Source organism: Pimephales promelas, chromosome 3 (genome assembly GCF_988280905.1).
Source record: "Pimephales promelas chromosome 3, fPimPro1.hap1.1, whole genome shotgun sequence".
Lineage (NCBI taxonomy): Eukaryota > Metazoa > Chordata > Actinopteri > Cypriniformes > Leuciscidae > Pimephales > Pimephales promelas.
The window spans coordinates 4,273,947-4,418,125 of record NC_142771.1 but is presented as its reverse complement, the minus strand read 5'-3'; the positions used below and the strand labels follow the sequence as shown (position 1 = coordinate 4,418,125).

The window sequence follows — 144,179 nt, the reverse complement described above, 5'->3', positions numbered from 1 at the left end:
CACAAAAGAAGGCATACACCGCTCTATAGTTGGTATTTATAAAAAGCAAACTTGACGGTAAAATGTGCGGTCCTTCACGCAAGCTCTGACCCAGGTGTACGCACAAAAACGAGTGAAATGAGAAATGGCGACACCGTCTGCAAAAAACATGTGAAAGTGTGTGTAACTGTAGACGGTTGTGTAAAATAAATGGCAATACTGCCTCTCATAAATAACACGAAGACTTCACAAAGTCACAAGTCTTACAATTAACAGCCTACACGAACACCCGTTTGATTGATCTGCAACAGAAATGCAAATTAACACATATTTCCAAAAAGAAAGTGAAATAAGTTCTGCAATAATATTGGCATATACAATTCATCCTCATAAATAAGATGGTAAACACTGAACAGAACGAAATCATGTACAAAATATTCTCGCCAATAGGCCTATGTCCGTCTAACGGAGCAGATAGCAATTAGATAGTCAGATAGATTGATAATTAGGGAGATATATAGGCCTATAGATCGATAAATAGATAGATGTATTATTTGTCCACTGGGGAAAGTCGTTTTCATTGTAAAAATATCTTCATCAGCTACGGAATCATGGTATTCATGCCTTTAGTTTGTTTTATTTTTGATAAAATAACGTATGATGTATGTCTCAGCCATTCAGAAAGCTGCAAGAAATTACATTTGCGCTGAACTATTTCCCATTTAGATTATAACCGTAGCTTGTCAGATGCAGAATTAAATGGATGGAAATAAAATGCCTCATCACAATGCGTAGGCTATAATGACCCACAGTGGCTGATCTTGAGCTCTTAGAAGATGTGGCGATTAAATGGAAGGATTCGGAGTGAACGCATCATCTTCACAACAAAGGATGTGGAAAAAATATATTATTTATTCAAGAATTCCCTCATTGTGCAGTTTATTTCAGTCAGGACAGTCTTGATTTCGCCCAACTCCTTGGCCACCTCTCTAATTGAATTAATGACTAGACGCTTTTTTGCCTCGACTTTGAAGTCCGACCATTTTTTTTATTTCGGCCACAGTCCGAGGTTGTGAGGCTACAGCATTTACAACGTCTGCAATCTTTTGCCACTCAAGTGCCCACACTGTGCCCTCCAAACAACATTTTTCTCCTCTTTTCCACCTCGCCAATGATAACTTCTACTTCACATTGAGTGAAGTTAAGTTTTTTTTTTAAATTCCTCTCTGTTTTTAACATGATTTCGCAATTGATGAATATTAACTTGTGGGCGTTTCACGGACTATTTATGGGCAACTATGGGCGTGACATGAAGCCGCAAAAGCTGCGCTACATTTAGAATTGATTGTGATTTATTAAGGGAAAATGCGTAGGATGTGCGTGCGCACGGTTTTATAAATCCGAATATTTCTGTGCGTACACACGTCCTATGTTTCATCCGTACGCCACTTCTGACGCAAATCCTACGCAAAGTTTTATAAATGAGGCCCCAGTATTGCTGTCAAGGAATGTCCATTTAAGATCACTATAAAGTAGGCAGTGCAGGGCAATCCCACATCCACCCACACCCACACCCACACCACTTTAAAGTAAATGGCTACTTACAAAGGAGGAAAGGAAGAGGAGGATGAGAAAAGGGAGAGCAGGAAGTTGTATAGGGGGGTAGATGAAAACAGAAGGGGAGGAGGGCCCCTGGTTTCTGGCTTCTTTTTTTTTTTTTTTTTGATATTTGAAGAGTTCAGATGCAAAAGCCTCTAAATGCTATTTGAAATTTTCTTCTAGAATGGTCATTTTTATCAAGTTTGTATATTTAAGTTCAGTAATTTCACTTAAATGACAATTAATAGGTAATCTTCATTGCCATTTAAGTGAAATTACTGAACTTAAATATACAAGCTTGATAAAAATGATCATTTTAGAAGAAAATTTCAAATGGCACTTAGAGGCTTTTGCATCTGAACTCTTCATTTGGAAATGGTATAATTTATAATAGTTGGAAACTAAGTGTATGTGCAACATGTTTAGTATAGTTTGCTTTACAGTAAGTTCAATACTCTAATAACAAGGAGTAGTTTTAGTAGTAGTTTAAAAAGCACATCTGTTCAATAATCACAATGCACATATTTTTTTGTCAACACCGTCAGATCTTCATCAACACCGTCAGATCTTCATCAACAGCGTTGGATGTATGTTTTTGTTAATTTTTTGGGAAAAAAATTTTCTTCCTTCAGTTTATGTTGTTTTTTTAAATAAAGGACCATCTGATCTAAATCTTCTTATGTTTTGTTTATTTAAGAAATTTGTTTTTACACTATTGAAATTAAAATCAAAGTTTAAAAATGCAAATATTTAGAAATCTGAGTTTTCAGAATTGTGTGAAATCACAACTTAAGTTTATATATTGTATTTTTTTACATATCAGTGTAACTATACACTATTACAATATACTTCAGAAGTTTAGATTCTTGTTGGATTGGAAGAATTAAAATTGTATACTTTTTAGTGTGTCTGACGGAGTTGACACAAATCCAGCTCTGAAGGGAAACATGTTTATTTGTTAAAAATATGTTTTTATTTAGAACCTGTTCCTTTACATGGTTAAATAGCTAAGACCTTTCTCTGCAGAAACATACAACTTTATTTGACATACTGTGTATTTTAAAAAAAAGTTTTTTATAACGTGTTTTGTCCCAACTCTCAAGAATCAGTGATATATGTTTGAGGGGGAGAGAAGAGCCTATAGCTTGTGCCTCGAGAAAAAAAAAAAAAATTCTGTTTGGTTTTGAGTATCATCTCTGATAACATCTGAGGTCAATTTTGATAAATAAACGCATGCATTTACCTCAGTTTTCAACCCGTTTCTTTTTGTGATCAAGCAGATAATTTGTTGAAAATGTATTTATTTAAAATGAGAATAATTTACTACATTTACCCTTCATGATTTGCAATATAACACAATTTAGTACATATTACAGTTAATAGCATATTAGAGAGTGTATGCACTTTATGCATTTGGGGGTGATGTGTTGGCATTAGAAATGACACATGAAAAAAAATGCTCTTTTATTCAAATGTGGGTGGCTCTTAAAAGAGCCTTTGGTTGAGGTTTCTTCTGTGAAGAATTTCTTATGTCTGTGGCTGCCAAGGAACTGCACCCTCAGCACTGAAGTACTTCACCAGTGTCTCCCTCACACGCATTGCTTCCCGTGCAGCATTGTTGCTCCCTACTTGGCTGATGTCATGCAGTCCAGAGGCTTCTCCGTCACCAGCATGGGAAACCGTCCTTGTTGTTCTCCGCAGGAAGTTGTGCAGAACACAGGTGGCTTTTACACAGGTTTCTGCATTGGAAGGACTAATGCCGATAACGCGCCGGTACATTCGCCACTGTGCTGCGAGTATACCAAACGCATTCTCCACAGTTAGTCTTGCCCGCGAAAGCCTGTAATTAAACACCCTGTGTCTACTGGGAAGGCTGGTACCTGGGAAGGGTCTCATGAGGTCTCTACGGAGAGGGAAGGCTTCATCGGCCACAAAGACGTATGGCTGAGGCCCCAGGTGCTCTGCTCCTCGCAGCAGCGTGTCCTCAGGTAAGCCAAGGGTGGCACGGCGAAGAGCATTTCCAAAAGCACTATTGGCCAGAGTCCCACCATCACTGGTCTTTCCATAACTGCCTACATCTATGATGCGGAAGCAGTATTTGGCATCTACAACTGCCAAAAGGACAATAGAGTATGTCCCTTTGTAGTTGTAGAATAGTGACCCAGAGTTGTTTGGAGCCTGGATCACTACATGCTTCCCATCAATAGATCCTACACAGTTTGGAAAATTCCAGCGATGGTAGAACTCTGCTGCAATTTCCTGCCAATCTTCTGTGGTGGGCACAGGCATGTATTCTTCCACCAGCGAGTCCCAAATGGCCTTTGCCACTTCGGCCACAATGCCAGCCACAGTGCTGTGTCCAACCCGGTAGCTGAAGGCAATACTGCGGAAAGAGTCCCCTGTTGCAAGGAATCTGTAAAAATGTGAAAAATACAATTGTCAAATCATAAATTCATATGTATAACATGTTGAGCTATTAAAAAAAAAAGACTGAATTCCACATAAGAAACAGCTCTAGAAAGAAAAATGTTTATTGATACAGGCTATACGTTAAAACAATAACATTGGACGAATTATATATATATATAATTCGTCCAATGTTATTGTTTTCGCATTTAGTCTGGATATAATGAATATTGTGAATTACCTGCCATGTGCATGTTTTTACAGGTTTAACGTATAGCCTATATCAATAAACATTTTTCTTTCTAGAGCTGTTTCTTATGTGGAATTAAGTCTTTTTTAAAAGCATATTGATAGGTAGCTATCAGATTTCAGCCCAGGACCAGAGATGATGAAATGAGACCAGGAGTCGAGAGGTTCAATCAAAGAGAAAAATTTACTGAAGAATAGTTTGCAGTTCAATTGGCAGAGCCAGCGTCAAAGTCTCACGAGGAGGTCGCAAGCTAACTCGTACCGTACACACAAATCGTACACTAGTTATACTGTTTTCAAGGGTATACATTGCATAAACATTCACTTCTGATTGGCTGAGAGAACATAAAGTCTAAACAATTATGTATAGATAGAAGGGCAGGTTGACATCAATCTTGATAGCTGTCATCCAAGTCACGAGAAGTCCAATAATGGCCTCGGGGGTGCCATCGAAAAGTGTCATGAGACCTGCTCCCCAGGACACGTGATCTGCACAGAACATTCAACATACACCAAAGCCCAATAGGATACAGACTTAGCAAGATTGTACAGGTCTGAGCTCTTATTATCAGGTCAAGTGACCCAAAACATACTGATAAAACCTTCTATCCTCAGACAGAGAAGAAATGACAATTACTCTATTTCTTGAGGGATCCATGTATTAAAGAAGTACAATTTTATTAAACATGAGACATTCATGAAAAGTGTGCATACATAAGAGTATACCTAAAAACTATATGTGAAACACCTATTAAAAACAGGAATGATTATAACTTGATTAGTGCTTATTATAAGAATAATGTAATCATAAAAAAGATATACTTAAATTGAAGAGGCAAGGGATGATTCTGACCCCAAACCTTCAATATTATATATATATATATCCCTTTAAATCATAGTAGTTTTGGTAGATACATATAGCCTATATCAATAAACATTTTTCTTTCTAGAGATGTTTCTTATGTGGAATTAAGTCTTGCATATATATATATATATATATATATATATATATATATATAATGCATAAATATAAAGGCATATATATAATGCATATATATATATATATATATATATATATATATCTTTAAATCATAGTAGTTTTGGTAGATACATATATATATATATATATATATATATATATATATATATATATGTGTGTGTGTGTGTGTGTGTGTGTGTGCATCTACCGAACATGTGATGATTTAAAGGGTATTAATACAGATATAATTAATATTATACAATGTAATACACGTAATAATGTAATAATTTCATGTTACAATTACGCTTAATTACTTAAAACTTAATAAATACTCACCGTAAACAAATTGCCAGCCGTTCACCAGGTGAAATGGCTCGGCGGTAGTTTGTGTTCTCCTTTGCAATTATGGGGCCAACTCTCCGCAGTACCGCATCAAACTGGGTCCTGTCCAGCCTGAAGTACTGCTGGAACTGGACCTCATCCAGCCGCAGTTCCTGCACTAACCGGTGGTACTCGCCGTGCTGGCTCCGAGCCCGAATGGTTCCGTGAACCCAAACAGACCGGCGTTTGTGCTTTCGCCGCAGATATGTAGCCGCAATGGCAAAAAGCAAGCGTTGTTCCTCATTCATTGTTCACGTTAAACAATTAATGCACTGATTTCATTTATATTAAGTTCTTTCCCTCTAAAATGTTTGTTTTTAGTGGCAAGAGAAATGATTGGGTGATTTGCTAATGACGTTTAGGCAACCCGTAGTGGAAACGCCCACTAGCGACATGAATCTCTGTCGCTTGCGACATGCAGCGACAAAATCGCTGGCGGTGTGAACGGGGCTTTAGACTTGAGTGCAAAAATGGACCCTTCCAGAGCTGAGATATCGAAACGCAAAATTTCGACCTGAAAAAAAAAACGACAGTGGTACCCCTTTCGTTTTTTTTTCAGGTGAAAAATGAAGTTTCTCCAATCTTCTCAAAACTCTGGATTCTGATAGAGGGCCATGAGACATAGACCTGAGTGCAACAATGGAGGCTCTAGACCCTTCCAGAGCTGAGATATCGAAAATCAAAATTTCGACCCGAAAAAAAAAACCACAGTGTTACCCCTTACGTTTTTTTTTTTGGGCGAAAAATTAAGAATCCCCAATCTTCTCAAAACTCTGGATTCTGATAGAGGGCCATGAGACTTAGACCTGAGTGCAACAATGGAGGCTCTAGACCCTTCCAGAGCTAAGATATAGAAAATCAAAATTTCGACCCGTAAAAAAAACGACAGTGTTACCCCTTACGTTTTTTTTTTGGGGGCGAAAAATTAAGTATCCCCAATCTTCTCAAAACTCTGGATTCTGATAGAGGGTTATGAGACGTAGACCTGAGTGCAACAATGGAGGCTCTAGACCCTTCCAGAGCTGAGATATCGAAAATCAAAATTTCGACCCCAAAAAAAAACCCACAGTGTTACCCCTTACGTTTTTTTTTTTGGGCGAAAAATTTAGTATCCCCAATCTTCTCAAAACTCTGGATTCTGATAGAGGGCCATGAGACTTAGACCTGAGTGCAACAATGGAGGCTCTAGACCCTTCCAGAGCTAAGATATAGAAAATCAAAATTTCGACCCGTAAAAAAAACGACAGTGTTACCCCTTACGTTTTTTTTTTGGGGGCGAAAAATTAAGTATCCCCAATCTTCTCAAAACTCTGGATTCTGATAGAGGGTTATGAGACATAGACCTGAGTGCAACAATGGAGGCTCTAGACCCTTCCAGAGCTAAGATATAGAAAATCAAAATTTCGACCCGAAAAAAAAACGACAGTGTTACCCCTTACGTTTTTTTTGGGGGGTGAAAAATTAAGTATCCCCAATCTTCTCAAAACTCTGGATTCTGATAGAGGGCCATGATACATAGACCTGAGTGCAACAATGGAGGCTCTAGACCCTTCCAGAGCTCAGATATCGAAAATCAAAATTTCGACCTGAAAAAAAAAAAACGACAGTGTTACCCCTTACGATTTTTTTTTTGGGCGAAAAATTTAATATCCCCAATCTTCTCAAAACTCTGGATTCTGATAGAGGGCCATGAGACATAGATCTGAGTGCAACAATGGAGGCTCTAGACCCTTCCAGAGCTGAGATATCGAAACTAAAAATTTCGACCAGAAAAAAAACCGACAGTGTTACCCCTTACGTTTTTTTTTTTGGGCGAAAAATTAAGTATCCCCAATCTTCTCAAAACTCTGGATTCTGATAGAGGGCTATGAGACTTAGACCTGAGTGCAACAATGGAGGCTCTAGACCCTTCCAGTGCTGAGATATCTAAACTCAAAATTTCGACCCGAAAAAAAAACGACAGTGTTACCCCTTACGTTTTTTTTTTTTTGGGCGAAAAATTAAGTATCCCCAATCTTCTCAAAACTCTGGATTCTGATAGAGGGCCATGAGACTTAGACCTGAGTGCAACAATGGAGGCTCTAGACCCTTCCAGAGCTAAGATATCGAAAATCAAAATTTCGACCCGTAAAAAAAACGACAGTGTTACCCCTTACATTTTTTTTTTTGGGCGAAAAATTAAGTATCCCCAATCTTCTCAAAACTCTGGATTCTGATAGAGGGCCATGAGACATAGACCTGAGTGCAACAATGGAGGCTCTAGACCCTTCCAGAGCTAAGATATCTAAACTCAAAATTTCGACCCGAAAAAAAAACGACAGTGTTACCCCTTACGTTTTTTTTGGGGGGGCGAAAAATTAAGTATCCCCAATCTTCTCAAAACTCTGGATTCTGATAGAGGGTTATGAGACATAGACCTGAGTGCAACAATGGAGGCTCTAGACCCTTCCAGTGCTGAGATATCGAAAATCTAAATTTCGACCCGAAAAAAAAAACCCACAGTGTTACCCCTTACGTTTTTTTTTTTGGGCGAAAAATTTAGTATCCCCAATCTTCTCAAAACTCTGGATTCTGATAGAGGGCCATGAGACATAGACCTGAGTGCAACAATGGACGCTCTAGACCCTTCCAGTGCTATGATATCTAAACTCAAAATTTCGACCAGAAAAAAAAAACGACAGTGTTACCCCTTACGTTTTTTTTTTGGGCAAAAAATTAAGTATCCCCAATCTTCTCAAAACTCTGGATTCTGATAGAGGGCCATGAGACTTAGACCTGAGTGCAACAATGGAGGCTCTAGACCCTTCCAGAGCTGAGATATCGAAAATCAAAATTTCGACCCGAAAAAAAAACGACAGTGTTACCCCTTACGTTTTTTTTTTTTGGGCGAAAAATTAAGTATCCCCAATCTTTTTAAAACTCTGGATTCTGATAGAGGGCCATGAGACTTAGACCTGAGTGCAACAATGGAGGCTCTAGACCCTTCCAGAGCTGAGATATCGAAAATCAAAATTTCGACCCGTAAAAAAACGACAGTGTTACCCCTTACGTTTTTTTTTTTTGGGCGAAAAATTAAGTATCCCCAATCTTCTCAAAACTCTGGATGCTGATAGAGGGCCATGAGACATAGACCTGAGTGCAACAATGGAGGCTCTAGACCCTTCCAGTGCTGAGATATCTAAACTCAAAATTTCGACCCGAAAAAAAAACGACAGTGTTACCCCTTACGTTTTTTTTTTTGGGCGAAAAATTAAGTATCCCCAATCTTCTCAAAACTCTGGATTCTGATAGAGGGCCATGAGACTTAGACCTGAGTGCAACAATGGAGGCTCTAGACCCTTCAAGAGCTGAGATATCGAAAATCAAAATTTCGACCCGAAAAAAAAACGACAGTGTCACCCCTTACGTTTTTTTTTTGGGCGAAAAATTAAGTATCCCCAATCTTTTTAAAACTCTGGATTCTGATAGAGGGCCATGAGACTTAGACCTGAGTGCAACAATGGAGGCTCTAGACCCTTCCAGAGCTGAGATATCGAAAATCAAAATTTCGACCCGTAAAAAAAACGACAGTGTTACCCCTTACATTTTTTTTGGGGCGAAAAATTAAGTATCCCCAATCTTCTCAAAACTCTGGATTCTGATAGAGGGCCATGAGACATAGACCTGAGTGCAACAATGGAGGCTCTAGACCCTTCCAGTGCTGAGATATCTAAACTCAAAATTTCGACCCGAAAAAAAAAACGACAGTGTTACCCCTTACGTTTTTTTTTTGGGCGAAAAATTAAGTATCCCCAAACTTCTCAAAACTCTGGATTCTGATTGAGGGCCATGAGACATAGACCTGAGTGCAACAATGGAGGCTCTAGACCCTTCCAGTGCTGAGATATCTAAACTCAAAATTTCGACCCGAAAAAAAACGACAGTGTTACCCCTTACGTTTTTTTTTTTTGGGCGAAAAATTAAGTATCCCCAATCTTCTCAAAACTCTGGATTCTGATAGAGGGCCATGAGACATAGACCTGAGTGCAACAATGGAGGCTCTAGACCCTTCCAGTGCTGAGATATCTAAACTCAAAATTTCGACCCGAAAAAAAAACGACAGTGTTACCCCTTACGTTTTTTTTTTTGGGCGAAAAATTAAGTATCCCCAATCTTCTCAAAACTCTGGATTCTGATAGAGGGCCATGAGACTTAGACTTGAGTGCAAAAATGGAGGCTCTAGACCCTTTCAGAGCTGAGATATCGAAACTCAAAATTTCGACCCGAAAAAAAAAACGACAGTGGTACCCCTTTCGTTTTTTTTTTTCAGGTGAAAAATGAAGTTTCTCCAATCTTCTCAAAACTCTGGATTCTGATAGAGGGCCATGAGACTTAGACCTGAGTGCAACAATGGAGGCTCTAGACCCTTCCAGTGCTATGATATAGAAAATCAAAATTTCGACCCGTAAAAAAAACGACAGTGTTACCCCTTACGTTTTTTTTGGGGGGGCAAAAAATTAAGTATCCCCAATCTTCTCAAAACTCTGGATTCTGATAGAGGGTTATGAGACATAGACCTGAGTGCAACAATGGAGGCTCTAGACCCTTCCAGTGCTGAGATATCGAAAATCAAAATTTAGACCCGAAAAAAAAACCACAGTGTTACCCCTTACGTTTTTTTTTTGGGCGAAAAATTTAGTATCCCCAATCTTCTCAAAACTCTGGATGCTGATAGAGGGCCATGAGACATAGACCTGAGTGCAACAATGGAGGCTCTAGACCCTTCCAGTGCTGAGATATCTAAACTCAAAATTTCGACCCGAAAAAAAAAACGACAGTGTTACCCCTTACGTTTTTTTTTTTGGGCGAAAAATTAAGTATCCCCAATCTTCTCAAAACTCTGGATTCTGATAGAGGGCCATGAGACATAGACCTGAGTGCAACAATGGAGGCTCTAGACCCTTCCAGTGCTGAGATATCTAAACTCAAAATTTCGACCAGAAAAAAAAACGACAGTGTTACCCCTTACGTTTTTTTTTTGGGCGAAAAATTAAGTATCCCGAATCTTCTCAAAACTCTGGATTCTGATAGAGGGCCATGAGACTTAGACCTGAGTGCAACAATGGAGGCTCTAGACCCTTCAAGAGCTGAGATATCGAAAATCAAAATTTCGACCCGAAAAAAAAACGACAGTGTTACCCCTTACGTTTTTTTTTTGGGCGAAAAATTAAGTATCCCCAATCTTTTTAAAACTCTGGATTCTGATAGAGGGCCATGAGACTTAGACCTGAGTGCAACAATGGAGGCTCTAGACCCTTCCAGAGCTGAGATATCGAAAATCAAAATTTCGACCCGTAAAAAAAACGACAGTGTTACCCCTTACGTTTTTTTTTTTTGGGCGAAAAATTAAGTATCCCCAATCTTCTCAAAACTCTGGATTCTGATAGAGGGCCATGAGACATAGACCTGAGTGCAACAATGGAGGCTCTAGACCCTTCCAGTGCTGAGATATCTAAACTCAAAATTTCGACCCGAAAAAAAAAAACGACAGTGTTACCCCTTACGTTTTTTTTTGGGCGAAAAATTAAGTATCCCCAAACTTCTCAAAACTCTGGATTCTGATTGAGGGCCATGAGACAGACCTGAGTGCAACAATGGAGGCTCTAGACCCTTCCAGTGCTGAGATATCTAAACTCAAAATTTCGACCCGAAAAAAAAAACGACAGTGTTACCCCTTACGTTTTTTTTTTTGGGCGAAAAATTAAGTATCCCCAATCTTCTCAAAACTCTGGATTCTGATAGAGGGCCATGAGACATAGACCTGAGTGCAACAATGGAGGCTCTAGACCCTTCCAGTGCTGAGATATCTAAACTCAAAATTTCGACCCGAAAAAAAACGACAGTGTTACCCCTTACGTTTTTTTTTTTGGGCGAAAAATTAAGTATCCCCAATCTTCTCAAAACTCTGGATTCTGATAGAGGGCCATGAGACTTAGACTTGAGTGCAAAAATGGAGGCTCTAGACCCTTTCAGAGCTGAGATATCGAAACTCAAAATTTCGACCCGAAAAAAAAAACGACAGTGGTACCCCTTTCGTTTTTTTTTTTCAGGTGAAAAATGAAGTTTCTCCAATCTTCTCAAAACTCTGGATTCTGATAGAGGGCCATGAGACTTAGACCTGAGTGCAACAATGGAGGCTCTAGACCCTTCCAGTGCTATGATATAGAAAATCAAAATTTCGACCCGTAAAAAAAACGACAGTGTTACCCCTTACGTTTTTTTTTGGGGGGCGAAAAATTAAGTATCCCCAATCTTCTCAAAACTCTGGATTCTGATAGAGGGTTATGAGACATAGACCTGAGTGCAACAATGGAGGCTCTAGACCCTTCCAGTGCTGAGATATCGAAAATCAAAATTTCGACCCGAAAAAAAAACCACAGTGTTACCCCTTACGTTTTTTTTTTGGGCGAAAAATTTAGTATCCCCAATCTTCTCAAAACTCTGGATTCTGATAGAGGGCCGCGAGACTTAGACCTGAGTGCAACAATGGAGGCTCTAGACCCTTCCAGTGCTGAGATATCGAAAATCAAAATTTCGACCCGTAAAAAAAACGACAGTGTTACCCCTTACGTTTTTTTTGGGGGGGGCGAAAAATTAAGTATCCCCAATCTTCTCAAAACTCTGGATTCTGATAGAGGGCCATGAGACATAGACCTGAGTGCAACAATGGAGGCTCTAGACCCTTCCAGTGCTGAGATATCTAAACTCAAAATTTCGACCCGAAAAAAAAAAACGACAGTGTTACCCCTTACGTTTTTTTTTTTGGGCGAAAAATTAAGTATCCCCAATCTTCTCAAAACTCTGGATTCTGATAGAGGGCCATGAGACATAGACCTGAGTGCAACAATGGAGGCTCTAGACCCTTCCAGTGCTGAGATATCTAAACTTAAAATTTCGACCAGAAAAAAAAACGACAGTGTTACCCCTTACGTTTTTTTTTTGGGCGAAAAATTAAGTATCCCCAATCTTCTCAAAACTCTGGATTCTGATAGAGGGCCATGAGACTTAGACCTGAGTGCAACAATGGAGGCTCTAGACCCTTCCAGAGCTGAGATATCGAAAATCAAAATTTCGACCCGAAAAAAAAAACGACAGTGTTACCCCTTACGTTTTTTTTTTTTGGGCGAAAAATTAAGTATCCCCAATCTTTTTAAAACTCTGGATTCTGATAGAGGGCCATGAGACTTAGACCTGAGTGCAAAAATGGAGGCTCTAGACCCTTCCAGTGCTGAGATATCTAAACTCAAAATTTCGACCTGAAAAAAAAAAACGACAGTGTTACCCCTTACGTTTTTTTTTGGGCGAAAAATTAAGTATCCTCAAACTTCTCAAAACTCTGGATTCTGATTGAGGGCCATGAGACTTAGACCTGAGTGCAAAAATGGAGGCTCTAGACCCTTCCAGTGCTGAGATATCTAAACTCAAAATTTCGACCTGAAAAAAAAAAACGACAGTGTTACCCCTTACGTTTTTTTTTGGGCGAAAAATTAAGTATCCCCAATCTTCTCAAAACTCTAGATTCTGATAGAGGTCCATGAGACTTAGACCTGAGTGCAACAATGGAGGCTCTAGACCCTTCCAGAGCTGAGATATCGAAATTCAAAATTTCAACCAGAAAAAAAAACGACAGTGTTACCCCTTACGGTTTTTTTTGGGGGTGAAAAATTAAGTATCCCCAATCTTCTCAAAACTCTGGATTCTGATAGAGGGCCATGAGACATAGACCTGAGTGCAACAATGGAGGCTCTTGACCCTTCCAGTGCTGAGATATCTAAACTCAAAATTTCGACCAGAAAAAAAAACGACAGTGTTACCCCTTACGTTTTTTTTTTTTGGGCGAAAAATTAAGTATCCCCAACCTTCTCAAAACTCTGGATTCTGATAGAGGGCCACGAGACTTAGACTTGAGTGCAAAAATGGAGGCTCTAGACCCTTCCAGAGCTGAGATATCGAAACTCAAAATTTCGACCCGAAAAAAAAAACGACAGTGGTACCCCTTTCGTTTTTTTTTTCAGGTGAAAAATGAAGTTTCTCCAATCTTCTCAAAACTCTGGATTCTGATAAGAGGGCCATGAGACTTAGACCTGAGTGCAACAATGGAGGCTCTAGACCCTTCCAGAGCTGAGATATCGAAAATCAAAATTTCGACCCGAAAAAAAAAACGACAGTGTTACCCCTTACGTTTTTTTTTTTTTGGGCGAAAAATTAAGTATCCCCAATCTTCTCAAAACTCTGGATTCTGATAGAGGGCCATGAGACATAGACCTGAGTGCAACAATGGAGGCTCTAGACCCTTCCAGAGCTGAGATATCGAAAATCAAAATTTCGACCCGTAAAAAAAACGACAGTGTTACCCCTTACATTTTTTTTTTTTGGGCGAAAAATTAAGTATCCCCAATCTTCTCAAAACTCTGGATTCTGATAGAGGGCCATGAGACATAGACCTGAGTGCAACAATGGAGACTCTAGACCCTTTCAGTGCTGAGATATCTAAACTCAAAATTTCGACCCGAAAAAAAAACGACAGTGTTACCCCTTACGTTTTTTTTTGGGGCGAAAAATTAAGTATCCCCAATCTTCTCAAAACTCTGGATTCTGATAGAGGGCCATGAGACATAGACCTGAGTGCAACAATGGAGGCTCTAGACCCTTCCAGAGCTGAGATGTCGAAACTCAAAATTTCGACCCGAGAAAAAAAAAAACGACAGTGTTACCCCTTACGTTTTTTTTGGGGGGCAAAAAATTAAGTATCCCCAATCTTCTCAAAAGTCTGGATTCTGATAGAGGGTCATGAGACTTAGACCTGAGTGCAACAATGGAGGCTCTAGACCCTTCCAGAGCTGAGATATCGAAAATCAAAATTTCGACCCGAAAAAAAAAACGACAGTGTTACCCCTTACGTTTTTTTTTTTTTGGGCGAAAAATTAAGTATCCCCAATCTTCTCAAAACTCTGGATTCTGATAGAGGGCCATGAGACTTAGACCTGAGTGCAACAATGGAGGCTCTAAACCCTTCCAGAGCTGAGATATCGAAAATCAAAATGTCAACCCGTAAAAAAAACGACAGTGTTACCCCTTACGTTTTTTTGGGGGGGGGGGGCGAAAAATTAAGTATCCCCAATCTTCTCAAAACTCTGGATTCTGATAGAGGGCCATGAGACTTAGACCTGAGTGCAACAATGGAGGCTCTAAACCCTTCCAGAGCTGAGATATCGAAAATCAAAATGTCGACCCGTAAAAAAAACGACAGTGTTACCCCTTACGTTTTTTTTGGGGGGGGGGCGAAAAATTAAGTATCCCCAATCTTCTCAAAACTCTGGATTCTGATAGAGGGCCATGAGACTTAGACCTGAGTGCAACAATGGAGGCTCTAGACCCTTCCAGAGCTGAGATATCGAAATTCAAAATTTTGACCAGAAAAAAAAACGACAGTGTTACCCCTTACGTTTTTTTTGGGGGGGGGCGAAAAATTAAGTATCCCCAATCTTCTCAAAACTCTGGATTCTGATAGAGGCACTGGTGATTCTAGGGGGTCAGGGCCACCCCTGAAATCTCATTGGCCACCCCTGTGGCCACCCCAGATCTGATAGGTAGTTGGTCAAGTTCGTCAACACAAGAAACAAGAGAAATGCTGTCAATCAATGGTGACAGCTGATCAACCGATTTAGGTCCAGTTTTACCTTTTTTAATAACACAGTAATAGTCATACTGAGGCTCTGAGAGCTGATTTCTGCTCAGCAGACGTTTGGCCATGCAGGTCAGGTTACTAATGAGATGCGCGCGCTGGCTGCTGCTCCGTGAAACAGGTGGTCAGTCTTGCAACAGCAACAAATACAACGATAAAAACGCGGGAATCTGTAGATTGAGAGGTATGGTAATTTAATGTTTAGTTATATTGTAGTTCCCTGTGAATGTGTAGGAAAACTGAAAAAGTCGAACTACACTGTACTAGCTAGATTAGCATCCTGAGAGAGTGCAGACGGTAAAGAGGACGCGTGCAGCTCTTAAAGGGGCCACACCTTATTTCCACTCATACATCGCCATGAAATATAAAATGCTATTTCTGGAAGACAGATGGTGGTTTTTGCAGATGTGTGTGTTCAATTATAGCTAATGTTATATTTTTCGCCAACCAGTGTGTTAAATATAGTGTGACAGTAGATTTAAGTTAAAACACAAAAAAAAAAACAGCTGTGACTTATTTATTTGCTCTGTGGTTTAAGGGGAGTTTAAAAAGGACTTTTTGTTTGTGTCAATTAGCTCATCTTCACAGTCCACATATATTTTTAGAAGTTTAAATAGGCAGAGTAAATTGCATTAAAATGGCACAAATGTCATAAGTTAAATTATGAAGAAGCATCTTAACTATTTATAATTTTGAGTCTTAACTTTTTGATTTTAAAAACGTATTAATGTATGCTGAATCAAAGCCAACGTTTCAATTTATACTTTCATCAAGGCCTTGGACATGAATACTGTCTGGGTTGAAAAACACTTTTTGCACATTTTCATACATCACAAGGCATCCTAATGAAATTTTTCAGTCATCAGGCCACTCTCTGTGTTACCTGTGTTTGCTTTACTTATTTAAGTCCCCTCTTGTGGTTAAATAAAAACACTCCTGGCAAAGAACAAACTAAGAAATTCAAATTCCAGTATCTCTAACAAATTATATCTAAGCTAAATAATAACATAAACTAAACATGTAAAGTGTTACGAACCCTGTTGTTAAGAATGCTCGTTTTGTAAGGGTTCAATAACATAAAAGGAGACGCAAGGCAAAAAGCAGTTTAAAACATTTATTTATACTAATAAATGACTGCACAATCTCACGTCTCTCATGTTCTCACTCTTCCCACAGAAAACTCACATTTTCTCTACACTTAGACATACCAAACACTAACAAAATAAAACAGAATAGTGGCACAATACAAAGAACACAGGCTTGAGTTGAAGCTGATCCGATGTTTAGATGGTCATAACGCGCACGGAGTTTCACCGCTGCGTGTCTCACACTCCTGCACACACCGCTTATATGCTCAGCACGAGCCATCAGAGCAACGAACCACAGGTGCGCAAGGGAGGAGCCTACACTTAAGAAGAGACATTAATTAGATTACAAGACAAACATACACACACAAATACATAGGCAACACCCATAAGGCTGAGGCCGTAACACTTCTCCCCCTAAAGGAAGAATCAGACTTTTTTTTTCCTCTTCTTTCCCTCCTTAGAAGGGGAAAAGAAAACTGATTCTGCATAGAACCAGAGCTTAACTCAATCCACGAGACAACGCATCTGCTACCACGTTATCAGATCCTTTTTTATGACGGATCTCTAAATGATACGGCTGGACCATTAAAGCCCAACGCATCAATCGTTGATTATGGTTGTACATTTTACCCAGAAAAACCAGCGGATTGTGATCCGTATAAACAACGATCGGAGAAGAACTAGACCCCACATAAACATTAAAATGTTGTAAGGCTAACAACATAGCTAAAGTTTCTTTTTCAATCGTTGAATAATTCAACTGATGACTGTTAAACTTAGCTGAAAAGTACGATACGGGGTGGCCTATTTCATCAGCACCCTCCTGCAGCAAGACAGCTCCCACTCCAACCGCACTAGCGTCGACCTCAAGCTGGAATGGACGAGTCACATCTGGAGCAGACAGCACAGGTGCACTACAAAGAAGAGATTTAGCAGAAAGAAATGCCTGCTGGCACTCATTAGTCCAGTCAAAACAAACTTTAGGACTACACAACTTCGTTAAAGGAGCAACCACACTCGAGAAATTTTTGCAAAAACACCGGTAGTACCCAACCATCCCCAGGAATCTACGTAGTTCTCTCCTCGTAGTAGGCACTGGGTAACTGAGGACAGCAGTCACTTTTCCGTCCAATGGCCGTACCTTACCGTTTCCCACCTGCTTCCCTAAATAAGTGACAGAAGCCTTAGCAAATTCACATTTTTTTAGATTTAACGTTAAGGAAGCAGCCTCTAACCGACGAAACACGTCATGCAAGGTCAACATGTGTTCAGCCCATGTAGTCGAATAAATAACTACATCGTCTAAATAGATGTTACAGTTAGGAACGTCACCTAAGACTGTGGACATTAAACGTTGAAACGTTGCTGGTGCGTTTCTCAGACCGAATGCCATGCGTTTATACTGCAGAAAAGAATCGGGGGTTACGAAGGCGGAGATCTTAGAAGCGCGCTCGGTTAACGGCACCTGCCAATAACCTTTCAAAAGGTCTAACTTCGTAATATATTTCGCACCCCCAAGACAATCAATGCAATCTTCCATCCGCGGTAACGGAAAAGCATCAGCCACTGTGATGGAATTTACCTTTCTAACATCAGTGCAGAAACGTAAAGACCCATCAGCCTTCGGTACCAGAACACACGGTGAGCTCCATGGACTATTACTCGGGACAGCGAAACCATTCTGCAATAAATACTTAACCTCACTTTTCATGGCTTCTCTCAGACTCATTGGGCAACGATAAGCGTGTTGCTTGATCGGTAATGCGCTACCGACCTCAATGTCATGCTGAATGACATTAGTACCCGGAGGAACGTCATTGAACAAACACGGGAAACTGTCTATCAACTTCATTACGTCCTCTCGCTGTTCAGGCGATAGATAGGATAGTTGCTCAGGAAGCAAAGATAAAATCTTAGAGTTTTCAAAACATCCTCCTCCTAAAGCTTCCATGGATACATTCAACCCATCGTCCGCAGTATCGGCAGGCAAAGCATAAGCCAACAATGAAACGCGCTCAGTATTTCCTTTAGTCACCGATTCACTAACCAAATTCTCAGGGTTCTCTTTTGGTTCGACACAAAAATATGGTTTCAACATGTTTATGTGACATAAACGAGTTTTCCGCCTCCGTTCTGGCGTGTGTAAGATATAATCAGTTTCATTCCACTTACTTTTTATCACGTAAGGACCAGAGAAACGCGCAGAGAGAGAAGATCCAGGAATAGGAAGCAACACCAAAACTTTTTCGCCTGGCAAAAAATTACGCATAACTGCTTTCCTATCAAAATGTTTTTTCATTTTCGTTTGTGACAGAGAAAGTGCTTCCTTCGCCACAGCACAAGCATTGTGCAAACGTTCGCGAGTACGTGATACAAAATCAAGGACGTTGGTCTTCACAGACGAACTGTTACCGAGAAATTCTTCCTTTAACATTTTCAAAGGACCACGGACATTATGTCCAAACACAAGCTCTGACGGGCTAAACCCAAGCGAGTCCTGCCGCGCCTCACGTACCGCGAATAACACCAAAGGAACTCCATCATCCCACTCATTCCCAGTCTCTGTACAGTACTTTCTCAGTGCAGATTTTAATGTTTGGTGCCACCTCTCTAAAGCACCTTGCGACTAGGGATGATAGGCGCTTGATACTACGTGAGAAACGCCAAGAGCCTTTAACGAGGCACGGAAGATACGAGACACAAAATTCGAACCCTGATCAGTTTGGACAGTTTTCGGCAAACCGAATGTTGTAAAGAATTTAGTTAAGGCTTTAGTTACTGTCTTAGCCGTTATGTTGCGTAACGGAATGGCTTCTGGAAACCGGGTAGCCGCGCACATGATTGTCAACAAATATTGACAACCAGACTTAGCCCGAGGAAATGGACCCACACAGTCAACTAGAACGCGCTCGAATGGTTCTCCAACGGCAGGAATAGGACACAGAGGAGCAGGTGGTACAATCTGATTAGGTTTTCCACTAACCTGACAAATGTAACACGTCTTACAGTGTGTCACAACATCAGACTTTAACCCTGGCCAGAAAAAATGCTGGAGCACCCGGTTATAGGTCTTAGTTATCCCTAGGTGTCCAGACCAAGGATGGTCATGAGCCAGACTTAAAACATGTGATCGAAATTTCGAAGGTACCACAATTTGATGCACCGCATTCCAATCGTCTCGCTGCTCAGAATTTAAAGATCTACTCCATTTACGCATGAGCACATCATCGTTCCAGTAGAACTGGTGATTACGCAGCGACTTTTTGTCATTTTCAACACTCGCACGACATTTTTCTAATGATAAATCATTTCGCTGAGCTTCGATCAGAATTTCACGCGAGATGGGCAAATCAGAGATCAAACTAAGATCAAAGCCATCAGATGCCTTTAAAATCGTTTTAGTCGAGTCAGGAGAGTCGGGAAGAACATCAGTTTTCAAAATCTGTGAAAAGACAGAATCACAAAGAGTATTACTTTCGTGAATGTCCTGTTTCGCCTGTGCTCGCGTTACAACAGCACTAAACACATTCGGCAAATTTTTACCAAGTGCATCAGCCTGCGAATCATTGCATGGGACATCAACAACTTGTACTACCGGCATTACCTTACCTCCAGCTATGTCATTTCCCATGATAAAATCCACACCTTTCACCGGTAAAGAAGGACGAACTGCAACCTCAAAGCACCCAGATGCCAAATCAGAAAAAACATATACTCGATGGAGAGGAACAGGCACAAAACCCATTTCAATACCCTGCACAATCGCACTGGTATTACATGCCGAATCAGCACAAAAACCCAGAATATCTGATAATATAAAGGACTGAGATCCTCCTGTGTCACGGAGAATTCTTACAGGTTTTCGGCTTTCGACCTTCTCATTTAACGAAACAAATCCATCGAATACGAAAGGCTGAAAACAGCTGTCAGGTGTCACAAGAGAACTGACGGATGATGGGGACACAGTTTTCACTAGTACTGAACCTCGAGGCTGGAAAGATGAAGAATCTTGTCGCTCTTGTTTGCGTTTTAAAGTACGACACTCAGCTATAACATGTCCCGTCTTGTGACAATAACTGCACTCTCGATTAAACTTCGGACTGGTTGGAACCCATTTATTTCGTGAGTCGGAAAGATTTTCATTTTCCTTTAATGAGGAACCCCCACAGTCAGACGGACGCTTTGAAAACACAGTTTTATGCATTAATGCGTACTCGTCAGCTAACACGGCAGCCTGTTGTACAGTGCTGACTTTCTGTTCATTTAAATACAACGCAGTACGTTCGGGAACACAGTTCTTAAATTCTTCAATCAGCAAAAGTTCTCGCAAAGAATTATAGTCAGTTACCCTGCACGCCTTGATCCACCGATCAAATAAAATGCCCTTTTCGCGAGCGAACTCGACATACGTTTGAGACATGCCTTTGTTCGTAGTGCGAAATCGTTGTCGATAGTGCTCAGGAACTAATTCATACGCTCGTAATATTGCAGTTTTCACGGCATCGTACTGTACGCTTTCATCTACCGAGAGAGATGCACACACCTCTTGTGCCTTACCTGAGAGTTTACATTGTAACATTAGTGCCCAAACCTCGTTTGGCCATCTTAAGGCAACAGCAATTCGTTCAAAAGCTTGAAAATATGCCTCAACTTCCCTCTCACGGAAGGGTGGAACAATAGATATATTTTTAGCCACATCAAAATGTGTCGAAAACGGCGCTACAGACTCAGATCCCACATCAGACGGCACAGAATTAACACCCGAAGTGGATGTACCAGCAGATGTCTCAGAATTAACCTCCAACCGAGATGTTTTGACGATAGATTTTTTAGGTACCTCTGAAGCAGCCTGCAACTCCAACTCCCGCAATCGCACCTTCATATCAGCGTCAATTCGGTACATTTCAATCTGATGCTTCAAATCATCTTGTCTCGCCTGAGCTTTATCCTGAGTTTCTAACTGTAACCGTGCTAAACGTAGCTTTAAACGGGAATCTGTACGCAAACCTGATGATTCTGCGGACAGCGACAAAGGTTCAAATTTAGGTAGTGAAAAAGACGGACGTACCTCCGCACCAACCCCGATCACTGGAGTAACTGGAACACCACTCGTTACACGTAAGGGCGGACTTCCTGCAGCTGGTATCGCCAACTCCGCTGCTGCAGTAGGAACAGCCTCAATAGAAGAAAATACCCCTTTATTAATCAGACTAGTCACTAAACAAGCTTTCAACTCTTCCTTACGAAGTGTTCTAGAGATAGAAATCTCATAATGTTGAGCAATAAGAAACAAATAATTTTTTCGACATGTCTCTAAAGCTTCAACACTAGGTTGATCTAAAAATTGACTGAGCTCAAACGTTGCCATCTTTATAAAAAAAAAACGAAAAGAAAAACACGCAAAAGCAATCAGGATAATCCAACACCCTCTGGACCTACCTACCTAGCCATTAATCTAAATAATACCCTACCTAGTCTTCAGAGGGTACCGATTAAGAGATCGCTCTCTCCCCCGGAATACCTCCAAAAACAACAAACTAAAATAATAAAGCAAAACAATAAACAGTAAACCGTCGTCAGAACTGGCGCTAAGCACAGCCCTGCTGGCTTACTCTAACTAACCAGAGGATATTGGTCACCTGAATTAAATTAGATCAATCAAATTGCCACTACTCAAACACATATCTTGGACGAGCCCCCAATTATGTTACGAACCCTGTTGTTAAGAATGCTCGTTTTGTAAGGGTTCAATAACATAAAAGGAGACGCAAGGCAAAAAGCAGTTTAAGACATTTATTTATACTAATACATGACTGCACAATCTCACGTCTCTCATGTTCTCACTCTTCCCACAGAAAACTCACATTTTCTCTACACTAGACATACCAAACACTAACAAAATAAAACAGAATAGTGGCACAATACAAAGAACACAGGCTTGAGTTGAAGCTGATCCGATGTTTAGATGGTCATGACGCGCACGGAGTTTCACCGCTGCGTGTCTCACACTCCTGCACACACCGCTTATATGCTCAGCACGAGCCATCAGAGCAACGAACCACAGGTGCGCAAGGGAGGAGCCTACACTCAAGAAGAGACATTAATTAGATTACAAGACAAACATACACACACAAATACATAGGCAACACCCAAAAGGCTGAGGCCGTAACACTGACGTATGTCAAAAAACTCTCCAATCGTGTGCAGTTAGTCTTTTAACTAAACACGTGAAATTTGTCCGCGTCAACACGCACTGTTTGTCCGCGTTAACGTGGTTATTTTTTACTCGTTTCGTTTGAATGTGTAGACACGCTCATTCTGGCCGTGTTGTTGTAGCGTTACTTTAGTGCGTGTAAAGATGCACAGTTTTACCATGTTCAGAGGACCAATTTGAATGTGTTTCTGAACGCGCATATTCTGTAGGCTATGCATTGAAGTTTAATATACTTTTTTAAAAGCAGACTTACAGTACATTAACATGTTCATTGATATTAATCATTAGTTTATTGTGGCATTGCTTTACTGACTACTGTGCTAGAGTAATATTGCAATGTAAGTTCTAATTACCCATATTATACAATTATTATAATTTGTCAATAACTTACACAGCACATATTTATAACTAAATACACACACACACACACACACACACACACACACACACATTTATTCACTTTCACATGTTTTGTAATTTGGTGTTTAGTTGGTTGTATAGTTTGTTTCTGCTGTTCTGTCTTGATTGTTTCAGGAACATCATCTTGGCTGTTGATGAGTGCTAAATAAAATCACTACATTATATTGAACATGTGTTTTGATATTCATTATAATTTTATTATTAATATGTTATTTACCCATAAACTTGTCTTGAGGAAGCCATTAGTTATAGTGGCAAAAATAACTTTGTTAAGCCTTTATTAGGGACGGTTTCCCAGACAGGGTTTATGGAGTATATAGGCCTTAATCTAAATAAGAGGGAAAAAAAAGTTTACAAGTTTGCAACACTTAAGTAGCCTACATTTCTTTCTGTTACTTTAAATTTACTGATAGACACATGTGTGGATATTCTCTACAACTACAAATTTCACTGTCACAGGCGTTCAGTTGTTTTGCACCAATACTTTCATGGTCGAGCTGGTTTATGGGCAGACTCGGAGACCTGCATCTAGAGTCCCCCTGCACCCAGAGTCCCGCATTCTCAGACCCCTCGTTTTTCGAGACAGCGCCTCCTATTAAATTGTATCGGATAAACACGTGAAGAACATGTAAAGAACTTAAAGCCGAACTTCAATTTTATTTAGCGAATCGAAGTAGGCTACTCGTTTGATTTCTTTTTTAATCAAACTAGTTCAAACAAATGAATAGTTCATTTAATAATTGTACAGATAGTTTGTAACACAATTTGAGCTGTTTCCCCCGAAAATATTTGATAGCCAAGTAGGGGAGACCGGGGGCAATTGTAACATATTTTACATTTTCCTTAATAACTCACAAACTACTTGAGATAGACTATCTTTTGTTACAAGAAACATACTGTATGTATGTGCACTAATTAATAATACAATTTATATATTTTCACTTATAAGAACAAGACTAAAATATTTAATTAAATGCAAATTGTCAGAGTGTTACAATTGCCCCCGCCATGGGGCCAGTTGTAACAGTGTGTGGGGGCAATTGTAACACTGAGAAATAACTCCTATTAACCCACTTTATCTCAAGTAAAAGCCTACCTCAAAGTAATCACTTTACTGCTGTTGTATTTAATCTGTTACTAAGAGTTTTTTTGTGTATGGATCAAATTCTTTTAGCTGGCATCACACGCATTCAAAAAATAAAAGTTTACTTTGTTAATACTGGAACAAACATTTATTTTAATACACCCCTTTTTATTAGGGCCCAAGCCCTGAAAGGGCGAAGGCCCTATTGTTTTCCTTGGGATTATTTATTATTAGGGCCCAAGCCCTGAAAGGGCGAAGGCCCTATTGTTTTCCTTCCGATTATTTTTTTTTTAGGGCCCAAGCCCTGAAAGGGCGAAGGCCCTATTGTTTTCCTAACGATTATTATTATTATTATTATTATTTATACGACTATTTGGGCACTTTTGGGGCCCTTAACATGCTCAAAAACTCTTGAAACTTTGCACACGGGTCAGAATCCGCGGCCATCAGGGCTGGGCTGAAGATGGTACCCGGGCGTGGCAGGGGGGCTAGACAGCGCCCCCTGGAACGGGGTCCGAAAACTTGGTCCATAACTCAAACACGCTTGCATGTAATAATATGAAACTCGGTACACATGTTGATCTCATCGTTCATATATACCTCAAACTATTACTTTTTACCCCAGCCCAACAGGAAGTCGGTTATTTAGGGTTGTTCATAAAACACTCGCAATGGAATTTGAAGTACTCCTCCTAGAGAATTCAAACACACGGCACGAAACTCAGTCAGCATGAAGTCAAGGCATTGAGGATGAAAGTTTGCGAGGGGATTTTTGATATCTCGAACGGTTTGGCCGTGGCGAGGAAACGAACTTATGGCGATAATCGTGAAACAGGAAGTGTGTCAGAACTTCAGCATACATTAACTGATCTTGATGAAACTTCAGCAGTTTGTTTGCTGTAAGAGGACGATCACATGGATGTGAATATTGTGAGTCAAAGTTATAGCGCCACCAACTGGCAGCAGGAAGTGTGTCACTTTCAAAATGCTTTGAAATAACCCTCTTATTTTTACCCGATTTGCTTCAAACTTAATCTGTATAATGTAAATACATAGCAGATGAAGACCTGTGAATGGATTCTTGATATCTTTGATACTGTTGCCGTGGCAACGCATCAAACTTTAAAATTCTTTTTTTTTGATGATTTTGAGACTCTTAGCGGCTTTTGGGGCCCTTAACGGGTTTGAAAACTCTTGAAACTTTGCACACAGGTCATATCCCACAGCCATCAGAGCCGGGCTGAAGATGGTACCTGGGTGTGGCAGGGGGGCTAGACAGCGCCCCCTGGAACGGGGTCCGAACACTTGGTCCATAACTCAAACACGCTTACATGTAATAATATGAAACTCGGTACACATGTTGATCTCATCGTTCATATATACCTCAAACTATTACTTTTTACCCCAGCCCAACAGGAAGTCGGCTATTGAGGTTTGTTTGTAAAACGCTCGCAATGGAATGTGCAATACTCCTCCTAGAGAATTCAAACACACGGCACGAAACTCGGTCAGCATGAAGTCAAGGCATTGAGGATGAAAGTTTACGAGGGGATTTTTGATATCTCGAACGGTTTGGCCGTGGCGAGGAAACGAAATTATGGCGAGAAACGTGAAACAGGAAGTGTGTTATAACTTCAGCATACATTAACTGATCTTGATGAAACTTCAGCAGTGTGTTCGCTGTAAGAGGACGATCACATGGATGTGACTATTGTGAGTCAAAGTTATAGCGCCACCAACTGGCAGCAGGAAGTGTGTCACTTTCAAAATGCTTTGAAATCACCCTTTTATTTTTACCCGATTTGCTTCAAACTTCATCTGTATAATGTAAATATACGGCAGATGTAGACCTGTGAATGGATTCTTGATATCTTTGAAACTGTTGCCGTGGCAACGCATCAAACTTTACCATTCTTTTAGGATGCTTTTGAGACCCTTAGCATGCTTCAAATCGCATGAAACTCGACAGACACATCACATTTATTAGCCAGTAGACATGTGCAAAGTTTCAGAAACGGGCGTGGTGAGGGCTCAGTAGCACCACCTTTTGACAAAAGTGGGGTTGTTAGTTTTAACTAGAGTTACAAAAATCGGTATGTATATTGTACTCCTCGAGCCGGACAACTTTCTAATTGACACTCATTAGCTAGGACCCACAGAAAGTCAGATATCTTTGTTTGAATGTAGAGAAAATCTTAGAATTTTGCCAGTCTCTCAGTGTCTCTCTGTGTGAGTGAGAGGAGGGGCGCCTGTCAGGTTAATTTTAACCCTTTATTTGCTGTGTGCGACTTCTCTGGCATTTTCGGGGGCCTTAACATCCTCTAAAACTCTTGAAACTTTGCACACGGGTCAGAACCCATGGCCATCAGGGCCGGGCTGAAGCTGGTCATCGGGCGTGGCAGGGCGGCTCGACAGCGCCCCCTGGACTGGGATTCGAACATTTATCCATAAATCAAACACACTTGCGTGAATTAATATGAAACTCGGTACAATTATAGATCACATCAGGCCAAACAACTTTCGTGCTCTAAGTTTTACGACAATTAAAATGGAAGTTGAGAATTATGGGTTGTTTGAATAGTTGTCCTAGGAGAAATACATCAAATTACAACGCATGTGTTTACCAATCACAACCAAACTCGGTGTGCAAGAAGTCAAGACATTGAGGATGAAAGTTTGTGAGGGGATTTTTGATATCTCAAACGGTTTGGCCGTGGCGAGGAAACGAAATTATGGCGAGAAACGTGAAACAGGAAGTGTGTTATAACTTCAGCATACATTAACATATCTTGATGAAACTTCATCAGTGTGTTCGCTGTAAGAGGACGATCACATGGATGTGACTATTTCGAGTCAAAGTTATAGCGCCACGAACTGGCAGCAGGAAGTGTGTCACTTTCAAAATGCTTTGAAATCAACCTCTTATTTTTACCCGATTTGCTTCAAACTTCATCTGTATAATGTAAATACATGGCAGATGAAGACCTGTGAATGGATTCTTGATATCTTTGATACTGTTGCCGTGGCAACGCATCAAACTTTAAAATTCTTTTTTTTTTTGGATGATTTTGAGACTCTTAATGGCTTTTGAGGCCCTTATCGGGTTTGAAAACTCTTGAAACTTTGCACACAGGTCATATCCCACAGCCATCAGGCCCGGGCTGAAGATGGTACCTAGGCGTGGCAGGGGGGCTAGACAGCGCCCCCTGGAACGGGGTCCGAAAACTTGGTCCATAAATCAAACACGCTTGCATGTAATAATATGAATGAAAAACTTCATCTGTATAATGTAAACAGATGAAAAACTTCATCTGTATAATGATGAAAAACAGATGAAAAACTTCATCTGTATAATGTAAACATACGGTAGATGTAGACCTGGGAATGGATTCTTGATATCTTTTAAACTGTTGCCGTGGCAAAGCTTCAAACTTTGAAATTATTTTAGGATGCTTTTGAGACTCTTAGCATGCTTGAAATTGCATGAAACTCAACAGACACATCACATTTATTAGCCAGTAGACATGTGCAAAGTTTCAGAAACGGGCATGGTGCAGGGACTAAATAGCGCCACCTTTTGACAAAAGTGGGGTTGTTATTTTTATCTACAGTTACAAAAATCGTTATATACATTGTACTCCTCAAGCCAGACAACTTTCTAATTCATAGTCATTAGCTCAGACCAAGAGGAAGTCAGATATTTTGGTTTGAATATGGTGAGACTCTCTCTGAGCCTACGTCCGTGTATGGCAAGCCCTTTTAACATTTAAAAGCTAAGTTTGCCTATCCGGAAATTAACATTGTAGATATCAACAATGTCTTTCTGTCTAGTCGTAATTACATTTTGGACAGTTTGTATTATCATTTAAGATATCTGTAACATAATTGTGACTAGTCAAAATGACAGACTATGGCAAGCCGTCTTAACATTTAATCATGAAAGGGCCAAAGCCTTCGGCACCGCCACCCCGGTGCCTTTAGGTAACTAAAGGAGCCAGGGGTTGCGGTGCCACCGGCTTGGGCCCGCCATCGCTGCTCGCAGCTATATTTTTCTTTTATTTTTCTAACGACTATTCGGGCACTTTTGGGGCCCTTAACATGCTCAAAAACTCTTGAAACTTTGCACACGGGTCAGAACCCGCGGCCATCAGGGCCGGGCTGAAGATGGTACTCGGGCGTGGCAGGGGGGCTCGACAGCGCCCCCTGGAACGGGGTCCGAACACTTGGTCCATAACTCAAACACGCTTGTATATAATATTATGAAACCCGGTACACATGTCGATCTCATTGTTTCATATATACTTCGCACTTTTACTTTTTACCCCAGCCCAACAGGAAGTCGGCTATTTAGGGTTGTTCGTAAAACACTCGCAATGGAATTTTAAATACTCCTCCTAGAGCTTTGATCCAAATTCGACGAAATTTCGGTCAGCGTGAAGTCAAGACATTGAAGATGAAAGTTTGCGAGGGGATTTTTGATATCTCGAACGGTTTGGCCGTGGCGAGGAAACGAAATTATGGCGAGAAACGTGAAACAGAAAGTGTGTCATAACTTCAGCATACATCAACCGATCTTGATGAAACTTCAGCAGTGTGTTCGCTGTAAGAGGACGATCACATGGATGTGACTATTGTGAGTCAAAGTTAAAGCGCCACCAACTGGCAGCAGGAAGTGTGTCATTTTCAAAATGTTTTGAAATCACCCTCTAATTTTTAGTCGATTTGCTTCAAACTTAATCTGTATACTGCAAATACACAGCAGATGAAGACCTGTGAATGGATTCTTGATATCTTTGAAACTGTTGCCGTGGCAACGCATCAAACTTAACCATTCTTTTAGGATGCTTTTGAGACCCTTAGCATGCTTTAAATTGCATGAAACTCGACAGACACATCACATTTATTAGCCAGTAGACATGTGCAAAGTTTCAGAAACGGGCGTGGTAAGGGCTCAGTAGCGCCACCTTTTGACAAAAGTGGGGTTTTTAGTTTTATCTACAGTTACAAAAATCGGTATTTATATTGTACTCCTCGAGCCGGACAACTTTCTAATTGACACTCATTAGCTAGGACCCACAGAAAGTCAGATATGTTTGTTTGAATGTAGAGAAAATCTCAGAATTTTGCCAGTCTCTCAGTGTCCCTCTGTGTGAGTGAGAGGAGGGGCGCCTGTCAGGTTAATTTTAACCCTTTATTTGCTGTGTGCGACTTCTCTGGCATTTTCGGGGGCCTTAACATCCTCGAAAACTCTTGAAACTTTGCACACGGGTCAGAACCCATGGCCATCAGGGCCGGGCTGAAGCTGGTAACCGGGCGTGGCAGGGCGGCTCGACAGCGCCCCCTTGACTGGGATTCGAACATTTGTCCATAAATCAAACACACTTGCATGAATTAATATGAAACTCGGTACAATTATAGATCACATCAGGCCAAACAACTTTCGTGCTCTAAGTTTTATGACAGTTCAAATGGAAGTTATTTATGAATTATGAATTATGGGTTGTTTGAATAATTGTCCTAGGAGAAATACATCAAATTACAACGCATGTGTTTACCAATCACAACCAAACTCGGTGTGCATGAAGTCAAGACATTGAGGATGCTCAATTCCGGACGGATTTTTGATATCTCGAACGGTCTGGCCGTGGCGAGGAAATGAATTTTATGACTAAAAAAGGACACATAAAGTGTGTTATAACTTTGCTCAATTTACCTACAGTTACAAAACTTACCACGTATATTGTTCTCGTCAAGCCGATCAACTTTCCAATTTAAAGTCATTCGCTCTGAGCAACAGAAAGTCAGATATTGTAGTTTGAATGGATTTATTTCCCCTGCGATTCTCTCTCTCTCTCTCTCTCTCTCTCTCTCTCTCTCTCTCTCTCTCTCTCTCTCTCTGTGTGTGTGTGTGGGTGTGTGGGTGTGGGTGTCTGTGTGGGGAGGGGAGGGCTGTTGTCTGTGTTTATGTGTGTGTGTGTGTGTGGCTGGCTGCGATTTTTTCCTACAAGTCCTTGTCTCTAAGTCCTTGTCTTTTTGCATAACAATTTTGCATAACAATATTTTTAAATGACAAAATAGGCATATAACCCCCATCTTTTAAATGTATAGTTTGCTTTAAATAAAAGTAAGATTGTATTTGTAATTGAAGTTGAATGAATTTAAAATTCATGTGCTATATTTCAATATATTTGTTTTCCTTAAGATTTTAAAACACTAACTTCATTCTTATCTGAATTACAAATATTTGTTTCTGTATAAAATAATACTCTGACTAAAAACACATTTGATGTTTGTTTTTTGTTTGTTTTTTTATTTACATGTATTTGTGTGTGTGTGTGTGTGTGTGTGTGTATAAAGTGCAGGGTTTTTTTTAGATAAAGTAGAATTTCTATAACTATGTGTTGAACTAATAAATCACTCTTGTGTGTGTTAAACACAATCTACTTAATACAGACAACTTCATTATAAAGATAAATAACAAATCCAAAAAATATATGATTATAATCTATGACAAAAAAGCCATTACAAACTATATTAGTGGTAAATACACATTGCTCTTTGTATTGTTGTAAAATATTCATGAAAAACAAGATAACAAAAATCAAAAAGATAAATTATTTTAGATATAGCCATGTTTTAAATGTATAGCAGAGATGTTAATTGAGGCAGCAACATACAAACTTTCTAGAACAACATGGACCTGGATAGCTGGTTTTTATGGAGGACAGTGAAGAGGAAGAGGGTGCAAATCAAACAGCTCATTCTCAGACTACACAGCAAACAGCTTAAGTTTTTAGTGCTTTGTTTGAGGTTTTTAGTGCTCTGTCCTATCTATTATCAACATATAATAGATGGAACAGAACAAGAAAGGCAATTAATAATCTGTCATTGCATCACTGCATTATGATATGAAAGGCTCAGTACAGTGTGGCACAAAACGCTTATGCGCATCCCGAGTGGAGAATGATGCGCTTAAAGCCACATGGAGTTACAGCGCACAGCGCATCGAGTCCGCATTGATACAAGCTCTACAATACACTTCTTTTTGATAGTCAAAGCGGGGGTTACGTTTTTACACGTAGTACAGAATAACCCTAAAGGCACCAAGGTGGCGGTGCCACCGGCTTTATATTAAATATAAATATAGCTGTGAGCAGCGATAAAGGGCCAAAGCCAGCGGTACCACCATCCCGGTGCCTTTGGGTAACTAAAGGCATCGGGGTTGCGGTGCCACCGGCTTGGGCCCGCAATCGCTGCTCGCAGCTATATTTAGGGCCCAAGCCCTGAAAGGGCGAAGGCCCTATTGTTTTCCTAACGATTATTAGGGCCCAAGCCCTGAAAGGGCGAAGGCCCTATTGTTTTCCTAACGATTATTATTATTATTATTATTATTTATACGACTATTTGGGCACTTTTGGGGCCCTTAACATGCTCAAAAACTCTTGAAACTTTGCACACGGGTCAGAATCCGCGGCCATCAGGGCTGGGCTGAAGATGGTACCCGGGCGTGGCAGGGGGGCTAGACAGCGCCCCCTGGAACGGGGTCCGAAAACTTGGTCCATAACTCAAACACGCTTGCATGTAATAATATGAAACTCGGTACACATGTTGATCTCATCGTTCATATATACCTCAAACTATTACTTTTTACCCCAGCCCAACAGGAAGTCGGTTATTTAGGGTTGTTCATAAAACACTCGCAATGGAATTTGAAGTACTCCTCCTAGAGAATTCAAACACACGGCACGAAACTCGGTCAGCATGAAGTCAAGGCATTGAGGATGAAAGTTTGCGAGGGGATTTTTGATATCTCGAACGGTTTGGCCGTGGCGAGGAAACGAACTTATGGCGATAATCGTGAAACAGGAAGTGTGTCAGAACTTCAGCATACATTAACTGATCTTGATGAAACTTCAGCAGTTTGTTTGCTGTAAGAGGACGATCACATGGATGTGAATATTGTGAGTCAAAGTTATAGCGCCACCAACTGGCAGCAGGAAGTGTGTCACTTTCAAAATGCTTTGAAATCACCCTCTTATTTTTACCCGATTTGCTTCAAACTTAATCTGTATAATGTAAATACATAGCAGATGAAGACCTGTGAATGGATTCTTGATATCTTTGATACTGTTGCCGTGGCAACGCATCAAACTTTAAAATTCTTTTTTTTTGATGATTTTGAGACTCTTAGCGGCTTTTGGGGCCCTTAACGGGTTTGAAAACTCTTGAAACTTTGCACACAGGTCAGATCCCACAGCCATCAGAGCCGGGCTGAAGATGGTACCTGGGTGTGGCAGGGGGGCTAGACAGCGCCCCCTGGAACGGGGTCCGAACACTTGGTCCATAACTCAAACACGCTTGCATGTAATAATATGAAACTCGGTACACATGTTGATCTCGTCGTTCATATATACCTCACACTCTTACTTTTTACCCCAGCCCAACAGGAAGTCGGCTATTGAGGTTTGTTTGTAAAACGCTCGCAATGGAATGTGCAATACTCCTCCTAGAGAATTCAAACACACGGCACGAAACTCGGTCAGCATGAAGTCAAGGCATTGAGGATGAAAGTTTGCGAGGGGATTTTTGATATCTCGAACGGTTTGGCCGTGGCGAGGAAACGAAATTATGGCGAGAAACGTGAAACAGGAAGTGTGTTATAACTTCAGCATACATTAACTGATCTTGATGAAACTTCAGCAGTGTGTTCGCTGTAAGAGGACGATCACATGGATGTGACTATTGTGAGTCAAAGTTATAGCGCCACCAACTGGCAGCAGGAAGTGTGTCACTTTCAAAATGCTTTGAAATCACCCTTTTATTTTTACCCGATTTGCTTCAAACTTAATCTGTATAATGTAAATATACGGCAGATGTAGACCTGTGAATGGATTCTTGATATCTTTTAAACTGTTGCCGTGGCAACGCATCAAACTTTACCATTCTTTTAGGATGCTTTTGAGACCCTTAGCATGCTTCAAATCGCATGAAACTCGACAGACACATCACATTTATTAGCCAGTAGACATGTGCAAAGTTTCAGAAACGGGTGTGGTGAGGGCTCAGTAGCACCACCTTTTGACAAAAGTGGGGTTGTTAGTTTTAACTAGAGTTACAAAAATCGGTATGTATATTGTACTCCTCGAGCCGGACAACTTTCTAATTGACACTCATTAGCTAGGACCCACAGAAAGTCAGATATCTTTGTTTGAATGTAGAGAAAATCTTAGAATTTTGCCAGTCTCTCAGTGTCTCTCTGTGTGAGTGAGAGGAGGGGCACCTGTCAGGTTAATTTTAACCCTTTATTTGCTGTGTGCGACTTCTCTGGCATTTTCGGGGGCCTTAACATCCTCTAAAACTCTTGAAACTTTGCACACGGGTCAGAACCCATGGCCATCAGGGCCGGGCTGAAGCTGGTCATCGGGTGTGGCAGGGCGGCTCGACAGCGCCCCCTGGACTGGGATTCGAACATTTGTCCATAAATCAAACACACTTGCGTGAATTAATATGAAACTCGGTACAATTATATATCACATCAGGCCAAACAACTTTCGTGCTCTAAGTTTTACGACAATTAAAATGGAAGTTGAGAATTATGGGTTGTTTGAATAGTTGTCCTAGGAGAAATACATCAAATTACAACGCATGTGTTTACCAATAACAACCAAACTCGGTGTGCAAGAAGTCAAGACATTGAGGATGAAAGTTTGTGAGGGGATTTTTGATATCTCAAACGGTTTGGCCGTGGCGAGGAAACGAAATTATGGCGAGAAACGTGAAACAGGAAGTGTGTTATAACTTCAGCATACATTAACATATCTTGATGAAACTTCATCAGTGTGTTCGCTGTAAGAGGACGATCACATGGATGTGACTATTTCGAGTCAAAGTTATAGCGCCACCAACTGGCAGCAGGAAGTGTGTCACTTTCAAAATGCTTTGAAATCAACCTCCTATTTTTACCCGATTTGCTTCAAACTTCATCTGTATAATGTAAATACATGGCAGATGAAGACCTGTGAATGGATTCTTGATATCTTTGATACTGTTGCCGTGGCAACGCATCAAACTTTAAAATTCTTTTTTTTTTGATGATTTTGAGACTCTTAATGGCTTTTGAGGCCCTTATCGGGTTTGAAAACTCTTGAAACTTTGCACACAGGTCATATCCCACAGCCATCAGGCCCGGGCTGAAGATGGTACCTAGGCGTGGCAGGGGGGCTAGACAGCGCCCCATGGAACGGGGTCCGAAAACTTGGTCCATAAATCAAACACGCTTGCATGTAATAATATGAATGAAAAACTTCATCTGTATAATGATGAAAAACAGATGAAAAACTTCATCTGTATAATGTAAACATACGGTAGATGTAGACCTGGGAATGGATTCTTGATATCTTTTAAACTGTTGCCGTGGCAAAGCTTCAAACTTTGAAATTATTTTAGGATGCTTTTGAGACTCTTAGCATGCTTGAAATTGCATGAAACTCAACAGACACATCACATTTATTAGCCAGTAGACATGTGCAAAGTTTCAGAAACGGGCATGGTGCAGGGACTAAATAGCGCCACCTTTTGACAAAAGTGGGGTTGTTATTTTTATCTACAGTTACAAAAATCGTTATATACATTGTACTCCTCAAGCCAGACAACTTTCTAATTCATAGTCATTAGCTCAGACCAAGAGGAAGTCAGATATTTTGGTTTGAATATGGTGAGACTCTCTCTGAGCCTACGTCCGTGTATGGCAAGCCCTTTTAACATTTAAAAGCTAAGTTTGCCTATCCGGAAATTAACATTGTAGATATCAACAATGTCTTTCTGTCTATTCGTAATTACATTTTGGATAGTTTGTATTATCATTTAAGATATCTGTAACATAATTGTGACTAGTCAAAATGACAGACTATGGCAAGCCGTCTTAACATTTAATCATGAAAGGGCCAAAGCCTTCGGCACCGCCACCCCGGTGCCTTTAGGTAACTAAAGGAGCCAGGGGTTGCGGTGCCACCGGCTTGGGCCCGCCATCGCTGCTCGCAGCTATATTTATTATTATTATTATTATTTATACGACTATTTGGGCACTTTTGGGGCCCTTAACATGCTCAAAAACTCTTGAAACTTTGCACACGGGTCAGAATCCGCGGCCATCAGGGCCGGGCTGAAGATGGTACCCGGGCGTGGCAGGGGGGCTAGACAGCGCCCCCTGGAACGGGGTCCGAAAACTTGGTCCATAACTCAAACACGCTTGCATGTAATAATATGAAACTCGGTACACATGTTGATCTCATCGTTCATATATACCTCAAACTATTACTTTTTACCCCAGCCCAACAGGAAGTCGGTTATTTAGGGTTGTTCATAAAACACTCGCAATGGAATTTGAAGTACTCCTCCTAGAGAATTCAAACACACGGCACGAAACTCGGTCAGCATGAAGTCAAGGCATTGAGGATGAAAGTTTGCGAGGGGATTTTTGATATCTCGAACGGTTTGGCCGTGGCGAGGAAACGAACTTATGGCGATAATCGTGAAACAGGAAGTGTGTCAGAACTTCAGCATACATTAACTGATCTTGATGAAACTTCAGCAGTTTGTTTGCTGTAAGAGGACGATCACATGGATGTGAATATTGTGAGTCAAAGTTATAGCGCCACCAACTGGCAGCAGGAAGTGTGTCACTTTCAAAATGCTTTGAAATCACCCTCTTATTTTTACCCGATTTGCTTCAAACTTAATCTGTATAATGTAAATACATAGCAGATGAAGACCTGTGAATGGATTCTTGATATCTTTGATACTGTTGCCGTGGCAACGCATCAAACTTTAAAATTCTTTTTTTTTGATGATTTTGAGACTCTTAGCGGCTTTTGGGGCCCTTAACGGGTTTGAAAATTCTTGAAACTTTGCACACAGGTCAGATCCCACAGCCATCAGAGCCGGGCTGAAGATGGTACCTGGGTGTGGCAGGGGGGCTAGACAGCGCCCCCTGGAACGGGGTCCGAACACTTGGTCCATAACTCAAACACGCTTGCATGTAATAATATGAAACTCGGTACACATGTTGATCTCATCGTTCATATATACCTCAAACTATTACTTTTTACCCCAGCCCAACAGGAAGTCGGCTATTGAGGTTTGTTTGTAAAACGCTCGCAATGGAATGTGCAATACTCCTCCTAGAGAATTCAAACACACGGCACGAAACTCGGTCAGCATGAAGTCAAGGCATTGAGGATGAAAGTTTGCGAGGGGATTTTTGATATCTCGAACGGTTTGGCCGTGGCGAGGAAACGAAATGATGGCGAGAAACGTGAAACAGGAAGTGTGTTATAACTTCAGCATACATTAACTGATCTTGATGAAACTTCAGCAGTGTGTTCGCTGTAAGAGGACAATCACATGGATGTGACTATTGTGAGTCAAAGTTATAGCGCCACCAACTGGCAGCAGGAAGTGTGTCACTTTCAAAATGCTTTGAAATCACCCTTTTATTTTTACCCGATTTGCTTCAAACTTAATCTGTATAATGTAAATATACGGCAGATGTAGACCTGTGAATGGATTCTTGATATCTTTTAAACTGTTGCCGTGGCAACGCATCAAACTTTACCATTCTTTTAGGATGCTTTTGAGACCCTTAGCATGCTTCAAATCGCATGAAACTCGACAGACACATCACATTTATTAGCCAGTAGACATGTGCAAAGTTTCAGAAACGGGCGTGGTGAGGGCTCAGTAGCACCACCTTTTGACAAAAGTGGGGTTGTTAGTTTTAACTAGAGTTACAAAAATCGGTATGTATATTGTACTCCTCGAGCCGGACAACTTTCTAATTGACACTCATTAGCTAGGACCCACAGAAAGTCAGATATCTTTGTTTGAATGTAGAGAAAATCTTAGAATTTTGCCAGTCTCTCAGTGTCTCTCTGTGTGAGTGAGAGGAGGGGCGCCTGTCAGGTTAATTTTAACCCTTTATTTGCTGTGTGCGACTTCTCTGGCATTTTCGGGGGCCTTAACATCCTCTAAAACTCTTGAAACTTTGCACACGGGTCAGAACCCATGGCCATCAGGGCCGGGCTGAAGCTGGTCATCGGGCGTGGCAGGGCGGCTCGACAGCGCCCCCTGGACTGGGATTCGAACATTTGTCCATAAATCAAACACACTTGCGTGAATTAATATGAAACTCGGTACAATTATAGATCACATCAGGCTAAACAACTTTCGTGCTCTAAGTTTTACGACAATTAAAATGGAAGTTGAGAATTATGGGTTGTTTGAATAGTTGTCCTAGGAGAAATACATCAAATTACAACGCATGTGTTTACCAATCACAACCAAACTCGGTGTGCAAGAAGTCAAGACATTGAGGATGAAAGTTTGTGAGGGGATTTTTGATATCTCAAACGGTTTGGCCGTGGCGAGGAAACGAAATTATGGCGAGAAACGTGAAACAGGAAGTGTGTTATAACTTCAGCATACATTAACATATCTTGATGAAACTTCATCAGTGTGTTCGCTGTAAGAGGACGATCACATGGATGTGACTATTTCGAGTCAAAGTTATAGCGCCACCAACTGGCAGCAGGAAGTGTGTCACTTTCAAAATGCTTTGAAATCAACCTCTTATTTTTACCCGATTTGCTTCAAACTTCATCTGTATAATGTAAATACATGGCAGATGAAGACCTGTGAATGGATTCTTGATATCTTTGATACTGTTGCCGTGGCAACGCATCAAACTTTAAAATTCTTTTTTTTTTTGATGATTTTGAGACTCTTAATGGCTTTTGAGGCCCTTAACGGGTTTGAAAACTCTTGAAACTTTGCACACAGGTCATATCCCACAGCCATCAGGCCCGGGCTGAAGATGGTACCTAGGCGTGGCAGGGGGGCTAGACAGCGCCCCCTGGAACGGGGTCCGAAAACTTGGTCCATAAATCAAACACGCTTGCATGTAATAATATGAATGAAAAACTTCATCTGTATAATGTAAACAGATGAAAAACTTCATCTGTATAATGATGAAAAACAGATGAAAAACTTCATCTGTATAATGTAAACATACGGTAGATGTAGACCTGTGAATGGATTCTTGATATCTTTTAAACTGTTGCCGTGGCAAAGCTTCAAACTTTGAAATTATTTTAGGATGCTTTTGAGACTCTTAGCATGCTTGAAATTGCATGAAACTCAACAGACACATCACATTTATTAGCCAGTAGACATGTGCAAAGTTTCAGAAACGGGCATGGTGCAGGGACTAAATAGCGCCACCTTTTGACAAAAGTGGGGTTGTTATTTTTATCTACAGTTACAAAAATCGTTATATACATTGTACTCCTCAAGCCAGACAACTTTCTAATTCATAGTCATTAGCTCAGACCAAGAGGAAGTCAGATATTTTGGTTTGAATATGGTGAGACTCTCTCTGAGCCTACGTCCGTGTATGGCAAGCCCTTTTAACATTTAAAAGCTAAGTTTGCCTATCCGTAAATTAACATTGTAGATATCAACAATGTCTTTCTGTCTAGTCGTAATTACATTTTGGATAGTTTGTATTATCATTTAAGATATCTGTAACATAATTGTGACTAGTCAAAATGACAGACTATGGCAAGCCGTTTTAACATTTAATCATGAAAGGGCCAAAGCCTTCGGCACCGCCACCCCGGTGCCTTTAGGTAACTAAAGGAGCCAGGGGTTGCGGTGCCACCGGCTTGGGCCCGCCATCGCTGCTCGCAGCTATATTTCTTCTTCTTCTTTTTATTTTTCTGCTACCTTTTGGGCATTTTTGGGGCCCTTAACATGCTCGAAAACTCTTGAAACTTTGCACACGGGTCAGAACCCGCGGCCATCAGAGCCGGGCTGAAGATGGTACCCGGGCGTGGCAGGGCGGCTCGTCAGCGCCCCCTGGAACGGGGTCCGAACACTTGGTCCATAACTCAAACACGCTTGTATGTAATAATATGAAACTCTGTACACATGTTGATCTCATCGTTTCATCTATACCTCGCGCTCTTACTTTTTACCCCAGCCCAACAGGAAGTCGGCTATTGAGGTTTGTTTGTAAAACGCTCGCAATGGAATGTCAAATACTCCTCCTAGAGCTTTGATCCAAATTCGACGAAACTCGGTCAGCGTGAAGTCAAGACATTGAGGATGAAAGTTTGCGAGGGGATTTTTGATATCTCGAACGGTTTGTCCGTGGCGAGGAAACGAAATCATGGCGAGAAACGTGAAACAGGAAGTGTGTTATAACTTCAGCATACATTAACTGATCTTGATGAAACTTCAGCAGTGTGTTCGCTGTAAGAGGACGATCACATGGATGTGACTATTGTGAGTCAAAGTTATAGCGCCACCAACTGGCAGCAGGAAGTGTGTCACTTTCAAAATGCTTTGATATCACCCTTTTATTTTTACCCGATTTGCTTCAAACTTCATATGTATAATGTAAACATACGGCAGATGTAGACCTGTGAATGGATTCTTGATATATTTGAAACTGTTGCCGTGGCGACGCATCAAACTTTACCCTTCTTTTAGGATGCTTTTAGGATGCTTTAGGGACCCTTAGCATGCTTCAAAATGCATGAAACTCGACAGACACATCACATTTATTAGCCAGTAGACATATGCAAAGTTTCAGAAACGGGCGTGGTGAGGGCTCGGTAGTGCCACCTTTTGACAAAAGTGGGGTTGTTAGTTTTAACTAGAGTTACAAAAATTGGTATGTATATTGTACTCCTCGAGCCGGACAACTTTCTAATTTACACTTATTAGCTAGGACCCAGAGAAACTCAGATATTTTTATTTGAATATGGTCACTCTGAGCTTACATGGGTCTTTGGCTGTCTTTGGCTGTCTGTGTGTGTGTGTGTGTGTGTGTGTGTGCCTGTGTGTGTGTGTGCAGGGGGAGGGGGCTTAACCATTTCACTGCTGTGTGTATGACCTGCATAAAGAAAATACATTTCTCAAGCCTGGTATTTTTTAAATAAGTTTTTATTTTTATTTTTTATAAGTAAAGGCATATAACTAGTTTAATTGTAGTGCATTGACAATAGTTTTATATAATTAGATTATTAATCAGATTAACTTGGTCAATAAACTTGGTCTGAAAATTTGGTCCATAAATCAAACACACTTGCATGTAATAATATGAAACTTGGTACACATATAGATCTCATCGTTTCATATGTACTTCACACTCTTACTTTTTACCCCAGCCCAACAGGAAGACGGCTATTTAGGGTTGTGTTTAAAACACATGCAATTGAATTTAAAGTATTGCTCCTAGAGCACTGAACCAAATTCGACAAAACTCGATCAGCGTGAAGTTAAGACATTAAGGATGAAAAAGTGCCACGGGATTTTTTATATCTCGAACGGTTTGGCCGTGGCGAGGAAACGAAATTATGGCGAGAAACATGAAACAGGATGTGTGTTATAACTTCAGCATACATTAACTGATCTTGATGAAACTTCAGCAGTGTTTTCGCTGTAAGAGACCGATCACATGGATGTGACTATTGTGAGTCAAAGTTATAGCGCCACCAACTGGCAGCAGGAAGTGTGTCACTTTCAAAATGCTTTGAAACCACTCTCTTATTTTTAACCGATTTGCTTCAAACTTCATCTGTATAATGTAAATACACGGCAGATGTAGACCTGTGAATGAATTTTTGATATCTTTGATACTGTTGCCGTGGCAACGAATCAAACTTTAACATTCTTTTTTGATGCTTTTTGGACTCTTAGCATGCTTGAAATTGCTTGAAACTCAACAGATACATCACATTTATTAGCCAGTAGACATGTGCAACTATGGCAAAAGATTAAAGTAATGTCAAAAAAGTAAACACTAAAAGCCTCATATCTTCTAAAAATGTAATTATACATCATTTGTTTCTAAATTCAATTATACAAATATTATAACTTCCCCAATTTTTCCTTTTTTTCATTTAAGAATTATGTTTACGTTCAAAAACAGCCAGAATTGTTGCAAAATTCATAAAAAAATAATAATCTGAGTCATACGTAGTGCTATACTGCCCTCTTGTGTTCAATATCAGGTAGGCCTATTGTGTATATTCCCACCGGTTAATCAACGTGTGACTCCGCTGGGACTTGGGAGCTTTTAAATCGCTTACTTAAAACCGAAAGTCAAAATACGGATGTCCGCACAAGACATTAATGGTGTGGAGTAGAGCGAGCATTTTAAATAAATTCCTATTAAGTAGGATTGAACTAAACAGAAAGAATGTTCACTCTGTTCTGCTGGTTCCTCGCTGGTGGATCATATGATTACTTTGTCATAATCTATGACAAAAATGCTATTATAAACCATATTACTAATAGATAATACACATTGCTCTTATTTTTGAAAAATACATTCATGAAAAACAAGATAACAAAAATCATAAAAAATATAGCCATGGCTGCTATAAATGTTTGAAATGCATAGGACAGATGTTTAATGACGCAGCAACATATAATTGAAAGGCAATTAATAATCTGTCATTACGTCACTGCATTATGATATTACGGCTCCAATACGGTGCAGCACAAAGCACTTATGTGCATCCCGAGCGGAGAATGATGTGCTTGAAGCCACATGAAGTTACAGCGCATTGAGTCCGTATTGAAAAGTTCAAAGCACAAAGGAAATACATATTTATGAACAGTGTATTATACATTATCTATCTATGCAATAGTTTATTAAGCCTTTTCTTTTAAAGGTTTTAAATTTCAGTTACTGTGTGCGTGAAGAACAATTATAGTGCTCTGACTCTAGTGTTGTGATCTAACCGACACCCGGTAGAAAGTAACAAGAAAAAGTTTCTTCATTCGAAAATATAGACCTTTAGACCTTTATCTTAAAGATCCAGTATAATAGGATTAATATTCAATCATCTTGAAGATCGTTTCATCATTGACTGTAACCGAATGTGACGTGCTGTTTGAATGCTGAATGGAGAATGACTGACAGGCGCAGAGAGGGAAAAGTTTGTGTTCTTGAATTTAATTACTTAAATATTAATTTCTATATCACATAATAGCTTCAGAACACTAATAATACAGTACACAAAAACTTTATGGTACTTTAGAAAGTTTTTGTGCCTTTGTGCCTAACATAGAATAGTATATGCACAATATAGAATTTGAATCAGCCTCGTCAAAGATGGCAGTGTCAGAGCCGATACCGATCCTGAGTATCTAATCAGCGCACTTCTTTTCAACAGTCAAATTGAAATTGAAATTGCTTGAAACTCAACAGATACATCACATTTATTAGCCAGTAGACATGTGCAAAGTTTCAGAAACGGGCATGGTGCAAGGACTAAATAGCACCACCTTTTGACAAAAGTGGGGTTGTTAGTTTTATCTACAGTTACAAAAATCGTTATATACATTGTACTCCTCAAGCCGGACAACTTTCTATTACATAGTCATTAGCTCGGACCAAGAGGAAGTCAGATATTTTGGTTTGAATATGGTGAGCCTCTCTCTGAGCCTACGTCCCTGTATGGCAAGCCCTTTAAACATTTAAAAGCAAGGTTTGCCTATCCGGAATTAACATTGTAGATATCAACAACGTCTTTCTGTCTATTCGTAATTACATGTTGGATAGTTTGTATTATCATTTAAGATATCTGTAACATAATTGTAACTAGTCGAAATGACAGAGTATGGCAAGCCGTTTTAACATTTAATCATAAAAGGGCCAAAGCCTTCGGCACCGCCACCCGGGTGCCTTTAGGTAACTAAAGGAACCGGGGTTGCGGTGCCACCGGCTTGGGCCCGCCATCGCTGCTCGCAGCTATATTTTTAACATTTATTTTAATACACCCCTTTTTATTTTAACATTTATTTTAATACACCCCTTTTTATTTTAACATTTATTTTAATACACCCCTTTTTATTTTAACATTTATTTTAATAAATAAATGTTATTTTAATACACACCCAAAAAAAAGGGTTTTATATAAAGGGTTCTATTTTTTGCAATAGAATAAAAAGGTTTTACAATAGAATTTGGTGAAATATGTTATTGTTATAGAAATATGTTATATTTTTAAACAGAAAAGTATGTCAACACACACAGACAAGCTTATTACAATGGGCCTTGTGGCTCAGGGGCAATTGTAACACAGTGTTACAATTGCCCCGGATACTGTAGCCATGACAAAATCTCAAAATGTTACAATTGTTACAATTGCCCCCGGTCTCTCTACGTTAGCCTTCAACCTTGGACTTGTAGATATGCCATAAATGCTATTTTCACTGCCCATTCTGTGCCCCCATATATTTCAAACCTACAAAGTTGTCCAAAGTTCAAAAACATCTCAAGGGACACTAAACAGAGCAGTGCATCATGAAGGTAACATTTGCAAACATGTTTTCATTTTGAAACATCATAGGCCTAAGACATGTGCTATCGGTTAGCACATTGTGCAAATTGGTTATTGTTGTGGGCAATTCCAGCGTACACCGTACATCGATGGAGTAGCTCCTGCCAAACCCAGCAACATATCATTTTATGACTTATAAATGAGTTTTTGTTTAATGCATCCTTTAATTTTCCTTCTTTTTTTTACAGCAAGATGATGTTTGGGTGATCGTTAAATAAAGTACAGGATTGTTTATTGGTGTTTTGTCTATTCTGATTTACTTTGCATTCAAAATGTCAAAAAAAAACAGGTTTTGTAATGTTAGCATGGTAATGTTAATTAGACCATTATAGGTTGAACTGAAAGAAAAACTGGAATTTGAAAAAACAAAACAAAAACGTAGCAATATAATATCACATACTATTTTTCAGAAGATAGTTCAATCTGTAATTGTATCCCTTCCACAGTAACAATGAGGGTTTTTTATTGGCACATGCATTAAGCAGGGAACACAAATATTTATTTGGATAACTGAAATAAAACGAGGCCGTAATATTGCATCCTATTGTCGTGCGCTGTCTAGAAAAAGGAGCATCTGAGAACGTGGGACTCTGTGTGCGGGTGTCATACAATCTTCTGAACAGCAGGAGGCGCTGTCTCGAAAAACGAGGGGTCTGAGAATGCGGGACTCTGGGTGGGGGACTGTAGATGCAGGTCTCCGAGTCTGCAGCTTCATTTATGAATACTGCGTACATACTTGCTCGTTCGACAGGCCGTTCCACAGTTTACTTTCGGTTTTATTTGTCTGGTGTTTATCATAAAATGGCTCACGTTGCAGGTAGGATTTGATCAACAATACAATATGTATATGTATATTAAACGTTTTTTTCAGTGATAAACTACATCAGATTCAGAATAAAGTCTATTCGGCGATTAATGTTGTATTTCAGTGGCGTTGAAAGTATAGGCTCCGTGTTTACGATTAGCATTTCGAACGAGGAAGCAATAATAGCTGTATAGACAATGCAGATTCAATTACTTTAAAACTTCCGAATATACGAGTAATTTGTTTATAAATATTAATATCCACCACTTCGTTCATGTAGTTCAATGATTGCCGAAGAATTGCCGACGGACCACCAATCGATAAACAAGAATTTGATGATATTGTATTAATTTTGATCAGATTCCATTTATTTGTGTTTTTCAGCAAAAAGAAGAAGTCCAGATTTGGACCGCCCAAACAGTAAGTATTGACAACAAGAAAGTGTGAGAGCTTTTAGCCTTCAGTTTGGATTAAATGGATTGATTTGTCATTTTAACTAGGCCTAGCCTAACCTTAATAAAGAGGGGAGGATTTCATTGTTTGATTTTTTTTATTTATTTTTTATTTTTTTGTGTTGTGTTTGATATGAAGCTTGGGAATAATATGTAGGGAGAAGTCCCTTTTAAACCTTGCTGTAAAAAACTGCTAAATTCTGACAGTATCAATTTCCACTAATACAACAATGCATTCTGAGTAATATGTGACCCTGGATGATAAAACCAGTCACGTGGGTAATTTTTTATTGAATTTAAGCTGAATAATGAAGCTTTCCATTGATGTATGGTTTGTTAGGATATGACAATATTTGGCCGAGATACACCTATTCGAAAATCTTGCACAAAATTGAAACATCGAGAAAATCGCCTTTAAATTGTCCATTTATGTTTGCGATTGTGCTGCACTCACTCACAAAAATAAATGTTTTGTACATTTTTGGTTGGAAATTTACAAAATATCTCCATGGAACATGATCTTTCTTTACTTAAAGGGATAGTTCACTTTGAAATTAATTTGTGGGATGTTTTAGCTTACCTCAAGGGCATCCAAGATGGCATCCTTTGTTTTCACAGTATTTTCAATTTTGATATTTTTAGGTCAAATCGTTCTTGTCTGTCAGTCATATAATGCAAGTCTATGGTCACCACCTCAAAGAGCATGCACAGAGAAGTCCAAATTAAACATGATTTAATGAATCATAAATTTGATGGCCTAAGACACCTAAGACAATGTCTGAGTTCGAGGCTGCTTTTTCTGTATCAGATCAGCCCATGATGTGCTACATCTTCGAGGCTCGGCATTCATGTAGTTAATATGTTGGGTAAAGTTAAACATTTGATGGTTTGCATTGATTATCTTTAAATTGATTATGGAATTGTAATAACACATTTACTTGACATAATAAATTATTATATTTGATTATACTAACAGACTTTGAGTTTATTTTGATTACTGTTAAAATAGTCAAACTCAAACATTAACGTGTATTTAATGATGCACAGATATCATTGATAAACCTTTTTCATTTTATGGAGTCAGATGAAACGAGTTAATACATCAGATTAGATGTATTGCATTTAATTAAAAATCCTTTTGCCATGGGAAAGACAGAACACGCATGAAACCTTCGCCTCTGATCAAACGCCGTATTTGGATTGATTTAGTAGGCTTTACAGTGCACATATTAATGTTACCCATTCACTAACAGTTTTTTTTTCTTTTGCAGTGGGCATAAGTTCAGACGGTGATGGCCCCCACAGTAAGTCAGTGCGGTAGAGCTTTATAGATTTGATAATTGACTGTTATCATTCAGCCATGATTCATTGAACTGAGATGAGACCACATACAGTATGCTCACATACTGTCACTAATATGGAACTCAAATCATTTGACATTCAAATGACATCATTTGTTTATGACTAAAAATATTGTGAAATTTGTTTAGCTTTACACAGAACAGACTTTAATCTGGACATGAAACTGAAGTTACAAAAATAACTTTAAAGAAAACAATTTTTGACACCTAAATCACAACATGATTTGGAATATAAAAATATGTTTAACGTAATTGATATTTAAACAACAGTTATTCTTCCACATGACACACTGAACTGGTATTTGAAATGTATGTTAGTAATATGTTTAAATAATCTAATGGTGCTTTTCCACTGCACGGTACGGGTCGCTTCGTCTCGATTTAAAGGTCCCCTGACATGAAATTTTCACTTTCTGAGGTTTTTTAACATTAATATGAGTTTCCCTAGCCTGTATTTGGTCCCCCAGTAGCTAGAAATTTCAATCGGTGTAAACCGAGCTTTGGCTATCTTTCTCTACCTTTGAGAAAATGATAACTCAGACGGGCTGATCTTGAATATCCTCCGTATGATGTCAAGTAACCTCCCATTTCATGAGAAAATAAGCTATGAAGTATGAATGCGTGAGCGCGATTTCAGTTTTTGCTCTCGAGAGATATCATGGCTTGCAAACCAGCAAAGCATGGAAGTTGATCAGTGTTCGGGTGTACAAATGAACACAAACGTATTTTTTTTATTCTGGCAATGTGCCGAAACAACTTCCCAAAGTTTTGTAACGTTATGGTCCAAATATTTCACCTTCGGGTATTTCCTCAACTTGGGCCCATACAGAGCTGGCCTCCATGAACGTCTGATAATAAATCGATCGAGCTACCCAGCAACAATTTCTGACAGGTAATCTTTCTCTCAAAATCGTTCGATACTGTTTAATGCATAAGTCAAGCCAGGGACAAAAATATCAACTTCGCATCATTTATTTTAGTCGGATGAAAATAATTGTATTTAAATTGTGAACTAATTATACAGAAAGCGATCAAAGAACAATCTTTCCACACAGCGCGAGTTTATCTGGACAACTCGTTATGAAATCAATGACGCACACTGCAAACTGAAGCTCTAACTGTACATCATCGTGTCTGCATTGGTGAATGCATTAGAGAGTGCAGAAACTGCGTTGCAATAATAAGATCTTAATTCTGGCGATCAACTGACTGTCCTCTGCTTGCTCGATGCTCATCACGGCAACATTTTATGTGATGGGAATAGATCTAAATACTTTAAAAACTTCTTTTATTTCTAAATTATGACTATTTTTGATCTAAAAAGATACTAATATTATAAGGGCAATCCAGGAAACATTATAAAATAATAAAATAACCCCATATCAGGTGACCTTTAAATGGTACCACCTCTGTTGAGGTTCCAAGCGTACCGTAGCAATACTAAAATGTGACCACACTGCAGATCACTGATCATTGTCTTACCACGCAGTGGAAAATCCCCATAAGGGCTAGATAAAAATACATAGATTAATGCAATTGATTTATAGAAAAAGTAGCAAAAAATAATCTTTTAAAGAATTCAGAACACCTAAGATTTTAATTGCATGTTCTTTAGAGAATTTTAAATGTTAAGATTTTTTGTTTTTAAAGATTTATTTGGAAATGTTTTATTATTTTAATATAAGAAAAGGTTTAGCTAGCAGAACGTTTTTTTGTAAACTGTCACATGGACATTTGTAAATTTGTAAAAATTTACTTTTTTAATCAGCAGCGATATTGTCTACTTTTTCTGAATTAGTATTCACTGTAAGTTCAATCGAGTTATTTTTCGTATTGTACAGTAGGTACAATATGAGTATATATATATATATATATATATATATATATATATATATAAACAATGGAATGAATGTATCTATTTTTTTTTATACAGTGTCAAAGAGACAAAGTATTCCCATCAGCATCCAGGACACTCCAGTCTCCAGTCCCTCATCCAGACGGATTGTTCTTCTGGGTAAAACTGGTGTTGGGAAGAGTGCATCTGGAAACACAATACTGGGACGGAAAGAGTTTAACTCTGAAATGAGTTCTAGTTCTGTAACCCGTGAATGTTCAGCTGCTCACGCCACTGTTTCAGGCAGATCTGTGACTGTTGTTGATACTCCTGGATTATTTGACACACAGATGAAGCCTGAAGAGTTAAAAACAGAGATCAAGAGAAGTGTTAATTTATCCAGTCCTGGACCGAACGCTTTTATCATTGTGTTTCCTGTGAATATGAGGATCACTGAAGAGGATCGGAAGACAACTGAGCAGATTAAAACACTGTTTGGAAAAGAAGTGTTTAAATACTCCATCATTCTCTTCACTCATGGAGATCAGCTTGAAGGAAAGTCTGTAGAGAAACTCATTCAGGAGAACTGTGTAGTAAGAGATCTAGTTCAGCGTTGTGGAGGCAGATTTCACGTCTTCAACAATAAAGATGAGAATGACAGAGATCAGGTGAATGATCTACTGAAGAAGATTGACACAATGATAGAGCAGAATGGAGGAGGACACTACAGTCATCAGATGTATGAAGATACTCAGAGATTCGGACGAGAGGAAAGAGAGAGAAAACAACAAGAGAAACAAGCAGAGATTTTGAGAATAATAAAGAAAATCGGAGCAGAGTTAGAGGCTCGAACGAGGTCAAAAATAGAAAGACCTCAAGCAAAGATACAAAGTGAAGAAGGAGCAAGAGTGAGTTTCATCCACTTTTGTCCAAGCATCAGAATCACTTTAAATGACGACCATTGGAGCTGGTTTTGGAAGTAGTCCAGCTGGTATAGCGGTGCAGGTCTATATACAAATAATAACAACAAGATTGTTTTATGTAACAGACATTGGTTCATGATGATTTTGAGAGTCTTTGAAAATCATCCTGTGTGTTTAATCTGAGTTAAAGCCACTATATGTATTTTTTCTGCTTTAAAAATAGCAAAAATAACTGAATCTATGTTATATATTTCTGTTAGATGTGTACTTACATTATCCCGACAGTTTCCACCAAATTTCAAATACGGAGAAATTTATAGTTTAATTCGAAGACACGGGACGTTTCTTTCCCTGCGTCCCAATTCGCATACTATCCGTCCTAAATAGTATTCGAAAATAGAATTAGTACGTCCCAAATCATAGTATGTTGAAATGAGTGTTTCAAAGATACCCGGATGGTCTACTCCCAGACAGCAAACTGACATTGAATCAACGTGGAAACGACGTCTCTCATGACATTGAAACAACATTGATTTGCTCATCGAATTAACGTTGAACCAGCGTCAGACGCGGCATTCTTCAAAGCTAAATGAAAATCGAAAATTGGTTTGCTTTCATAACGTTGAAACAACGCGTTGATTTCAAGTTGATTTTCCGTTAGTTTTGAAAGAATGACGCGTCTGACGTTGGTTCAACGTTAATTCGATGAGCAAAACAATGTCAGATCAACGTTGTTTCTATGTCATATTTCCACGTTGATTCAATGTCAGTTTGCTATCTGGGCTTTTTCCGGTCAGAATCCGAAGTGTAGATCGATGCACACTCTAACGGCTGATATTGCCCACAAACCATTGCGCGTTGGACCAGGATTCGGTTAGAACTACAAACACGAGTAAAAAGTGTTAAAAAACTACAGACACGTAGTCAATACGGAGGACGCGCGAGTCCCCGCGGTTGTGTAGAGAGGTTTATATTAAGAGCTTTGAGTGATTAATTATCAGTATCAAACCTGACGAAAATGAATTTATTCAATGTTGTCCACATTATATTGCATTTGCAGCAGCATTGTGAGCTTTTGTAAAGACACGTTTAGCCATTACGTTTTAAATGCATCATTATATTCAAATTGCAAACACACGAGGAGAGCATGAAAGACCCACAACTGGCAGATGAACGTGCTCTCCGAAACAGTAGGAAATCAAATTAGATAGAATGGAGGATTTTAACTGTGACGAGATGATTGACAGGCCAGTTTACGGTGACAGGATGCACGCAGCACGCGACAGAGCTGTCCGTTAAAGATGACGTGATAGTATGTCCCAAAGCTTGCCTACTCTTTTGCTACACACTCAAAAGTATGTACTTTTTCCTCACAAAAAGAGTACATACTTTTAGGGCGTAGTATAAGTAAGCGAATTGGGACGCAGCATTTATTTCCGTTTCGTCGCCCGTCTATGGCGTCATATAACCTTTGACTCCTCTATTTTCTCTAACTTCCTTGCGGAACCCGGCGAAACCGTCAAACACAAAGGGGAACACTGGACTACCGCCAATAAAGCAAAGAAAATGACGAAGAAAAAAAGTAGTACGTATTTTTATGTGTGTAAATCACGTGCCCGCTCACGAGCGCTCACTCTTTACAGACACACTGTCCCCGGTGCTGCTCGCGCATAAAGCGCTCCCCGTTCACAGTAACCGGTTCGTCTCATTCAAATCAGCCAACTGTTGCTGTTAGCGAGCCGCGCACATTGAATACTCTTATGAGTCAGGCTGCGAATGTACGTGCCCGCTTCAGCGCACTCATGCTTAAAGGGTTAGTTCACCCAAAAATGAAAATTAAGTCATTAATTACTCACCCCCATGCTGTACCAACCCCGTAAGACCTTCGTTTATCTTCGGAACACAAATAAAGATATTTTTGATTAAATTTGAGAGCTGGATCAGTCCTACATAGACTGCCTAAGGGACTGGCTCTTGACGGCCCATAAAGTCATTAAAGAAAAGGTTTAAATTTTCCATGTGCCTACAGCGGCTCAATTATAAGTTTATCAAGCGACGAGACTACTTTTTGTGCGAAAAAAACATAAATAACGACTTAATTCGACTATTCTATTACTTCCTTATGGGCGCATGCGCGAGAACTGAGAGGAGGACGTTCTCATTCGTCTACTTCTTGTTACCGGCTGCTCACCGCTTAGGAGTATTACCGCCCCCTATCAAAAATATCTTTATTTGTGTTCCGAAGATGAACGAAGGTCTTACGGGGTTGGAACAGCATGAGGGTGAGTAATTAATGACTTAATTTTCATTTTTGTGTGAACTCACCCTTTAAATCTTACTAAATAAATGCCTCACCTCCGACGCCGCGCACTCACTAACGTTACATTCCCTTTAGCCTTTAGCACATAGTGGATGAATAACGCAAACCCAGTCAAACGTCTGACTGCAGTATCTTGTGTGCTTTATAATCTGGTGCGCTCTATATATGAAAAATGTTCTAAAATAGGTCATTCATTGAAGTAGCGTAATATTAATATTTATATTCGTCAGTATTATAGTTATGGACCACGATTACGCTTTGCCTGCACGTTATGCTGCTACAGCCAGCTCATTAGCTAAAGCTCAAACGTACCTGAAAAATATGACGCGAGAAGGGTTTGGGACAGGAGAAGCATGACACAGGTAAACATTGGGGTTGCATTTAAAGCTTCTTGACAAGCTAAATCTACAGAGAGATGCCGTATATCCGTATATTTTGTGAAACGATGATGTCATGTCATGAGCTGAGCTGGTTGTCATTGACAGCGACAACAACTCCCGTGAGCCCACGCTCTTTCCCGACGTCATCAAAGTACGTATTTTGTTATTATTTTAAACGAGTGACCCCTGGTGGCCAAAAATCGCATACTGTACGTTTAAATGAGGACCTGTTTCTATATTTCTACTGTTTTTCATTCAGTCTGCACTTTAGAGGGTAAATGTGCATCTGCTTTATTATATACAATATATTTATTCTGGCATTTCCCTGTAATTCACTTTAGTATTTCAGGTAGTTTAAACAAGTTGATTGAGTCACTCGAGTGGTTTTCTGTCTTTTCAAGTGCAATAATTTCTTATGTTCCTTTCTGGTCATCATAATGTGTCCTCCTGTGTAGACATTGGCTTTTAGAGTTATTAACATTGGACAGAACAACTGACTGACTAATATCAGAAATGATCTATTGTACTGGGATCTATTGTACTGACTTACTGATTGCAATATTAAATAAAAAAAATTAAAATAAAACTAGCATATTTTCTCTTTGAATGTGTTATTTTAACTGTATTATTATCATCAATACATGTTTCTGGATGTTTTCCGTCAATGTAAAATTAATTCAACATTCATAATATGAACATACTAATAAAAAAGATGATTCAATAACTTCTGCTAATGAATCATCTTTGTCTCCTGCTTTCTGTTTGATTTGACCTCTCACCCCTCAGGAATAATCCTTAAAAAAAAAAAAGTGTGTTTTTCCTTGTAAAGTTTAAAAGTCACAAAACCTGTAAATTAAGAATAATGTCATGATCAATTTCTCAGAAAATAACACTTTTTATCTTGCGTATTCTGCTTCTCAGGTAAATGTATTTTGATTTAAGCATGTTTTAACATTTGTGCTGTTAAAAACAATGGAAAATAATAACATTGATCAATGTGAGAAGGTGAAGTTAAGAAACATAAAGCATTTTTCATGTTAAACATTTACAATGTCCCTGTAACAGAGTAAACATGGCCTTTGGTTTTTATATTTCCTCATATTTCATACATTCCAGATTTCACACCTTCATTTGTCTTCAATCCTCTGAAAAACAGGTTCATCCAGCTCATTAAAAGCTGCTGACACGCAGAGGGAATTAACATGATGAATACCAATAAGTTTGCACCTTCTTCCCCCATTGACTGGATAATCAGGAAATAAATAGTATTTAAGAAGAAGTACATTCTAGTACTTCATGTTTTCAGACTTAAAATGTATATACTTTTATTTCTCTAACCATCTTTTCAGAAACATTACAGTGGGTTTACATGTGGCATTTGTCTAGGTGTACTGGTGCTTAGAAATAGTAAAAAATAATGAAAACATAAATATATGTATAAAACAGCAAAATAAAATGAGAGTATAGAAAAGAGAGAAATTTGAGTATAAATATAAAAATAAAAAAGACATGTTTAACTGTACATGGTGTGCAAAAGTATTAGTTTAAATAATGTCCTCTCTGGAGTCTGATTCACTTATAATTAAGACCTTGCCGTGTTTATTCACACATAGTCATCATGTAATTAATATTTATTTGACATTTTTCATACAATCTTTACCGATTGAAAGTCTTTGATCTACACAGCAGATACAAACATAAAGAAATAAAGGGTCTCATTTGCACTCTTGATGTTTTAGAGTGTCACCCCTTCATTGCTGTACACTTTTTTTCTGACCACCAAAAGTTTCTCTGAGTTTTCCTGTTTTTCGTATTTCCCATTCAATTCCTATGTCGGTCATTTTTGACCGGGAGGAAGATAAGTGCGACAATTTTTTTACGTCCCTTTAACAAATCAGAATCATCTCCTTGATTTTGTAGTGTGTTCATATAGGTAATATAACAAAAGTGTCCAAGTTTCACCCCCATCAGAAGAAGCAAAAAAAACAAAAACAATTCAAAACGTAAAAGTTTTCGGTCATTTTCAGACGAAGAAGCCCAGAGGGTTAAATTTTATCTTGATTTTTTCCCATGGACTCATCTGTGCCCAGTTGTACATCTCATCACTGTAGTATCCTTGATTCCACTCTATCATTCTGTCAATCTTCATCAGTAGATCATTGACCTGACCTCTGTCAGTCAGATCTCTGTTGTTGATCACATGATAATCCCGACATTTCTCTACAACTCTTTTGAAAACTTCATTCCCTTCAATCTCTTCCTGCATTCTCTCCCGCACACACTCATCCCCGTATGTGAAGAGGATGATAACATGTTTCAGCGCATCTTTACCATAAACCTTCTGCACTTTAGTCAGAATCTCTTCCTCCTCCTCTGTGAATCTGCCGAACGGCACAACGTATAAAAACGCATGAACTCCTGGAGCGGAGAGATACACACTCCTCGCAAACTCCCTGGAGAGCTGCTCTTTTGGAAGATTAGTACAGAATAATGCAGGAGTGTCGATGACCGACACAGATCTGCCATTAATCACTGCACTCTCAACACTAGAGAAACATGTAATAGGAGACGCACTTCTTCCACATAGGAATCTGTTCTCTCCCAGGATAGTGTTTCCCAAGGAACTTTTCCCAACTCCGGTTTTTCCTAGGAGGACGATGTTAATGTTGCCATCGTTCTGCAGTGGCGCTTCTACATGTTCCAGGAAGAGAGGAAATGTTCATCAATCCATATTATGTGTGTGTGTGTGTGTGTGTGTGTGGTCAATACAAGATTTACCTGCATTATTCCTCCTGTGACGCAGATTTTCAGCCTGTGAGGTTAACACATTCATAATAAAGTATTAGAATCATAAAAAACATAACAATGAGCGGATGCGTCAATGATTTTAGGTGAAACATGTCTGAATTTTTTTACCATTGTCTGCTTTTGTTCGGTTGGTAGTTGAGCTCCGGGATCTGAAACATATAAAATATAGAAAACACAGTTTTAAACCCCTCGTTCCTCTTTCATCTCATTTATTTCAAAAACTAAACACAAAAAGAAAAAATAAATGTTAAAAACAATCAGCGCTGTTTATCTGAGTTGCAATTGCAGAGTTTCTGTTCTTGTCCAGAAACTGACACCGGCGCCAGTGGCGTAGGCAGAAATTGTATTTGGGTGGGCCAGTAAAAATGTGTGTGGGCATATAGTTTTTCCTAGAAAAAAATGACTTCAATAATAATTAACTTTAGAGAGTAGAAAAATTAATAGACAAACTGCAAAAACAGTAACACCTTTATATTCGACAAATCATCATGTTAAACCAACAGAGTTCAATAAAGGCTGGACAAAACAGTGTAGACAATAACCTGTCGATTTTATTCAGGCTAGTCAACAGTGCAAAGACAGTTCACCCGAAAATAAAGAGTCTGAAGAACTGGCTGTGTGGACTCGGTAGATGAAGGCAGTGGCGTGTCTTCCTCAACTCTTGCTTTTTCAAATAGCGCATTAAAGAAAGTTGTTTAGCCATTATTGCGGCGCCGGTGCCAGTGAGAGTTTTCCTGTCGGAACCCCCAGCAACCATAGCAACCAATAACGTTCCGGAGAGGGAGGCTTTCTACAACTTGCTTCAACAGTTTCATTTTATTTGGGAAACAAATTAAACACACACAGCATTCAACAATAAATCAGGTATATATTAATATATTGTCTTAAATACATTTTGAATTATAAAAATAAACTAAAAATGTACTTTTATCAAACTTGCCTGGGCGGGCCAGTGAGTAACGTGGGCTGGCCAGTGCCGCCCTGGTCCAATACTGGCTACGCCCCAGTAGGAGCGTTTCCATTACAGATCTGCGCAAAAGTTTTGCAATATTTTCTAAATGCCGCTAAAAAACTTTTTCGAAATGGCAGCGTTTCAGTTAACCGATGTTATGCGACTAAAACGTCTTTTTTTCCTCCCGCGATCAGTCATTCCAAACAAAAATCATGGCAACGGACGTTGGTAGGTTCATAGCCTAGGTTTATAGCCTGTTAACCCTTTCAACCCCAAAGGGAAATCCACACTACAAAGAGTAAAAATTGACAGTGTTGCAGTGAAATAATTAAGTGAATATGTTTGTCCAGGGTGATTATGACTGGACTTGTGAACTGGTGTCACACTCAGTGTTGCTGGAAGTCAGTTGTAGTTTCTTCAGTTCTTGTTTTTCTGTCCTTCAGTGATTCTGCTTATCAGGTGTTCATCTGTGTCTCAATTCACTCACTTCTTTTCAGTCAAGTGGACCATATTAGAGAACTAATGTAGTGAATAGTGAATGAGGGTGTGATTATGAACACAGTCTCTGAGTGTCGACTTTGAGAGCTGTTAATTCACAGTATATTCCTGTAGGCTAATTTTGTTTTATTACTGTTTTATTGGAAAATGGTATGATATTGTCAGAATTTGGCCAGGTTTAACAGTGTACTAACATAGTATTTTTGTCCCTTACATATCTTTATACAGAGCTGAGGTGATATAATGTGTGTTCTAGTCCTTGCTTCATCTTTTCAGTGAAAATTTAAATTACCTTATATAAACAGGTTAAAAAACATAAACAATGTTTTGTAAAATAAAATGTAAAGTATGTATGATATGAGATAAGTAGTTTCCAGACATAATTCACATACACATTCTGGTCATGTTGAAGATTACCAGAATAGCATGCGTGTTAGGAAGGGGTTGGAATTAAAACTCAGCCTGGATGTAATATACTAGATTTGCTACAAGATGGTGATCTGACAGTATCAGGTTGAACAGTTTTTACTTCAGGTTTATAGCAGTCAGCACGATATGGCTTACAGAAGTCTGCAGTAATGAGTTCAGTGGAAGACATTTGTATACTTTCAGTAAACTTTAGTAGGAGTAGGCTTCCATCTACTGGACATCAAATTGACTATGTACATTTATCTTATTGAGGGCCTTTCGCACACTAGTGCATCACTAATAATGGGTTTATCCATTTTCTCTTTACCATGAATGTGACCGATAAACGATCTGTGTTCAGTGGTTTCTCTTTTAACTGATAATATTTGTTTTCATTTTGTTCACTGTTGTGCTAAAGCTTAAAATATTTTTGCATTTGTCTGACATCAAACAAATGTTTGCACGTCAACCCAATTTTCAACCAAAATTTGTCGTCTGAGGGATGTTTGAGTCCACGTCCAATAACATTTCTGGCTGGGGTGATTCATATTGTGGCAATAATATGAGCACACAGTAAGTGTGCTGTGAGGTTGCACATTTAGATCACTATAACTCAAATTGTGATCACATGGATTGGAGAGATCACTGTGAGATCAAAGTGTAATGGCTAATGTGAATATTCTCAAAAAACTTTTTAGACTTACAGTTCCTCTGTAAAACTTTAGATATTAGAAGTGTCACTTGATCTATTATTGTCTGTTCAGCACAGAGATTTAAAACTACACAGCAAAATCCCCAGTGTTAAATTAACACAGAGAAGTGTGAATAATATAAACTCTGAGCAGAGTGTTAAATGAACACTGAAGCAGTGTTAAAGTTAATGAGATAATTAAGTGAATAATTTAGTGATGATTAAGCATTATTGAAGACACCTGATGTTAACAAGCAGAATCACTGAAGGAGAAAAACGTAATGTTTAAGTCACCATTATGGAGATCAGTGTTTGCTTTAGTTGGGCTCTTGACCCCCACAATTAATTACTTTAGATTTTGTTTGGCTGCTGTATGTGAATTGTAACAGCCAGATGAACAAATAGAAAAGGTGATCTGGTGGTGTTGGTTGTGTTTTAATAAATCATTAATTGACCTGAATCGCTGAACTCATCAAGAGCATAAATTCTGAGTTAAATTTACCTTAAGGATTTTAGCAGCACGGTCATTATAGAACATACCATTTTTAGCCTTTTCAATGAAATCCAAACGATCAAATAAAAAATTCCCCAAAATATGTTATGTAGGCACACACAGACATCAAGAATTAGTGTATTAATCTCAGCAATGGTGACAAACAGATCACCTCTGATCTTAAGATCATTATTTATTCATGCAGCAATGCATGATGGGAGCCATGAATGAGTTTTGATTGGTGGCACCCAGAATGCACTGCAAAATTCTTTATAATTGTGACCATTGTTGAGATTTACAGGCTAATTATTAATGGCTGGCTTATTTTTTTTTTACTTGTATAAGAGAAACTATTTTGAAATTATTTTTAAATTAAAAGAAATTATTTTGATTACATTGTAAACATTAAAAATATTATGCTGTACACGGTCACTGCTGCTATAATTAATAAAGTAAATCTAACTCAGAAATTAGGCTCTATATGAGTTCAGTGATTCAGGTCAAATGATTGTGAAATACTGATTATGTTAAACCACAACCATCACCATCAGATCACTTTTTCTATTTGTTCATCTGGCTGTTATAATTCACATACAGCAGCCAAACAAAATCTAAAGTTAATAAATTAAGGGTCAAGAGCCCAGCTAAAGCAAACACTGATCTCTATAATGGTGACTTAAAAATTACAGTTTTCTCCTTCAGTGATTCTGCTTGTTATCATCAGGTGTCTTCAATAATGCTCAATCATCACTCAATTATTCACTTAATTATCTCATTAACTTTAACACTGCTTCAGTGTTCATTTAACACTCTGCTCAGAGTTTATATAATTCTCACTTCAAAGTGTTAATTTAACACCGGAGATTTTGCTGTGGTGAGAAATAATTAAACTATGCAAATATCCAGTGTTTCTTACATTACGCATTTGTTTTTAATAGACATTTTATACTGTAAACTACATGAAAAAATCGACATACTTTGCAAAGAGTGAAGAGAATGCAAATATCATCTTGCACTATAATATTTATAGTTTACAGATTTTTTTTACATTGAGTTATGAAGTTGAACTTACTCTTTGTGTGATCAGTAACTGGACTTTGTTTTCTGTGAAGTTCAGATTTCTGTTTTTCTTGTTCTTTTTTCTTCTCTTCTTCTCTTTTCTTTCTCTCATCTTGTTCCTGTTTCATCTGCTCATGCATCTTACGCTCCTTTTCCTCTCTCTCTTTTATTAGTGATTTATATTGTTCTTTAAGTTCACTGAATTCATCTTCTCTTCTCTTTCTCTCTTCTTCATGATTCTGTCGTTCTTCCTGTATCATCATCTGTATACTCTCTTTCTCTTCAAGTTTCTTCATCAGTTCTTCTTTCTCCTTCATTTCTATTTTGGATTGTTCTTCTCTCTCATTGAACTCTTCTTCTCTTCTCTTTCTCTCAGTTTCATGATTCTGTCTTTCATTCTCTATTCTGTTCATCAGTTTGTCTATTTCCATCTGTAATTGGTCTTTTTCTGTTTTTATTTTCTCCTTTTCTCGTCTCGTGTCCTCTATTTCATGTTTAAATGTCTCTCGTTCTCTCTTCATCTCCTCACGCATCTTCTCCTCACTCTCTTCTTTCTCTTTCATCAGTGTTTTATATTGCTCTACTCTCTCATTAAACTCTTCTTCTCTTCTCTTTCTCTCTTTTTCATGATTCTGTCGTTCTTCCTCCATCATCATCATTCTCTCTTTCTCTTCTTCATGTTTCTTCATCAGTTCTTCTTTCTCTTTAATTTCTCTTTTAAATTGATCTTCTCTCTCATTGAACTCTTCTTCTCTTCTCTTTCTCTCAGTTTCATGATTCTGTCTTTCATTCATTATTCTATTCATCAGTTTGTCTATTTCCATCTGTAATTGGTCTTTTTTTGTTTTTATTTTCTCTTTCTCTCGTCTGGTTTCCTCTATTTCATGTTTAAATGTCTCTCGTTCTCGCCTCATCTCCTCACGCATCTTCTCCTCACTCTCTTCTTTCTCTTTCATCAGTGTTTTATATTGTTCTACTCTTGCATTAAACTCTTCTTCTCTTCTATTTCTCTCTTTGTCATGATTCTGTCGTTCATTCTCTATTCTGTTCATTAGTCTGTGTATTTCAGTGTCATATCTGATCTGTAGATTTTCTTTTTCTTTCTTCACATTCTCTTTTTCTCGCCTTATTTCCTCCATTTCATTTTTTAACATCTCTCGTTCTCTCTTCATTTCATCTCGTATCTGTTCCTCCTTTTCTTTCATTTCTCCTTTATATCTTTCTTCTGCCTCTCCGAATTCTCCTTCTCTTCTCTTTCTCTTTTCATCATGATTCTGTCGTTCTTCCTCCATCATCATCTTCATTCTCTTTTTCTCTTCTTCATGTTTCTTCATCAGTTCTTCTCTCTCAGTTTCATGATTCTGTCTTTCATTCATTATTCTGTTCATCAGTTTGTCTATTTCTATCTGTAATTGGTCTTTTTCTGTTTTTATGTTCTCCTTTTCTTGTCTCGTTTCCTCCATTTCATGTTTAAATGTCTCTCGTTCTCGCCTCATCTCGTCTCGTATCTCTCTCTGATGTTTCTCTTGTTCTCTTATTTCTCTTTTGAGTTCCTCTTCTCTTCTCTTTCTCTCTTCTTCATGATTCTGTCGTTCTTCCTCCATCATCATCTTCATTCTCTCTTTCTCTTCTTCTAGTTTGTCCACCAGTTCTTCTTTCTCTTTAATTTCTCTTTTAAATTGATCTTCTCTCTCATTAAACTCTTCTTCTCTTCTCCTTTGCTTAGTTTCATGATTCTGTCTTTCATTCTCTATTCTATTCATCAGTTTGTCTATTTCCATCTGTAATTGGTCTTTTTCTGTTTTTATTTTCTCCTTTTCTCGTCTGGTTTCCTCTATTTCATGTTTAAATGTCTCTCGTTCTCTCCTCATCTCGTCTCGTATCTCTCTCTGATGTTCCTCTTGTTCTCTTATTTCTCTTTTGAGTTCTTCTTCTCTTCTCTTTCTCTCTTCTTCATGATTCTGTCGTTCTTCCTCCATCATCATCTTCATTCTCTCTTTCTCTTCTTCTAGTTTCTTCACCAGTTCTTCTGTTTCTCTGACTCTGTCCATCAGGATCTTCATCTGTTGTTCTTGTTTTTCTCTCTCCATCTCTCTGAACATCTTACAGGAGTAGAAACTCCCTCCGTTTGCGTTCACCATGTGGTCTATCTTCTCCAGTAGATCAGACACCTGTGTTCGGTCTCCAGGCTGATTATTGTTGAACACATGATATCTGTTTCCACACGCTTCGATCAGGTTCATCAAAGGAGATCCAGGTTTTCCCAAACACTGGTCAATGGTTTTGTCGTTCAGATAGTCTCCTCTGGTGAAGAGCACCATGGTGAACATTAAAGATTTCTCTCCAAACGTCTCTTGGATGATCTTCACTGATGTTGCTTCTTCTCGAGTGAATCGTTGTCCTAAATTGAGCACAATGATGAACACGTGCGGTCCAGGCAGGATCATGGAGATGCAGTGTCTGATTTCTCTCTGGATCTCTTCATTAGTGAGTTCAGTATCAAACAGTCCTGGAGTGTCGATCACAGTAACGTGTCGGCCGTTGATGTCAGATGTTTCTCTCTGACTCTCTTTAGTCACGGACTCTTGAGATATTTCTGCTGTAAACGCTTTTCTTCCTAAGATTGTGTTTCCTGTTGCACTTTTCCCAACTCCAGTTTTTCCCAGCAGCACAATCCTCAGATCATTTGGGTTTTCTCTTGAACCTGAAAATTTAAAAATAAACAAATCAATGCTTAAATTTATGAAAATCTTTATTAATTCAACTGGAAAGATCAACAGGGGGATTGTGGGATACTAATGATATCTCCTAAGGGCTGCATGTACAGAGTGAAAAGCAACCTAGTACTGAGCCTTGTGGTACGCCATACTGAACTTGTGATCGATAAGACATCTCTTCATTTACTGCTACAAACTGATAATGGTCTGATAAGTATGATTTAAACCATGCTAATGCAGTTCCACTAATCCCAACAATATTTTCAAATCTATTTAAAGGAATGTTGTGGTCAATAGTACTAAATGCAGCGCTAGGATCGAGTCGCACTAAGGAGGAGATTCTTCTCTTTCTGCCGACCAGTCTAAGATAAGTCTGGCCATGGTGTGGGTCATAACAATCCACTGTGATACACCAATGTGTCCCTGAGCAAGACACACTTAACCTCTAGTTGCTCCAGAGGCGTGCGACCTCTGACATATATAGCGATTGTAAGTCGCTTTGGATAAAAGCGTCAGCAAAATGAATAAATGTAATGAACAAATGAATGACACAGAGTCAAAGATCTACTCCACAAGGGAACTGAAAATGGTGTATGTTGGTTTTTCTGCGTATCTGTATGATTATAAAAGAACAGCAAAACGTTCGGCTTCACTGCAGAGAATTGTAGTAGTTCTGTGTTTGAACATTCAAATTTGTAAATTCTAATTCATTTTTTATTCTACTTTTCCTGTGGAACTCTGAAGCTTGAGATTTGAGTTTGTGTTTTTCACAATCAGAATGTTTTTATATTTTTGAATTTATGAACTTTGGAATGTTGCAGTTTTTCTGTTAAAAATACACAATAATAAAACGATGCTAAAGAATAAAACTTGTGTAGAATTTATATATGAAAGGTCATTTTTCTAGCTCCACTGATTAAGGTCTACACTGATTTTCTGGTCATTACCTTGTGACTGTAAATGTGTCTCTAGTTTATGAATTTTCTTTTCCATCTCTTCAAATTTCATCAGTTTTTTCATCTGTGCCTCCAGAAATGTCTCTGTGGAGAAAAACTCTCCTCTGTTTTCCTCCAGCATCTGCTCAATGTTCTCCATCAATGTGGACACTCGTGTGGAGGGACCAAAGAAATGATGTCGTCCTCCAAACCTCTCAATAACAGACTGTGTTTCTTCATTGAGCTCCTCTGTCTGATGCTCTGAGTTCTGCATTATGAGGATCATCATGTGTTTGTTGATTCTCAAGCTGAAGATCCTCTGGATCTCCTCCATTTCTGCTTTGTCTTCATCAGTTTGTGGACCATCTGGAATAATGAGGAGGAAAACATGAACTCCAGGATGACAGAGAGACACACAGCGGAGAGTCTGACGCATCACTTCATCCTCTGAGAGCCGAGTGTTGAACAGAGCTGGAAGCTCCACCACACTGATCACACGACCATGAAGATCCACGTCTTTCTTCTCGCTTATACGTTTTGAAACCGAGTTCTTCAGTGTTTCATCACTTCCACACAGCACCACGTTCAGCTTCTGTTGTCTGGTGGCACGTACACCTCCTTAAACACAAGAACATGTGTTACTAGAACATATTTTAGATTTAATTTCTATCGAATCAAATGTAAACTGGAAATCTGTAATTAGTTCTTACATTTCCTGTTTATGCAATCATGTTTCAATTATTGATGACAATAAATTTGTTAGTTTAATATTTTAACAAAAATGTACTGAGATAGATGTACAATGTGACTTGATATCATTACCTAATAGGGTAAGATGCAGATCCCTATATGATGCCATTATTCTCAATACACAATGATGCATCTTAACTGAATCGTTGTATTTGTCCAGTGTCTATCTTTGACACAGATCAATTCACATGATCATTTGAGTGGAAAAGGCAAACGATTAGGCTTGATAGGGACAGTAATGACGGCTCACAGCAAAATTCCCAGTGTTAAATTAACCGTAATTTTAAGTCACCATTATTAGTTGGGCTCTTGACAATATAATCTTTAGAGTTTGTTTGGCTGCTGTACCTGAGTTATAACAGCCAGATGAACAAATAGAAAAGGTGATCTGATGGTGATGGTTGTCATATAGAGCCCAATTTCTGAGTTAGGTCTACTTTATTAAGTATAGCAGCACTGTCCTTGAACAGAACAATATTTGTAACTTTTACAATGTAATCCAAATAATTTCTTACGTTTATTTTATACTCAAAGACACAAAGATCAAGAATCAGCCTGTGAATCTCAACAATGGTAACAATTAAAAAGCATGTTGCAGTGCATTCTGGGTGCCACCAATCAAAACTCATTCATGGCTCCCATCATGCTTTGCTGCATGAATAAATTATGAGCTTATGTTCAGAGGTGATCTGTTTGTCACCATTGCTGAGATTCATACATTTATATTGATGTCTGTGTGTGCCTACATATCTGCCGTGCAAAGGCAAAAGACTGTTACTTCGTTTTAGGTCGAAAATTAGTTATTGATATTTTTGGCACATTCAAGACTCCTTTATCACGTGGATAAGTATCTTGAGTCAATCCCGTTGTTTTTCCGAGAAAATAATGAGTTGTCTTAACCGTAACTTCCACAAGCCCATGAGAAACCAAGGCAGAACACCGTAACACCAGTCACCGCTCTTTGGCTAGTAATGCTCATAGTGAGTTACAGCACTCTGTCTTTGTTTAGCCGCGCATCAATATGAAGTTACTGTGCCGGCGTTCAATCAAATAATGCTACCAATCAGATTATACAGTGTTCTGCCTTTATACAGCTACCATCCATCCCTGTAACTTCTGATGTCCTCAGAGATTTGTCCTGCACTAATGCGGTCAGAACATTCAGTATGCTCTTAACCCGCTCCATCGACAAACATACGATTTCGATCGCAAAGGATATATGCAGAGAGTTAACAGAAAAATGTTACACATGCCGTTGCAGGTCAATACAACAAAGAACTAAAGCCGAGCTGACGCGGGACTAATATATCACAGGGTGTGATAATAATGAAGTAACAAGGGTATATTGGTGCATTCAACATAATGAAGCAAGAAGTGCTGGTGCATACAACATCAGAACATAAAATCATGTTCCGGCATGAATAAATTCGCAGGACGGGCGAAGTGCACACACAATAATAGGGCAGACAGCTGAAACCAACGCACATTGAAAAGACGTAGAACACAGAAGGTTGTGCTATAAATGCATTAGTCGTCTAGATAGTCCAGAACGCGCTCCCTACTGAGTCCTAAGGGTAAAGCACTGCATAGGCTACTTTTCGTGAACGGAGTTTGAACATGAATCTCGGTGAAAGTACGTGTCTTTCAGATCCACCGCTATAAACCAGTCTCCGAGTCGAATGTGCATGAGGATCTGTTTTATCGTTATCATTTTGAACGCATGTTTAGCAAGTCCCACTCAGTACCACTTGAAGATACTCTAGTCTTTAACGCTATGGGGGTATTTTGTCATGTATAATGTATTAATAGGGCCACCAGAATGCAACCAAAGCACAATAATTAGAAGGCTTTAGGTGATTGTAAATCAAACAAAATAAATGCCATGATCACTAGATTTTATACAGGTGTTACTATAATGATTTTGTTAATGGTGATCAGCAACCAAATACTGATAATGTGGAAGTTACAGGCTTTTGCCTTGGCATGACTTCTCACAGAGTAGAGTAACTTTAAAATAGTGGTCAAAAGTCAAGTTTGAGCACAACATTTTGTTATGTAGATAATTTGCATTACTTAAACATCTAATTGCCAGATTTTCTGTGTCCTTCCTATGATTAATTTGCCGGGGCAACTAAAAATCAGTTCCACACTCTAGCGACTTAAGGTCTTTTGCCTTTGTAGGGCAAATATAACATTTGTATGTTTTTATTTTTTATTTTATTTATTTTTTGTTATTGATTTGATCATTTGGATTTCATTGAAAAGGATACAAATGCTATGCTCTACAATGACCGACCTGCTATAATCCATAAGGTAAACTTAACTCAGAATTCATGCTCTCAATGAGCTCAGTGATTCATATCAACTAACGATTATATTAAAACACCATCAGATCATCTTTTCTATGTGTTCATCTGGCTGTTATAACTGAGATACAGCAGCCACACAAAATCTAAAGTTAATGATTAAAGGGTCAAGAGCCCAACTAAAGCAGACACTGATCACCATAATGGTGACTTAAAAATCCGGTTTTCTATATTGAATATATAATGAATACATAGTTCATTAATGTTTTTTTTCTTCAAAGTAGGATCATTTAAATACTAGTTAACTACCAACAAACATATTATTTTCTAATTTGAGTTTCCTCACCATCTTCCTCTGTTCTGAGTGAAGCAAAAGTTCTGCTCAGATCTTCACCCTGTGTTTCTTCATCATCATGACACGGTTCACATGTAAGAAAATCTTCACTGTTTTCTCTGAGTATCTTCTCTAATTGTTGCAGTATTCCAGAAAACTGTGTCTGTATTTCATGATCAAGTTGAAAATGTCCTCCTCCGCACTCTTCAGTCAACTGTTGAATGAATTCATCAGCTTTCACAAATGCTCCTTTAGCTCTCAGTTTATCTTCATCAGTCGTGATCACTATAGTGCGTTTAATGGCCTCTTCACTGAATTTCTCCAGCACTTGTTTGACTCTTCTCATGTCCTCCTCAGTGAAGTCTTTATACTGCAGTACGAGTATGAAGGCATGAGGTCCTGGATCAGACAGATACACACACTCTCTCACGCTCTGTGTGATCTGATGATCTGAGATGTGTGTGTGGAGCAGCTGAGGACTGTTGATGATGGTCACACGTCTGTCCTTCAGTCTTCCTCCGACTCTCTCCACAACATCTGGAGGAGCTTCACTGTCAAACGCTGCTCGTCCTAATATGAAGTTTCCCACTTCACTGTTTTCTGACACACTCTTCCCCAGCAGAACAATCCTCAGATCACTCACTGAAACACACACATGAATAACACGATATGAACTGAAACATTCTAATATGACAGATAACTCACCAAGATCTGAATTTCTGTGTTTTAAAGGAGCAAAACAGCCCAAATTTATTGTGTGTTGTTTATTATGTTCATCAATCTTCATCTATAGACTTACTGTTGGGTGGATCTTTGTCATTGCTCCGTCTTCTCCGTCGAGCAAAACCCAGAGAAACAGCTGCAGAAACAAAAGAGCTTATGTGTGACTCTTGAATACGACACAATAACTAATAACACAACTACAAAACACGTGAATTTTTTTTATTTTTTATTTTTTTTAAGTTTGCACTGTTATGTCAGTACACATGCAGTAAAATACTGGGCCAGGCATTATTAGACTCAAACCAGGTTAAACGCCGTAATACTGTAAGATATAATGACAAGGTATGAGTAAAACACCAACATTTGTACTGGATACTGTGTTTTTTATGCACAAAACATATTCGACCCAAAAGATTCGTCAACATGTTTTCATGCAATTATTACTTTTTAAATTTAAATTCATTAATGTATTTCTATTTTCTTTTATTGGCGCATACGTTGAGGAAGCACGTGATAAGCTGCATGTCCCCTGCCGTTTCTCATACTGTTTTCTTATTTAATTTTTACAACATGGATATGTGTAGCCACCGCTGCGCTGGACTATATAGCGTATTGAGCTGCAGAACTGTAGGAGGCTGTTATGTGACGTTACAGCTTTTTTTCCGCGCTTTCGTCTGCGCCGGTTTCAAAATATGTTTCAGAAATATTATTTTTCTGCTTGTCCGGCACTTTGCAACAACACAGAATTGTTGCACAAATCGGCAGCGACTTGCAGCATGTCTCCTCTAACAACCATTGACATTTACAGTTTATGTGGCGTGAGAGTCGCATACCACCCGAAATCCGATCGTTCAGAGTTCAGACTGAGGCATGTGTCCTGATATTTGAATAGGATTTCAAACCACATATGGATGTAACTTGAAACGGATTTCATGTGCTATTTAGACTGAGGATCTGAGCGTAGCCTATGTCGGGATAAGAAACAGAAGGAAGAATTGCAGTACGGGATAGAGAAGCTATCTCGTTCGGACCTTTACCACATATTAACTTTAGTTTGTCAAAATATTGCGCTCTCTCCTGCTTGATAAGTCCTTCTCTACATGATTTCGCACCTACCATAGTTTTTTTCTGTGTTGTTTTAGTGTAACAATGTGTTCAGTAGTACATAAACAGTGCAGTCCATGCTGTTATTTACATCCGAGTGTCTCCATAATGGCCGCTCATCCGGGTTACCGCTCAGAATGTGACGTCGGTGAAAACCCTCTGTAAACAGTGGCGGTGAGCGAACAGCTACATCCAAGGTGTGTGGAAACAAGATAAATGATGCAGATCATTTAATCACGTTGTGTCAAACTTCATCAGGCACCTCAAAACGCACCCAGATATTCACTTGCTAATGTGAAATAGACGTTAAATTTAGCATATATCGTCACAGGTACAGTAACAAGCAGGCAAAAACATTGTGGTTTTTCTCTCACTGGTCAATTTTGAGATTTTGATCTATTTGTCTTCAATAACAATTAAGTCTTCTTTCAGACTTGTGCGGTGAAAAAAAGTCTACATTTTATTTTACTACACTTTGTCTGTTTGCGTCTGTAGATTTCTCATAAATTCAACAAAAGTTGGCATTGTAAATCATCCTGCTGCTCCGCGATCGTGATCTGCACCGTCATCACATACTAAAGCGCTCTCTATCTCTCTCTCTCTCTCTCTCTCTCTCTCCAGCACAATGTTGTTGGATCCAAATATGGTAGCCTACTTTCCCAGGGTCTTCTTATATCAGTTTAAGTGGTAATTGTTTGATTAAACTTTTTCTCAGTTTTTATAGTTGTTAAATAGCAATACGTAAAGTATCAGTTCTCACAGGTTTGCACCAAACATGCGCTCTGAGGCGAATTTAGGGTTTTTTCGACATCAGTGTGGATGAGAAACTTTTGGAAAATGCTTGAAAACACTAGTGTGGATGGAGAACGTTTTGAACCAAAAACTCAATTTTCTAAATGATCCGGATTAATGTAGATGCTGCAAGAGATGACTGATATGACTGATGTTCATTCAGCTCTTAATATCATTGATAATGTCTGACCTCTGCTTTCTCTGCTGGACATGTTGATATTCTGATCTTCAGTCCATCATCTTCTCTGACTCCTGACGTCTGTCTCTTTATCATCCTGTGAGAGATTATATTTATTTCATTAACACACACTAATGAGATTATGTTACCACACCATTTATTGAAATATGAAAACACTTTAATATGCCGGGAGTTTGTTTTCTCCAAAACACACACATGACATAAATTGCTATTCTGACAAAAACTGAATGATTGTTTTTAGGTGTTTCTGTGTATATGAGCATCTTATTACACTGATTTGCTCAAAGATATAGCAATAAATTAATAACATATATAGTAACATGCAGCAATGCTATATTTTCTAAATGCCATAATCATTTGTTAACAAACAAGTATGCATTACTTCAATGAGCTCATTGTATCTGCATTAAATTATTACATTGTTTAAATTAATACATTTTTAGGTAAGCGCCATACAAATAAACGTGAATTAATTGCACATTTTGCACTTAAAATATACAGAATCTAGACGCACCATCTTAGATTGTGTTTTGGTTCCATATGAAAGTGAAACCAATCATTTCTGCAGTTCATACAGATACAATTAAACTCTTAATTAATCTAAAATCGTCATTTTGTGTTGTATATCATATTTACATATTATTTTACGCTCCACAAGAGTGTCTTTAAAGTAATAAGTATACCTGTATGTCGAGGTTTGTCATTTCCAGCAACAAAGCAGGAAGAAATCTGTGTGGGCGGGGTTAGTGACGTCACGGTCCTCCAAACGAATCCTAGCATGGCAAGCCATTTCAGCTTAAAATGTCCCCAGTGTTACTCGTCATGATTGTATTTTTGCTTTAAGAGCGAAACAATTTAATTCTTACTAATAACATTACAATCAGAGAGCTCTACCTATTATATTTTTACTAGATAGGCTATATGTAGCCTATCTATTGACTTCCATTCATTTTAATTACAGAGCTCAACAATTGAATTTTTACATGTAAAAAAAAAAAGAAAAAAAGAAACTTGACTTGACTTTATTTTTTGGTTGATGTTAAAGTTAATGTTTGTTGTGTGTTGACACTGATTTAATAAACTACAGACTTGTAAACTCTGATATAACTCTTATAGCGCTAGCTTATCGTAAGCATTTTATATCCTAATGGCTGAACAGTATTGTGTCTGAAACTGCTGTCCTTGCGTTATTCAGCCTGAGGGTGGCGCTCGATTGATGATAGATAGACTTTATTACACATGACAAACACATCGAATGTCATTTTAGAAATTGCCTTAAAGGTTTAGTTCACCCAAAAATGAAAATTCTGTCAGTATTTAATACTCACCCTCATGTTGTTCCAACCCCGTAAGACCTTCGTTCATCTTCGGAACACAAATTAAGATATTTAAGATATTAAGATCGCTCCTGCATACAGTCCATAGGCTTCCCAGATAGCAGACTGACATTGAATCAACGTGGAAATATGACATCGAAACAACGTTGATCTGACATTGTTTTGCTCATCGAATTAACGTTGAACCAACGTCAGATGCGTCATTCTTTCAAAACTAACGGAAAATCAACTTGAAATCAACGCGTTGTTTCAACGTTATGAAAGCAAACCAATTTTCGATTTCATTTAGCTTTGAAGAATGCCGCGTCTGACGTTGGTTCAACGTTAATTCGATGAGCAAATCAACGTTGTTTCAATGTCATGAGAGACGTCGTTTCCACGTTGATTCAATGTCAGTTTGCTATCTGGGTTCTTGAGGGACTGGCTCTTGCTGTCCCCGAAAAGTCATTAAAGACATCGTTAAAATAGTCCAAGTGACTACAGGGGCTCAATCTTAAGTTTATCAAACGACGAGAGCACTTTTGTGCGCAAAAAAACAACAAAAATAACAACTTTATTTCAACTATTCACTTCCTTCTCCATGAGCCTGTAAGTCAGTTAACGTAGTGTGATTGCGTAGAGCTACGTCACACGTAGGCTCACTATTGGCCGACGCTGGTCATGTGTGTGTGATGCGTGTGACGTACAATAACAGAAGCTTACGCTATTAAACTAGTAACCTGACTCGAGCAGAGGGAGAAATAAACGAATAGTTGAAATAAAGTCGTTATTTTTGTTGTTTTTTTGCGCACAAAAGTGTTCTCGTCGTTTGATGAACTTAAGAGTGAGCCCCTGTAGTCGCTTGGACTATTTTAACGATGTCTTTAATGACTTTTCGAGGACAGCAAGAGCCAGTCCCTCAAGAAGCCTATGGACTGTATGCAGGAGCGATCTTAATATCTTAAATATCTTAATTTGTGTTCCGAAGATGAACGAAGGTCTGAACAACATGAGGGTGAGTAAATACTGACAGAATTTTCATTTTTGGGTGAACTAACCCTTTAATGTAGCCTAGTATTTATTGCCTATTTAATATGAGTTTAGTATCATAATACATGTCTGCTGAATCAGTGGGCTAAATGTAAATAGGCCTGTATCCCTGCTCACTTTACTGTAGCACTAAGAATATAAAATGGGACAGATATAAATGCACCCCCCTTTAAATTTCAAACTGTTCATATTATTGTTAGTTACTTGTATGACTATTTCATTGTGTTCAATTTGGTGAGACTCGGAGTCGCCAGCAGGGGGCACCCGGGAGTTGCGCGGCGCATGAGTGGCTGACTAGTTAGCAGCGTAGAAGTAGTCCAGCACGAGATGAAGCGCGAATGTCCAGAGAAATGTGCTCCTTTGAACATTGTATTTTCTTGTGTTTCATACAGGTAAGCTGACAATAACCTTACACTGGTATATGTATAACAGTATTATATTCTTATAGAGCCATAGTTTGTGCCTGAAACGTTAAGAAAAGTGAAGTTTTAACGGTGATTAAGAGGTATGTCGTGAAATGGCGGACGGGAGTGTTAACTATTCAATTAGTAGAAAACTAGTAACTCTTAACGTGAGCAAAACGGAATAATAAAGGTTTAAAAAGATATATACTCGACGTGAGTGTGGGATGAGGCATAATTAACCGAATATATGTGTATGGACATTGATTAAAATGCGTAGAGACAAGTCTGGGCAATTGGAGTTAACGAGGCACACGTGACTGTTCTTAGCCCTCGTATATACACGTGACCCTTATTTAGCATTGCTTTGTCAGCCATTACATGTAAAAATAAAGGACGTTAATACTGTTAAATTAAGAACCACAGTCAGATTGAGAGGTAAAACAGTTTATTAATAATTTTGTGAGTTCATAGTGATAAAACAGTAACTGTTAAATGGTTAAAACTTAGTTCATAATGTAGTCAGGTCATTAGCATATTTCATGGAAGAGAAAAAAAGATTAAAGACAAGTTAAACAGTGATATGAAAGAGTATTAGGAATACACGTGCAGTTATCAATGTTAAAAGTAATGTGGGTATAGACTGAACTATTGCTGATACCTGAAAATCTATTTTAATTCCAAATACTATTCACATGCTTACTTGTTTGAGTTTAAATATATGACTCATAGAGTTTATTGTACTTTAATTATGTTATTTTTCAGACCTTTTCCTTTTATATCAGTTTAATAACGGGCATAGCACATGTTTAGATCCATGTTAATGTATTTGTGTAAAGAACATGTATTTCCTGATAATGGAATATTATATAAAGAGTCTAGATAGTGTGACGTATCAGCTTAGACATAAGACATTTAAGATAATTTGTGAATGTATCACAGGAAAAGAGTGTAGAAGTAGTCCAGCACGAGATAAAGCGCGAATGTGCAGAGAAATGTGCTCCTTGTTTGAACATTGTATTTTCTTGTGTTTCATACAGAAAAATAAATGTGTTGCACCCGGAAGTGACATTGCTTCATTCCAAAAAGTGTAACATTACCACTCAAGGAGAAACATAATCAAGTGATAAATGATTATAAATGTATAAAAGAAAATAAACCACAACACACATGCATGGTTCAAATCTTTTTTTTCTTTTTTTTTCTTTTTGGTAAAACAAACTTAAACTTATGTGTTTTGGACAAATCGAAGTAATGTTTCATGGTTTCATGATAGATTAAGTAAAGACCAGGTTATGTTTTAACTCTCGGCTTCTCTCAGATCATAAGGACGTGAATGTTAAAAGGAAATGTAAAAGATCGTCGCTCTTTCTGCTGACCTCCACATATTTAACAGTGTTTGTCCTAAACATGTTAACTCTGTAATCCTGCTTGCTGTACAGGACTTTTATCTGTTTTCATGCTGGAAGCGGAAGCCGTGAAAAAGCAGAAAGCAGGAGATGAAATGAGAGTAAAAACGTTCAGTTTATTGAGAAATCTTCGGTTTCAATGCGCAATTCGTTTAATCTGAACAACACAAATTCATTAAGTGTCAATCAAACCGATCACAACATCATCACATTAAACCTTGAAACAGATTATTGATAAGATAAGATCTTATCTTTAACACATGCAGACAAGTATTACATGAACCCATACTACCATATACTGTATAGCCTCCATATATATATATGAAGAGTTCAGATGCAAAAGCCTCTAAATGCCATTTGAAATTTTCTTCTAAAATGACCATTTTTATCAAGCTTGTATATTTAAGTTCAGTCATTTCACTTAAATGACAATTAAAGCTACAATACCCAAGATTTAAATGCCGCTAGAGGGCGCTACATTCAAAACGACAACAACGGCTTTGCTTGATGACGACGTGGAGAAACGCGGAATGATGGGAACTGTTGTTTTCAACTCCACCGTGGATAAATCAGTCAGACAGGAATCGAAAATTAGTTGTCATGGATGAGGTAAAGTTAGATTTCTATAAATGTTGCGTTTACATGCTTGTTTTTCCGTAAACTGAAGTAACCGCAAGAGAAGTCAGGTTTAAGTAAATTAGTTATCACAGATGTTACTGTACGAGTCACTGGACGAAGCTATGGTGGAGAGGGTTTGAAGGGGCAGGTCTCTTGCAAGGAGTTGACGTGGCTGGTCCTCCTTTTTGGTAACTTTATAAAAAAAAAAAATCATGTACATTCGACACATCTTTTTATGTCGTGTAAGTATTCAACCACAGCTACAGTTTCACAAAATTAAGGTTAAGGGGGTCGCACACCGGACGAGAAGCTCAGCGCCGCGCCACATATTTAAAATTCGAACACATTATTATCTATTGTACACATACCGGCGGCGCCATTCGGCGTCTGTCCGCGGCGCCCAGCAACAACGCCTCAGGACCATGTTCAAAATCCTGCTGCGCCACAGAGCGCCATTTACATAGTTTATTTTTGTCTCAAAACGTTGCTAATGGATCCTGACTTCGCCCTATAGTTTTGCATTCATTTACAGAAATCAGCTGCTTGAATGACAATTGCTGATGTTATTAGATTTTTCAGGTGAGATTCTTAATTCATTCAGTTAACAGATGCTCTGAGGTAAAATTTTCAGATTGCAGACTCAGCAACGATTGTATTTAATTGTACAGTACAATCATAACATAGAACAGACATTATCTCCATTTCCTGTCATTAAACATAACAATATTGCTGGCCATACACTGATGAGAAAGTGTGCGTCCGGTGTTCGATAACGTTACTGTGGAGTTGTCCTAAACGTGACGCGGCGCTTCTCGTCCGGTGTGCGACCCCCTTTACAGCCAACAGTTCACATTCCCAGAATAAATGAAAAGAATAATTGTGCTCCATTCCATAACAAATGCGCGAAACAAGCTGACGTTTGTTGCTTGATAGACGCTAACGCACAACTACAACTACCGCGCATTAGGGCATACGCCCCGTTTCCTTGGTTAAAATCTAAATTTTCTCGCGATTTAAACATTGATTGAAACGTTTGGAATATTGTGAGTTATCATCTTAACTAAATATATAACACTGGCCTTGTGATTTTGGGATATTTTAATGCAAAAATCTTCGGTATTGCACCTTTAATAGGTAATCTTCATTGCCATTTAAGTGAAATTACTGAACTTAAATATACATGCTTGATAAAAATGATCATTTTAGAAGAAAATTTCAAATGGTACTTAGAGGCTTTTACATCTGAACTCTTCATATATATATATATATATATATCACATATCAATAAAGCAAAGAAAATAAGTATATATTTAAATGACTTTAATGATTAAATGATTATAATGGACAAACGAATACAAGACACACACACACACACAAAGGGTCCTGCTCAGACTGACAGCAAATCTCTTATTTAAGAACATTGGCAGATACTGAACATATAGCAAATCAAATACATCTATTAAAAATTTGCACAATGCCATGGGCCAGACTGAAAGAAAATCACATTATTATTTTAAAATACTTTGAAAATCACAGAATAACACAATTACTTTTTTTCAGTTTTTCAATTTCTTCTAGCTCTTTTCTCTCTTGTTGTTTTTTTCTTTATGACATTTATTGTTTCTTCAAATCCACTTCTTCTCCCATTTAACATTAATTGATTGCTGATGATTCACCCGACATGTGTTATTTGGATTAAAACTAAATTGTATATGTAAGTAAAACATGAACTGTTACCTGATTTATAACGGGGTGGTTGCCTACAATATTACAGGACATGTGCAAGTCAAGAAGGATTCAAACGGGACACAATTGTGACAGTGTTTGTCAAACACATTTACAGCAGCAAAGAAAACTAAAGTGAAATGAGATCAGGTGATGAATGATGATGGCTACTTGTTGATGGTTTTATAATCATTGTGAAATAGTGATGTCTGGTTTGTGAATGAATTTCTTCTGAACTGGTGCTTTTTAGTGAACTGGGGCCGTATTCACAAAGAAATTTAAGGCTAAAAGTAGCTCCTAACTCGTAAATTTAAGAGCAACTCCTAAAAATAATGGACACCCACTCCTAACTTTAGGACTCCTCATTTTTTTCACTAAGAGTAATTCACGAAGCATTTTAGCCCTAAAAGTAGCACCTAAGTCTGGGACAGATTAAAAGAAGTCGAGAGGACTCCTAACTCACTAAGACCGATTCACAAACGATTGTAGCGACACATCAGCACCTCTCGCAGTCGTCCGGGTCCGCGACACACTCTGCATTCAACTATTCAACGTCATTCAACTATTACATTACTTCAATAGAAGCAACACTTCCTTGCTTTAACCTGTTAACTGTCACCCCCCCTTTTTTGAATAGACATGAAAATGCACATTTCGAACTTAAATGGTTGTAATTCAAGAATGCTTTGGAATATAGACATATGATTGGTCTTGTTTTAAAGAAGACATTTGGCAGATTTTTGTAGAAGTGAAATAAATTAAGAAAGTGAAACAGAAAAAAAGTTATAGAGATTTGAGTTTATGGAAATGTACAATGCAAAAATATTAATTATTCATATTTTACATAAAATATATATTTTCAAAACCTGGGCTACTCTAAAATGTCAGAAAGATCAAAGCCAAAAATCTGAACAGTTTGTGTTTCAAATTTTAGGTTGATATCTCAAAAAATGAGCTTTCAGTAAGATTTTGTTTGAGCGCAGTACCAAACTTTTTCACTAGGGCACAATCAGACTCCATTACTGCCCATATAAGGGCGCCTTGCATTTCCATTCGTGTTTTGAGTGATATGAACCATTATTTTCACAATTTTCATACAATTTCTGAAGTAGAGATCCTATTCAGAAGTAGCATGGGAAGTTTGGCAGATTTTGATATGAATTGAACCTCTAAGAAACACATAGCCTACAAAGAACACGCATGCAAGTCATAGCATAGCTAGCTGCCACGTCACAAATGGTGAATTTATTATTTTTTTCTTGATATTTCAAACTTTTCAGACCTTTTTTTTCCAAAATAATTGAATGGATTCTATCTTTTGAACTTTTGGCATGAAAACAAACTGAGGTATCTACCATTTTTTCATGATTTTTCATGTTTACTGCTATTTTAAAATAAAGGTCTGAACACGCCTTATGAGTATGAAAATATTCTTGTTTTATATTGATAAATTATGGCTCCTCTGTAATATATTTTGAAAATCAGTCACCAAATATGGAAACTAGAGATTGTAAGCTTTCAAATGATATATAGTTTGTCAATATTATTTAAGGTATTTACTAAGATATTATTGTTTTAAAAATATAGTGGCAAACGTCCCACCTGTGGGACGGTGACAGTTAAGTGGTTAAGTCGTCTATTTAGGCTAATAGGATGTCAACTAACCAAGCAAGTGTTAATGGAAGTGTCGTTTTTTATTATTAGGCAAATGGCGGACTGTTTTCATTGGGCTATTACCTTGATTTAATTTAATTTTAATTCACGACTTTTCTCTCTTCCGCCTTTTTAGAATTACACTTCACTGGGGCCTGCTGCACAAACATTTCATTATATACACATTTGGACTACATTACTATTGTTATTTAGTGTAGGACTCAGACATATTTAGATGTGGTAATTCCATGATTTGTTGCGTCTGTGTTATGCTCCGCATCATCACCCTGTCATCTAACGACCAATCACCGTGATCATTGCGAGGAAGCTCGTTCATGAGAACTGACCTCATCTATAGCAATGAAGACTCGCTCTCATGCCGCAGAAATACAGGGTTTGTAACATAAATATATTTATGGCACAACAAGCAGTTAAAATCAAAATACGTTATCAGGTCAATTGTATAAAACCGTCATCACCTGATCTCATTGTGCTTTAGCTTTCTTTGCTGCTGCAAATGTGTTTGACACACACACACTGTCACAGCAGAAAAAAGAGACAAAAGATGTAATAAGAGTTACGAACCAAACTAATGGAAACACTAATCACATTATCAAATTACCATGCTAAAATTTCAGAGAGTTGTCATGATATTAATATATATATCGGCTGTGGAGGTGAAGATGAAAACTCCCATGAATCCACACTCATCCACAGCATCATCAAACTATGCTTTTGTTATGAAGAGGCGACATAATGATTGTTTGATCTGCTATGTGAAAATCACATTATGACACATTTTGATTTATTTGCTTCCTTCAAAACTTTTTCAACTTCTTCTTGTAGCTTTTTTAGTTCGTCTCCTTCCATATCTTGCAGGCGTTGATGGAGATCTTCGACTTTTTTCCTTATTAACCCTTTCTGGGGCCCCATGAGTTGAAAGAGTTTTTCCAGAATTTCTTGTTGCTTCTGATGTTCTTCCAGCTTATGTTGAAGATCTTCTTTTCTCCCTTTTAAATCTTTTGTTTCTTCTGCTTGTTTTCTGGCTTCATCTTCATGTTTCTTCTTCATGGCTTGTATTTCCTCTTCGTGTTTCTTTTTCATTTCATCTCTCTCCTTCTCTTCTCTTTCTTTCCTCACTGTTTCTCTTCTCTTGATTTCTTCTTCCTGTTCTCGTTTCAGATCTTCAATATGTTTCTCCCAGTTCTTTCTCTCTTCTTCTTGTTTCTTATCATCTTCTTTTCTTTTTCTCTCCCACTCCTCTTTTTTCTGTTGCTCCAGTTGTTCAAAATGTTTTATTGTTTCCTGTCTCTTTTTCTCATATTCTCTCTCCTTTTCTTCTCTTTCTCTTCTCAGTTTCTCTCCCTCCTTCTCTATCTTCTGTCTTTCTTCTTCTCTCTCTCGTTCAAATCTCTTTCTCATTTTCTCCAGTTCTTCTAGTTTTTCTCTCAGTTGTTCTTCGTGTTTCTCTTTTTTCTTTCTTTCTTCTTCCTCTCGTTCTCTCATCTGTCGTTTCTTTTCATCCTCCCATTCTCTCTGCTGTCGTTTAATATCCTCTTTTCTGTCATTTTCAGCCTCTTTTATTTTTCTCTCCCATCTCTGTCTCTCTTGCTCTTCTTCTTTCCTCCTCCTTTTCTCCTCCAAATCTCTCTTTTTACTTTCCTCTTCTTGCTTTTTCTGTAATTCTGCTATAATTCGTTCTTGTTCATTTTTCATCCTCTCTTGATCTTGTCTGTATTTCTCTTCTCTCTTTCTATCTTCTTCTTCTCTTTCTCTTTGCTGTTTTTCATACTGTAATCTCTGATTTTCAATCTCTCTCTTCATTTCTTCTACTCTTTGATGATATTCAGGTCTTCTCTGTTTTTCCTCTTCTGATCGCTTCTGATTTTCAATCTCTCTCTTCATCTCTTCTATTCTTTGATGATATTCAGCTTTTCTCTGTTTTTCCTCTTCTGATTGTTTCTGATTTTCAGTCTCTCGTTTCTTCTGTTCTGTTTTCTCTTTCTCTTCAAACTCTCTTCTCAGTTTTTCCTCTTTTTCTCTGATTTGATTCTCCATTTTCTTTCTCTCCTCGTCTGCTCTGTGTTTCTCTTCCTCGAGTCTCTTCGTCATGATTTTCTTGTCCATCTCATATTTGGCTTGTAATTCTTCTCTTTGATTTTGCATTTCTCTCTCTCTCTCTTTCATTATTTCCTCCATCCTCTTTTTAATGGACATCTCTGCCTCCTCAAACATGCTGTTAGTGAAGTATCGACCCTCATTGGTGTTTTTCACTTCTTCTATCATGTTCAACAGTCGAGTTACTTGAGTTTTGTCTTGTTTTTCTCTGTTATTGAAAGCCAGGAATCTGTTTCCACAATCTCTGATCAGTTTCTTCAGTTCTGCAGAGTTATTTCTCTTCACATAATCCTCTATAGTTTTACCCTCTAGATAGTCTCCTCTAGTGAACAGGACGATGCTGAACTGAGCAGATTTTGCACCAAAGATCTTCTTTATCAGATCTACAGTTTCTGCTTCTTCCTTCATGAATCTTCCCACAGTCAACACAATGATGAACACATGAGGTCCAGGTGACGACAGTGAAACACATTTCACGATTTCTTCCACCACTTGATCAGTTTGCAGTGTTGTGTTAAAGAGTCCTGGAGTATCAACAACAGCGACTGATCGACCATCAACTTCACCAACTCCCTTCTTACACACAGTCGTCACTGAATCTGATCTTAATTCACTCTCAAACTCATTTCTTCCCAGAATAGTGTTTCCTGTTGCACTCTTTCCACTTCCTGTCCTCCCGATCAGCACAATCCTCAGACACTTCTGATCATCTGATTCACCTTCAGCACCTGAAATCATGCAAGAATTCATGTATTAATATAATCAGGGGTGCACAATAACTGGTGTGTGTGTGCATTCGTGGTAAAAAAGGAACGATTCGCACCAGAAAACATGGAGGGAAGTGCTTTTGAGTACCAACATTTTTGGAGACACGGACACGTTTACTTACTGGAGCAGGATTTTTTCCCATCTCTGGTAAGATAGCAATCATGATTAGGGAAACACTATATATTTGTTTTAGTGATATCGCGGTATGCGCATCAAGGATAATCACATCACAGAATGATCACATCACAGAATGATGTAAAGTACAGGGATCAGTTGATCGGTCTGATTTGGAACGACTTGATTTGTGGTTTAATTGCAAAGTTTATCCATCATAGAGTGAAAGCCAGATAACAAGCAAACATCGAAACAACATTAAAACAATGTTAATGTGTCAAATTTAAATGCATTGAATCAACATCACATTTGCACCCGCAATTAATTTTGAAATCTCATCCATAAATCAATGGTAATGGCATTGAGTTAATGTTACAATGAGATGTTGGCTTACCATCATGTTTGCACTCTCAGAAAAGGAAACACAACAACTATAACTGTCTGAAAGTGTAAATAGCAGGTTACATTTTTCACGATGATAATGCAATGTGCTTACTAAACATAAAGGAAAGAACCGCCCACAGTTGTTTTTTATACCAAAATGCTGCATGTATGAAAAGTTGGTATGTTTTACAGTGGTTTTAAGCACTTCCGCTAGGCTGGGCGTGATGTTATAAAAGTGACTCCAAGCTTTTACCGTCTATGCCTGGTCTATAATGCTCCAAGCCTAGAGTTACTGTTAGTCTAAACAGCAAGTAGGCTAGCAGATATATTGGAGACCTAGCTAGCAAAGATGGTTAACTATTGTGTTTATGCGGGATGTACAAATACATCAAAAACAGGGGAGAGGCTCCACAAATTCCCCAAGGACAAAAGACTGATTTGTACCTGTGTTACCCTACCTAAGGTAGATCTCGGGTGTGCAAGCCCGACCCTACCTGAACACGTTGTGTCCAAGCCCGGCCCGACACATTAGCTGTGTCCCAATGTGAAGGCTGCGCACTTCGAAGGCTGTAGACTTCGAAGGATGCAGCCTATTTGGCCTTCGAAGGACGCTTCATGTAGCCTTCGTGGGATTTCCTAATTGCGCAACCAGGTGTTCCCTATTACTGCTCCTGGCGCCAAGCAACGGAGCGAGAGTACAGCTGCCACCCTGATCATTCATTTAATGAAACTGAGTAAACAGCTATGGAGACAGGCTATTGTCATTTTGTTGTTTTATATTTTACTGGAAATTTTATGTTTTATATTTTCCTGTCTTTAAATGAGGGGCAATATATATATAAAATCACATAATTTCAATTCACATAACAAGAAAATATTTCGAGTCATGTATTTTCGGCTCAGGAGTTGGCCAGAGCTGGTTTAATGCTAGAGGCTGCGTCCTGAATAGCCAGATTACACTGTAAACTGTTCAAATATTGGGTGTTAACCTACGTAAATATTGTAATGAAATAAAAAATAATAATGATAAAACATAGGCACATATATAGCCTATATTCAAATGTTAATCGTACCTTGATGCGATTTTGTATGGTTTTCTTATATATATATATATATATATATATATATATATATATATATACAGGCTGTCAATCCTATTTGAATATTTTAAACCAGTTGGATATAAAAAGTCCAGTGCAAACGTCGTTACTCCCGCTCGTCGTCGTCAGCTGTCAGTCACAGTTGCTAGGCGACAAGAACAATCCTCCGCAGGCTAGACCGGTCCGAGCGCTTCAGGTGCGCACTTTGATATGGGACGAAGTTGAAGTTAGTAACAATTTGTTAATATTGTGACAATGGACCAACAATTTGTTACTTTAATTTTTAAAATAACCAGTGGGAGTCTGGGAAAACACTACACATTTTACATTAAACGACACAAAACAAAAGTATATTATAGTTTAAATGTATCAACCTTGCAAACACTCAGAGACCCTTACAAAAATAAACAAATATCCAGAGCGATCTTTTGTGTACACATTTAAAGTTGCATAAAATAATAAAATAATGAATAATAAAGAAATACAATGTACAAGAAATACAATACAAGGCTATAAAAGCCGTTTTCGCATTTCCACTTGACAAAACCATGCAATGCTGACGAATAAGGTAAGATAAATAAGAAAGAAAAAAAACAAAAAAAAAAACAACTTTTGGCTGTTAACACTGGTTTCTCTGGCTATTTGAGTAAATAAACACATAATACTTTTACATTTAAATGTGAATTTGCCGTCCACCACTGAACTCTCGGCCACCCTTTTTTTAAATAAAAATGCTGTCGTCACCCGCGCAATGATTTATGGGGTAGGATCGGGTAGGATAGTCCGCGAAGTGTCCATTTATGTATCGTTCCTTTCACAGGGAAACGAAGGGTGCATTTGGCGTCGCTTTTAAAACAGGTAAGCCTTCGTCGCGCTGCAATGACGCAACCGGCCTTCGAATACGGCCTTCGGAGGATGCATAACTGAATTGGGACAGCCTTCATCCCACCGCGATGACGCAATCGGCCTTTAAATACGGCCAAGCGTCCTTCAAATAGGGACTTCGGAGGATGCAGCCTTCACATTGGGACACAGCTATTAACTCCAATTATGAACCCGACAATTTTTTAATACGTGGGTCATTATAACTGACGTTCTCAACTACTTTTTTTGTTACTTTCTCCCGTCCGCAACATTTATGTTTTGTCCCGCTCCCGTCCCTGTCCCGTCTGTACCTCCAAATACTTTCAAGTAAGTCTACGTGTCGCCATCATGCACATCAGCATAAATGCTCCTGATAAATTATTTGTTATAATTTCAGAGCTTTATTTTATTATTTTATTGTTAATATTATGAGTCTTTTATTTTGGCGCATCCTAGTGAAACTCTCATTTCGTGTCTAAAAAGGTTAGACTAGTTAGTCAGACGCACCCACAGAAGTAACGAGGACAAAAATCACATCTTGCTCTGAAATTGTATAAAGCTCTTAAAGGATCATTTAAGCACCGAACGTGAACAAGGTATTGTGTGTTTAACCCCCTGGGGACCAATGTGTATTTGGGGTCCTTGAGATGTTCTGACATGCCCTGACATGTGTGTTTTTTTCAGCTGCTTATAACATATTAATGGCACAGGTGAAATTACACTATATTTAGCAGAAACAGTGCAACCATGACATATGGGCAACATGTTTGAACATGTTTTTATTTTTGAGAGAATATTGTTTATGCGTGGTTATTAAAAACTAAACATGAAAGTTTCTGAAATAAGGCCACAAAACACATACTAAATATGTCCACAAGACTTTTGACTAATTGATGTTGTTGCCTAGGGCTTTTTCTTCACAATGATCTGAAAATCATCCTGCCTAATTGTTCACGTAAAACTGTGAATTGGGTTATATTGTGAAAAACATTTTTTGTTTGCCAAAGCAATATGCAAATGGGCTTGAACAGGCCAGCCCTCATCAGGAATAATTAGGTGATTCTCACCTGAGAGAGACAAAGACACGCATAATAATCCTTAACCTTTCATTCAGGTGAGACAGACAAGAAAAAATTGAAAGGACAACACACACACACACACACACACACACATATATATATATATATGAGAAGTTCAGATGCAAAAGCCTCTAAATTCCATTTGAAATTCTTCTAGAATGATCATTTTTATCAAGCTTGTATATTTAAGTTCAGCAATTTCACTTAAATGGCAATGAAGACTACCTATTTATAGTCATTTAAGTGAAATTACTGAACTTAAATATACACATAAAAAATGATCATTCTAGAAGAATTTCAAATGGCACTTTAGAGGCTTTTGCATCTCTACTCTTCATATATATATATACATGTATGTATAAAATCAAAGTATAAATGAAAGTCAAAACCAATTTTTAGTCATACCTGGAAACAAATCCTGGTCAAATAGGTGCCATGTAGAATAGGTTCAAAGTTAGAGTTTAAAACATCTTGAAAAGAAAATAATATGAGCAGAAACTCTTACTCTGAGGGCCCTATTTTAACGATCTGAAATGCAAGTGTCAAAGCGCAAAGCACAAGTAACTTTGTGGGCGGATGTGTATGTAGTTTAAAAAAAAATGCGCCAGCATTAGTGTTTGTTTGTGTCTGTGTGTGTGTTGCACATCCATACTTGCAAAAAGACGCGATTACAACAACGCTATAAGTATATAAATGTATCAAATAACCATACCGAGACGTACTGGCCCATTCTCATGTGTTTATTCTGCCGGAGTCTCTTAGTACTATTTATATATTCCGATTCAAACGTATAAACGTACGCTGAATGACACTCAAAACAGCGGTTTCTCGCTCTCCCCTTCTGCTTACAGTGACTGCCATTGGTATCATGTTACGCCCTCATCCAAAGGCAGGGCGGGGATATGCAGCTCATTTGCATTAAGGTGGTATACACCCATAACAGCTCATTTTTAATCAGGTCCCAAAATGACATTTTCAAATGGTTATAATAAATTAACTATGGGGTATTTTGAGCTGAAACTTCACAAATACATTCTGGGGACACCCGAGACCAATATTACACCTTGTAAAAAGGGGCATAATAGGAGCCCTTTAAAACCAGAGGCAGCAGTTGTTGGGCCACAACCTGTAAGTAGGCTAAGACTTAATGATTTTAAATGCCAGCACTGGCTTTATAGCCACTATAGGCTACGAGTTATGCTATTTTGTGTCTACGACAAACACGTACAAACATTATGGACTTGAATGTTTTAAATGTATTTTTCATGTATATATGCTTTATGACGTTATTTTTGATTTGATTAAGAACGTAAACATGCCACCGCTGTTTGTGTTTAACATTAGCCAGTCAGTTGCTATTGTTGCCAGTCAGATGCTATTGTGTAAAACAAACGTGTATAAAGTAAAAAAATGTAGCAAATTATCATTCAGAAACGTTTATTAAGAGCCGTGTGTGGTGAGGTTCTGCTTGTTTCTCTTCATCGCGGCTTTCTCGGTCTGATTCTGCCTGAAACTGATACTGCAGTTCGACACATATTTACATCTGGACCGGAGCTCATGACATACATGTTTCGCCCGTAAAGGTAATGGCCGTTAACCTTCCGGACAACGTGAGCGACAGTTTAGCCAATCACAACACACCGGCCCAAACTAATCAATCTGAGCCCACTGCCTGTTTCTGAGGGAGTGTTTTCATAGACTCAGGAAGTCAACCGCTCGTTCGAGGACAGAGGAGAGCGCGGCTGACAATAAAGCTGAAGTTTATGAAAAATAAGACTTTTAAAAACGAAAAACCATGAATACATGTTATATTGCACCCCATAAACACAATCATGCAAAGAAAAAAAGCAGTCACCCCCTCCTTTAAAGCTCATTCTGCCACTACGTTACACAAGCAATAATTTATATAATTATAACACTACGTTTCACATTTAGTACATTTTGCTTCCGACTTATTTAAAAATAGTATAAAAGTACTGTATAGGCCCACATATGTAATTAAAAAGTTTTCATTATGATATTATTAATTTTACTTTAGTAAAAAAGATCTGAGTTCTTCCTCCACTAGAGATTAGAGGAATAAAGACTAAAAATAGAAGATAATAAGGTTGTCAGTGACACTTTTGATATATTTATTGATACAAGTTATGTTTTATATAACGTGACTAAATTAAAAGACAAAGTCGTTAGTGAAGATTATGCAACAGTATTTATAATATAATATAACATGCAATGCGAACTAGTTTGGTTACAGTTCAAATGTCTCATTCTCATTCTATCATTCACCCTGTCTCCATTACTTATCTTTGTCACTCAAGTGTTTGATCGCCATATCTGAGTGATCATTGCAAAACATTTATATATTTATTCTGATTATACTGTGTATTCTATATACAGTACCCATCAAATGTTTGTACACAGTACACACCAATAGGAAAGTGTATCCAAACTTTTAAATAGTACTGTACTATAATACACATAATATTGCTAATGTATTATAATATACACATAAATAATATCTGCCTATAGTTATAGTGTAAAATATATAGTTAAGAACAAATTTTTGTGCGTACGAACGTGATGTGAATTACGCAAAGATTTTTTCGTAAGAAGATCTTCTAAAATATGAAATAATCTACGCAATTATTAGTGAATGAGACCCAGTTTCTCCTCACATCAAGAAGGTCCATCAACTCACCGTCTGACTGAATCCTCGCTTGTAACTCTTTATTTTCATTCTCCAGTCTCTTCAGTTCTTCTTCATATTTCTCCTCTGCTTCATGTCTGGCTCTGTTCTCTTGAGCTTTCATATACATCTGAAGTGAATATGGTTTAGTCTTCATCTTCTCTATATAATCCAGTAGATCTGGGATCTGTCTTGAGTTTTCTGGTTCATTTAACCCCATCACTCTGTACTGACCTCCACAGAGACTGATTAACCTCCGAGAATCTGGGCTGTGTTTAATAAAATCTTCTGCATGTTCTTTAGTACTATATGAGGTGAAGAGTACAATGAAGTGCTCTCTGGAGTCAAATATGTTCTGGATCTTCTCGATTTCTGCTTTGTCTTCATCAGTCAGTGGACCAGCAGGTACAATAATGAGGAAAACATGAACTCCAGGATCACAGAGAGACACACAGCGGAGAGTCTGACGCATCACTTCCTGCTCTGAGAGATGACTCACAGCTGGAAGCTCCACCAGACTGATCACACGATCATGAATCCTCTCCTCTATCTTCACACACTCTTTACTGTTCGCCTTCTGATGTGAAGGACTGAATGTTTTCCCTTGTAAAAGTTTGGACACAGAGACCGTAAGTGATCCATCACTTCCACACAGCACCAGGTTCAGCTTCTGTTTTCCAGAGACGTTTTCTGACACTGAAAAACATATTAAGAGACCTTCAAACAAAATGTTAACACTCATGCCATACCATTCAACTGCTTATTTTGAATCTGCATGCATCTTTAATATAATACAAGTGTAAATGCTGAGGATTTTCTTCAAGTGTTCACACCTTGTTCCTTGTTTCTCAATTAATTATTTTATCCTAAGCAACACTGCATCTCCAGAACACAATCATCAAGGTCAGCGTTTAACACCAGCTCCACATTAAGCACTGCTGCTCAGTCTATCCAAACACAAAAGGATCACAGATGGACTTTATTTATGACTACTTGCTGCAAACTCCAAGCTGAGACTTTCCTAACATCAGTCAAACATTGATACTGGAGGAGGGACTTTATAAAAACACAGGGCACTCAATAGACATGCATTTAAAGGGTTAGTTCACCCAAAAATGAAAATTCTATCAGTATTTACTCACCCTCATGTTGTTCCAAACCTCGATGTGTTTATTTGTTCTGCTGAACACAAAGGAAGATATTTGGAAGAATGTTTTAATCAAACAGATCTCATTCCCCATTGGCTACCACCTACTATGGTAGTCAATGGGGAATGAGATCTGTTTGATTAAAACATTCTTCCAAATATCTTCCTTTGTGTTCAGCAGAACAAATAAACACATCGAGGTTTGGAACAACATGAGGGTGAGTAAATACTGATAGAATTTTCATTTTTGGGTGAACTAACCCTTTAAAAACTCTTGAGAATTTTACAGTGTATTGCCTATCAAATTTGTACTAAGTTGAGCTTGTACAGCCAAAGGAGACCCAACTCTGTCCAGCTTTAACTTATTAGTTTACAATTTACTCTCATATTGTGTGTTTGAGTATTTTCAAATGTTTGGAGGACATTTGAACTGATCACTATGTCATATTATAAATGCGTCGATTACAATGACTTTCATACACTGGACTTTATTGTACTATATATCTGCATTTGGGAAAAATACAAAATACTAAAAAACCTATTAAGAGCATTAATGTAAATATAAGTGTAACTATAATGAGTAATGAAAATGGTCTTGTAGTAAAACTAAAAACAAAAATCTCCCACAGTTTGTGTGAAAATCTATTCAGATGTTTTAGAAGTATTTGTAAATAGTTTTAATTGTAGTTATCATAATCTTAAAAGCGCATTTCTGAAAGCGTACAAAAAAGACCTTGAAAAGTACCTTCATCACTTCTCTCTTTCTGTCTTTCTTTCAGTTTTCCATCATTTTCTTGATAATGCTCCTCATTTTCTTCCTCAGATCTGCTCTGCTCTTCATCCACCGATGTTTCTTTAACATCATGAAATATGTCACATGTGAGATAGTCTTCCTGGTTTTCCTCGAGTATCTTATCAACACTCTTGAAAATCTCAGATCGCCATTCTGGGTTTCTTTCATCAATCTGCAGATGTCTTCCTCCGCACTCCTTTATTAACTCATGAATCGATTTATTCTCAAAAAAAGGACTCCATGACATGTATGACTCTTCATCAGTCGTGATCACTATAGTGTGTTTAATGGCCTCTTCACTGAATTTCTCCAGCACTTGTTTGACTCTTCTCATGTCCTCCTCAGTGAAGTCTTTATACTGCAGTACGAGTATGAAGACATGAGGTCCTGGATCAGACAGAGACACACACTCTCTCACGGTCTGTGTGATCTGATGATCTGAGATGTGTGTGTGGAGCAGCTGAGGACTGTTGATGACCGTCACATGTCTGTCCTTCTGTCTTCCTCTGACTCTCTGAACGCACGGCTGGAGATTCCACTTAACTAAAGGAGATTCACTTTCAAACACATCTTTCCCCAAGATGAAGTTTCCCACTCGACTGGTTTTTGACACACTCTTCCCCAGAAGAACAATCCTCAGATCTCTCACTGAAACACGTGAGAAAACAGTGTCCTGTAACCTGATGTTTCTTTGACATAACTTTTATACTTTATCCACAATTATTATACAAGACAATACTCAGTCAATTTGTGAACTGTATTGTTTAACATTACCAGCACTGAATATTGAGAATTGACTGAAGCCTTTGATATAATTTACATTAAAGAGATTATTTTAACAGTTTTATCAGTCACAGACTTAAAGTCTTCATCAAAAACACACTTTTCTGTTGCTATCAAGTAATTTATTGGATTTACTGTTTTGAATATGAAGTTGAACTTACTCTTTGTGTGATCAGGAACTGGACTTTGTTTCTTGTGATGTTCAGATTTCTGTTTGTCTTTTTTCTTCTCTTCTTCTATCTTCCGTGTTAAATCTTGCGTTTGTTTTTCCCACTGCAGTCGTTCCAGTTTCATCTGCTCAAGCATATCATTCTCCTTTTCTTCTCTTTCTTTTATTACTGTTTTATATCGTTCTTCTCTCTCTCTGAATTTGTTTTTTTCCTCTTCATGTTTAGATTGAAGATCTTCTTTCTCTCTTTCCATTCTCTCTTTCTCTTCTTTTAGTCTCTCATTAAATTCATCACAGACTCTCTGTTCTTTCTCTCTTCTTTTCTCATCTTCTTCTTCTCTCCTCTTCTTTTCCTCTAGTTTCTGTTTCTCCCATTCCTCTCGTTCTCTCTTCATCTCCTCACGCATCTTCTCCTCACTCTCTTCTTTCTCTTTCATTTCTCTTTTATATTGTTCTTCCCTCTCATCTCTTCTCTTTCTCTCAGTTTCATGAATCTGTCTTTCATTCTCTATTGTCTTCATCAGTTTGTGTATTTCTATCTGTAATTGGTCTTTTTCTGTTTTTATTTTCTCTTTTTCTTGTCTCGTTCCCTCTATTTCATGTTTAAATGTCTCTCGTTCTCGCCTCATCTCGTCTCGTATCTCTCTCTGATGTTTCTCTTGTTCTTTTATTTCTCTTTTGAGTTCCTCTTCTCTTCTCTTTCTCTCTTCATCATGATTCTGTCGTTCTTCCTCCATCATCATCTTCATTCTCTTTTTCTCTTCTTCATGTTTCTTCATCAGTTCTTCTCTCTCAGTTTCATGATTCTGTCTTTCATTCTCTATTCTATTCATCAGTTTGTGTATTTCTATCTGTAATTGGTCTTTTTCTGTTTTTATTTTCTCTTTTTCTTGTCTTATTTCCTCCATTTCATGTTTAAATGTCTCTTGTTCTCTCTTCATCTCGTCTCGTATCTCTCTCTGATGTTCCTCTTGTTCTCTTATTTCTCTTTTGAGTTCCTCTTCTCTTCTCTTTCTCTCTTCATCATGATTCTGTCGTTCTTCCTCCATCATCATCTTCATTCTCTCTTTCTCTTCTTCATGTTTCTTCATCAGTTCTTCTGTTTCTCTGACTCTGTCCATCAGGATCTTCATCTGTTGTTCTTGTTGTTCTCTCTCCATCTCTCTGAACATCTTACAGGAGTAGAAACTCCCTCCGTTTGCGTTCACCATGTGGTCTATCTTCTCCAGTAGATCAGACACCTGTGTTCGGTCTCCAGGCTGATTATTGTTGAACACATGATATCTGTTTCCACACGCTTCGATCAGGTTCATCAGAGGAGATCCAGGTTTTCCCAAGCACTGGTCAATGGTTTTGTCCTTCAGATCGTCTCCTCTGGTGAAGAGCACCATGGTGAACATTAAAGATTTCTCTCCAAACGTCTCTTGGATGATCTTCACTGATGTTGCTTCTTCTCGAGTGAACCGTTGTCCTAAATTGAGCACAATGATGAACACATGCGGTCCCGGCAGGATCATGGAGATGCAGTGTCTGATTTCTCTCTGGATCTCTTCATTAGTGAGTTCAGTATCAAACAGTTCTGGAGTGTCGATCACAGTAACGTGTCGGCCGTTGATGTCAGATGTTTCTCTCTGACTCTCTTTAGTCACGGACTCTTGAGATGTTTCTGCTGTAAACGCGTTTCTTCCTAAGATTGTGTTTCCAGTTGCACTTTTCCCGACTCCAGTTTTTCCCAGCAGGACAATCCTCAGTTCATCTGGGTTTTCTCTTAAACCTGAAAATTAAAAAATAAACAAATCAATGCTTAAATTTATGAAAAAATCTTTATGAAAAAATCTTTATTAATTCAACTGGAAAGATCAATAGGGAGATCGGATGAAAAAAATCTGTTTTACAAATACTAGACACGTGACATACAAATGAAAAATTGGTATCAAAGAGCACAACCAGGTTTCTCACCGACGATGAAGACTTAACAGAGCAGCCATCAAGTGTTAGAGAGTATTCTAGGCTGTTGCGTGTGGAAGTTTTTTGTCCAATAATTAGAATCTCTGTTTTTTTTCAGAATTTAGTAGCAGGAAATTACTAGTCATCACATTTCAGCTATCATGATATGTATTCAGTTAATTTTGTGAATTGGTAAGTTTCATTAGGTTTTAAAGAAATATAGAGCTAAGTATCATCAGCATAACAGTGAAAGCTAATTCCATGTTTCCTAATGATATCTCCTAATGGTAACATGTACAGAGTGAACAGCAGCGGTCCTAGTACTGAGCCTTGTGGTACGCCATACTGAACTTGTGATCGATAAGACATCTCTTCATTTACTGCCACAAACTGATAACGGTCAGATAAGTATGATTTAAACCATGCTAATGCAGTTCCACTAATGCCAACATAATTTTCAAATCTATTTAAAGGAATGTTCTGGTCAATAATATTAAATGCAGCACTAGGATTGAGTCGCACTAACACAGATGCTCATCCACAGGAGGAGATTCTTCTCTTTCTGCCAACCAGTCTAAGTTAAGTCTCGCCATGGCGTGAGTTATAACTTCCACTAACTCCTTAAACCCAGGTGTTACGTTATGTGTATTCGTCCTCATATGTTTTGTTCTCATGTATTTATATAAGATTTGTGTATGTGTTGTTTTCTGTTGGTTTTAGGTTACTCTTGATTCGATAACAGCCTTCCTGCCAGCCTTCATATCAAACATAAATATTGTCATGTTTCTTGTGGTTGCGTGTTTTATGTAGCGAGTGGTTATGTAGGACCTGTTCTTTTGTTTGGGGTAAATATTCTTTTCCTATGTTTTTTTTTCGAAGAGCGTAGGTAGGGAAGTGTTATTTTACTTTCTTTTCTTTTCATTGTGTTAGGTTAGTTAGGTTGCCTTTTTATTTTTGTTAGATTGCGGTTTTGTTTGTTATTTTGGGCCTTGGGTCTCTCTGTGTCACGGTGTGGGTCTAGGCAGAAGAACAGGCCGAGTCCAAGAAGCTCCAATACAGAAATTAACAATTAATAAATATGGATACAGGCTGGCAGACACAGAGTAACATTCAACATTGACCGACAAAGACTGAATGAACACAGGCAACCTAAATACAGACAGGAATCAAACATAACGATGTGAAGACAGGTGATACTGATGAATAAGACGAGGAACAGGTGGCTGATGAGGGAGTGAGTTCAGGAGTGGAGACAAGAGGATCCTGGGAAGTGTAGTGCTGATGACAAGACAGACTGGTGCAGACGAGGACTGTGACAGAACTCCCCCCTCCCGGAAGGCGTGGCCTCACGCCGCAGAACAGAGGAAGGAGGGGGGACGATCTGAGAGCTGAGCGGGGCGTGGCCAGGGCGGAGCAGGTTGAGGGCGTGGCCAGGGCGGAGCAGGCTGAGGGCGAGACCAGGGCGGAGCAGGCTGAGGGCGTCCGCAGGGCGGAGCAGGCTGAGGGCGAGACCAGGGCGGAGCAGATGGAGGGAGGACCCCTGGTGGAGCCGATGGAAATGGGGCTGACTGACAGGGGCGGAGCAGATGGGAGAGGAGACCAGAGTGAAGCTGAGGGACAGACGACATCGGGTGCTGAAGAGGGACCGAGGGACCATGGTGACACCGCAGGCTCAGGTGACCGAAGTGATGACAGGGGCACAGAGGGACACGGTGAGGCCAGAGGGAGTGAGGGCTGACGGATGACTGGAGGGAGTGAGGAGGCCGACAGAACCGGGGGGGTGACATGACGGGGCGGAGCCATAGGAAGGAAGTCCAAAGGTGAAGGGAGGATGACAAGGGAGCGAAGGGAATCCGGAGGGTCGAGGGAGCCTGGCCGAGCTGGTGGACTGAGGGGCCATGGAGGAGCTGAGGGAGGTAAGAGCCACGGGGGAGCAGATGGGACAAGGGGCCGAGGAAGTGTCCAGGTGGAGGAGGTGGGAGGCGAAAACTGAGGATCCAGCGACCAGGCAGGGTCAGGGGAGCAGGCAAACGGAAGAGCTGACGGATGACTGATGGGAGGAGGCAAGAGAGGGAGGCTGGGTGGGATCTGGACGGTCTCGGGCTCTGGCTGGACGGTCTGGACGGTCTCTGGCTGGACGGTCTCTGGCTGGACGGTCTCTGGCTGGACGGTCTCTGGCTGGACGGTCTGGACGGTCTCTGTGGGGCTGGACGGAACCAGCGAGGAGGAGGATTCAGGCTCGGCGGGGCTGGACAGAACCAGCGGAGAGGAGGGCTCTGGTGTGGGAGTGGGGCTGGTGACGACATCCACGGTGAAAGAAGATCCACATGACTCCAGCACCCACTCCACATAGGCCGCGAAGTTCCCTCGAGGCCCATCTCCCGGCAGGCGTGCCTGGGTTTCAGCGTTTAGGCCTGCTCGGAAGAACACACAGAGGCTGGTGTCATCAAAATGAACATGAGGTACCAAGTCCAAATACCTCTGTGTGTGGGCCTCGAGGGATTGATCCTCCTGCTCCAAGAGTAGGAGTTGTACGGCTGCAAATTCCATATTTTTGGGGGTCGGTCAATCTGTCACAGTGTGGGTCTAGGCAGAAGAACAGGCTGAGTCCAAGAAACTCCAATACAGAGATTTACTAATAATTAAATACGGATACAGGCTGGCAGACACAGAGTAACATTCAACATTGACCGACAAAGACTGAATGAACACAGGCAACCTAAATACAGACAGGAATCAAACATAACGATGTGAAGACAGGTGATACTGATGAATAAGACAAGGAACAGGTGGCTGATGAGGGAGTGAGTTCAGGAGTGGAGACAAGAGGATCCTGGGAAGTGTAGTGCTGATGACAAGACAGACTGGTGCAGACGAGGACTGTGACACTCTGACGAAAATGCCACTCTTTTGAGTTTATTGCTTTACTCTGTCTTCTGCAGATTAATTATAACTTATTTTATTATTATTATTACTTTTTTTTTTGGATGAATGTGGTCTTACCTCTTGTTATCTTTTTCTGTGATAACTCTTAAATACAATAAATCTTGTGTTATGGGGGGTGTGTTTTGTTTTGTTTTTATTTCTTGTTTGGTAGGTCGTGATGGAGATGAGGAACATCTGATTCAAATTAGGAGGTGGAGATATAGGTTCCGGTGTCATGCATGGAGGGAGGCGCATACGGGGAAATGACATCATCCACTGTTCGTCTCTTGGGCTCTTGGTGATAGCTGGATTTGGACGACTGTCGGCACTTCGGAAGATTCCTAATGGCTTAATAGCGTTTATTGCATTTTGTGAAACCCCTAGATTGATTCAATAAAGTACGTTGGTTATATTGATCGCTCGTGTTGGTTTCCTATATTGTTGCGGCCACGAGTGGGCCGTAACAAATGGGGGCTCGTCCGATGCGTTTTGTTTGATTTTGTCGTTGGGAAGCGCGGTGGTAATTAAGGACGCCTGTTGGTGTTTTCAGCAGCTCAGCTGTTTGTAAGTTAATGTGCCGACAGTTCAACGTGTAAGTTGGATAGTCACTGTTTTTTTTCAGTAGGTAATCACAAATGTTTGTTATCCATGATTGGGAAGGGAGGTAGGTGAGTTTTTTTTCTACATTTGGAAGATGATACATAAATACCGATAAGAACAGTTGAGATCTGGCATTTACGTAAAGGTTGTTTACCTTTTTTGTGTGTGTGGTATGTAGCCTGCGTTGTTTGTAGCGTGAATTGCGTGAGATTATAGCGAGGTCAAATTGATGTTTGTCTTCTCATATTGGTGGCGTTTCCCTTGTTAGGCTGAAGCAACGTTTTCGTTGACTCTTTATTATTTTAGTTTGTTTTTTTTGTGCTGACGCTGGGTTAAGGGCACTGCCGCTGTGTAGTCCCTCTCTGGTTTGTCCGAGAGGGGTCTGTACTGTTGGTATTGGAGTGCTTAAAGTCACTTAGCCCTTGGTGGAAGCATGAAGTCTAGGGTTGAGGTAGTGTTGTGTGTAGGTAGTGGGGAAGGTCACTAAAAGTGAGATTTGACAAAAGAAAATATATATATATATTAAGATGGCTACCTTGTTAGATGAGTTTTTTGAGTATCCTACTGAGGAGAGCTTTAATAAGCTTACTAAGAAACAGTTATTGGAAGTAGCAGAAAAATATGATATCATCCTTACTACTAAACAAAAGAGTTCAAAGGAGGGAGTGGTAATTGTTGTTAAAGCTGCTCTTATTGATTTGGATATTCTTGTATCTGAATCAGGGAAACCTGCAAAAGGTACTGGAAAAAGTAATGTTCCTGTTTGTATTCCTTCAGCCCTGTCCTTTAAGGAGCAGAAGGAGCTGTTGCTGTTGGAAATGGAGAAGAGTCGAATAAATCAAGAAGTGGAGTTGCGAAAGTTGGACATTGCAGCTCAAAGGTTTGCTCTAATTAGAGAAGGTAAGCTGGGATACCGCTCTGATGTTTTGCAGGCCCAAGGTAGTCCAGCTCCAAGAATGTTTGTTGTTGCTCGTTCTCTTAACCTCATGCCAAAATTTAATGAGGATGATTTGGATACTTTTTTTACTTTGTTTGAGCGGTTGGCAGATCTTATGGAGTGGGAAGATTGTGAGCAGACGCTACTTTTACAGTGTGTGCTTTATGGAAAAGCTCAAAAAGCTTACTCCACTCTAAGTGTCCAGGACAGTCAAATTTACAGCAAGGTAAAAGACGTGGTGCTGAAGGCATACGAGTTAGTTCCGGAAGCTTACAGACAACGTTTTCGGACGTTACAGAAAGGTATGCAGCAGTCATTTACTGAGTTTGCAAGAGAGCTAAGGATTCTGTTTGATCGTTGGTGTTCGGCTTCACAAGCCGGTGATTTTGATTCTCTCTATGAGTTGTTACTGTTGGAACAATTTAAAAACACCTTACCTGAAGATGTGGCTGTTTTCATAACAGAGCGTAATATTCAAAATGCAGAGGCCGCTGCTGTCCTTGCTGATGAATATGTTTTGACTCATAGAGATAAAAAAAATAATAATTGGCGTCGTTTAAGTAGCTCTGTGTAAAGAGCTCCTATGGAGACTCGCGTCTCTTTGCCTGGTAATATGAACTTTGAGAGAGAGCCAAGAAGTCTGGTTGATAAAAGTGACCAGTGTGCTTATTGTTTGAATAAAGGACACTGGAAAAAAGATTGTCCAGCTCTTAAAGCAAAAATGAATCGTTCTAAATTCGAACCAAAATCTGCTCTTGCTGCGTCTTCCGTTATTGAAGGGTCTACTGTACCTGGGGTTAATGTGAACTTTCTTCATGAAAGCGAGGTGTTCGGTAAGGTAGAAGAGTTGAGCTATGCTCCTTTCATTACCGACGGCTTTGTATCTCTGGTCGGAAGTGATGTTAGAGTCCCAGTTAAGATTCTCAGAGACACTGGAGCTTCAGAGACCTTTATTTTAGAGTCCGTACTAAGTTTTTCTGAAAGTTCCAGTACAGGAAATGAGATGTTAATAAAAGGAATTAGGTTGCAAGTTCTGTCTGTTCCATTACACAGTGTTGTACTTGAATCAGATTTGGTCACGGGGCAGGTCACTGTGGGGGTGAGACCGTCTCTGCCAGTGGAGGGTATTTCTGTTATTCTGGGTAATAATTTGGCTGGAGGGCGTGTTTGGAGGGATGTGTCACCTCCTCCCATTGTAACAAATTTTCCTTCCTTATTAGAACAAGCTGATGTTGATAAACAGTTTCCTGATGTGTTTGTGACTTGTGCTGTTACTCGTGCAATGAGCAAAAGAGTATCTGAAATCCAGAGTGTGGAGTTTAGATCTAGTTGTGGAAAGAAGAAAAAGATTCCTGGTCTTTCGTACATTTTCCCTTCCGTTTCTCACCAGGAGTTGGTGGTGGTGCAGCGGGAGGACTCTACCCTGAAAGAGATGTTTTCTGCCGCATTGTCCACTGAAGAGGTGGAGAGTGCGGCAAGTGGCTGTTTTATTGAGGATGGAATCCTGCTAAGGAAATGGTGGTCGGGTAGTGAGGTACCCTTGGGTGAGGCCTGTATTCAGGTGGTGGTGCCAGAGTCTCTTCGAGATACTGTGTTACGTACTGCACATGGAGACATGGTGGGTCATTTTGGGGTCAATAAGACTTATAATCAGCTGTTGCATTATTTTTATTGGCCTCGTATAAAAAAAGATGTGAGAGAGTATATCAAAACCTGTACGACCTGCCAGTTCACGGGAAAGCCGAACCAGGGTTTAAAACCTGCACCGCTATATCCAATACCAGCTATTGAGTCACCATTTCAGCATTTAATTGTAGACTGTGTGGGTCCGTTGCCCCCTTCTAAATCAGGAAATGCTTATCTTCTTACAGTAATGTGTCAGAGTACAAGATATCCGGCTGCCTATCCTCTTCGTTCCATTACTACTCGCTCTGTAGTTAAAGCTTTGACACAATTTATTTCTGTATTTGGGATTCCCAGGGTTGTTCAAAGCGATCAGGGATCAAACTTTACTTCTCATATGTTCAAGGAAGTCTTGCAGCAGCTCGGTGTGAAACAAAATCTCTCTAGTGCGTATCATCCACAAAGCCAGGGGGCTTTGGAACGTTTCCACCAGACATTGAAGTCGCTGTTGCGGACCTATTGTGTGGAGTTAAAGCGTGACTGGGAGGAAGGGTTGCCTTGGTTATTGTTGGCGGCTCGTGAAGTGGTTCAGGACAGCCTTGGGTTTAGTCCAAATGAGTTGGTCTTTGGTCATAGAGTGCGTGGACCTCTGGCTGTCCTCTATAATGGACTAAAGGGGGAGCCCGATCCACCTCAGAGTTTGCAGAAATACGTTGATGGTTTTAGACGTCGGTTATTCTTAGCTGGTCAAATGGCTAAGGACAATTTGTTGAATAAACAAAAAAAAGATGAAGCGGATGTTTGATCGAAATACAGAGCTTCGTGTGTTTTGCCCTGGTGATCAGGTGTTGGCTCTGTTGCCTCTTCCAGTTTCCCCATTCTGTGCAAAGTTCTCTGGTCCATATACAGTGGTACGTCAAGTTTCCAACCAAAATTACTTGATTTCAACGCCTGAGCGGAAAAAAGGCACACAGTTGTGCCATGTTAACTTGTTGAAATCTTTTTATCCTCATCCTTTGGCGTCGGAGAAGGCTCCTGTGGCAGTGGCTGTTGCTTCATCTGTAATGGAAGTCGCTGAGGATGTCAAGGCACCTGAAGACGGCATGCTCCTACCCCGCCTTAACAACTCTGAAACGCTAAACAACTTGGAGAATTTTGTACAACATTTGCCTCTTCACCAGAGAACTGAATTGTTGGCTTTGAATTCAGCTTTCCCTATGTTGTTTTCAGATTCTCCTTCACGCACTCATTTGTTAGAGCACGATATAGATGTCGGTGACGCAAAACCAATACGTCAGCGTTTTTATCGTGTTTCTTTGGATAAACAACGTCACCTTGATTCGGAGATTAAATATATGGTGGAAAATAACATTGCTAAACCTTCCTTTGCAAGCTGGGCATCACCTTGTTTATTGGTGGGGAAGTCAGATGGGTTGTACCGTTTCTGTACTGATTACAGGAAGGTAAACAACATAACAAAACCGGATTCTTTCCCATTGCCCCGGATGGAAGATTGTGTAGATTCTGTTGGTTCTGCAAAGTATGTCCGTAAATTTGATTTATTGAAAGGATATTGGCAAGTGCCTTTGACCACTCGTGCACAGGAGATTGCGTCATTCATTACCCCTTCTGGGCTATACTCTTATTCGGTAATGAGCTTTGGCCTTAGAAATGCGCCCGCTACTTTCCAACGGTTGATGAACCGTGTGACCTCTGGGTTGAAGGGTTGTGCGGTTTATTTAGATGATGTGGTTGTATACAGTGACACGTGGGAGCATCACCTTTTACATATCCGAGCACTTTTTGAGCGTTTGGCAGAAGCTAGGCTCACGGTCAACTTGGCAAAGTGTGAGTTTGCCAAGGCTACTGTGACCTATTTAGGGAAGGTAGTTGGGCAGGGTCAAGTGCGTCCTGTGCGCGCTAAGGTCTTGGCCATTGATAATTTTCCTCCACCTAACACAAAACGAGATCTTATGCGGTTTCTGGGTATGGTGGGCTATTACAGAAACTTTTGCTCAAATTTTTCTTCAGTGGTAGCTCCGTTAACCGATTTGTTGAAGAAAATCGTAAAGTTTGAGTGGACTTTGCGGTGTAAACAAGCTTTTGAGAATGTGAAGCTGTTGCTTAGCACTGCCCCTGTGCTAGCTGCTCCATGCATTGGACATCCTTTTCAGATCCAGGTTGATGCCAGTCAAGTTGGGGCTGGAGCGGTACTTTTACAAATTGATGAACAGGGTATAGAAAGACCAGTCTCTTATTTCTCTAGAAAGTTTAAGTCGCACCAGCTGCATTATTCCACCATTGAAAAGGAGGCATTAGCGTTGATTTGGGCTTTGCAGTTTTTTGAAGTCTATGTGACAAGTGGCATTTTTCCAATTGTGGTATTTTCAGACCACAATCCACTTACCTTTTTGCATTCTTTGCAGAGCCCAAACCAGCGTCTGATTCGGTGGTCTCTCTTTTTGCAACCCTATCCTTTGGAGATTAGACACATAAGAGGTGTAGAAAATGTTCTGGCTGATGCTTTATCTCGTGCCCCGTGTGAGAGTTCTTGCGACTGATTCGATTGATTTTTGGTTTTGTTTTTTGTTTTCTCATCTGTAACTGGTTTTTCCTAGGTGCCAGGAGTTGCTGTATTCCAGTTTCAAGGGGGGGACCAGATTAAGGAGGCCATATGCAGGGTTAGTTATAAGGATTTTGAGTTTGGTGGTATTATTAATTTTTGTTAATTGACAATTAACAACTTGTTTTTGTTAGAGGTCCTTTGTAAGGAACCTCTTTCTTAAGAGGGGAGGTGTTATGGGGGGTGTGTTTTGTTTTGTTTTTATTTCTTGTTTGGTAGGTCGTGATGGAGATGAGGAACATCTGATTCAAATTAGGAGGTGGAGATATAGGTTTCGGTGTCATGCATGGAGGGAGGCGCATACGGGGAAATGACATCATCCACTGTTCGTCTCTTGGGCTCTTGGTGATAGCTGGATTTGGACGACTGTTGGCACTTCGGAAGATTCCTAATGGCTTAATAGCATTTATTGCATTTTGTGAAACCCCTAGATTGATTCAATAAAGTACGTTGGTTATATTGATCGCTCGTGTTGGTTTCCTATATTGTTGCGGCCACGAGTGGGCCGTAACACTTGTTATAATTTATGGTGTTTATATTCTTTGGTTTGTTTTCTTTTTTTCTTTTTTTTTGGTTCTTTTGGTCTGACGGCCTGCTGGAAGCCTGTCGCATTTCTTCAGTCTTCAACTTATTGTGTCTTACCCCTAGCGGACGTAATACCAGGGGAAAGGCAGGAGCCGGTCTCACTCATACTTGCTATAGCTAAACAAGATTCGAGTGTATTAACACATACTTCAGACACCAGTTAATGTGGAGCCTTCCCATTGTATCAACACCATGACACAGAGTCGAAGTTCTACTCCACAAGGGAACTGAAAATGGCGTATGTTGGTTTTTCCTGTGTATCTGTATGATTATAAAAGAACAGCAAAACGTTCACTGCAGAGAATTGTAGTAGTTCTGCATTTGAACATTTGAAATGTTTTAATTCTAATTCATTTTTTATTCTACTTTTCCTGTGGAACTCTGAAGCTTGAGATTTGAGTTTGTGTTTTTCACAATCAGAATGTTTCTATATTTTCAAATTTAAGAACTTTGGAATGTTGCAGTTTTTCTGTTAAAAATACACATTCATAAAACGATACTAAAGAATAAAACGTCTGTAGAATTTGGTATGAATGAAATGACATTGAAAGGTCATGAAAGAATGAAAGGTCATTTTTCTAGCTCCACTGATTAAGGTCTACACTGATTATCTGGTCATTACCTTGTGACTGTAAATGTGTCTCTAGTTTATGAATTTTCTTTTCCATCTCTTTAAATTTCATCAGTTGTTTCATCTGTGCCTCCAGAAATGTCTCTGTTGAGAAAAACTCTCCTCTGTTTTCCTCCAGCATCTGCTCAATGTTCTCCATCAATGTGGACACTTGTGTGGTGGGACCAAAGAAATGATGTCGTCCTCCAAACCTCTTAATAACAGACTGTGTTTCTTCATTGAGTTCCTCTGTCTGATGCTCTGAGTTCTGCATTATGAGGATCATCATGTGTTTGTTGATTCTCGAGCTGAAGATCCTCTGGATCTCCTCCATTTCTGCTTTGTCTTCATCAGTTTGTGGACCATCGGGAATAATGAGGAGGAAAACATGAACTCCAGGATGACAGAGAGACACACAGCGGAGAGTTTGCCGCATCACTTCCTCCTCTGAGAGCCGAGTGTTGAACAGAGCTGGAAGCTCCACCAGACTGATCACACGACCATGAAGATCCACGTCTGATCTTCTGTCTTTCTGCTGCAGGATCCGCTCTGATATGGAGGACTTTAATGTGCCGTCGCTCCCGCACACAACCAGATTCAGCTTCTCTCCTTCTGAAACTGATAGAAGAAGAACATTAAAAAACTGTTCATTAATCACACAGCAAAATCCCCAGTGTTACATTAGCACTCCTCGGTCTACATATGTGCCCACACAACAGGGTGTTAAAAATTAATTAAGTTAATGAGATAATTAAGTGATTAATTAAGTGATGATTGAGCATTATTGAAGACACCTGATGTTAATAAGCAGAATCACTGAATGAAAGAGAAACACAAGAACTACTGACTTTGAGCCAATACACATTATTGCACGTACTATTACCAGTTTGACTTTATTTCTGTCATTCATCTTCTCACTGTCTTATTTAGATATAACAGAAGTTTAGATGGTAATGTTTATGGAATGTTTTGTTTCAAGTCATCATTATAGTTATCAGTGTTTTCTTTAGTTGGGCTCTTGAGCCTTTACTTTTTAATATTAGTTTTTCTATGGCTGCTCCAACTCTGTGTTTATAAAGCACATTTGTTGTGGCAAGAGAAACTATGACCTGGGCTGCATTCCCTGAAAGAATTGTAAGCCTATTTTGATCATACAGACTATTTATTGCAATTGATCTACAATCAAGTCAGGCTTAAGATGTTTATGGTAAACATAGCCCTGTTCATTATGGTTATGTGTTGATGATGAAATTACAATCCTGTAGTGTCCTGATTCACTCATCTCACCCAGCATTTTAAATTGATTATACAGATGCTTTAATAATTTATTACAGTAGCTAATTCCAGTAAATCTTTAATAATCTTAAAGTAGAAGAAAAAAACACAAAAATCAAAAATGTACATATGAATCTCAACAATGGTGACAATCACACAAATGCTTCATGTTGCAGTGCATGATGGGAGCCACCAATCAAAACACATCCATGGCTCACTATAATAAATAATGCAGCTGAATTGTCCTGTAATTTTCATTGTTTATTTCTGTTTGCTTTTATTTTGCTATTGTTTTGTTACAACTTTAGTAGTTTGTTTTGTGATGCTCAGAGATGATTTGTTTGTCTCCAGTTTGTTTATTGTCACCATTGTTGAGATTCATGTGCTGATTCTTGATGTAGAATCTCAGGGCACCAATGCTAACATAAGACAAAGTATATAGTCAAAGATTTAGACTCTGAATAACATCAGTGACTCGGGTCACTACATTATGTGAGCAGATTGTGTTTTCTCTTGCAGTAACAAATGTGCTTTTTAAACGCAATGTCAAAAATGTCAGAGAAAATCTAGGCTAACCTTAAAAAATGAAAATGGTTAAGAGCTCAACAAAAGCAAACACGGACCACCATAATGGTGACTTGAAATGGAAAATGCCACAAAAAATACCATCTAAACTTCTGTTGAACTTCTGTTGAAACCTTTGTAGATGTATGACAGAAATAAAGTCAAACTGGTTAATATTAAGTGCAATAATGTGTAATCGCTCAAAGTCAGTTGTAGTTATTGTGTTTCTCTTTTTTCTGTTCTTGTTGTTTCTCTTTCCTTCAGTGATTCTGCTTATTAAAACAAGGGGCTCTATCTTGCACCCTACACAAATGACTTTGAACACTGACGCATGACTCATTCCTATTTTGCACCTGCGCAGAGCGGGCTTTTTCCTCCACAGACGCACGTCGGTAAACTCGGAAATGAACTTGCGCTCCCTGGGCAGATCGGCGCAAAAAGGAGGCGTGTTTCGGCGCAAACATTCCCTGGTGCTATTTTACACTTCCAGAAGACAATTGCGCCACTGACCAGAAAAAACCTGGTCTAAAGCCAGTGGCGCGTTGTTCATAATGCTATTTTAAGCGCGCATGCTTGGCTATAATGTAGCGGGTGCACAATGCGCATACACTTTGATTCTCTCATCAACACAGATGCAGCAGTTTTTATTTTTGCAAATAATACATTATAACAAGGAAAAATATGAACACATGAGGGAAATCACTGTGGTTTACATGAAGATAAAAAACCCAATTACCCAATTTTTTAAGGCTAATTGTAGTACTGAAGGATCAGACCTGTTTGCCCAATAGTGGCAAGAAACATATTACGTATATAATGTTTAACCCAGGCTGATGTGCGAGAGTTTCTCCATTCCCATACAACGCCACTTCTCTGTCTTTCACTGTCCTGACGAGAACGTCGGTCTCATCGGCTGTGAACGCTCCTGGCTCGCGCCTGCTAAACCCGCTGTTATAATAACAATCCGTCATGCAACATGCGCACCTGTTCTTAAAGGGTATGTTGGATGGCGCTCTGATTGGTTTATTTCACGTTACGCCCAAACCACACCTATGAATAATGAAGCTACTCCAGACCAACCCCTTCTAAACTTGCATTGGGCGCACAAGTCATTAATCCCGCCGGGAAAATAGCAACAGCGCCCAAAGGCCCACCCACAAAGTTACTTGCACTTCGCGCTTGATACTTGCATTTCAGATCGTTAAAATAGGCCCTAGGTGTCACCACTAATGCTGATCAATCACTTAAGTAATCACTAAATTATCTCATCAACTTCAACACTGCTTTAGTGTTAATTTTAACACCCTATAGTGTGGACACATATGTACACTGAGGAGTGCTAATTTAACACTGGGGATTCTGCTGTGTAGAAACATCAAATATCATCACACTCACGTCTTTTGGCCTGATGCTTCATTGAGAAATACTGTGAACCATCAGCACAATCTAGGTGCCGTCCATCATTCGTTTGCTTGATGTCCTCAAACATCTGCAGAAGATCATCAGGAGAGCCGTTTCCCTGAAGACTGAAGTGTCTGTTACAGCATTTCTGAATGATTTTCTGTAGGATGTCGTTGGTTTGAGTCGGCTCTTGTGTCGTGAGCACCATGGTGTGTTGATAAACCTGCTCAGAGAAAGAGTCCAGCACCTTCTCCACACACTCTTGATCTTCTGCTGAACACTGATCATGTTTGAGGAGCAGAACAATCACATGAGGTCCTGGATCAGACAGATACACACACTCTCTCACGGTCTTCGTGATCTGACGAAGTGACAGGTGTGTGTTGAGCAGCTGAGGACTGTTGATGATGATAATTTGTCTGTCCTTCAGTCTTCCTCCGACTCTCTCCACAACATCTGGAGGAGCTTCACTGTCAAACGCTGCTCGTCCTAATATGAAGTTTCCCACTTCACTGTTTTCTGACACACTATTCCCCAGCAGACCAACTCTCAGATCACTCACTGAAACACAAAACACACACACACGTGTGACTTTTTACCAAGATTTTCATTTTAAAACATCAACATTACCAACAGAAATTGAATCACATCCACACAAAAAGATTTTTGTTTTTGGACTAAAGCAGACTGTGGCAGAAATGGAAAAGTACATCGCCCAAAAAACACTGTACTAATCAGGAGCAGATCAAAATTTCAAATTGAGATTTGAAAAAGAGTGATAGTGGACTGAAGGAGGTTGAGCTGCTGGAGTTTTTGGACAAGACTGAAATTTTGTTTTGTCACTATCAAAAAATTGATAGTGTTTCTGAGTGTTTCTCTGGCTGCGCTGCGGGAGAGTGTCTGAATTACCGCTACCGTTCCTGAAAGCCACTCGTTTATCACGGCAGCTGAACATTGCAGTTCTGTAAGTGAGGTTTGTCTTTCTTGTGATACAAACATCTGACTCCAAGTAGGACTCAAACACGTCACTCTTTTATATCAACAAAACTACTCAACTCTCAATGCATTGCAACTCAGAATGTGACCTCTGCATATAACAGAGTTCGTAATTCTGGTCCTCTGATTACCTTCCCGAAATCTCTAATTGTGTAATCAGAATATTTGATGATATTGGTGTACTCTTTTGTTTTTTACCTTATTTATTTTCTCGATGAGATCAGATTCAGAATCAGAATGAGCTTTATTCGCCAAGTGTTAGCAAGTTAGGTTTTCAGGAGCTCTGGCTACATGCATACTTTCACGAGGATAAAAACAACATTAAGAAAATTAAGAATAAAAAAAATGTAAAAAAATAAAAAGTTGTATACATCTAGGTCAGAACATGTATGTGTAGATGTGTGGATTATGTATATGCAACTTTTAAAAATAAATATGTATTTATTAGGGCTGTTACAATATATCGTGTCACAGTATATCGCAATAGAAACCCCTGCCGCGATGCGGACACCCGGGCTGGGAGAGAGAGAAGCGGCTGGAGCCAGTGCACGAACTACCTGCATCGATTCTGCGATGGCTTTAGAGGCAGGAGCGCGAGATCCGTGTGAGTTGGAAGTGAGGTCAGCCGGTGAGATTGAACATGCTGGTTTTGAACTGGAAGTGTTGGTGCAGAAATGGAAATTCTGGTTGGAAAAGAGGTGAACAGAGTTGAGTCTGGCTCAGTGCGGTTTAGATTAACATAAAACCGCGGTTATAAAACCAGGTTAACACAAAAGCTTGTCTTCGAGGCTTGATGATTTCATACTGTATTGCTAGGAAAAGGAAAATTATTTATGAACAAAGTCAAAACTACACGAGGCTGAGACTAAACATAAGCAGTCTTTCCATTGAAAGCTGGGATCAGGTTAATTCATTGGAAATCCAAAACACAGAAAGAGAATTATTTTTACAAAAGTATAAACAGTATGATATTTATAAACCTCCAAAATATTGAGCAAGTTTAATTAATATTAAAAAAACGTAAGTCCGCAGTGTCAAAAATAAGAGATAAAAGCGGTCAATTGGTTTATACATCAGATGAAATAACAAATGTGTTTAAAGGATTCTTTGGTGAATTGTACAAATCTGAGAATATTGATGTTGAAAGGGATATGACTATGTTTTTTCAGAAGCTTAAGCTACCTAAACTTGACTTGCAGGATAATTTGTCACTTGGTGCTAAAATTACAGTCGATGACGTGAAAAAGTCAATAAATTCTTTAAAGAATGGAAAAGCGTGTGGTCCAGACGGTTTCCCAGCAGAGGTCTACAAAACATTTTTTGAAATTTTTTTTTTTTCCGGCCATTTCCCGAATCCGTTACGTCTTAATTGCCATGGACTACTTTACTAAGTGGCCGGAGATGTACTGACTGCGGCCACCACGGCAGAGAAGCTGGTGGATGAGATTTTCTGCCACTTTAGAGCACTAGGCAAGATCTACAGTAACCAGGGATGTAATATTAAAGGATTAGTTCACTTTTGAAAAAACTTTAGCTGATAATTTACTCACCCCCATGTCATTCAAGATGCCCATGTCTTTCTTTCTTCAGTCGAAAAGAAATTAAGGTTTTTGATGAAAACATTCCAGGATTTTTCTCCTTATAATGGACTTCAATGGGAACCGGACGGTTCAAGGTCCAAAAGACAGTTTCAGATGCAGCTTCAAATGTCTTTAAACGACACCAGACGATGAATAAGGGTCTTATCATGCGAAACGATCGGTTATTTCAAAACTTATTCCAAAAATGTAACTTTTCTAAGGACAAATGCTAGCCTTGCTCTATTCTGTGAGGCGCGTTTGCAACGTCACGTAATACGTAATTACGTTCAAAAGGTCACGGTCGACGTAGCCGGAAGTACAGAGTCAGTGTTTACAAGTTGAACGCATAGGTTGAACGTGAAAACTAACTCAAACGCTGTTTACAAAAAAGGGAATTAAAAGGTAAAACAACGATGTCGGACGATTTTGACTCTGTACTTCCGGCTACGTCGCCCGTGACCTTTTGAACGTAATTACGTATTACGTGACGTTGCAAACGCGCCTCACAGAATGGAGAAAGGCTAGCATTTGTCCTTATAAAAGTTACATTTTTGGAATAAGCTTTGAAATAACCGATCGTTTTGCATGATAAGACCCTTATTCATCGTCTGGTGTCGTTTAAAGACATTTGAAGCTGCATCTGAAACTGTTATTAACTGTCTTTTGGACCTCGGACCGTCTGGTTCCCACGTAAGTCCATTATATGGAGAAAAATCCTGGAATGTTTTCATCAAAAACCTTAATTTCTTTTCGACTGAGGAAAGAAAGACATGGACATCTTGGATGACATGGGGGTGAGTAAATAATCAGCAAAAGTTTTTTCAAAAGTGAACTACTCCTTTAATAACGAAGTGTTCCAATTGTGTTGACTCCCGAGTATATGCAAGACACACACAACTCCCCTTCATCCGCAGAATGATATATTGGTGGAACGCTTTAACCGTACCCTGACCACCCAGCTATCCATCCTAACCAATGTCAATGTTAATTTTATTTATATAGCACCATTAATCGCAACCTAGGTGAACCAATGTGCCGCACAATGATAAAAAAATGTGTATATATATTTATATATATAACAAGACAATACAATGTAAATATTAAAAAACACAATGCAATAAAAATCTCATTGATTTTTTGCCAAATCAAATACATTAGATTCATAAGCATTACGCAGTCTGGGGACGGCTAAGGGCAGATAATCAGTCAGCAGTGCAAATGGGACCGACACATAGCCCTGAGTCTCTGGGCTTACCGAGAGAGAGTCAAGAGTCTACAGGGTGGGCCAGGAACTAGGAATCCCTGTGGAAATGATTATGATTTTATGATTATCACTATTCTTAATTTATTTATGTGTATGTGTGTGTATGTATGTATATGTATATATATATATATATATATATATATATATAATGTATATGTATATTTTATTTTACATGTGTTTTCTTGATATGTATATTGTGTCTTTTTTATTTATTTTTGGATTGTGTTTGTCTTTGTTAGGGGACAGCGGATGGAAATTAGCATTGTGCTAAATCCGGCGTATTTACGTTCGACTATGCTTGTACGTTCATTGATATGCATTGTCCCATCTAAATAAATAAATAAAATAAAAATGGTCTTCGGCTCCCTACCTGAACCAGAGGTCCCCGAGTGGGGTCGGTGAGTATCTGCAAAAAGCTGTGGCACAGACTCCATGTGGTCAAATAGGGTGCCCAGCCAGGACTGACAGCCAGCTTCATCAAGTGCAATGTCCACATTAATGACAGAGACTTTTCTTCTTGGGTTTAGATTTACTGCCCTAAAAGAAAAAGGGGGCTATTCTCCAATGTTTAAAGGTCCCCTGACATGAAATTTTCACTTTCTGAGTTTTTTTTTAACATTAATATGAGTTTCCCTAGCCTGCATATGGTCCCCCAGTGGCTAGAAATTTCAATAGGTGTAAACCAAGCTTAATATATCTAGAAAGTGTCAGTGCACGCATATTCATCTACAAAAATGCTGTATTTTCAGCTTCAGAATCATGAATATTTACTGTATATTCTGATATCATCATTGTCCTGTGCATTGGGTTACCAGCCCAAGCCTATTCATTTTTGAGCCCGACCGATATATCGGTGGCCGATATTAGGCATTTTCCTAACTATCGATATCGGCATTTATAACAATAAATGATTATTTTTTTTAAATGCGGGTGCGGTGATTCATGTAAGGGTGGCGATGCCAATAAAACACAGAAAAAGCTGTCACAAAGAACTGGCAAAAGTAATGACTGTGAATACACCAAATATAGCAAGAAGACATTTTAATTGTTTATTAATAAACAAGTGCTTTCAGTCAGTGTCGCTGCAAAGTTGACAACCCTGATTCACGATCTTCAGTGAACACGCCAGAGAGAAATGCACAGATTACAGAGAGCAGTCTGTCTTTCGCTTTGAATTGTTCTGTTTAAAAGTAGACGTTTCATTATAAATATATTTCTCAGGTCTATACGCTGAGTTTCGGTTCATTTATGAGACGATTTGGAGTTCACGAACCGGCGCCTCCGTGTCGAGATGATCTATTGTCTGCTATATTTACTTCTTATTTATTAAATCTAGGCAATTGGTTGATGAAACATTGATTAAAATGCGTTGCACGAACAAATCTGTGACAGTAAACTGATGCCCCATTCTGCTTTATAACAGGCACTTTTAGAGTCTCGGGTAATAACGGCCACATCTGGTTTAATTAGACACAAGCTCTGTCTATAACGCAACGTTACGCACACAATAATTTATATGATTATAACACTGTTGACAATGTTTAACGTTTAGTACATTTTGCTTAGGCTACTATTTAAGAATAGTATAAATTAAGAGTAAGAGGAATTAAGAGTAAAAATAGAAGATATTAAGGTTTTGTCAGTGACACTTTTGATATATTTATTGATACAAGTTATGTTTTATATAACGTGACTAAATTAAAAGACAAAGTCGTTAGTGAAGATTATGCAACAGTATTTATAATATAATATAACATGCAATGCAAACTAGTATCATTCTCATTCTCTCATTCACCCTGTCTCCATTACATTTGTCACACACGTTTGATCACCACATTTGAGTGATCATTGCAAAACATTTATATATTTATTCTGATTATACTTATATACAACAGTTTCAAACTTTTGACTGGTACTGTACTATAATACACATACAAAATATTGCTACTGTATTATAATATACGCATAAATAATATCGGCCGATATATATCGGTATCTAGGGTTGGGTATCGTTTGAATTTGAACGATTCTGATTCCGATTCCGATTCCTTGTTTCGATTCCGGTTCCTAGCGATTCTCGATTCCGATTCTTTTAAGAGGCAGGGTCAAAAAAGTTTAGCTAACCTTGCTAACCAACGGCCTTTCTGAAGGAAATACTCCTTCTGTAAAAATACTCCTTTTGTCATAAATTTTGCATTTTGTGAAGTCACACTTTGGATCGCCGACGTAAGCTACTCATGTTCGACTCGCGCGGTTATGCCAACACTTCCGGTAGACGCTTCTTCGTTGGTGTTGTTCAGCGGTTTCTTCTTCCACTTGGTGGACTGTGAATATCGAAACTAGGAATCGAAATTTTAACTTTTGAACGATTCCGGGAAAAACGAAAAGTTAGTCTCAGTTCCAATCGATACTTGATTCTCGATACCCAACCCTATCAGTATCTGGCTTTTTTTATCGGCATCGGCCCCCCAAAAACCATATCGATCGGGCTCTAATTAATTTACAACCACAAATTTAGCAATTTAAATTTTTTGTTAACCTTTTACCTATGTCATAAGGCCTGTTCACACCGGGGCGAATTTTGCGCGCGTTATTCGCCGACGTTTAACGCTTCGTGACTAACCAAAGGGCGCCAATGTGAGTGTTCACACCGACGTGAATCATAATCAGTGTTCATCTATATAAAGACTTACTGTTGGGAGGATCTTCCGATATGCTGCGTCTTCTCCTGCGAGATGAACCGCGAACAACATCTGCAGAAAATAAAACATTTGATTACGATACTTCAACATTTCAGCAGGACGAGCTTCTGCAGTTTCTCTTTTTTTTTCTTGCATTTGCATCAAGAATGGGCATTTTTCTAATGTAAGTACATTTTTATTCAGACACTTTTAATGTTAAAATGTGCAAAATATTTCCCTCAATCCAAAATTAGAGGACATGTCTTTCATGAGAGATGAGATATAACTAGCCTAGAAATCTAGCCGCCCCCTAGTGGCAGCAATTATTTTGCAGCCAGTGTGGTCTAGCAACTCTAAGTTGCCTTTCGAGCTGGAAAAAACAAACTCTAGTCAGGCCAATCACATCGTGTATAGAGTTGATGGGCGGGCTTAACATAATGATGGCAGAGTTGTGATGGTTCTGCGTGATTTCCGAGCTACTTGAAAACAAAGAAGATGATGAAGCTGCTGATGCAAACAGCGGTCTTTCGAATCGGATTTGGCCGTCACTCTGGAGGACTTGTAGTCTGGTTAAAACCAGACCTTTCTCAGTTGTAACAGAGTTATGGTCTGGCAAAGCTTCATATACAAATCATTTCCAAAGGGGCGTCACCAACGGACGTAGCTCAAATGCCTCTGGGCGCAATAGGATAGACCTAAAACCAATCAGAGCGATGAAGTAAACAGAGCGACGTTCGTCTGTTATACGCTGATTTCATGCAGCCTCTATTTTGAATTAGAAAGCGAGGCTCTGTTGGGAAAAAACCCCGGAAGTGCAGATAGACAACAATGACTAACCTGAAGCTGCTGCCGCGATTAACACTACTGATGTTAATATCCATTTTAAGATATGTATATTATAGTTTGTTCCAGCTTTTATTTATGTTCTGAATTATATATAAAAAATATATTTCATTTACAAATGAATTTCACTGTATATAGTCTAAAGTATGAAAGAAATGTAGGCCTATGTAGATTTTTAAAATAACTAATTTCTACATTAAACACAATACGCCATCAAATTCGCGACTCTCCTATGATTAAAGGCGACACTTCCGGTTTTCTTCCCACTGGAGCATTTCAAGGCGGCTGCTGATACACAGGGCAACTTTTTTAACAATGTTGTCGTCAACGGGCAACCAGATGAGACACAGGGCCCTAGACCAATCGAAATTATCCAGATAGAAATGTATTGCCCATTTTCAATGGGAAAGTGCCCAAGCAACAATGGCTTGAAAAGTTGCCCTGTGTATCATCACCTTTAGTTTGAATAAACGGGCAGACACTGATTAGCTATTTGCTCTACGTTTATTTAAAATGAACAGCAAGAATGTGCTTTCCATTAAATAAATCACACAAAGAAAACAAAACCTTAACAAAACAAAACAAAACCTTTGCAATGAACTTTGCAATTTAGACGTGCAAACTGGGTGCTGGAGTGGTGAGACGTATATGCTCGGGCAGATTCGGCTTGAAGTCGTTCATCCTCGGACGCGGCACCACGCGCGCTATTACAAAAGAAGCCGCGAAATGGGGTCTAAAAAGGCCAATTTATACTTCTGCGTCGAGGGTACGCCGTAGTGTGCGGCGTTGGCTACGCACGTAGGCGACGCCGTTGTGAGCATTTATACTTCTGCGTTCAGGTCTTGGTTGCTCTGCAGTACTGCTCCGAAACGCTAGTTGGCGGCGGAGAGTTTTAATGTTCCACTGTGTTTAGATTCCTCGCGGCTAGGTTACTACGAGTGAAAGAGAGCTGATCATGTTGGAATTGGAGCTTATTAAGGTGGAAAAACAGTTCACTTTAGTGAAATTACTAAAACTGAAAGGCAGAAATGAGAGAAGACTTCGGAGGAGATGAAACTTGTGGAAATCATAGACAGTGATAGAAATGCGTGAGAAGGCACGTGCGGAAATGCGTAGGAGGAAATGCGATGCTACCAAGCCGACCAATCACCGATCTTGCGGTTTGCGTCGCCGCGACGTGTAGTTACATTTTTGAAGAGGTGCGCGTCAGGCGACGGCGAAGGGTACGCGGTATGGGACGCGTCTGTGCGTATGCTACGCCGTACCTACTGCGCGCACCCTACGCAGAAGTATAAATTGGCCTTTACCGGTCACACCAAACGCGTCATTTTTGCCGCACGCACCTTCTCGCTCGTGCGGACGCGTCGAGTAAACTCGGTGCGTCCACATAAGGTGCGCGCGGCAAAAATGGCGCTTAAAGGCCAATTTATACTTCTGCGTAGGGTGCGCGCAGTAGGTACGGCATAGCATACGCACAGACGCGTCCCATACCGCGTACCCTTCGCCGTCGCCTGACGCGCACCTCTTCAAAAATTTAACTACACGTCGCGGCGACGCGGACCGCAAGATCGGTGATTGGTCGGCTTGGTAGCATCGCATTTCCTCCTACGCATTTCCACCACTGTCTATGATTTCCACACGTACCATCTCCTCCGACGTCTTCTCTCATTTCTGCCTTTCAGTTTTAGTAATTTCACTAAAGTGAACTGTTTTTCCACCCCAATAAGCTCCAACTCCAACATGATCCACTCTCTTTCAGTCGATATTGCTTGTAGTAACCTAGCCGCGAGGAATCTAAACACAGTGGAACATTAAAACCCTCCGCCGCCTCCTAGCGTTTCGGAGCAGTACTGCAGAGCAACCAAGACCTGAACGCAGAAGTATAAATGCTCACAACGGCGTCGCCTACGTGCGTAGCCAACGCCGTGCACTACGGCGTACCCTCGACGCAGAAGTATAAATTGGCCTTTACTCTGTGTCAGCGCGCTCTCTGATCGGTTAAAGGGCAGAGATTTCTCCAACAGTAGCAGCCTCCGAGGCATCACTAACTCCGCCTTCGTTTCCCTCGTAAGTTGATATTAGTATTTAGACATTCACTGATAAAAAAGGTTTGTGAAAAAAATATTTTTATAACATGGTTTTGGCAGTTCGAATGAAAATCTGCTTTACCAACGCTTTGCTGTCATCATCGTGTAAAGCCCGCCCCAACGTTTCTGATTGCTGCCGAGATTTCGACGGATTAGAAATGGGCTTGAATGAGCCCTTTGCTACACTAACTTGCAGAGCAAATCTAAATTTGCTGGAAGTTGTCTGGGTTTTCCCAGGCTAGAGGACTTCCCCAGATAGCAAGTGTATTTCGGCCCAGATCCGGCCCACATCTGGCACTTGTGAAATACATGCAGCGTAGAATGACGGCCCTTGGGTGGCCCACTCCTGTTTGCCAGATCTGGGCCACAAGCAGGCCATAGCAATGCCACATGTCAGCCAAGAGCAAAGAAATAAACCAGAACTGGACTTTATCTGAGCCACAAAATCAGTGTATATTAAACATGGAGTCATCTCAACCTTAATAAGCCTGTTAACAAGCAGAATCACTGAAGGAAAGAAGAGAACGGAAAAAGAGACGAGCAGAACAACTACAACTGACTTTAGACACAGTCTTAGACGAAATCACCTGAAGACAAGAGAAGACATTAAATCTGAAGATCTCAGCAGAGGAGGATTAAACAGCATTACCACACTCTAAAAAATGCTGGGTTGTTTTAACCCAATTTTGGGTCAAATATGGACAAACCCGAAATGTTGGGTTAAAAATGTAATGTAAAAATTTAACCCAACGGCTGGGTTAGTCCATATTTGACCCAAAGTTGGGTTAAAACAACCCAGCATTTTTTAGAGTGCAGCTTCACTTATTACTAACCAGACTGACTTTATTTCTGTTAGACGTCTAGAAAAGTTTTGTTTTGAAAGACAACCGTGTATCCCGCTCCTCGGATTGAGGTATGCTAATGGTGAGTTCCCAGACCTCATCTCGATGTAGGTCTGACTTGACTAAGATAAAACATCTTGGGAGTTTAAATTACTCAGTTAAATATAATAAAATGCTTACAAATACAGTGTGATGCTCAGCTATTAATATATCTCTGACCTCTGCTTTCTCTGGTGGCCATGTTGATAATCTGATCTTTCTTCAGTCGAGGATCTTCTCTGACTTCTGATTGGCTGTCTGTTCATCAGCCTGTGTGAGAGAGATTAGAATGCTTGAAGTGTGGACGTGACGTCATATCCGAGGTCCGAGTCGGTTCGTTGGGCATAATAGAGAGCCTAAGTCCCTCCCCTTCCGGTCGACCACCATGGGACCTTATTTCGGAAAAATATTGAATGGTAGTCAATGGCGAGAGACAACAAATTTTTTAATCTGGTTTGAATTGTGCCCTGAATTACACATATGATATTTATCAATTTAAAAGATAATTCTGAAAGTCAAAAACGTCGCAGTTTGTCATAAAACAGAAATGTAACATTTAGTTTTATGTGAAAATCGCTCTGTGAACTACATCTCCCAGGAAGCGAAACGAGATCCGCTGCTCGTGTGTGTGCAGTCTGGTACAAAACACTCAGGTATGACGGCGTAACGTTACGATTATAACGTAAGACTGTAGAAACAATGACAGACATTAGACTCACTCAGTAAAGTTAGCTTCATTCATTGAGAGAAAATGTGCGCCTTTGGGATTTGTAGTCTTTGTAATTACGTATTTCACAGTCTTATACCTCAACGGTTTCACATCAGTACTTTCTTTACTTTAAAATGTATCTTTTAAATTGACAAACATCATATGTGTAATTCAGGGCACAATTTAAACCAGATCAAAATATTTGTTGTCTCTCGCAATTGACTATCATTCAATATTCTTCCGAAATAAGGTCCCATGGTCGACCGGAAGGGGAGGGACTTAGCCTCTCACCATTACACTGATTTACTACATTAGCACACACTACAGCTTTTGTTTATATGATATTACTTTATTATGTTGCTTAAAAATATTGATTATGCCTGCTTTAATAAATTGCTATGCTGATAAATACTGAATGGTTGTTTTGGGCACGAACCTGAGACATCGTAGGCCTGTGAGCATCAGTATCCCACAAGGCCCGTCTGTTTAATAGCTTTTTTCCAGCCACTGTTAGGCTAGTGGCACAGGATATTAAGGAGGGCAAAAAGTATCCTATTACATGTTTTTAAATTTTGTAATGATCAGTGCATATATATATATATATATATATATAATTTTTTAGAGTTTCTATTTTTGTATGTGCTATATTATTATTATTTACTATAATGTGTATTTATTCAGTTAGATTATTCTTACGGTCCTTGGTAGTTTAATTGTAATGTGAGATTTATAGTTTCATGTTATTTTATTCTATTTGACTCTGAGAAACGCACAAGAATTCCAATGTACCTGTATTGAAACGTACCTGTGCAAATGGCAATAAACTTTGAACCTGAACTTGAACTTGGGGTGTTGTGGCAAATTACCATTTTAATACATTGATATTCATTTCAACGAAACTAAATTTCTTTACACTTCATATCAACAGATTTAATTGTTCCATTTGCACTTAAAATATACATAATAATTCTCTCAAGACATTATACAATATTTCACACACACACACACACACACACAAACACACACACAGGAGAGAGATTGTGCTCTCTTGCTCTGACAACACAAAAGTGAAACCAACTAATTCTGCAGATCAAAAAACACTGCATAATTAAAATAAATCATACTTTGGCGTCGTGTATTATTTTTAAATATTATCAAATTCTCCACAAATAGTGTCTTTAATGTAAAAGTGATACCTGCATGTCCAAGTTTGTCATTCCCTTCACGAAAACAGTTAGAAATCTGTGTGTGGGGGGGGGGGGGGGGGGGGGGGGGGCTGGGCGGAATGAATGACGTGAACACATGCGTGCAGGCATAGACATAAGGCTGCTCAAAACGAATTACAAAACAAAAGTCTGTTTTGTCGGCCATGGCTGTTGGTAGGACAGTTACTGAACAAGGATGGTTTGCTCATGTCATATTCAGATTTTTTTTTTTTTTTATTGAAACATTTTCAAAGAAAACAATCACAATATTACGGAGGCGTATTGCATTCACTTGAAGAAAAAAAATCTACTCTGTTTTTCTGAATTAACGAGTTAATTTTTCATGAGAAAAAAAATTTGCTCTGTTTTTCTGAATTAATGAGTTAATTTTTCATGAGAAATTTTTTTTTGCTCTGTTTTTCTGAATTAACGAATTAATTTTTTATGAGAATTTTTTTTGCTCTGTTTTTCTGAATTAATGAGTTAATTTTTCATGAGAAAAAAAGTTTTTCTCTGTTTTTCTGAATTAATGAGTTAATTTTTCATGGAATTTTTTTTTTGCTCTGTTTTTTTTTAATTAACGAGTTAATTCAGAATAAACAGAGCAAAAAAAATTCTCATGAAAAATTAACTCGTTAATTCAGAAAAACAGAGAAAAAAATATTTTCTCATGAAAAATTAACTCATTAATTCAGAAAAACAGAGAAAAACTTTTTTCTCATGAAAAATTAACTCATTAATTCAGAAAAACAGAGCAAAAAAATGTTCTCATGAAAAATTAACTCGTTAATTCAGAAAAACAGAGCAAAAAAAATTTCTCATGAAAAATTAACTCATTAATTCAGAAAAACAGAGAAAAAATTTTTTTTCTCATGAAAAATTAACTCATTAATTCAGAAAAAAAGAGCAATTTTTTTTTCTCATGAAAAATTAACTCATTAATTCAGAAAAACAGGGTAGATTTTTTTTCTTCAAGTGAATGCAATACGCCTCCGTAATACGCCTCCGTACAATTCGCCTCCGTACTATGTAGAACAAATAAACAGAAAAAAAAAAAAAAAAAACAACAAAAAAGACGTCATATTCATAATTTCTTCAAATTTTTAACTTCCCTCTGATACATTAATAATTATCATTAATTAATAATCAAAAATATTATTGATCTGTGTTGTATTATTTTCATGTTATCAGAGTGAAGCTGCTTTGATACAATCTGTATTGTAAAAAGCTCTATATAAATAAAGGTGATTTTATTTGACTTGAATTGACCAAAAGAATACACGTTTTTTTTTTTGCTTCAAATTCTAAAACACATATCATTCATTTTAGAGTTGAATTTAATATAATTTTTATTGGAGAGACAGACATTACAAAGAAAAAATACACCAATAAATATGTTAGAAATGTTGTGCACCTGCTGCAAAGTTTTTTTTGGTGTTCAATGGGTGATTTAAATTGGGAAAAGGCAAATACTACTGTTTAAAAATACTGTTTTAATAATAAAATAAAAGAAGTTTCATTTAAAAGTGTACATCAAATTTATCCTGTTAAATATAAGTTAAGAAGATTTAAAATAAACATAGAAGAGTCTTGTGTTTTTTGCCATTAACAATTGGAGCCTCCTAATAAGAGAATATTTTCATTTATTTTATCACTGTATGTTCACAAAAAATGTTGGTCTGATTTGGAAGAATATATAATAACAAAATTAAATGTAAACATCAGAATTAATATTTTTGATGTCATGTTATAGTTTGATTCATGTGGTTTGTCAAAAAAATATTTTTTGTTATTCAACTGTTTATTACACAAATGTAAATGGTCTAATTCCAAACCTTGTTTTAAGGCATTTCATCTGGACTTTAAATCATATTACAAAAAAATAGAAAACATGCAAAATATGATGGCTACAAGAACATTTCATCTCCTGAAGGAACTGCATAATTTTAATTTTTTCTGTTTATATTAATTAATAGGTTATTATCCTAGACTGTACATTTAATATTGGTTGAGCAGGTTACAGTATTTGTAGTGTTATCTGTACCTATTGTGTATTATCAGAGACTATTTATATATTGTTCATGATAAAGTTAGTAAAATAAGTAAATAAATAAAAACTACCAAACGAATCTTCTTCTTCTAATTATTGGCGGTTCGCCTTCTTAAAAAGAGCATTGCCGCCATTTACTGTAAATAATGGATCAGATAAATTGTAACCAAATGAATTCTTGTACACAAATGCTTTATCAACTTATTGTGTAGTACAGTTTGTTGAATCGTGACTTAAGATTGATACGTGTTTTGATGCACTGATTCGAAGTAAAAGATTTTGATGCAGCCTAGAATTAGTTATACCTCTATTGATAGTCTACCAAACACGGTTTTCGCAAAGTTTCGCATTTGTTTCTTGTGTTTTTCACTGACAGGGAGTTTTCGATACGTGTATTTTGGGAAGGTCAATGTTGTGGCGCTGGTGTTTCTGCACGGACCCAAAAATTGCCGCACCACCGGAAGTTCATTCCACGCGCTTGTACTACTGTGGCCAGTCGCGAGACGCAACAACACACTGAAATTATCGGGGAATTTAACAATTAAATCGTCTTTACGACACACACAATACACTAATAATGTCTGACAACGAAGACAAGTGAGTTCTGAGCGCGTCTGCTACACTGGATGGATGTGTTTAACGTTACTGTAGTTTAAAGTTTACGAGTGTAACACCGTGATATCATTATATTTCTCCAGTACATCTATTAAAACAACTCAAAAAGTATAACCGTAAACTATATTACAACACGAGTAACTCTACATTATGGTTTAGTAAAGCCTTAGTTGATTTAGTTCACATCTTGAGATCTGTATGTTCACTTCAGAGTGTGTGTGTGTGTGTGTTTGTTGTTGATCAGTTTCGATGACGGAGACTTCGATGATGTTGAAGATGAAGAGCCTCTGGATGATCTGGAGAATGTGGAAGATGTAAGAAAATATCTGTTTTATTATATTCATATTCTCACTAGTGTTCCTTGACAAATGTCGTGTCTAATATAATTTAATATCAAGTTTTGATATACCAAAATCTAGATTCTAAAGAAATGAGAAAGTTCTATTTTGCATTATATGAATACTACTTTGCTATTATTATGATTTTATTTATTGCATTGTGACATTATTTACACGTAAACTCCTCAACTTTCTATTCTTTAATATTTTTAATAGGCCTACAGCAGCGTATATAATAAATAATTCTTATTGTTGTGTTAGTATAATGTACATTTATTGTTATGAAATTATTAGTTTCTTTTGTTAGTTTAGGTTGATAAGTGCATATTTTAGGATTATCAAGACATTTTCAATGTTTCAATGTTCATTTTTAATGTTAAGTAAAACTATTTATTGTACATAAGTGAATGATTTTGTGATATTTGTGATTTTCACGAATTTTTCGGCTCATAATCTCAGTCGATCAGATTCAGTCTCTTCTGACAGTCTTGTCTCCATGTTGTGTGTGTGTGTAGGAGGATCAGGAGAACGTCCAGATCCTGCCGGCGGGTGAAGGTCATCAGGCCAATCAGAAGAGAATCACCACACCGTACATGACCAAATACGAGCGCGCGCGAGTGCTGGGGACACGAGCGCTGCAGATCGCGTGAGTGACCTCTGACCCCTGCACACACACACCTCAGTATGTATTTGACCTCAAAGTACGCTGGCACGGTCTGTCACTCTAAACTCAAATGCACGTTTACTCAAAGTCTAATCGACCAATCATAGCGCTGGGTTCATTTCTTAAAGGTGTGGTAAAGTATGATGTCACTTTTCTAACTTTAGTTAGTGTGTAATGTTGCTGTTTGAGCATAAACAACATTATCAAAGTTACAGCTGTTTTTGTTGTTTTTACTGTTTTCTACGGGTACTTTCTAGGTATTTTTTCTTTTTCTAGATTAGTTGACCACCTCAAATTATGCAATGCAATATTAATCAGGAGAAATGATGTGAGTCTTTTACTGATTTGGGTCAAATTAAAAACTTTTTTTTTTCTCTTTTTTTTTTTTTTATTATTGCAGAAATGTAACATACAAACAATAACAGAACATAAACAACCAAAACAAAAATAAATACATAAATAAATAATAGAGCACAGTTCACATTCAATTTTAACAAATAAGAGTATTACAAAACACCAGGGGTATTGAAGAGTGCATCATAGCATTGTAAATATTTCACAGATTTTTCATTTTTTAACAATCTTATTGAAGAAATGTAGGAATCAAAGTCATAACAAAATAAATTTAACATAGGAGATGAATTAACGAATTTTTGTTTATGTATGTGAAATTTTGCTAATAAGATAAAAGGGTTAACAATAAATTCCAGATCCTTATTGCTTTTACTTTCATAATACAAGGTGACATCCTTTAAAGTAAAGCAATAATTAGTATTCAACAAATTAAAAACTTTAGAAGAAAACTAGAATTGCTCAGTGACGTCACTTCCTGTGTGTGACAGGATGTGTGCGCCGGTGATGGTGGAGCTGGAAGGAGAGACGGATCCGCTGCAGATCGCCATGAAGGAGCTCAAGTACGACACACACACACACACACACACACACACGACTGTTATTGACTCCAGGATCTGTTAGTCTGTTTGTTGGTGTAGAAAAGCGTCTAATAAATGAATACATGTAAATCATATTCAGAGTTCATGGTAGAGAACGGCTGTGTTATATATTACACACACACACACACACACAAAACTGTCTCAAATATCTGTTGGTGTGTGTTTCTCGTCTGTTGTGTTGGTGTGTGTGTGCTTGTTTAGTCATATTGAGAACATTGGACCCCATTGACTTTCATTATATGAACCAAACACACTCTCATAAATGGTGTTATTGATGTGTGTGTGTGTGTGTGTGTTACTGTCTCTCAGGAGCAGGAAGATCCCCATCATCATTCGCCGGTATCTTCCTGACGGCAGTTATGAGGACTGGGGCTGTGACGAGCTCATCATCACCGATTGACACACACACACACACAGATCTGTGTGTCTCATCAGTGTTTACAGCGCAGGTTTCCTCATGTGTGTGTTCTGCTGTGTTTTTAGTGGAGGTTTGGTTTCATCCTGCAGGTCTGGTGATCGTCCACATGAGGGCAGCACACACACACACACACCACTCTGAATCTCCTTATTTAATGTCTATTTGTGTTTTATTGATGCCAGATTAAACCTTTTTGTAGTAAACGCCACTTTCTGTTGTTATCTTTGTCGGTGTGACACTTCTGTCATCAGGGGATTCACACTGAACACTTTAATTGTTTAGTTGAGTGTTTATTAATTAAGATCTTATATATTAAGATATTGCCACTAAATAATTTAGTACTGAAGTTTGTAAACGGGAGGGTTTATATGCAGAACGAGTTGTTTCTGAGTAATAGTATAAAGAGGACAAAACTACAAGTTCAGGAAATGAAGGAAACGTCGATTACAGTAACAGACTGTCTTTAAGATATAATTATCTTAAATTTATCTTATATTTATTATCTTATAATTATATTAATTTTCGTATTGTTGACATTAACCTTGATGCAGAAATATAATAGATAGTTTATAAAGTTTGCGTACTGAAATAGGTTTTGACTAGAGCGATGTGATCTAAATGTAAATATTCATTGTTTTCGCTGTTTGAGGTGAAACTCGTGGAAGCTCGTTTCCAAAATTCAGTTGCGATTTAATATCTCGCAATTCTGAGAGAAAACAGTCCCAGTTTGAGGATAACTCAATTGAAAGATAATTAGTGCACAGTATTCAGTGAATAATACTCTAGTACTTCTGAACAGATTCGCAGTGGCTGATGGGAAATGAATCTTGATACCCCTCATGATACGTGGAGTCATGATGATACAGTGACAGAAAACTAGTCTTGTTTCAGATTCTGGGTGAGACTCGTCCATCTCTCTCTCTCTCTCTCTCATTGCACTGTTTAGGAATGTGCAAATCCTGCTGCAGTGAGTGTGTGTGTGTGTGTGTGTGTCTTTGTATCCAGTGAAACTGCAGGCCAGTCCCCCCTCCTCTTCTCTCGCTCAGCCAGAGCTGAATGAGTCTCTTTGTTTAACCAAAGTATCACACAGATGATTAAATCAGGGGAATTAGAAATCAGCTTCAGTTCTCAGCACACACACATACTGGACTGCGCACACACACATATTAATGCAGAAATGCAGAGGATGTTGAGATATGCACTGTCATTAGTTTCAGCCAATCAGAGTGAACCTGCAAGCTCAGATGCATGTCATAAAAACACACTGGTTTCATTAATAATCATAAACATATACAGCACATATTTCAAACATCAGTACTATATTGTTGTCAAATGACTTCATTATTTTGCATGTTTAATTCAGTTATGGTAATGGTCAAGTCAAGCATGTTGCATTATTATACAATAGGCTATCTTATGCTGTGTGTGTACTGGAGTTTGGCAAATGTCCCGGGTAATAATTTTTGTTTTCCCAAAACATGCATTTTTAAAGTTTGTTTTTGGTTAATTAGGTTTATTTATGAAAAAAATAATGTTCTTTTTAGGGTTATAAGCTCATGACTCTGATATCATTTAACCAGTTATAGATTCAGTGCAAAATAATTATATATTGTGGATGTATACAAACTGAATTATGTTGAAATATATGGAAAATTATATTAGTAAGGTTAGAAATAATATACTTTTGTAATGTGCTATTCTGAAAACTGCCGTGACTTCTGTCACGATCTTACAGGTAGATAAGAAAATTAATATTCACGCGTGTGTGTGTGTGTAAATGAGGACTCGTTTGTACAGACTGCAGCTTTATTTAAAGTGAGGGAAGTTAGTCACTGCTCTCTTCTATTTACACTGATAAAGAAAAACAACACTTTTACCCACCACAGAATTACACGACAAAAGTTTCCAACATCAGAGTAAAACGCTACTGATAAAAAAAACGAACAAAAACAACAAATATAAATAATATTTTGTAATATATAACAGAAATTTTGTTTGTTTGCTTCGGTTGTTTTTGAATAGTACTAATAAAGAGGGCGAAAATTATATTTTAAAAAAAGTATAGTCTACCAAAGGGGAAAAAAACATCGAATAACCAAACATCGTTTGTCTTTATGAAATAATACCGCCGTGTTTTATTGATAGGCATCAAGGTAATGTTCTGAAACGGACATTATGTGTATTCTACAAAATACAAATCTATTTCAAACTCGCATTTCAATGTGGGCATAAAATATGCGAATTGGCGAATAGATGAAGTTCGCGCCCTGAAAAAGTATCACGTGATTTAATTCGAATTTATCAGCGATTATTAACCGTTTCCGATGGACTGAGGCACTAGCGGTGTTAGCTAAACAAAATAACAGCTAATTGTACGGCGGAAACTCATAATCACGTTAATTCCGATGTGAAGAGACATATTACAATACAGTAACGTTACTCCGTTTGTGTGTTTGGAGTAACATCGTTTCGACACGTTTATCGCGTCCAGGCACTGATATTTACACACGCTGAAAGTCATAAAACACAAATGTCATTAACAAACACTAGACAGTGGTGAAGACTTTTCAGTGTAGTTATGGCAACACAAGAGTAACAACAATAGAAAAGATTACAACAATAAAAACACGTCATTATTTGTCCAAGATAAAAACAATATGGCCTTATTTTGGTTAATAAAAAGAGATTATTCATACATACAAATAAAAAAAACATCAACAACAACATATGGATGTACAGGTAATAACATCAGGGTGTAAGTTTATGTGAATGAATGTATTGGAAGAAGTTTGTGATCTGGTACACTGATGGCAAACCACACAGAGTTTAATAACTACGCCCGTTTAAGTTGCTCATTCATTTGAATGTTTTGGTCTCAGTACTTTGGTAATGTGTCCTCATGAAATACCACTGGTGTCAAATCGGCGGATGAGCAAGATCTCTGTGAAACGGGTCATGATGGTTTATCTAATCAGCCTGAGGCAAAGTGAGAATATGTTTTCCCTGCAGATCTCCACACGCGTTGTTTTCTGGTGTGTGGATTGTGGTGCAGGCGAGTGTTTTGATGATTTTCGGTCACATACACACTTTAGTTTGGACCTTCGGTGACTGGAAATGAAACGAGAGCGTCGCGTCACCTCCGTAACGCGCGTCATGGTCGGGATAGGGTGGTGTAGACGGGCTGCTCCCAGTGAGTCGGGCTGTGCGACTGCGGCACGGATCCGGGGTCGGGGATGGCGGTGTAGAGGGGCCTCTGCGAGGGGCCCATGTAGGAGAAGGCAGAGTACAGGCCCGAGGTCTGACTGGAGTGGGCGTAGTACGAGCCGGACGCCTGGTGCTCCGCGTACTCCGCGAACTGCGCACGCGAAGCCAGCGAGGGAAAGGCAGAGCTGTAATGCGGCAGGCTAAGAGGAGTGTACGTTACGTGCGAACCGCTAGCCGTGGCAGCATCGCTAGCGAAGTGCGTCTCGCTCTTAATCTGCGTTTTCCCTCCATCCGAGCCCAAGTGCTGCTGGGACGGCAGCTGTTGTTTGGAGAGCCATGCGGTGGAGTGACCGCTAGCGGCCGCTAGAGCGCTAGAGATGCCGTACGCGTACGGTGATGCCGAAGACCCCGCGCTCGCCGCCTGCGGGTGCCCGTTCGGCGGCAGGTACTGGTCGAACTCGTTCACATCGAACGGCTCCATGTTGGCCATCACGTCGTGGCTGATCTCACCGATGTCCACGTTGCCGAAGTCGATGTGCGGTTTGCCGCCGCCGGCAGCGGACGAGGAGGCGGAGCTTCCATCTGGTCCCGCCCCCAAACCGCCCCGGGAGCCTCCGCCCTCGCGCTTCCCCTCGCCAGGTTTCCCGCCCTGCAGCTCCGTCTTCGGGGTCGTAGGGGGTGTCGGGGGGCTGTGACTCTGACCTGGAGAGAACAAACGAAGAGGTTTAGGGTACGTTGTCGTTTACACTTATTACGTAGAAGTTTTTCCTTTGAGTTTACAAAGACGTACAGATGACACCATTGTCAAAACAATCCCTGAATTGTTAGAAATCATTCTAATATGCTTATTTGCTTCTTAAAGGGATACTCCACCCAAAAATAAAGTTGTGTATTTTAACATGGGGGTCTATGGGATTGACTCTCTTTTGGAGCCTCTAGTGGCCAATCAATGAATTGCATCTGTGTTGAGAGAAGACCACTTGTTTTTAAAAAAGGTTTCTTAAAGGGATACTCCACCCAAAGATTCTGTCATTTACTCACCCTCAAGTTGTTGCAAACCTGTATGAGTTTATTTTTTTCTGCTGAACACAAAGGAAGATAATTTGAAGAACGATTGGAACCAACCAGTTGTTTGGCACCATTGAATTCCATAGTAGGAAAAAAAAATACTATGGAAGTCAATGGTGCCAAACTTCCAATCGTTCTTCACAATATCTTCCTTTGTGTTCAGCAGAAGAAAGAAACTCATACAGGTTCGCAACAACTTGAGGGTGAGTAAATGACAGAATCTTTGGGTGGAGTATCCCTTTAAGAAACCTTTTTTAAAAACAAGTGGTCTTCTCTCAACTAGATGCAATTCATTGACTGGCCACTAGAGGCTCCAAAAGAGAGTCAATCCCATAGACCCCCATGTTAAAATACACAACTTTACAGCAGAAAAAACATGTTTACAGCCTGTCGCAAAAAGTGGGTTTGGTCTATAAAGCTAATTTTGCCATTCATGACGACTGTGAGGGGGTGAATATTTGTACCAATCATCCATTTAAATTATATTGGTGGTTGAAGAGATTTCACAGTTCTATTTTAAGCGCTTTGAGTACCCAGAAAAGTGTTATGTAAATGTCACAAATTATTAATTATTATTAATATTTTTAGCCTTAGTTCTGCATGATTAAGGGCGTGGCCACTTGAGTGACAGGTGGATTGCCACTGATGTCACTACTAGCCGTTTGTCTGCTGTCTGTTAGCGTCACCTCACCTGAGCTAATGTCTGTTAGCGTCACGACACCTCACCTGAGCTAATGTACCTCACCTGAGCTAATGTCTGTTAGCGTCACGACACCTCACCTGAGCTAATGTTCCTCACCTGAGCTAATGTCTGTTAGCGTCACGACACCTCACCTGAGCTAATGTTCCTCACCTGAGCTAATGTCTGTTAGCATGACCTCACATCGGCTAATGTCGGTTAGCGTCACCTCAGCTAATGTCTGTTAGCGTCATGTCACCTCACCTCAGCTAATGTACCTCTCCTGAGCTAATGCCTGTTAGCATCACGTCACCTCACCTGAGCTAATGTAACTCACCTGAGCTAATGTCTGTTAGTGTCACCTCACCTCAGCTAATGTCTGTTAGCGTCACGTCAACTCACCTCAGCTAATGTTTGATAGCGTCACGTCACCTTACCTCAGCTAATGTCTGTTAGCATCATGTCACCTCACCTCAGCTAATGGATCTCACCTGAGCTAATGTCTGTTAGCATCACGTCACCTCACCTGAGCTAATGTACCTCACCTGAGCTAATGTCTGTTAGCGTCACGTCACCTCACCTCAGCTAATGTCTGTTAGCATCATGTCACCTCACCTCAGCTAATGGATCTCACCTGAGCTAATGTCTGTTAGCATCACGTCACCTCACCTGAGCTAATGTACCTCACCTGAGCTAATGTCTGTTAGCGTCACGTCACCTCACCTCAGCTAATGTCTGTTAGCGTCACGTCACCTCACCTCAGCTAATGTCTGTTAGCGTCACGTCACCTCACCTCAGCTAATGTCTGTTAGCGTCACCTCACCTCAGCTAATGTCTGTTAGCGTCACCTCAGCTAATGTCTGTTAGCGTCATGTCACCTCAGATAATCCGCTTCTTTGCCCATTTTCTTTTATCCAGGAGTGACGCGTGGCCAAGATGGCGACGACCGACTCCGCCCACTTTAGGCTTCAGAAATTCTCTTTAGAAACGCACAGGTGATGTCACAAATAAAAATAGAGCGAAAATAGCTCATATGTTTGTGAAAAACGGTAATTGGTTCTTTCAGGATTCTTTGATGAATTTCTGAGTATCTCTCACGGTGTTATTATAAGTTCTTCTCTCACTAGTGTTGGCGGTGAGCTCACCTGTGGCGTGCGGGTGGTGTCCGTCGGCCAGTGGGGAGCCCGTGACCCCGGCGTGGGCCACCTCCAGGTGCAAGCTCTTGTAATGTGATTGGCTGTGGCTGACCTCGCCCTCGGAGTGGCCGTCGCCCTCAGAGCTCGACCCCGGCTTTCCGTTCTTGCGTCGGCGAGGCTGGTATTTGTACTCGGGATAGTCCTTCTTATGCTGCTTCCTCAAGCGCTCGGCCTCCTCGATGAACGGCCGCTTATCCGTCTCGTTCAGCAGCCTGAAACACGCAAAAAAAACACATCGTAACGCTATATTTCAAGGTGTCATCGTTACAGTGTAATTCTATATTAAGTACTGAGTAATATTAATCAACTACATGTACTTACTATAGGGTTAAGTTTGTTTGAGGGTTGAGATCAGTATAATACGAACAAAAAAAGTTTATAAAAAATGGTACTTTGACTAAAAAACATGACAGATGAGAGATGTCCTGTAACCTGATCACTGGACAAATAACAAACACACCATCACAATAAACTCTCTCATATGAAATGAATCTTTATCAGAGCTTTTTAAAACACAAGTTAAGCAAGGAATGAACAGTAATGCCACCTGACTCTGAGATTATTGAACTGTTGAATGCTGATTCTGGGTCAGATTTCTCCTCTGAGAGTTTAACACGATCAGATACTCCAGCTGGTGTATGAACCAACTCTGAGCGCTGTGACCTGTTTTATATATATAAGATATATGCTGTCATATGTAAAGCGAGACTCAAGTTTAGTTGCGAAATCCTCCTGAAAATAACCCGTTTGAGATAAATGCCCTCTTGGCGTTCCCGCTCGGGTTAATGGCGTGTGTTTTCCACAGCAGCAGCTCCTGAAGGGATTTGTCCCTCTAATCTGGCATGTTGAAGGAATTATTATTCTGAGCTAAAGCCCCTGAGAAACTCAGAGCCAGAGGCCGGACAGCAGTGAATATGAGGATATAGAGGAGAACACGTTACACTGACAGCATTACAGCGATTAACTTTCTTGAGATGCACAATTGTTTTGAATACATTTGCATCATTTTTACGGTTAAATATGATTATTTTTAAATCCTTTTTATGTAAAGCACTTTGAATTAATTGCTGTAGCCTCTAAATAAAGGTTTGCCAATGAATGCATGGTAGAATTAATTAGTGACACACAGTGATGTTTTTCCCTCACCTCCAGAGTTTGCCGAGAGTTTTGCTGAGCTCGGCGTTGTGCAGGTGCGGGTACTGATCCGCCAGCTTCCTGCGCGCGGCCTGCGCCCACACCATGAACGCGTTCATCGGCCGCTTCACGTGCGGCTTGCTCTTGCTGCCCGAGTTCACGCGCACGGGCATGGGCACGAGCGTCCAGTCGTAGCCGTTGAGCACCTGACTGACCGCCTCGCGGATGCCGATGGGGAACCGGTCGTCTTCTTCATCGGACTTCACCGAGACACCGGAGACTCCGGCTCCATCATCCCCGACGCCCGGGATCTGAGGCGGCTGCCCGGGGAGAGGGGAGTCGGGGCCCCCTGGGGCTCCTGAAGAGTGACCGGGAGACATGGAGTGGCCGTCGTCCGAGACCCCGGGGCTCATCTCCACCTCCGACATACTGTGCTCCTCCGCCGACATCGTGCTCTCGCTCTGCGGACACAGGGGTCTTCGGTGGGTCTAGTTTTTTCCCAAACACGACCTCTGTTTTATTCTCTAAAAACTATTGTATTTTCTGGAAAACAATTGCCTATAGGTCAAGTGTTATTATAAGTCATCCAGTGAAACTTTAACACATTTCTTGTCATACACGCTCGGTTCTGTCAGAATGAATCCATCCGCTGTCTTCCTCAGGAAGTAGATCTGCTGATAAACCTGCAAAAGTCAAACACAAAGGTCGTTTTATTTAAAATTATAGGTGGCCTGGAGTTTGTTACATTGTCATGTTTCTGTAAAGCATTTCTTCACAGTACACAATAATATTATTTTCGTGCTTTTATACATTTATGTTCTGTCAACATTGTGGGAAAATCAATGTTTCTAAAACTTCAATTGTTCTTGTCGTGATTAGAACGATATAAAGGTTAATTTTATGTAAGGTACATCATCATATAGCCTAACTTATTGTTACTCACAAACGTTTTATTAAGATTTATTTGTAGGCTATCCCAAGAATGTTAAAGTAAAAATAACATCATATGAATGTTCCAAAAACGTTTTCCCAACACCACGAGAACGCATATCATAAAATGTGATGTGAACGTTCTAAATATGTCATTTAAAGAATTCTAACACTCTGAACGTTCCCTCCCGCACAACCTCTTCGCTGTTCACTCAAACGCCTTGCGAACAAGAAAAAACCTGTTCGGGGAAAAGTGCTACAAACACTGAGGCTTTGACTTTATTTAGAATTGGTCTCTTTTTCCAGGCCAATCAGACGGTGGCGTCAGTTCGCCTCGGTCTGCATGTGTGTGTGTGACTGAGTGTGTGTGTTATTTTAGCTTCACTCCTGCTAACAGCTACTGTTGAAGGTTTGTCGGTTTGTTCAAGCTCCCGGGAGAGAAAGTGCTGGAATAATACCGGCTTCATTCCGCCTCGCTGCTGGATAAACACGGAGCGCCGCTGAATTACACAGTGTTTGTTGGTGAAAGCACAAGCGACGACTCATAACCAGCAGGAAAATAAGGAAAATCAGAGCTGTGTGTTTAGGAAAACCCAAGCAACCGGTCCGGCATAGTGAATAAACGCACGCACGGCAAATATGACATTGCGCCTTTTATTGGTCTGATTATTAAGATCGATCCAAGATTTAAAATCAATAACCTGGTGTTATAACCTAGGTTATTGATTTAAAAACCTCTATATCCAGAGCTGAGCTTGAATGAATCGCATCAGCCGACACCAGTGTTAATTAAGATCAGACACAGGTGACTTCACTTCAGATAACAGATTGATTTCATATTTAATTCAGTCCCATTTGTTAGGGTCACGGGAAATCACATGATTAATAATTTATCAGATTAACTCGTGTGTGAAGTTGAAGTTTCTTTGGGGCAAATCATATTTAACACTTTTTGTTTTAGTAACATTTAATCGGCTAATTGCGCTTCTGGATTTGCTCTCACATTTCCGAACAACGCGCACATAGAAACTTTCTGTTTATTAATGTTAACCACTTAACTCTTTACCGCAGCTCATGTTTTGCATAACTTTTATTTGTTCAAATGTGATTGAGTTCATCTTTGGCTGGAGTAGGGCGGATCATAACGCCTGGTTTGGCAATAATTTGCCCCTAATTTACTCATGCCAAAACATTTCCCAAATGCCACAATTAAACAAATGTGCTTAGATTTGACAAATATTAGATTCGACCTTCAATTGATTCGAAATTCTATTGATTTGATGTGTTTACTGAATAGTTTGGGCGATAAAGCGTAAGTTTTCTTCACAATATTGGAAAGCGACAATTATTGCTGAAAGAAATTTGTACTTTATAATTAAGCAGGTTACACGAGTATTTGACCAGATATAGCTATGATTGCTCACAAATATACAGGTAAAACGGAACATTACAGGGTACATTTAGCCTAAAAGAAGATTATAACACAGATTTATCAAATAATTGCAAATACGTAAAATGCTAGACCAATGCACTCGTATCAAATCAGAGTATTCAAATTGTACTAAAATATCGAAGTGTAGGCTATTATATCTGGAGTAGTTTGAATAGATTAAGCCGTTTTTCCCAAGTTAAGACAGATTAACTCAACACGTCTCGCATTTACTCAATCACGCAATTCTCGAAATGTAGGCTACACCTCGTGACACCAACTTTCTTAAATAATCGCATGTAGCCTATATTTTAATCCATTTCGATGAGAAACTTTGTTATCCCTCAAACTTCAGCAGACATAAACCGAACAGAAAACCAATTCAAAGGAGTAGCCTGTGCAGCGAATAAATTCAACGCGAATCATATTTATTGATAATAATCATAATAATAAAAGCGTAATTTCTCCGTTTAGACATTGCATTGGCGTATATCCCCATGCACAGAGAGAGTCAGTGAGAGAGAGAGAGAGAGGTCTTACTGCACTGGTCGCAGGTCGCCCGCCCAGCGCGAGATCGGTCCGTGGTTCAGCCCCCTCGCTCGCGCTCTGAATGCCTGCTCTGTGTCGCGCGCCGGGGCTTAAAGAGCCTCGTTGTGTGAAGAGCGAGAAAAAAATCAATTCATGGAAAAAAATCTCTTAAAGGAGCAGCAGAGCCCCATCAAGTCCTCCTCTCATTGGCTGCTGGAGTTCGCCCTGGAGTTTCTTCTCTCAGCAGAGGGCGGTGATTTCTGCTGTCATTTTCAGCCGATCAGATTCTGATCGCACTTTTTTTGTGATATTCAACTTTTTATACATTCATTTGGAAGTTCATATTCTTGATCTAGTTCTCAGTTAGGTCAATATATTTGTCTTTGTCATAATAAAACAATTTCTATTTGGAATCTGTCACTTTAAAACACGAATATTCACATGATTCTTATTCCTTTTTATAGGCCTAATAATAATAATGGTTAAGGTGTAATTGTATATTTTTAAATACTGAGTAATATTAATTATGTACTTACTATATGGTTAGGGTTTGGGTGTGGGTTAGCATGTAATTATGCATAAATTACTGTTATTAATAAGTTAAGAACATGTAGCCTAGGACACTGTAAAAAATGTTACCATAATAATGATAATAATTTGTTGAAGCCTATTTCACAATATAAGGGTTAGAGTTGTTGAACAGCTAATTAAATCAAAGTTAAAGTAAAATAAATAGGCCAACCTAATTAGAATATATATATATATATATATATATAACAATCAAAATACTATTTTATTATATTTGTTTAACTATTTGTTTAAATTCGAGAAACCCGCGTGAACGTGATCATTAACTGAAAATGTCAAGGAGACGTCCAAAATACTTTAGCTCAAAGTTGTTTGGGAAGCACTGCAATATAATAAGTTATCAAATTTGTAATTTTACAATGCCGCCGCGCGCTATATTTGGGTTTTATCATGCCTTGCCGTTCACAGGTGGTCGTTCATTAGTGTCGGCGTGTCCCGCGGGTGCTGGGGTTTCTCTTTATTAAGCTCTGCCCGATCACACTGGCCTGTTGTTGGCCCGGGTGTGCCTCAGGGTGAAGCAGAGGTCCTCCACGGCCCCGTCACAGCTCGCGCGCCCCCGGCTCGACGGGACTCTGCGCACCTGCTGTGCGCAATAACTGTGCGCGTGGAGCAACAGCACAACTGCAGGATTTCTGCTCGTAAACCTCTGGATGTGCATCAGGACAGCCCTTCAGAATGTTCTGATGCATCGGGCCGACATTAGATTAATTGGGACACTTTTCCCCAGTGATCTCAATGGCGAAGAATGTCTCAATTAACCTGAATTCCCTAGAAATAACGCTTCCAAAATTGGGTCAATTTTGCTTCCCGAAAGAACATTTCTTAAATAAGCTTTTTTTTTTTCTTAGTGTGAAGAACATTTAAAAAATCTAAATAACTTTTGATTCTCCTCTATAAAAATAAAGGTTCTTTATTGGCATCGATGGTTCCATTTAGAACATTTAAAGGAACTAAAGGTTATTTTGACTATTAAAATGTTTTTCAACTAAGAAAAAATTGTTCTTTAAAGAACTGCTGACTGAATGGTTCTTTAGAGAACCAATAATGTTTTGTTTTCTTCTGTGGCATCACTTAGAAACCCCCTTTATTTTTTTTAGGATGCTAAAAGTTGCTACACTCTAAAAAATGCTGGGTTGTTTTAACCCAATTTTGGGTCAAATATGGACAAACCCGAAATGTTGGGTTAAAAATGTAATGTAAAAATTTAACCCAACGGCTGGGTTAGTCCATATTTGACCCAAAGTTGGGTTAAAACAACCCAGCATTTTTTAGAGTGTAACAAATGCTAATAAATAGGCTAACCTTTATTTTTAGGGGTATATATGGCTTGTACATTTTTTAAAAAATATCTCCTAAATAAGTTAGAAACTGAAATTGTTCTGTGTGAGCTATTTTTATCCACCATTACGCCTTATTTTTTATTTTATTTTTTGTAGAATAGTCAAACATGCAGTTGATGGTGCGCGCGCAGGCCTGTGACCCTCGCGCGCGCGCGCAGCGCTGGAACGAGCTCCTGCCGCGTCGTGTAGTGCTATGCGTTAGTTTTATAATCGCATCACATAAACACACAGAGAGAGCATTTAACACGTTTAAACAGAAAATATAGCAAGACGAGAAGCGAGGCGAACGACGGGCCAAACGCACACAAACACGCGCGCTGTTCTGGCCAACAATAACCTCTTGTATTTGCAGCTCGCGACGCCCCCCCACCCAAGCCAAAAAATCATTGCCTTTTTCATTATCCATGAATGTTGACTCTGATAAGGGGATCCTGACCATGAGAGCATCTCTCTGTCTCGGGTTCTCCTTTCTTTGCGTCCTTTGTTTTATCTCAGGTGAATTGTAATCATGTGATCAAACGAACACCCCCCTTCCATTACCCTCTTAAATGAAAAAATGAGGAACAAAAAGCAGTTCTGTGTATATAAAAAAAGAAAAGAAAAGAGAAAAGACGTGTGTCTCCCTTTAGAGCGTCTTTTTCTCCGTGTCCTTCAAACGTACACATATAGAGGGAATGAGCGCGTCGCGCGCCGCGTGGACGGAGCGGACCGAGGCCTGCGCGAGCGAGCGAGCTTTGATGTGAGTTTCTGCCTGTTGATCTCAGGGAAAAGTTTGGGAAGCAGGGAAGCGAGGAGACACTTCGAAGTAGTGCAGTCTCCATGCGTTATAAACACGCAGAGCTGGAGATGTGTTTATCCTCAAGGAGCATTTCACGGGGAAATCGGGGGTTTTGAATTGAATTGAATTGAATTGTAGCTGTTAAACTCATTGCTTTTTTATTTGTCTTGATGTGTTATTTTTGATGGTCGTGATTGAGAACTGGAAGGTTTTATTGTATTGCATCTTGTTCTGCGTTTCCGTATCACGTCAGATCTCGTTTTTCTCCACGGATCTTCTGTAAATTAATTTGGCGCTAATGTCAATTGTTTTGTTTCACGTTAATTATTTGACATGATCACAAATGATCAGTTTACTGTTATTCGTTCTCTGCAAGGGCTTCTGTTTAATTATACATCAGAGACATAATAATAATTAATCATTAATAAGTTGCCTATTTGTCGTATAGTTCAGCAATTGAAAATATTATTTTAAATTATTATAGCCTATTATTATTTATTCAAATTAATCGAAATAAGCTAAGGTGCGCGAGATGCTCGTCATCACCTGGACTAATTAATAATAATTAACGCGCGCTTTGCTTTTTCGTGCATCGGAATCCTTGCAAAATACAGCTAAAATACTGTAAAAATTATCATTATCGAATATTATGTATAATATTAGAATTATCCTGTTCGCATTTCCATTACTAATTCATCCTAAAAATCAAATAGACAATTGGCAAAAAATATTATTGTTGTTATTATTATTATTATTTCGTAGTTGTTTTGTAAAGAGAAAACAACTTTTCACTCTCGACGACTCATAATTTCCATAAATTTGTTGAACGTGTTTCACTTCATGTTCAATCGGTTTTTATTATAAGATAGGCTATTTTTCATTTTTATTAAACGACATCTGCATGAAGAGAACCAGATAAGTATAATTTTGAAGCGGGATATATGTCGCTGGTTTATTATTAATTAAGCGCTTCTAGTCGTGCGATAATATGATTCGTTATTTAATCGCGAGATTTATAATATTTCGCGTTACTTCCAGAGTGAATCCCGTTAAAATTGCGAGCGCGCGTGAATGATTTAGGCTGAATAACCAAACCAAACAATGTAAATGTGAGAACGTTGTGTGTGTGCGGTAATTAATAATCTGTTTTACAACAGCGCTTTTAAATGAAGTGGATTATTGAACCCGAGAGAATGAACAGATTCAGTTGTAGCAAACTGATGCTCTCAGCAAACTAAAACATTTCATTCTGAGCACACTTAATTGGTTAAGTGTGTGATTGTGTGTGTCTGTGTGTGAGTGTGTGTGCAGCATGTGACAGTGATGATGCTGATGGTTCCGTTGGAGATGCTGCCTGGGATGTCAGGAGAAGATGTTTGTGAGTGTGGAGGTCAAAAGGTCAATATGAGGACATGATTGTCTCATGACTGGGTTCCACACACTCACACACAACCACACACACACACACACCTGATGACATTGAGTCTGCATGTGTGTGAGTTTCTGGCACAACAGGAAGTGTAGTGAACAAAAGACATGGAGTCGGGGAGAGAGAGAGAGAGAGAGAGAGAATTCCTCCTTTTCCTCTGAGAAGGAAAGGTTTGGCCTTTTGTCCGTTGTGGTGGTGGTGATGATGATGATGTGAAGATTCCCAGGGGAATTCCTGCATGTGGATGAAGCTAGAGAAAAGGTCAGACTCTGATGGGATGATCTCATGTTGTTTTCCTCACTGAAGCAGTTCCTGTGGGCGGAGCCTCCGCTTCACCTGTACACACTCACCTGTCTGACTCACACACTCCGATAGGCCTGAGAAACACACTGCAATTTTCAAGTTAGAAGGGATTCAACTCATTTTTAGGTCAGTTTATGGAATTTTTTTTTTTTTTGAGTTGAAACAACTTAAACAGCAACAGTGGATTGTACTTTTTTTATGGAAACAACTCTTTTACAGTGATTGTGACTAATTGACTTTTAAATGAATTACTGGTAATTAATGAATCTATTTTGAATATGAATTTATTATTTATTTTTAAAATGTAGTTTATTTCCTATTATTATTATTATTAAATAATCAAATTAATTTAATTTATTTTATTTAATAAAAAATGTATTACTTTAAATGTATACTTTTAAATTAATTAATTAATTAATTATTCTTTCAATTAATTCAATAATTATTTTTTTTCCATTACTTGATTTTATTACTATGATGACCATGATAAAAGTAAAATATTACAGGCTTTCTGGCCACATATATGAACAGTAAAACGACTAGGAAAATTCAATAAATAAACATGCAAAAAGAAAACTGATATTGGCCATAATAAATATAAAATTATCATTAAATTACAAATAAAGTTCTGGTTCTTGAATCTGATTGGCTGAGAGCCTTTTCCAGCCCTGCGATATTCCACTTATCACGAGCAATCACAATAATTTTACAAATATTTACTAAAATATAATCATAATCATTAATCAAAGTGCCTGTTTTAGTCTGTTGAGACGGGAGCTCCAGGCCGTCAGCGGGCGTCCAGCGCTCGTTTTCCCGCTGAGAACAGCGTCATGTCGGCCAGTCCTCCGGGGTTTTGCCGCATAGATATTCGTTAAACATGAGATATAATTTTGGACATAATCTTTGGTCTTATTAATCTATAACTTGTTCCAAAGCAAAGGTTACATAACTTCATACTTTAAACCGAAACCTTCTTTTATTTTATTTTATTTTTTAATGGCTAATATTGTTTAAATATTAGTATAGGCCTACCTATTTTATATAACAGTGATTGTGATTTGGACTTCAGTGAAAGTGACATTATTCCGCCATTAGATGTCAGCAAAGCCCGTCTCTGTGAGTGAGTCAGAACACGGAAGTTGTTTATTTAGCGCTGTCTATCGTGAGAAGAATAAAGACGAATATCGCTTTCCTCAGCGAACATACTGGACCTTTAGCATTTATGCTAGGCTAGCCTATATCAGATGCAGGTAATACACTCGTTTAGCCGATATCTCTCTCATAATACCATAATACTGTTCTAAAACAAGCGTCAATGAAGCTACTAATCGTTTCTTAGTTATCAGTTCTGAAGTGATGTTTTCGACTTCAGGCTCGGGCTCAACTATTAATCCGTAAATCTGAGACCTGAATCCGTGGCGGTTATTTACTCGCGTGATCCGTCGATCTGTTGTATAAATGCAATATCACACTCGTGGCCGTGATATATCAGTGATAATCTACGTGCGAGTCACGTGTTGATATACAGCCATATTAGGCCTATCTCACTTCTACGAGTGATATTGCTCATAATAAGTTTAATTTCCATTTCCATTGACTTTTTAATAAATAATTAATTAATCTATTTATTTATCACTTTTCCTGCTATGACTGATAAAAGCAAATTATATATATCATTTATTTTTTTTCCAGTTTATTACTTTATTCATCATAAACGTGAATAATATATATAATCATTTGTTTATAATTAACTTTATTTTTTAATTTTTAAAATTACACTAATTAAATTAGTTGATTAAACGCTAATTTAAATTCTATTAATTAACATGAATCAATTAAAAATGAAATAATTAATTTTTAATTATTCATTAAATGTTGTATTACTATGATTATGATACTAGTAATATATAAGTATTTCGGCAGCTGTTTAAGTTCAGCTATAGGCTGTGATTCAGTGTGTCTGGATGCTGGTGATGGATTTCTTCATTTATATGTTTATTTGACATATTTCTAGATCATCTGCACCTGCGCTAGATCCTCCAGGTGTGGAAATACAAAGAGCTTGTGTGTGTGTGAGACAGGTGTGTGTAGATCATTTGGCCATAACAGACATTTGTGAAACATAGTAAATGCAGGAAAACATTTGTTTACATTTGCATTTATTCCTTTAATTAGATTATTTGAGACTTCTAACCATAAACATCAAGGAAAATAATTCATATGTTTCAGATATTAGTATTGCAATCAACAGTCTTGAATGTACCATGCGAAATATGTGAATTGAAACACATCGACTGAGTTTAATCCATTATTGGAGTTGTTTGTCCCGCTTTCGATGAAGACTTTCTCTCTCTTTTTCTCTTCAATCCCTCCATTCTGTACATTCTCCCACTCTCTGCTGAATATTAATGCTTACAGCTCATTAACATGTCATCATGTTGAGAGGGTTAATAAAAGTCTGGGGGTCCGTGACCTCTGCCGACCCCCCTCTATCTCTCCCTCTACACCCATCTTTAATAAATCCATGCAGCTGCGTAACGCTTAAATGGCTCCCCGTCTCTGGGGATGAATCCTGCTTTTGTGTTTTCTCTCTCTGCTGGTGGACGGGTGGCAGTTGTGTGGTGGGGGGCAAGAGTTGGACAGGATTCCTCTGCAGCTGGGGAAGAATGGATGGAGAGAGCGAGTGAGAGAGAGAGAGCATGAATGCACCATTGTGTGGTCACTTCATATCTGCACCGACTGCCTCCGCCAAGAGTCCAGTTACCCCAATTGTGTTGGAGAAACATCTAAAGGAAGCTGATATGGGGTTTCGGAGGGTTTAATGGGGGTTTGGGTGGAGGAGGGAGAGAGAGAGAGTTGGTTACCTGGTTTTCAGGTATGCGTAAATCCTTCTCCAGCAATATCCCATCTAACAGGGAAAACATTCTGAAAACGTTCTGCCAAAGTTCTAAACAAACGTTAATAGAACGTTCGTTTAAAGTTATCTGGTCTTTAATGTTCTCAAAACATTCTTAGAACCTTTTTTTTCTTAGAACATTTCAGTTTTTAAATGTTACTACTTGTTTCGGAACGTTCAGAGAACATTTAAAAGTAACATTCCGATAATGTTTGAATGATGAAATGGAATGTTCTCTTAACGTTCACTTTTAAAAATCTGGATGTTTGGAACTTTCAGTGAACATTCTGAAATCACATCTTCATAATTTCAAAGGATCGTTTGCAAAAAAGAACATTCGTTCAGTGTTATCTGGTCTTTAATAATCTTATCAAAATTTAAGCATAAAGTTTGTTTTTATACATCAGTTAATGGAACATTTTTTAAACGATTTAGTTATGTTTTTATCTAATTTTTTTTTTGTGAATATTTCTAAATGTTCAGTCAACATTCCTAAGTAACTTTCCTAAAATGTTTGCAAAATGATCAAATTAAATGTTTCCTTAATGTTCTCATAATCAAGAAAAAAAAAATAATTCAGAGAACATTCAGCAACATTAGCAAAATGTTTTTTTGAACATATTCTTGTGTGCGCAACATATAAACAACACCAAACGTCATATTTCACCAGTCAAATATGGCATTGTTCTGCTGAGGCAAACAGTGAGTGAGAATTGCAGTGAGAATTGCTTCGAAACGCTTCGATTAGCAGTCTGCTGCATTCTGGTCACATGACCTCATTGTGTGTCATGTGAGTTGATTATTATCTTTAAGTGTCTGTTTTTAATTTAATTTGAGGTAAAAATGGTTACATTGCAAAATGCAAAACAAGGTGGTGTTTCTTCCAGTTGATTGACCCTGGGATTAATGCAGCATCAGGTCAAGAGTGCTCTGCTAGATACTACTGTATTTACTGGAGAGATAGTAAGAGTAGTGTGCTATAGTGTTAATAACGTAACATTATTGTTTAGATGATGTCTTCATTTCAGATTGACTGTAGTAATAACAGCATGAGAAATATCATTAAACTCAGATATAGTGTTTTTAAAGAGCTAATCTCCTACAGTTTTGAGCTCCACTTGTACACTTCATTTGTATGTTTTTTTGACCCAAAACAAGCCATTTTTGCTGCGGTACCTTCAAGACTCCTGGATAAACACCCCATTATCATGTGCACATGAACTGAACAATGATGATTAGGAGTCGCTGACATTAATAGTTTTCTACGAAAGTTTTGCTATCATTCCGAAAATGTTATTTTTAAGTGTTCGAAACGTCTAGTTTTTTAATTTTTAAAGAAAAATTTTGGTTATTATGTGAATGTTAAAGGGATAGTTCAATTTGAAATTAATTTCAAATGTATTTCATAAATGTATTTCAAAGTGAACTATTCTTTTAAGAAAACGTTCAATTTTATAATTCTGCAAACTATAATTGTAATAATTTTATAATTATTAAAGACCAGATAACTTTGAATGAACGTTCTATTAATGTTACTTTAAGAGCATTTGCTCATAACTTTGTTCTGAGAATGTTCCCTGTAACCTGGATTGCTCTTTTCCTCTCGAAAGTGAATGAAAAATGGCAAAAAAAAACAGCATAGTATGCTAAAATCTGTTCTCAAATACCCTTTGTGTTTGTTACTCCACACGTGACCTTAATAATGATGATAGATGATTGACAGCAAATCTGCCGTGATGCGTCTTGACACAAAGTATTTGGACTGAATAAAAATGAGATTGGAAAAGATGGAATTGTTGTTCAGTTTCTCACAGACTCTTGTGTTTCATAGAAGAAATAAGTCATACAGGTTTGGAAACACACACCTGCTGACATCATCAACTTGTTTTGAATAGGATGTGTCTGTTAGATTCATTAAATGTTCTGGGTGGATTGAGTTTGGATTCACATTTTACATATTTACATTTATTGATTTAGGGGACAGTTTGATCCAAATAATCCAAAGCAGAGCTGACCAAACTGTTTAGTTTTAGATGATGGAAAGTTTGACTCCTCATGATATTTGTAACTCACATACGATCAGGATGTTAAAATAAAACAACTCACCTCACTGGAAAAAGTGATGAGTTGACTTGAATTAAATAAATTGAGGAAACCGTTTGCCTTAAAATTATTAATTAAATAAACTTCATGATTAATCGAAAAAAAATAAAATAATGTGGATTGGAGTTGTAAAGTTCACATAGGCCTAACTTAATTTGTTCAATTAAGCATTACGTTTATTTACTTAATAATTTTAAATTACACCAAATTTCGACATCACCACCTGTAGACATTTAACAATTAGTTCCAGGCAGGTTCATCACTTGTTGGGGTCTGTGCTATTTGTTTGCAGTTTGGAGATTTTGCAGCTTGTTTTTGGATGTGTTGTGAGTATTTGCTGTTTGTTTCTGTATTTGGTTGCATTGTGAGTATTTGCAGTGTGTTTCTGTATTTGTTTGCATTTGCAGCTTGTTTTGTGTTTGGTTGCGTTTTATTTGCAGCTTGTTTTTGTATTTGGTTGCATTGTGAGTATTTGTAGCTTGTTTTGGATTTGGTTGCATTGTGAGTATTTGCAGCTTGTTTTGTGTTTGGTTGCATTGTGAGTATTTGCAGTGTGTTTCTGTATTTGTTTGCATTTGCAGCTTGTTTTGTGTTTGGTTGCGTTTTATTTGTAGCTTGTTTTGGATTTGGTTGCATTGTGAGTATTTGTAGCTTGTTTTGGATTTGGTTGCATTGTAAGTATTTGCAGTTTGTTTCTGTATTTGGTTGGATTGTGAGTATTTGCTGCATATTTATTTATTTGGTTTCTTTGTGAGTATTCGCAGCGTGTTTCTGTATTTTGTTCCGTTTTGAGTATTTGCTGCTTGTTTTGGATTTGGTTGCATTGTGAGTATTCGCAGTGTGTTTCTGTATTTGGTCACATTGTGAATATTTGCAGCTTGTTTTGTATTTGGTTGTGTTGAGAGTATTTGCGGTGTGTTTCTGTATTTGGTTGAACTGAGTATTTGCAGTTTGTTTTTGTATTTGGTTGTGTTGTGATTTTTTTCTGCTTGTTTTTGTTTGTGTTTTGAGTAATTGCAGTGTGTTTCTGTATTTGGTTGCATTGTGAGTATTTGCAGCTTGTCTTTGTATTTGGTTGCGGTGTGAATATTTCCAGGGTGTTTTTGTATTTGGTTGCGTTGTGAGTATTTGCATGTGTTTCTGTATTTGGTTGCATTGTGAGTATTTGCATGTGTTTCTGTATTTGGTTGCGTTGTGAGTATTTGCAGCTTGTCTTTGTATTTGGTTGCGGTGTGAGTATTTTCAGTGTGTTTCTGTATTTGGTTGCGTTTTGAGTATTTGCAGCTTGTCTTTGTATTTGGTTGCGGTGTGAATATTTCCAGTGTGTTTTTGTATTTGGTTGCGTTGTGAGTATTTGCATGTGTTTCTGTATTTGGTTGCGGTGTGAGTATTTGCATGTGTTTCTGTATTTGGTTGCGGTGTGATTATTTGCATGTGTTTCTGTATTTGGTTGCATTGTGAGTATTTGCATGTGTTTCTGTATTTGTTTGCGTTGTGAGTATTTGCATGTGTTTCTGTATTTGGTTGCATTGTGAGTATTTGCATGTGTTTCTGTATTTGGTTGCGGTGTGAGTATTTGCATGTGTTTCTGTATTTGTTTGCGTTGTGAGTATTTGCATGTGTTTCTGTATTTGGTTGCATTGTGAGTATTTGCAGCTTGTCTTTGTATTTGATTGCGTTGTGAGTATTTTCAGTGTGTTTTTGTATTTGGTTGCGGTGTGAGTATTTTCAGTGTGTTTTTGTATTTGGTTGCGGTGTGAATATTTTCAGTGTGTTTCTGTATTTGGTTGCGTTGTGAGTATTTGCATGTGTTTCTGTATTTGGTTGCATTGTGAGTATTTGCAGCTTGTCTTTGTATTTGATTGCGGTGTGAGTATTTGCAGCTCGTTTTTGGTTGAGTTGAGAGTATTTGAAGTGTGTTTCTGTATTTGGTTGCATTGTGAGTATTTGCAGCTTGTTTTGTATTTGGTTGGATTGTGAGTATTTGGAGCGTGTTTCTATAATTGGTTGTGTTGAGTATTTGCTGCTTGTTTCTGTATTTGGTTGCGTTGTGAGTATTTGCATGTGTTTCTGTATTTGGTTGCGGTGTGATTATTTTCAGTGTGTTTTTGTATTTGGTTGCGGTCTGAGTATTTGCAGTGTGTTTCTGTATTTGTTTGCATTGTGAGTTTTTACAGCTTGTTTTTGGTTGTGTTGAGAGTATTTGAAGTGTGTTTCTGTATTTGGTTGCATTGTGAGTATTTGCTGCTTGTTTTTGTAATTGGTTGCATTTTGAGTATTTGCTACATAGTTCTTTATTTGGTTGCGTTGTGAGTATTTGCTGCTTGTTTCTGTATTTGGTTGCATTGTGAGTATTTGCAGCATGTGTCTGTATTTGTTTGCGTTGTGAGTATTGCAAGTCAAGTCACCTTTATTTATATAGTGCTTTTTACGGTACAGATTGTTTCAAAGCAGCTTTACAGAGATAACAGGAAAATAATGTTGTAATAATATTTCTAAATATAAAATTAAATGTCCCTCAACTAAGCAAGCCAAAAGCCAATGGTGACAAATGTGAAAAAGGCGACAGTGGCAAGGAACCAAAATTCCATCAGTGACAGAATGTAGAAAAGAAACCTTGGGAGTACTCAGGCTCAGTTCTCCTCTGGCCAACGAATGTAAAGTGTATGAGTATGATTCATTAAACATTACAGGTCAGAAGTCAGATTAGATCGGAACATTCACAATATTTATCCAGTTCCATCTGGTTGGAGGTCGGAGTCATCACGCTGGTATGGAGACGAGTTTGTTGAGGGGTCCATGAGGCCTTCACTTCAGGGATGTGTTGTGGTCATGTCTAGCTGCAAGTCCACCATCTGATCTGGATACGGCCCGGGATTGGCTGATTAAAGTTTGCCTCAGAATAAACAGAAAGACTAAAATTAGCATAGATGCCATTCTTTTTATGATGTAGTGAGTACATCAGGTGTTTTAGGAAGTGTTCCCGGTGATTTATGCAGCCTAATAATCATTTAACTGATTTGAATAATAGGAATGTATAGTGTTCTATGTGTATGCCAGCTTGAAGAGATGTGTTTTTAATTTAGTTAAACCATTTAGTGCTTTGTAAATAAGGCATAAAAAAATAGTTTGGTTCCGGTTTCCGACTGACCCTGTCAATTTATGTGCGACCCAAATTTATTTTATGAGCTTGAGGAAGAAATCATACAAATTAAATAAATACACAAACTTTGAGGCGAACTATAATTTACGTTTTTGTACAGCACCGTATTTGTATAGCGATGGAAGATGCCTTTTGTCCTCCAGCAATGCTAACAAACAAGGCAGCTACATGGTCGAGTAGTGTTTTTCTTCCACACAAAAGTTTGGCTGAAGAAATATATAGCTCAGTATCATCAGCATAACTGTGAAAACTAATGCCATGCTTCCTAATGATATCTCCTAAGGGTGAACAGCAACGGTCCTTGTACTGAGCCTTGTGGTACACCATACTGAACTTGTGATCAATAAGACATCTCTTCATCTTTTTCACCATGCTAATGCAATCCCACAAATGCCAACATCATTCTCGAGTCTATTTTAAAAGAATATTGTGGTCGATGGTACCAAATGCAGCACTAAGAGAGATACAACCACGATCG

The 144,179-nt window shown here is 38.7% G+C and overlaps 6 protein-coding genes across 6 annotated transcripts; 2 read left to right on the top strand and 4 right to left on the bottom strand.

The window, feature by feature from the left end:
• Positions 1 to 44,248: 44,248 nt before the first annotated feature.
• On the top strand, positions 44,249 to 52,197 carry LOC148981886 (GTPase IMAP family member 9). The gene is made up of 4 exons (XM_089129193.1): positions 44,249 to 44,355; positions 44,728 to 44,763; positions 46,067 to 46,099; positions 48,090 to 52,197. The coding sequence occupies exons 1-4, from the start codon at positions 44,256 to 44,258 to the stop codon at positions 48,971 to 48,973; spliced, it is 1,053 nt and encodes a 350-aa protein (XP_088985319.1). The 5' UTR covers positions 44,249 to 44,255; the 3' UTR covers positions 48,974 to 52,197.
• A 376-nt stretch (positions 52,198 to 52,573) lies between these two features.
• On the bottom strand, positions 52,574 to 101,078 carry LOC120463000 (uncharacterized). Its single transcript, XM_089128998.1, has 8 exons — positions 100,422 to 101,078; positions 88,552 to 90,333; positions 65,577 to 66,206; positions 62,187 to 62,792; positions 58,536 to 61,226; positions 54,530 to 54,570; positions 54,392 to 54,425; positions 52,574 to 54,304 (listed from the first exon to the last, which is right to left on the bottom strand). Exons 1-8 carry the CDS (start codon positions 100,843 to 100,845, stop codon positions 53,637 to 53,639), a joined length of 6,876 nt encoding a protein of 2,291 aa, XP_088985124.1. The 5' UTR covers positions 100,846 to 101,078; the 3' UTR covers positions 52,574 to 53,636.
• On the bottom strand, positions 76,693 to 79,429 carry LOC148981885 (uncharacterized). Its single transcript, XM_089129043.1, has one exon. It carries the CDS (start codon positions 79,420 to 79,422, stop codon positions 77,338 to 77,340), a length of 2,085 nt encoding a protein of 694 aa, XP_088985169.1. The 5' UTR covers positions 79,423 to 79,429; the 3' UTR covers positions 76,693 to 77,337.
• A 2,545-nt stretch (positions 101,079 to 103,623) lies between the features above and the next one.
• LOC120463226 (GTPase IMAP family member 2-like) lies at positions 103,624 to 115,945 on the bottom strand. Its single transcript, XM_089129241.1, has 4 exons — positions 115,887 to 115,945; positions 114,162 to 114,251; positions 110,183 to 110,242; positions 103,624 to 104,210 (listed from the first exon to the last, which is right to left on the bottom strand). The coding sequence occupies exons 2-4, from the start codon at positions 114,181 to 114,183 to the stop codon at positions 103,624 to 103,626; spliced, it is 669 nt and encodes a 222-aa protein (XP_088985367.1). The 5' UTR covers positions 114,184 to 114,251; positions 115,887 to 115,945.
• A 2,437-nt stretch (positions 115,946 to 118,382) lies between these two features.
• On the top strand, positions 118,383 to 121,141 carry polr2f (RNA polymerase II, I and III subunit F). Its single transcript, XM_039652152.2, has 5 exons — positions 118,383 to 118,542; positions 118,805 to 118,874; positions 119,414 to 119,544; positions 120,405 to 120,476; positions 120,825 to 121,141. Exons 1-5 carry the CDS (start codon positions 118,523 to 118,525, stop codon positions 120,913 to 120,915), a joined length of 384 nt encoding a protein of 127 aa, XP_039508086.1. The 5' UTR covers positions 118,383 to 118,522; the 3' UTR covers positions 120,916 to 121,141.
• Positions 121,142 to 123,965: 2,824 nt separating this feature from the next.
• sox10 (SRY-box transcription factor 10) lies at positions 123,966 to 128,663 on the bottom strand. Its single transcript, XM_039652110.2, has 3 exons — positions 128,227 to 128,663; positions 127,030 to 127,292; positions 123,966 to 124,839 (listed from the first exon to the last, which is right to left on the bottom strand). Exons 1-3 carry the CDS (start codon positions 128,661 to 128,663, stop codon positions 124,085 to 124,087), a joined length of 1,455 nt encoding a protein of 484 aa, XP_039508044.1. The 3' UTR covers positions 123,966 to 124,084.
• Positions 128,664 to 144,179: the final 15,516 nt, after the last annotated feature.

Excerpts from the sequence above, each read along its gene's own strand:
- LOC148981886 (XM_089129193.1), top strand. The coding sequence starts at position 44,256 with ATGAATACTGCGTACATACTTGCTCGTTCGACAGGCCGTTCCACAGTT. Across the intron at positions 44,356-44,727 it reads TAAAATGGCTCACGTTGCAG|CAAAAAGAAGAAGTCCAGAT; the intron begins GTAGGATTTGAT and ends TGTGTTTTTCAG. Across the intron at positions 44,764-46,066 it reads AGATTTGGACCGCCCAAACA|TGGGCATAAGTTCAGACGGT; the intron begins GTAAGTATTGAC and ends TTTCTTTTGCAG.
- LOC148981885 (XM_089129043.1), bottom strand. The coding sequence starts at position 79,422 with ATGAATTCTTGCATGATTTCAGGTGCTGAAGGTGAATCAGATGATCAG.
- LOC120463000 (XM_089128998.1), bottom strand. The coding sequence starts at position 100,845 with ATGCGGCAAACTCTCCGCTGTGTGTCTCTCTGTCATCCTGGAGTTCAT. Across the intron at positions 62,793-65,576 it reads ACTCAGAACAGAGGAAGATG|GAGGTGTACGTGCCACCAGA; the intron begins GTGAGGAAACTC and ends CTTGTGTTTAAG. Across the intron at positions 54,305-54,391 it reads TCACAGGAGGAATAATGCAG|AAGCGCCACTGCAGAACGAT; the intron begins GTAAATCTTGTA and ends TGGAACATGTAG.
- LOC120463226 (XM_089129241.1), bottom strand. The coding sequence starts at position 114,183 with ATGGCCACCAGAGAAAGCAGAG. Across the intron at positions 110,243-114,161 it reads GGCCACCAGAGAAAGCAGAG|ATGTTGTTCGCGGTTCATCT; the intron begins GTCAGAGATATA and ends TATTTTCTGCAG. Across the intron at positions 104,211-110,182 it reads ATCGGAAGATCCTCCCAACA|TGAGTGATCTGAGAGTTGGT; the intron begins GTAAGTCTTTAT and ends TTTGTGTTTCAG.
- polr2f (XM_039652152.2), top strand. The coding sequence starts at position 118,523 with ATGTCTGACAACGAAGACAA. Across the intron at positions 119,545-120,404 it reads ACACGAGCGCTGCAGATCGC|GATGTGTGCGCCGGTGATGG; the intron begins GTGAGTGACCTC and ends TGTGTGTGACAG. Across the intron at positions 120,477-120,824 it reads ATCGCCATGAAGGAGCTCAA|GAGCAGGAAGATCCCCATCA; the intron begins GTACGACACACA and ends ACTGTCTCTCAG.
- sox10 (XM_039652110.2), bottom strand. The coding sequence starts at position 128,663 with ATGTCGGCGGAGGAGCACAGTATGTCGGAGGTGGAGATGAGCCCCGGG. Across the intron at positions 127,293-128,226 it reads ACTCTCGGCAAACTCTGGAG|GCTGCTGAACGAGACGGATA; the intron begins GTGAGGGAAAAA and ends TGCGTGTTTCAG. Across the intron at positions 124,840-127,029 it reads ACACCACCCGCACGCCACAG|GTCAGAGTCACAGCCCCCCG; the intron begins GTGAGCTCACCG and ends TGTTCTCTCCAG.